The sequence below is a fragment of the Halichoerus grypus genome, chromosome 11, assembly GCF_964656455.1.
Source record: "Halichoerus grypus chromosome 11, mHalGry1.hap1.1, whole genome shotgun sequence".
Lineage (NCBI taxonomy): Eukaryota > Metazoa > Chordata > Mammalia > Carnivora > Phocidae > Halichoerus > Halichoerus grypus.
Window position 1 is genome coordinate 106,264,695 of NC_135722.1, and position 116,414 is coordinate 106,381,108.

The following is a 116,414-nucleotide window of genomic DNA, read 5'->3' on the forward strand; positions in this document are numbered from 1 at the left end:
TCCAGGCATCATAACTTTAGGCTGCTATCATCACTGAAAAAGCGACATTCCTGATAGCTTTCGTTATGGACTAAAATTTGAAATCTAAAAGACATAAGTGGGTTACTTTTCATGTTTCTGATTCCTAAGGCTAAGATTTACTATTTCACCATGAAATGTATAAATATACCTATTACACAAATTTAAGTCTTAAAAACTACTTAACAGTAGAACATCAATATTTTCTGGATAGGTGAAAGCTTTTATATTACACTTTTATTTTGCAAGAAAATAAATTATACAACTTAAAAAATAAAATCCAAAAATTAAGCAGTTCATCAAAATATTTCAGCCTACTCCATACAGAAACTGCTACCATTTAAAATTGTACAGCATTATCATCTCAGTACGCAGCGGCACACGTTCAAAACCGTATATACCACACGAAGATAAAGTCCAACTTAGGAACGCAAATTTGTTCAACACTCCAGACGACATACATAGTGTAGATGACAGGAAAGCTCTCAGGTAATGTTGATTTCACAAACATGACCTTGGAAGAGTTTGTAAGATAGCATCCCAGTCATTTACATGAAAATAGAAAAACCGGCTTGAGTTTAAGATGGCAAATCTTTCTGAAAAACTAGATCTTTCACCCAAATTGAATGTTTAAAATTTGCCCTGTGAGCCGGGCTAATGACATCCTACTGCAAATAATGCAAAATACTTTGTAACTACTCCGGTCATATTTTGTATTAAATTCAATAAAAAGTAAAAACAAGAAAGCTAACAGTTCGTTTTTGGAAACTGTAACATTTACGCATAAAATAAGAGTAAGAGACTTAAATAAACAGGTTGACAATGCAGGGACCCCTCCAATAAACGTAAAAATTGGAAGACTTCATAATTTATTTCAACATCCTCATTAAATCATTGGAATACTAATGTCCTAATATTTATCGCATTGTAAGCATTAAAATTGTTTCTTTTTACTTTGTAAGTTTTGCTTCATGTCTACTTACTCTGGCAATGAGGACAACAAAGGTTAACATTTTCCAGATGGCTCCAGCTTTATATTAGTGTTCACAGTTTAAATTAAGCTGTGGTGCGTCCCACTGCCCTACTCCTGGCAGCCTGGATTCTCCTCACCACCATGGCACCACTTTGAAGTGCAATCAGAGGAAAGGGACTCAATAAAGGATACTAACTGTGATTCCGTACCTTTCGCTAATCGCTGGGAAGGTTTTTATCAGATTCTTTTTTTTTAAATTAGCAAATCTATTATCAAGACACATTTAAAGAAAACTGAACAATGGCATAGGCACCTCGTCAACTAAATTGTTTTCATTAACACCAAAAAGTAGTTGAACTTTTGTATACATAACAACAAAAAAAAAGATGAAAACTGTTATGTCTACAGTATTTGCTGCTGTTCAATTTCCCAAAATACAATTAGGACATAATTAGCTATTAAAAAATTTATAAAATTTAATAGAAAACTTGGCTATGGATTTAGTTACCCACTTTTGCATTAAATTTTCCTTTATAAATCAAAACATCATGGCTCTCATTCTTAAAATGACCAAAAAGATGAGAAATTCCAAACGTGTTCTGAGAACAATTATGGTTTAAAGCAACAAATCTGAAACTTTAAAAAATGACCTGTAATTCTCCCTTCCACTGTTTTCCCTTGGGCATTCGAATATGGGGGAAGCAAATATGCCCAATCCTGAACTATTTGTTAAATGTAAGGGCCACAATTATTACAAAGTATTATTTTTAAATTTCAAATGTATCCATCGTCCGCAGTCATCAATTTAGTTTAATTCTCCACAATGCACTAATAACGGACACATGCTGCCGCCAGAGCTAAATGTAAGATTTTAAATTAGAAACAAAATTCCAATTTCCTGTGAGTTGCAGAACAGGCATGTGAATATACCCAGCGACACCTTCGATGTTTTGAATTTGCTCTCCTTCCCTTCAGCAGGCAGCTCACAACGCCTCTTGGGACTGGGGACAGATTCCACAGAACACTCCTGAAAGCACCTTGCATAATACTGTCTACCATGCACCTTTCAAAGCTCAGCACTCCACTTCCTACTATTTCCCAAATCATAGGTTTAAAGTATTACTTAGTATCAAACAAGATAGAAAAGCATTTGCAAAAAAACTTGGAACGTGCAGCATAATGAATAAAAATCCACGTAGAGCCACTCTTTGCCAACAGGGAGTACACTTTTCTCTGCTAAGCTGCCCGTGTCCTCAAGTCCTGAACTCTGCGTCACTCTGGGTATTCAGTCGCTGGCAACTAGTAAGTTGCTACTTTGGATTGACTGAAAGGAACAAGGTAAGTGTTGCCTTCTGAACATTTTAAAAACGTTTATTTTTAAAATATATAAATATATATGTACATATATTTGGCAAGTTTACTGCTCATATTAAGACTGCAACAATTTTGCTTATGCTTTTCAGGTCTTATGTTGTGGTTTTTCTCCTCCCCCTACGTAACCGACACTCCTTTTTAAAACAGAATATCTTCCTTTCCAGAAACCTGAGGCTATAAATCCCTAATCATGAGACTTTAAAATGCCAAAATATTTCTATGCTGCAGATCAAGAAATAGTTACATAACTGTATTATGTGAGAGTAGATTTCTGCCTTGTTTTTAATAAATTTGGAGATAACAAAATTTGGCATAATAAATATTAGGTATACAAACATTAAGTGTGTTAGTGAACACACTTAATATCTTTGTTTTGCTATTCTGACTCTGCAGTTGAAATGACCGACTTCTCTCCATACATTTTTTTTAAACAATTGGAGCAACAAATTAATATAAGCTTCAGTTTTTCAAAACAAGCTCTCCAGCCATATAAAATTTTAAAACTCCTTATTTAACACAAACATCTAAAGTAGCAGTCTCCTGCTTAAAGAAAGCCAACGTCTGTTAAGTTGGAAAAATTTAATATCATTTTCAGGTCACCATTAAATCCAGTTACTATACTGAAGCAGGGCGTGAACAAATAGTGTTATATTATTAAATACTTATCTTCTCACCTACATCTGCCCTCCCCCAATGTTGTGCAGACCAGCTCCCTCTTTTGATCAAAAGAAACCAAGAGTGCTATTTCTAGTTTTAATTGCATTTTTAAAAAAACAAAACATAACAGCATTATTCAGTGCACGAATATCTGAAGATCCTTCCTTGTGCAAGTACATTTTCGTGAGAGAGGAAAAAAAGAGAGGAGAAAAAAAAAAAAAAGCAACAAGAACCCCGCCCTCACCCTTCCCGACTATTTCTTCTGGTGGCTAGAAATCAAATTTGCGTCTACAAGTTCATCGTGGGCTCTTCAGGAACGCAGGCCTCCACAAACAGCATGCGGTTACAGAGCGCGCAACGTGAAGGGCCTGCCACCATGCTAACTAATGTGATTGGCAGAGAGAGTCTTTGTCAGGTAAGGCAGAGATTTTAATATTTATGTAATCAAAGTCCAAATAAACCCTCGTCCAGCACGAACTGTTACAACCTTCTGCCCACGCACTCTGCAGTCTGGGTCCTTGATGTTGTCCAGGAAACTCAAGATCACGCCATGTATATGAAGGTGTTGATGTCAGACTCGTCTCTTCGGATGTATTTGTGCTCTATTAGCCACTCTATTTGCTCTTTTATCATTTTCTTTTGTGGCAAAAACATGTTTTTCAAAATTTCTACTAATTCAGTCTGCAGCTGAGCATTACTAATTTTCTTTCTCATCTTCATTATTTGTATGATAGCTTCCTAAAAGAAAAACAAAAATGAAATCATTAATAGATTAAATTTTAAGTAAAACAACAAAACATGACTTTTTATGTATTTCATTCTCTTTCCAACATCCATCCAAAAGACGAATCACTAGATTAATCTTGAGACCAGCAGCTTTTACTTAACAAATATACTTTTTTTCCACTCACTGTAAAAGAAAATCTGATTATAAAGATTTTGAAAAACAAAGAAAAACAAAATTACCCATAACCTCTCTGCAGAAAACCACACCTAATGTTTTGGGATACTTCCTTCCATTACTTTTTTCCACATTATGCACGTTTTAAAAATTTCTCTTAACTGTGAACACAGTATGTATATAAACTGGTATTGTGTTAAGTATCAATAAAGATACAACAAACCCCTTACACACCCTTTTCCATCATATGCAGAGTTACTTCTTTGTGTAGAAGCACATGCCAGCTGGTGTCTAGTTTTAAAAATCAGTAATTACTACTCTTTATGTATTTATCAGAATAATAAATTATATCTGCTATAAATATTACCTTCAGTTTATTGATCTAATGAAATATTCTGACTTCCTACAGGAGTAAGCACTGTTCACCTAAGTCAATTTTATAAATATTTCCTTGATGATTTAATTACTATTAAGTTTGTAAGAGGGATAATTCAAAAATTATTAAATATTCTTTCCTTTTGCTTTTTTTTTTAAAGATTTTATTTGAGAGAGAGAGAGAGAGAGCAAGAGAGCATGAGTAGGGGGAGGGCCAGAAGGAGAGGGAGAAGCAGGCTTCCCGCTGCGGGGCTGGATCCCAGGACCCTGGGATCATGACCTGAACCGAAGGCAGATGCTTAACGAGTGAGCCACCCAGGCGCCCCATCTCTTTTGCTTTTCCTGTAGGAGCTCTCTCCTTAGCAAACCAAAGGCATCTGTCTGCCTTGGTGGAGATTAGAATTTGTTAAAGAAGAAATGTGAAAAGAGAAAATGAGAGGTAATACTGGCTTTTCACATTCAAAGTGAAGTTTTGCTGCAAAGCGGTAACAGACTTGGGCACCAGGCACTGTTCCACAAGAGAAAAGACTCTTCCACATCCCCGGCAGACATGAGGATCCCTCCCCCATCATGAGGAGGACAGTGAAGTCCTCCCATTCTCAGTGTATCGAGATGCCAGGCTCCCGATGCCAGGGGCTTACGTCAAGGGTCCAGACAGAAAGAAGGGCGAAAGCGTTCAGGCACGTGAAAATCTCGGGAGCCAGGAGGGAGGACTGACTGTACGTGTCTCAAGCTTTGGCCGAGGTGAGGAAAGTGGCTGTGCTCGAGAGGTGATGAGGGGAACCGAGCACGGGGGCGCTGGCCCTCGTCTGCACTTGCCAGCCGGCCATCACTGGAAGACGGGGCATGACAGGATGGGAAGAACACGCACTCCCGACCCTCCTCCAGTCCCCACATGGCACAGGTAGGGTGCAGAGCTAACAAGACCCCCACAGGCCTTCAGTTCCAGGCCAGAGTCATGCTGCAGCAGCGGTGAGAGTGACAGGAGCACCTGCAGGCCAAGAGGCCACACGGGAGATGGGGCAGAGGCTCAGAGAGCTGAAGGGCTCCGTAAGCACAGAGGACAGGCGGTCAGAGCAGGGAAGAGCCCATGTGTTCCTTACCAACTGGAAAAATAATGAACCAGAGCTCAGTAGCAGCAGGTAGCAACAGAAAGTGAGGCTCCCGCAGCTGACATGGAAAGCACCGCACAAAAAAAGCAAGAACCCAGGCCACTGTCACAAGGATAGGACAGTCCCTTCACTGTCACTACAAGGTCAAATGAATTCCTCTCACCCTCGATCCTTCCAGATGCCATTTGTGAAACAGCACAGAGTGGGGCTGACTGGAGGAAGATCGGGAGAAATGAGAAAGGCTGAGCACTACCTAAAGGGACAGCCCGGATTACTGGACTGTACATAATCAGCCATCAGTTTAAGACAAAGCAAAAAACTTCATTTTCTCTGCACGTCCTATAGAATGACTATACCTGCTCAACTCGAATCCATCTGGAATTTATCCTGGTGTAGCCAGAAACTGGAACTATACCCTGATTTTCCCCCCAAACGTGAAACTCCCCCAAATCTCTTCCTGAATTCCCTTGTCGTGGCTCATGGAAATTATTTCCTTTATTTCAAAGTTTGTCTATATTTATAGAGTAGGTTCAATTCTGAGCTATTTTCCTCAACCAATCTGCCTGGTACACTGTTTTATTTCGCAGATATTTTAGTAAGTGTTCACATTTGGCAAAGGCAAGTTCCACCAACACCTCATTCTTTTTTTTTTTTAAGGATCTCAAACACTCTCATTTATTCTTTCTCATAAAACTGAGAATCAATTTGTAAAATTCCCAAAATATTCCCAGTCGAATTTTTACATGGGAAAAATCGACTTCCTAAGTAATGCAGCCTTATCACTGAAGAACATGGTTACTGCATGCTGAGCAAAAGCAGCTAGACAGAACAAGTACGTTCACTGTCTGATTCTATGTCCATGAAGACTCGAACAGGCAAAACTAGGCAACAGTGAGGGGGAGTCCGGTGGGTCGGAGGGGGCCTGGCTGGGCTGACAGAAACCTTCTGTATCTTAACTGAGGTGATGCTCACACAGGTACGTACACTTATCAAAACTCATGGACAACCTGTGAAATGTGCATTTTACATGTAAATTACACCTCAATAAAAATTTTAGCCAAGAGAAAAAGAGCAAGATCTTTCTATTTATTCAAATCTCCTTTTGACTCTCAGTAAAGGGCCATGAATTCTTTTTAAAGAAGTGCCTATGAATTCTATGGTTTCTTTATTTCTCCTTTTTTTTTTAAGATTTTATTTACTTATTTGAGAGACAGAGCGCACACAACTGGGGGGAGGGGCAGAGACAGAGAATCTCAAGCAGACTCCCTGCTGAACAAGGAGTCCAGCGTGGGGCTCCATCTCACGACCCAGAAATCATGACCGGAGCCGAAATCAAGAGTTGGATGCTCAACCAACTGAGCTACCCAAGTGCCCCTTTTCTCTTAAGTTTTTCAAATTTATTGCTAACTAGAAAAGCAACTGATTTTTATTCATCTTTTCCCTGCTCCTTTATCATACTATATGATCTAGAAGTGATGAAATACTTTAATCTTTTCTTATTTGTTTCATATTTTCTTGAATTGGCCAGCATGTTTCAAATAATATTAAATAAAAACAGCAAAAGTGGAATAACTTGGTCTTAATGGTATTTCTTTAAGATTTTTATTTATTTGTCAAAAATAGAGAGTGAGTGAGCACAAGTGGGGTGGGGGGGGCAACAGGCAGAGGGAGAAGCAGGCTCCCTGCTGAGTAAGAAGCCCGAGGCGGGACTCAATCCCAGGACCCTCGGATCATGACCTGAGCCAAAGGCAGACACTTAACTGACTGAGCCACCCAGATGCCCCTAATAAAAATATTTCTAAAGTTAAAATGGTCACACATCAGTTTGCAGTAAGTATTCTTTATCATGTTCAGAAGGGACCACAATCCTAGCTTTAAAATGTTTTTGAAAGTAGAGGCGCCTGGCTGGCTCAGTCAGAAGCGCATGAGATTCTTGATCTTGGGGTCATGAGATCAAGCCTCACATTGGGTGTGGAGACTGCTAAAAATAAATAAATAAAACTCAAGAAAAAAAAGAAAGTTTTTAAAAGTGTTCCCTAATTTCATATTACAATGGAATTATAAGTCTTAAAATTAAGTAAGAGTTTAAATACTTCAATCCTAGAATTATAACTTACTGTGGACACACATTAAGTCAATTGTGATCAAAGGGAGACATAACTTAAAACCAAGGTTTTAGGGGCGCCTGGGTGGCTCAGTTGGTTAAGCGACTGCCTTCGGCTCAGGTCATGATCCTGGAGTCCCAGGATCGAGTCCCGCATCGGGCTCCCTGCTCGGCAGGGAGTCTGCTTCTCCCTCTGACCCTCCCCCTCTCATGCTCTCTCTCTCTCTCTCATTCTCTCTCTCAAATAAATAAATAAAATCTTTAAAAAAAAAAAAAAACAAGGTTTTGCCCAACCAGCAGAATCTACCAGAGGCCATCAAAACATACAGACATCTCTTTCAGCAACTAAGAGAATGCCAGCAATGCCATTTTTAAATTCCAGTAAAATGAAAATTACAGTTTGAATACCTACATGCTTTTAAATTTTAAAAAAAATGGGCGCCTGGGTGGCTCAGTTGGTTAAGCGACTGCCTTCAGCTCAGGTCATGATCCTGGAGTCCCTGGATCGAGTCCCGCATTGGGCTCCCTGCTCGGCAGGGAGTCTGCTTCGCCCTCTGACCCTATCCCCTCTCATGTGTTCTCTCTCTCTCATTCTCTCTCTCTCAAATAAATAAGTAAAATCTTTAAAATAAATAAATAAAAATTAAAAAAATAAATTAAAAAAATGGAAATTAAAAAAAACGAAAATTTTTTCAAATATAGACATTCTGCCTTATACAAACCTGGGTTCTAAGTATTCTTAGTTGAACTATTCCTTCATTCTCCTCTTCTCTCATCCTTTCTGTAGTGAGCTGCAAGCGTCCAATCAAGTTGATTTTACCCCTTTTCTGAACTTTTGCATTTTTTCTATAAAAAACAGTGAATCAAGTATTTTACAGTTGAAGGCCTTTTGACATCACACTATAGCAATAATGTCTGAGAAAAAAGATTTAGAAATATTCTGAAGATTACTCTCCAGAACTGTTTAAAGGAAAAGTAACAAATAATCACAATACAGCTTTATTTAAAATGAATCATATGATTTCCCCCAAACACAACAAAAGCTCAGTTAATAATGTATGGGTGACAACATTCCCTGTAATAACAGAGCTAATATAATTTATACTACCATGAAAGTGCTTAGATCGTCGGAAGATACATGGGCTGCTATTTAGCATTATCATCTAAATGGATCTTAGGGGAAAAATGCTTTGTGTGAATAAAGCTTCTTTAGAGTTCAATGTTTAAAGATGAAAGCAATATAAAGATGTTTAAAGATGAAAAGCAATATAATCACACACCAAAATGTATCCTTGACAAATAAGAAGCATCTCCACTTCATTACTATGTTTAATAAACAACTAAGTGGCGTAACCCTAGAGTGATGTTTTAAATATAACGTAAGGAAAATAATTATTGTGCTAACAATAAATTAACACCAAACTTCCAACAAGGTATTTTTATTTTACATCAACCACCGTCGACCTTACATTAAGCTGAATTCCTGGTTCACTGAGAAGAGAGTGCCTTCTGTAAAGTCTTTGGGTGAGCTGACTTGAGGTTCGTACAGTAAAACCTGCCGCTTGAGCTTTGGGAAAGCTACTAAAGACTACGAAGAATAAAGAGAAAACAATTAACATCGATCAACAGTACGGAATACTAAGATCAATTCTCCAACATGACTAAAAGAGGGGAGAACAAATTATAAGCACAAAATCACGATTCAACTTTTATATGATACCTCGATGACTTTAACAGTGTAAATGTAGAAACTGAGAAAAGAACGAGGAGAAAGAGTTGGCTGTGAGGAAGGAAGCAATAAATGATCTCTTTACAGTAAGAGACGAGACCAGAGCAACTGGTCACAGGCGATCACAGCAAAAGCAACCCGCCAGTTACACACCAGCTATTTCCCTCTAGACAATTATTATTCTGGAACTTTCAAGAGGTCTGTGGAGTAGGAGTAAAATGTAGCTATGAGCAGGAGACTAATAAGTACATTTTGCAGGCCCTCAAAAAGACCAAAGTTTTCTAATTCTTACATTTTTGGTCATCATAAAAATCTCTGAACACATTCTCAGTATGAAATCTGTGGTCACACTCCTCACAGATAACGTTTAAACACCAACTCAAACTTTCTCTCATTTTTTTTTTCCTTTCTTGTCTTTCACCATCTTTGTAACTTGCTTATTTTCAATGTCTTTTTTACCATGAATACCTCATTAGTGCATTAATACCTCATTAGTGTATTTTTTCTTGATTAAAGGTCATTTTCAGAGTGTTATGAATTCATAAATTTATTGTAAGCAAGCCATCAAATATTTCCTGCTTGTGACTGGATACAACTTTAAAAACAAAAAACATAAAACAAACCCATAAAGTCCTTCTAAGCTCAGCATCAGGGAGTTCAGTTGCAAGTTTTAGATTTTCAAAGCTGATTTTCTCTCTGGGTCTTTGGTTCCATGCAAACAACACAGCCAGCTGAAACGTCGTTACCTCCAAATCATATTGACCTACTTCATTCTTAAATGTTATCTATAACAGACAAAATAACATAAAGATGAGACTCTCTTCAGGATGATTACCATCTCTCTCCTATACTCTCTCTTACATGAGATTAAACATGGAAAAGACTGCCAGCCGTCTTCCAATATCCATTCTTCCTTTTTTACATGGTAATCACAATTTTAGCACAACTTCATGACTGCCCAGAATAAAGGCTCAAATCCCAACTCTCCCTGGGGCAAAATGTGGTCATGTGACCAGTTCTGCCCAATGGGATGTGAGTGGAAATGATGGGGCAACTTCTAGAAGTTACTCCTGAAGTACCGTATACTCTCATCTTTCCCTTCCTGTTGGGCTGGAAGACAGGCACACTGGGGATCATATTGCATTTGCAGACAAGAGCAATATTTTAAGTGTGCTGATACAACCAGAAGCCCATGTCCCTACAACTCCATGGACTAGATCCACTAGACCTGCTCAAACTTGCACATGTGAGACAAACAAAGATCTCTCGAGTGCCGGTACTTTCAGTCAAACCAATATCGGAACTAATACACCATCTACTTACAATTCCATTTGACATGAGATGATGCCAATGTAATTTTCTACCACTATGATTTTTTTTGTAGAATTCTTCTACTTCAGGTATCAAATCCTCCAGTTCAGTAGGAAGTGAGACAAAGACTTTCTCAGAGCTCCTTGACCAGGCACCAGCATTTAGAATTTTTATATTAACTGAATCAGCTATAGGCAAGAATATCAGAAAATATGAAATAAATAATCTTGAAAATGTGTAAAATTAAAAAGAAATATATATGTATAGTGGGTGAGCATTGGTGAAAAATAAACGAAACCCTAAAGATTTTGTTAAAAGTATCCTTTAAAAAAAAAGGGGGGGCGCCTGGGTGGCTCAGTTGTTAAGCATCTGCCTTCGGCTCAGGTCATGATCCCAGGGTCCTGGGATCGAGCCCCACATCGGGCTCCCTGCTCAGCGGGAAGCCTGCTTCTCCCTCTCCCACTCCCCCTGCTTGTGTTCCCTCTCTCGCTGTATCTCTGTCAAATAAATAAAATCTTTAAAAAAAAAAAAAAGGATTAGAGGGACACCTGGCTGGCTCAGTCGGGGGGGGGGGGCATGCGACTCTCGATCTCAGGGTCATGAGTTCAAACCCCACATTGGCTGTAGAGATTATACTTAAAAATAAAACTTATAAAGAAAAAAGGGGGGGGTGTGTGTGCCAGGGTGGCTCAGTTGGTGAAGCGTCTTGCCTTCTGCTCAGGCTCCCTGCTCAGCGGGGAGTCTGCTTCTCCCTCTCCCTCTGCCCCCCGCCCCCGCTCATACTCTTTCTCTTTCTCTCTCTCTCTCTCAAATAAATAAAATCTTTTAAAAAGGGTGGGGGGGATGCCTGGGTGGCTCAGTCGGTTAAGCATCCGACTCTCAGCTCAGGTCTTGATCTCAGGGTTGTGGGTTCAAGCCCCCTGTTGGGCTCCATGCTGGGTGTGGAGCCTACTTATAAATCAATCATTCAATCAATCAACAAACAAATAAATAAATAAAATCAATCTTAAAATAAAAAAGAAATAAGTCTCTTCATGTGACTGGATCTGAAACATGTAAAGCTCAGGCAGTGAATTGTGGTTATTTTGAAAAAATAAAAAATAGGGGTGCCTAAGTGGTAGGGCCGGTGGAGCATCCAACTCTTGGTTTCAGCTCAGGTCATGATCTCCAGGTCATGAAATTGAACCCTGTGCTGGGCTCTGCACTCAGCACAGAGTCGGCCTGAGATTCTCTCTCCCTTCCCTCTGCCCTTCTTGGTCATATTCTCTCTCTCTCTTTCTCAAATAAATAATCTTTAAAAATAAATAAAAAATAATTTAAAAAATACATACATACATAAAAATAAGGACTATCATATCAAATCTAAATTCTGTTAAATTCTGTTTTGCTGGATGTCTTCAAGGAATGTCGACTTTGTAACATTTTTGTATCTGTTACTGTTAGGGTTCATTTTTAATATACTGGAAAACAAAAATAATCTCTTTAAAAAGGTGTGTATATATATACATATAAATGTGTGTACACACACACACACACACACACACACACAATTATAAAATAATACCTGGTAAAGCCAATTTATTATTTTTGTGCATTTCCTTAAAAGCTTGGTTCAAATCTTCAGATACTTTTATGTCCTGAAACATTCTAGCAAGTTTGTTTACATAATCTGCTGGCATACCAACTTCCTATGAAAGGCAAAGACAAAAGAGGTAATGAACAATAATATATAATCTGATACACTATTAGGAAAAACTTTTAATGGAAAACTAAGTCTTAGATGCTTTAATATAAAATCATTCCCCTCTTATTTATTAGAATACTTATATTGTAATACCTATTAAATTTGGTTCTTAAAAACTAAATGAGACAGTACAGGTCACCCAGGCTTTCTCTGCATGATTCCAATATACACGAATCAGTCGCCACAGTATAGTTCAGTAACACCAGTCCCTCAACAACCCAAGTCAACTCTCAGTTATCACCATGTATTAAATGTGAGGAATGCATAAAGTACAAAATTTACTTCTCATCATGACCAATCACAACACTTTTTTTCAAAATCTGCTAGTCATCTGTTAATCCAGCTCACCCACAGAAAGCAAAGCATCCAGTTCTGTTGCATCCTTGCCTTCCAGGGATAAATCCACTTGACATTTTACAAAAATGGATAATCAAGAGAGCTAAATGGCCAATGACAATGATAAAAGCATACCACAGAAAAAAAAAATAAAGCTGGAAATGAAAATAATCTAAAAGAACATAAATAGCATTCTAGAAGAGCTGACTGAGGTCAACTTGCCAACGCTGAAGACTCTAAATATACAGGCATAGGAACGTAAGGTAAATTATCTTAAGGTAAATTTACTGAAGGTAAATTATCAACTTAAGTGAGAAAGGAGTAGTAACAAACAACAACAACAACAACGACAAAAAACAAGACGCCCCAGGAGAAGTGACACCGGCAAAAACTTTCACAACACTGAGAGCCCGAAAAACCACAGGCTGGAAGCTAACCCAAACTTACAGGGAGTCTGACAACTCTTCAAGGCACACAGAAGATGCTCGTGCCATATTCTAAGTCACATGACAAGAAGGCCTGGGCTGGTCAAACTACTCTTCATTTACAGGACAGCTTTCCTGAGATACAACTCATCTACCAGAACACTCACTCTTTCAGAGTGTACAATTAAGTGGGTTTTAGTGTATTTACAGGGTCTCTGGATTTGGCCACTGTGGACATTTTGTTTTAGTGGAATCTCATACTACGTGGTCTTTTGTAACTGAATTCTTTCACTTAGCAGTGTTTTCCAAGTTCACTCATGTTGCAGTGTGTTTCAGTACTGCTTTCCTCGTGACTACTAAGTATCATCCCGTTGTATGATTAAACCACATTTGGTTTATCCCTTATCAGCTGATGGACATTTTGGGTTGTTTCCACCTTGTGGCTCTTATTAATGATGCTGTCTTGAACATCCACAAACAAGGTTCTTGTGTGGTCACATGCTTCCGTACCTCTCGAGCAGAATTACTCAGGAGGAGAACTGCTGGGCTGACTCTACGTCTAATTTCTAAGAACGGCCCAACAGTTTTCCCCGGGGGCTGCACTGATTTATAGTCTCATCAGCTGCACATGAGGTTCCAATTTCTCCTCTTCCTTGCCCACACTTGTTGTTTTCTTTTTTAATTTTAGCTACCATAGTGGGAATAAAGGAGAGTGGGAGGAAAGCAGGAGTAATGACTAATGATGTCCAACATCTTTGAAACATGCATTAGCCATGTGAATATCTTCTGGGAAGAAATGTCTATTTTAATCCTTTGCCCATTTGTAACTTAGCTGTCTTTTTACTGTGGAGTTGTGAGAGTTCTTTATGTATTCTAAATACAATATTGGACATATGAATTGCAAATATTTTCCTAACTAATCTTAGGTTTTTACAGAAAAATAGTACTTTAGTTCTAAAAGTTTCCTATGTTTTATAGTGTACTAAATACATACTCATTTTACAAATTTTTTTCCTATGTAAGATAGAGTTTTTAATGTTTTAACAGAAATTTCTCAGAGTTACAAAACAATAATTTTTCCCACTGATTGTTAACATTAAGATCATTTTGCATACTGTCAGTTTGCAGAGTAATTTTACTATCGTACAGTATCATGCAAAGCAGGACAATTGATAAATGTGTATTGTGAAATATATATATAAATGAAGAAGATATATATAAAATACATATAACTATATATAATATATAATCTTATATAACATAATCATATTATGTACCTTAACACCATACATATACATAAAAGACATTCATTTTAATATAACTCAAATTCCATTTAAGTGAACTGACAGGAACAGACTTAAAATACTTTGATATGAGAATTTAATCATAATTAAATTAGCACTGATTACCCATCATCTTTTACGGATTAGTTCTTTTAGCTATATAAAAGTCTTTATTTACAAACACCCCTACAGTTAAGCATTTAGTACTGAAAACACCTTAAAAATGCAACGATTTGTCCCACAGCCCATTTAATAAGGTCAATTCAAATGAAAGTGGAAATACAAAAGTGCAAAACATCAGAAGCAAACCAAGAGCAAAAGTGTCTCACTAAAGTCTTTATTAAGAAAATATACTTTATTAGATATCACTTTATTTTATATCACTGATGCCATGCTCTTATAAAACGTCCCCTACTTCTTTGACACTAACATCACCAAAATGTATTACTTAAGCACACATAAGAACCATGTGTTATATTAAAAAAAAAATATATTAAAAAATTTACTTACTCTTAGCCACTCTACCATATTCTCTTCAATTTCACTATCAGCAGAGATGTCTAAAATAAGACGTCGTGTCAAATGAGCTTTGTGGTATCTCATAAAAACGTCTTTATTTTGTACGTATTTAAGTACCAACAGCTGTAGAGAAAACAAAGTTACTTTCAATCCATGTATATTCTTAGCCAGCTCTCTCACTGAGACCTTTCCATACCCCAATGTCAAAATCCAGAAATTTACATATGCATATATAGATAGAAGCCTACTGAATCACCCATCTCTGAAAAATGACCAGTCCCAATACCCTACTTTACTACTTTAAAAGCTAGCAAATTTGAGACTGTAATCAAATAACCTTTTAGTTCCTATAAACATCAATTTTTCAGATTTAATAAATAATGTAATAAAACTTTAGATGAAAATTAAGGGTTTTTCCCCAAATTTCTCTATAGCCTTTTTACTTTGATCTGACACTAATCTTCTCTCTAAATCTTTTTGTCTATATTTTCTATCTTTACTTCTATTTTTTTTTCTTCTTTGTATTCCTGGGCTTATAGCAAATTACACTAACAGCCAGGAGACAAAAATGAAAGCAACTAACTCTTACCTACACTCACTCATTTCTCGTTATCTATTTTGAGCTCTCACAAAAAAGAAAGAAGTGACAAACTCCCAGTCTCTCTACTGTCATTCCAAACACCATCAGCTCCATTTCCCTCTTCTTTGTCCTTTAATAGGAGTTAGCATTGATTTCCTTTAAAACAATCCAGGAAGGGGAAGAATTAAATACTATTTCCCTTTTCTAGAAGCTACAGAATAAAAATTCCCAGGAAGACAAATAACTGCCCTACAGAGATCTTCTACTGTAAAATTTCACAACATTAGCTGCTATCACACAAAGTCTTATAAGCACAACACAAATTCAAACTAAGGTAATTAAAATTTTTGAAATTAAAAAAATATATACCACTTCCTTAAGCTTTGCTTCAATCTCTTCAGAGGTTAGTTTTTTGCTTAACGGTGTTTTTCTTAGCAACATGTCACAGTAATTGGCAAGCAGCTCAGGGCATTTTGATTCAGGCTGCGTTTTTAATCCCACCCTAAAAAACAAATTAAAAGCAGTTGATAAAAAGTGAATGATATCTGCAAATATTTTAAAGCCAATTTTTCACAAATTTCTTAAGTTGTATAAACCCAGTGACCAGGGCTGAGACTAGGATGAGCAAGACAACAAGGGTGCATAATTTAAGGAGGCACTTACTCTTAAGTTCCCAAAGGTGCACCTGCAGGATGCTGAGAGGAGACCTACATATATTTTGTACCCTGGGTGCTGCCCTGCCCTGACTCTAGTGGTGGCCTTGTCAATGATCTTTAAAAATTTTTATTCAGGTACTAACTTGCTAAATACTTTTGAAAAACTTGCGTAAATCCTTGCATATTTTGTAAGTTAACATTTAGAACTTTTTGTTATTAATATGTCAGGAAAAACTGTTCTTTGGAATGTATCCAACGTAACCTAAACTCCACAGTTATGTGATACCTACCATCATCCTTTTTAGAAAACTAAACAAACTTTTCTTTTCTTTTAAAGATTTTATTTATTTGACAGAGAGAGCACAAGCAGGGGGAGCAGCAGGCAGAGGGAGAGGGGAAGCAGGTTTCTCGCTGGGCAAGGAGCCCGATGTGGGACTCAATCCCAGGACCCCGAGATCATGACCTGAGCTGAAGACAGATGCTCAACCGACTGAGCCACCCAGGCGCCCCTAAACAAACTTTTCTGAAACAATGAAGAACTTGCATCTCTATTTTACTTTGCTAACAAAATTTAAAAACCAATGTATTATATTTTTATGCTTGAAAGCCTTGCATTTATTCTTTATCTGGCTTCTCTAAATTATAATTTAAGTAAAATTCAACATTTTAAAATTTGTGTATATAAAATTCAAGTGTTATTCTCCCAGAATTGAGTTATTCAAATTAAGTACACAACTTATCAAAACAAAATAATTGGGACACCTGGGTGGCTTAGTCGGTTAAGCGTCTGCCTTCGGCTCAGGTCATGATCCCAGGGTCCTGGGATCGAGTCCCGCATCGGGCTCCTTGCTCAGCAGGGAGCCTGCTTCTCCCTCTGCTTGTGCTTTCTCTCTCTCTCTCTCTCTGACAAATGAATAAAAAATCTTAAAAAAAAAACCCAAAAAACAAAATAATTATGTTGTATCTGTGTATATAAAACATACATAATATCTTAATGAGGTAGATGAAACTTTTTTCCCTCCTACTTAACGAATCCAGAAATTACAATCAATTTTATTTCTACTTTTTATTTTTTTAACTGTATGTCTGTCCTGAAAAATCTTATTCACATAAGTAGATGGGACTGGAAGAAGTTTTTCTGATGTTATGCCACTCGTTGAGAACCTCCTGAGTTATTTGCTTAAAAAATACATACAGATCTAACAAAAAAGGTTATTTTTAGTAATGCATCAAATTAGCCATCAATTGTGTGTAAAGCCAAGAACTGGAAACCACATGACTTGCAAAAGGATCTGACACCTAGTTATCAGAAATTCATTTTCCGTACATCAATCCCAGTGTTTCAAAATACTCCGTTCTTATGCAACTTGGAGGCTTTTTCTGTCTCAAGGCAACACACCGCAGTAAGAACGGAGAGAGAGGCACACCTTTCTCTGGAAAGCAGGGAAGATTAACTGTGGGAAGAAGTGGAAAGGGCAAATTGTAAGATACTTCCAGCAGAGGGCTCCAGCGTAGAGGAGAGCAGATGTGGAAGGAGAGGACCAAGAGCTGATTTCCAGCGTCCACACTGGCGGACTCCAGGAAGGTTTTTCTGCAACCAGAAGACCACTAACTTACTTCCCCAGAATCCCTCTATTTCTTCCCATCTATTCACACTCACAATGCCTGCCTCCTGCAGGAACCGCTGCCCTCACTGCAGTGGTCTACCCATCTCCCTTCCTCCAATGTGCCTGCTGAGAAGACAGGGGTCAGCTTTTCAGTGTGGCCCCTGTGAAGGCTGAGTGTCATTTCCCCTCAGGGGGCTGTTTCAGAGCTTGTTTGTTTGTTTTCAGTTTTTAGCTGTTTCACTGTGACATACTTAGGAATGGTTTAATCTGCATTTACCCTGCTTGGGATTCAAAGAGATGCCTGAATCTAAGAGTTGGCATCTTGTATCCATTTTGGAAATTTCTGGTCAATAGCTCTTCAAATATTGCTTATGTCCCCCTTTTCTGTTCTCTATAATTCCAATTACATATTGCTATAGATATTTTACCTTTCCTCAGGTAACAATTTCCACCTATTTGTCCATTAATATGAATTATTTATTACTTCTTATTTAAGCTTATTATTACTAAGATATAATTCACATACCATGCAGTTCATCCATTTAAAGTACACAATTCAGTGTTTTTTAAGTATATCTACAAACTTGTGCAACCATCAGCGTAATGAAATTTTAAAAAAATTTTTTTAAGTTTTTTTTTTTTTTTTAAGATTTTATTTATTTGTCAGAAAGAGAGAGTGAGTGCGCTTGCACAAGCAGGGGGAGAGGCAGCGGGAGAAGCAGACTCCCCATCGAGCAGGGAGCCAACGCGGGGCTCAATCCCAGGACCCTAGGATCATGACTGGAGCCGAAGGCAGACGCTCAACCGACTGAGCCACCCAGGCGCCCAGAATAATGAAATTTTAAAACATTTTCATTAACCCCAGAAGAAACCCCATACACATTAGCAGTCACTCTCCAGCTATCTCTCCCTCCCAGCCCCTGGCTACAAGTCATCTACCTTCTGTCTTTATGGATTTCCTTATTCTGAACATCTCAATAAAAGGAACCATACAATATGTGGTCTTTTGTGACTGACTTCTTTTACTCAGCATAATGTTCTTAAGATTCATCCTTATCATAACATGGGGCGCCTGGGTGGCTCAGTCGTTAAGCGTCTGCCTTCGGCTCAGGTCATGATCCCGGGTCCTGGGATGGAGCCCCGCATCGGGCTCCCTGCTCCACGGGAAGCCTGCTTCTCCCTCTCCCACTTCCCCTGCTTGTGTTCCCTCTTTCGCTGTCTCTCTCTGTCAAATAAATAAATAAAATCTTAAAAAAAAAAAAAAAAAAGATTTATCCTCATCATAACATATACTGGTAGTTCATTTCTTTAAAAAAAGATTTACCTTTTTATTGTGGTAAAAAGATTTACCATTTTAAGTTTACAATTTAGGGGCATCAAGTACATTCACGATGGTCTGCAAATATGACCACTATCTGTGCAGAACTTTTTCACTGTCCTAAACAGAAACCCTACACCCATTAAACAATAACTTCCTACTCTCACCACCCAGTCCCTGTTAATGTCTATTTTTTTTTTTCAATGAATTTGCCTATCCTAGAAACCTCATATAAGGGAATGACAGAAAATGTGTCCTTTTGTGTGTAGCTGATTTCACTTAGCATATTCTTAGGGTTTCATTCATGTTGTAGCATGTATCAGAATTTCATGCCATTTTATGGCTGGATAATATTGCATTGCACAGATATACCACATTTTGCTTATCCATTCATCAGACAATGGGCATTTGGGTTGTTTCCTTTTGGGCAAGGCTATTAAAAATAAAGCTGCTACAAACATTCATGTACAAATTTTTGAGACGGTGTATGTTTTTTTTCTCTTGGGTATATACTCAGTAGTGGAACTGCTGGGTTACGTGGTTAATTCTATATTTAACTTCTTGAGGAGCTATCAAACTACTTTCAAAGTAGCTGCATATATGAACCATATATGCACCCAATCTCTCCACAACCCCACCAACACTTGTTACTGTCTTCAATTTTAGCCATTCTAGTGGGTGTGAGTGGCATATCACTGTGGTTAAGCTATTGATCTTAATTATTTTAAAGTCCTTATCTGCCAACTCCAATATTGGGATCATCTGAGAGTCTGTTTCTAAAATGGTTTTTCTCTTAATTGATCATAAGTATCTCTACCTTCACAAGCCTGGTAATGTCATACTGACCACTGGGCACTACATATAAAAGCATCAGAGGCACCAGATGATGTCATCTTCCATTAAGATGGAAGTGGGTTCCCGCTCTGTTCTGCTGTGGAGAAGACCAATCACTTTAATCCAATCAGGGGCTGGGTTGAAGTTTTGTTAAGAAACAGTCTACATCTGGTACATCAGCCATTTTTCACAGAGCCCTAATTTCTTTCAGTAGACAATAATATTTAGTGGACTAGATCTGGTGCTAGTTGTGTTCACTGCTTTTGGGGTGTCACTGCTGCTAGGCCCTCTCAGCGGACAAACTTAGAGATGCACATACTCATTTACAACTACAGTGTCTGGCCTTGTTTCTTGTGGATGTATTTCTCATCCTAATGAGGCTCTAATGTAAGTCTGACAACTTAGAATGAACAAGATCCTTGAAAAACACACCTGACCACAACTAAAACTAGGTTAACTAAGAAATCTAAAGAGGATGAACTTGGGATCAACATCTGCGCATAAAGAAAACCCCAGGCCCAGATGGTTTTACTTATGAATTCTATCAAACACGTAAGGAAGAAGTAATACCAATTACACTAATTCTTTTAGAACATACAAAAGGAGGAAGTACTCACAATCCTTACAAAGCCAGCATAATCCTCATACCAGAAAAAGACAAAGACATGACAAAAATGAAAATTATACAGGGCACAAAGACCAGAAAAGAAAGAGGTAAAATCCTTCATGAATATAGATTAAAAAAAAAAAAAAATCTAACCAACATTATTAGCAAACTGAATGCAGGCCTATATAAAAAGAATAATACACATCATAACCAAGTAGAGTTTATCCTAGGAATTCAACCTTGGTTAATTGTTTTTTAAAAAACCAATGTATTTACCCCATCAGAAGAATACAGAAGAAAAACCTTATGATAATTTCAACTCAGAAAAAGCATTTAATAAAAGTCAACACCCATTCATTATCAAAACTTTTAACAAGCTAGAAATAAAAAGCAATCTAATTAAGGGCATATATGAAAAACCCTCAGCTAACTTTGTACTTAGTGATAAAATATTAAAGGTTCCCCCCCAAGCTTGACAAAAAGGACAGGGATGCCCACTTTAACAACTTCTATTCAACAATGTACTTATGATCCTAACCAGTGTAGCAAGGCAAGAAAAAGAAATAAGTCGTATAAAGATCAGAAAGAAGTAAAACTGTCTGTATTCACAGATTACATGATTATTTACATAGAAAACTCTTAAGAAATCTACGAAACAACTACTAGAACTAATACCTTTGACAAGGTAACAGGATATAAAATCAGTATACAAAAATCAACTGTATTTCTATATACTAATAAAATACTAGAACATCAAAAGCGTTCATGGAAAAATAGAACAAAATTAAACTACTCAACTGACTACAGAATACTACTACTCAACTTAGTACAGAACTGTATTAATTACGACTATGTAGTAATGGCCTAAGGATACCCAAATAAATCAATGGAATAAAACAGAGAGCCCAGAAATAAACACATATTTTTAAGTCACTTGATTTTTTACAAAAGGCACCGAAGCAATGCAGTGGGGATGGTAAGTATTTCCAACAAAGGGTGATGAAACCACTTGCTATCCATATGGAAAAGGAAAAAAAATCATTAAATTTAACTCCCTACTTACACTATAATCATTAATTTAAGATGGATCTTAGAACTAAATGTGAAAGCTAAAATTATAAAGCTTACAGAAGAAACAAAAAAGATTATCTTTGTGTCATAGGGGTAGAAATAGACAAAAGTTTTCTAGACGAAACATAAAAAAGCAAAAACCATAAAAGAAAAGCATGTATCTCCCAAAGAGTCTATATACAGAATATCTAAGAACTTTTACAGGTCCCTAATAAAAAGGAATAATGCAGTGGGAAAAAAAAGACAGGCAAAAAAATGGAATACTTTATAAAGCAAAGTATAAGAAGGCCAAATAGTATAAGAAAAAGGGCTCAACAGCCATAGTCATGAGTGAAATGGAATTACAAATGTAACGAGATAATCACTACACACATCTAGAATGACTAAAATTAAACTGACAACACTAAACATTGTTAAAAATGAGGATCAACTGGTACTCCCTTGCTTTACTGGTGGGAGGGTAACGCAGTACAAACACTTGGGAAAACAAACCACTGTGCTTTGCAAAAACATGGATGAATCTCAAAAACACTGTGCTGCACTGAAAGTTTACACACAAAAGTACGTATCGTATGGTTCCATTTACATAAAGTCCTAGATCAGGCAAAAGTCATCTATGTTGAAACAATCACAATGGCTGCCTCGGGAAGGAGGCAGGGGTAGGGCTGACGGAATGGGCATGAGGTAATTCTCAAGGATGATGAACACATGGTACATCCTAACAGGGGTGTAGGCCCATGTGTCAAATCTCACAAAATTGTACACTTAGGATGGATGCTTATGTCAGCATGTAAATTTTATCTGAGAATATAAACCAACACCAAAGTCAATTAATGACTGCATGCTGAAGTGTTCAGGGAGTAAAAGTTACTGGTGCCTGAAACAACTTTTTTAAGATTTTATTTATTTATCTGAGCAAGAGAGAGTGAGCCCGCAAGTGTGTACACAAAGGGGGGAGGGGCAGAGGGAGCAGCAGACTCCTCACTGAGCAAGGAGCCTGATGGGGGACTCAATCCCAAGACCCTGGGATCATGACCTGAGCTGAAGGCAGACGCTTAACAGACAGCCACCCAGGGGCTCCCTGAAACTTCTTTTGAAATCCATTTAAAAAGCTGACTGATGGATGTACAGAGAGATACATATTTGATAAAGCAACATAGTGACAAAAATTTAAAATTTTCATTAAAAAATGCTGGGAGCAGGGGTAAATGAGGAAGACCTTTCTGTATCCATATGAAGAGATTCTGAAGACACAGTGTTTACGTATTTCATACATTTCACAATGTATAAAGAAAAGACAAATGCCTCTTAAACTATGTAAGTTACTATAACACCGTATGACCCAGGTATCTTCCACTGTAATATCACTCAACTTACACAGCTCAAAAAAGACAAAATGAAAATGATTAAAATAAAAAATTCTGAACAATTACTTTTCATTCTTAAGAAAGCTATTTTTCAAGTATTTTAGCATTATATATAAATTTTGTTTAAAAGAGCAATTCTAGGTGCTCAGTTAGGCAGCCAACTTTTGGTTTCAGCTCAGGTCATGATCTCAGGGCTGTGGGATTGAGCCCCACCACCAGTTCTGCACTCAGTAGGGAGTTGGCTGGGATTCTCTCTCTCCCTCTGCCCTTCCCCACTCCATGTGCTCTGTAAAATAAATGATAAATAGATAGCAATTCTCGGGGCATCTGGGTGGCTTAGTCAGTTCAGTGTGTCTGACTCTTGATTTCAGCTCAGGTTATGATCTCAGGGTCCTGGCCTCCAGCCCCACATTGGGGCTCCCTGTTCAGCAGGGAGTCTGCTTGAGTCTCTCTCCCTCCCCCTCTGCCCCTGCCCCCCTCAAGCGCGTGCACGGGCGCACATGCACTCTTTCTCAAGTAAATAAATCTTAAAAAAATATATCAATTTCTAAAAAAAGATTTTATTTATTTGTCAGAGAGAGCAAGCACAAGCAGGGGAGCAGCAGACAGAGGGAGAAGCAGGCTCCTCGCTGAGCAAGGAGCCCGATGTGGGACTCGATCCCAGGACCCTGGGATCATGACCTGAGTCGAAGGCAGAGCTTAACCAACGGAGCTGCCCAGGTGCCCCTAAAATAGCAATTCTTAGCTAGAAATTATATCAAAACATTTTTCCATTTAACCTTTACTGCTTCGTACTACTCTAAAGGTACTATAACTAGCTCAGGTTTATCAATTTTTAAATTTATTATTTATCCATTTTAATTCATTAAATTTTGATTTTTTAAATGGCAATATACTTATATTAAAATTGACTTCCCTCTTTTATTATGGTGAACTGAGTTATATTCTATGCTTTTATATTAAAGTAACTTTAGTGACTAATAAAGAGGAAAAACAATCACGTAGAGATTCTAAAAGATTAAGAACATTTTTCTACTTAAAAAAATAAGATCAACATTTTTTGGTCACCAAAGGAGATAATATGAAATTAAAATTCGAGACAGTTTTTAATATTCAAAGGCAGCAAAAATCATAAAAGTAAAAAAAAAAAAAAAAAAAACCCAGCAACAACAAAAATCAAACCTAACAGATTTAGGAAGATAGAGCACAATGCACACCCAATAACGTATAATACACTCCAAAAAAGTTCAGAATTTTAAACGTGATTTTTAAAAACTTACCCTTTTTGCTTCAAAGGTAATTCAAGTTTAAATATGGTAGCATCATTAACAACTGCTTTATATGCCTGCAAAGAATTTACAATGAAATGAACATTATTTTTAATATTTAAAATACAGTTTGGTATTTTAAAGGTGTCTGCGGCCTGACAGAAGTTTCAAGTGCTGACTTTAGCATGCTCCCTCCCACGTCAGGACCATCATTATTCTCAAGCAGGGTCTCAGCGCTGCCGGACAACCATACCATTCTCCCTGTGCCCGCGCTCTCCCAGAACACACTCACACATCGTCTCTCCCTTCAGCCTCCCACATTTCCTCCCAGAACACACTCACACATCGTCCTTCCCTTCAGCCTCCCACATTTCCTCCCAGAACACACTCACACATCGTCCTTCCCTTCAGCCTCCCACATTTCCTCCCAGAACACACTCACACATCGTCCTTCCCTTCAGCCTCCACATTTCCTCCCAGAACACACTCACACATCGTCCTTCCCTTCAGCCTCCACATTTCCTCCCAGAACACACTCACACATCGTCCTTCCCTTCAGCCTCCACATTTCCTCCCAGAACACACTCACACCTCGTCCTTCCCTTCAGCCTCCCACATTTCCTCCCAGAACACACTCACACATCGTCCTTCCCTTCAGCCTCCCACATTTCCTCCCAGAACACACTCACACATCGTCTCTCCCTTCAGCCTCCCACATTTCCTCCCAGAACACACTCACACATCGTCCTTCCCTTCAGCCTCCACATTTCCTCCCAGAACACACTCACACATCGTCCTTCCCTTCAGCCTCCCACATTTCCTCCCAGAACACACTCACACATCGTCCTTCCCTTCAGCCTCCCACATTTCCTCCCAGAACACACTCACACATCGTCCTTCCCTTCAGCCTCCCACATTTCCTCCCAGAACACACTCACACATCGTCCTTCCCTTCAGCCTCCCACATTTCCTCCCAGAACACACTCACACATCGTCTCTCCCTTCAGCCTCCCACATTTCCTCCCAGAACACACTCACACATCGTCTCTCCCTTCAGCCTCCCACATTTCCTCCCAGAACACACTCACACATCGTCCTTCCCTTCAGCCTCCCACATTTCCTCCCAGAACACACTCACACATCGTCTCTCCCTTCAGCCTCCCACATTTCCTCCCAGAACACACTCACACATTGTCCTTCCCTTCAGCCTCCCACATTTCCTCCCAGAACACACTCACACATCGTCCTTCCCTTCAGCCTCCCACATTTCCTCCCAGAACACACTCACACATCGTCCTTCCGTTCAGCCTCCCACATTTCCTCCCAGAACACACTCACACATCGTCCTTCCCTTCAGCCTCCCACATTTCCTCCCAGAACACACTCACACATCGTCTCTCCCTTCAGCCTCCCACATTTCCTCCCAGAACACACTCACACATCGTCTCTCCCTTCAGCCTCCCACATTTCCTCCCAGAACACACTCACACATCGTCCTTCCCTTCAGCCTCCACATTTCCTCCCAGAACACACTCACACATCGTCCTTCCCTTCAGCCTCCACATTTCCTCCCAGAACACACTCACACCTCGTCCTTCCCTTCAGCCTCCCACATTTCCTCCCAGAACACACTCACACATCGTCCTTCCCTTCAGCCTCCCACATTTCCTCCCAGAACACACTCACACATCGTCTCTCCCTTCAGCCTCCCACATTTCCTCCCAGAACACACTCACACATCGTCCTTCCCTTCAGCCTCCACATTTCCTCCCAGAACACACTCACACATCGTCCTTCCCTTCAGCCTCCCACATTTCCTCCCAGAACACACTCACACATCGTCCTTCCCTTCAGCCTCCCACATTTCCTCCCAGAACACACTCACACATCGTCCTTCCCTTCAGCCTCCCACATTTCCTCCCAGAACACACTCACACATCGTCCTTCCCTTCAGCCTCCCACATTTCCTCCCAGAACACACTCACACATCGTCTCTCCCTTCAGCCTCCCACATTTCCTCCCAGAACACACTCACACATCGTCTCTCCCTTCAGCCTCCCACATTTCCTCCCAGAACACACTCACACATCGTCCTTCCCTTCAGCCTCCCACATTTCCTCCCAGAACACACTCACACATCGTCTCTCCCTTCAGCCTCCCACATTTCCTCCCAGAACACACTCACACATTGTCCTTCCCTTCAGCCTCCCACATTTCCTCCCAGAACACACTCACACATCGTCCTTCCCTTCAGCCTCCCACATTTCCTCCCAGAACACACTCACACATCGTCCTTCCGTTCAGCCTCCCACATTTCCTCCCAGAACACACTCACACATCGTCCTTCCCTTCAGCCTCCCACATTTCCTCCCAGAACACACTCACACATCGTCTCTCCCTTCAGCCTCCCACATTTCCTCCCAGAACACACTCACACATCGTCTCTCCCTTCAGCCTCCCACATTTCCTCCCAGAACACACTCACACATCATCCTTCCCTTCAGCCTCCCACATTTCCTCCCAGAACACACTCACACATCGTCCTTCCCTTCAGCCTCCCACATTTCCTCCCAGAACACACTCACACATCGTCTCTCCCTTCAGCCTCCCACATTTCCTCCCCCAGGGGGACGTGCAGCTGAGGATGTGGCTCCATCTTGCTAATAAAACCAAAGTGAACAGAATTCCTCCGAATTCTCTTGTGTCATCTTTCCCTGTCCACTGTTCTAGGCACACAAACATCGTTATTTAAATCTTAACATTCTCTCTTGCCTTTGCTCACCTCCAGCTCCTGCGTCATTTATCTCCCTAAGCTAAACTTCCTGGACGAGTTACCTAACGCATGGTCTCCATTCCTATTGGAAAAACCCTCCACAACCAGACTTTTGTATCACTGCTCAACCTAATCGTTCTTGCCAAAGTCACTCACAACCTCCATGCAGAAGACAATGCTTAATCCCCACCTCACCAGACACATCAGCAGCATTTTATTTAATTTTTTATTTTTACTTGAGAGAGAGAAAGAAATAACGAGAGAGAGAAATAAATAACGAGAGAGAGAGAGCATGAGCAAGGAGGAGAGAGAGAAGCAGACTCCCCACTGAGCAGGGAGCCCAACGCAGGGCTCAATCCCAGGACCCCAGGATCATGACCTGAGCTGAAGGGAGACGCTTAACCTAAGGCTGAGCCACCCAGGTGCCCCATCAGCAGCATTTTAAACCAGCACATCACGCCCTCCTCCTGAAAGTGCTTTTTCTACGTGTTGTCTACAAAACTGCACTCTCCTGGTCATTCCACTCACTCTGCTCTCTCCTCATGAAAGCCAGTTCTTCATCTTTCTCATAACGAAACTGACGGTGCCCAGGCCAGTCCTTGGATCTCTTCTCTTTCCCATCCTCACTCATTACACTGGTGATCATGGCCAGTGTCAGCACTTTAAATGCCATCCATATGCTAAAGCTCCCAAATTTATTATTTCAGGTCTATTCTCTCCCCTATACACCAAGCTTGACATTGCCACACAGATGTTTAATAAACATTTCAAAGTTAACTTGTCCAAAACTGAGTTCCTAATCTCCTTATGGCCATCGCTCCCAAAACCTGCCTCTCCTATCATCTTCCCCATCTCAGCAAGCATGTGCTTCTAATCGATCAGAACAAAAATCTGAATGTCATCCCTGACTGGTCTCTTTCTATCACATTCTACATCTGATTCATTAGCAAATCTTGTGTAGTTTGTTGTCATAATCAGTATCCAACCAATTTTGATTACCTCTACCAACTATCATTCTGGGCCAAGCCTCCATCATTACTTTCCTGAATTACTTAAATAGGTTCTTAGCCAATATTCTTACTTCTTCTCTTGCCCTCCCTCAGCCTAGTCTTTTTGCAGCAACCAAGAGGTCCTGTTAAAATATAAGTCATATCCATTCTGTTCAAAACCTTCCAATGACTTTCAATCCTACTCAGGGTGAAACTAAATTCCTTACCATGGCTCAGAGTCTTACGTGATCTGGCCTTCTCTTATCTCTGACTTCATTTCCTACTCCTCTCCCCTCACTCGATCCACTCAGGCCACAGTGACCTTTTTCTCTTCTGTTCCTGGAATATGACAAGTAAATTCCTGCCTTACAGCTTTTGCATCTGCTGTCCCCTTTTGCTGGATACTCTTCCCTCAGACAGCCACATGACATTATTTCTTAATCACCCTCTTTTTTTCTTCTTTAATTTTTTTTTTTATTTATTTGACAGAGAGAGAGAGACAGCGAGAGAGGGAACACAAGCAGGGGGAGTGGGAGAGGGAGAAGCAGGCTTCCCACTGAGCAGGGAGCCCGATGTGGGGCTCGATCCCAGGAACCTGGGATCATGACCTGAGCCGAAGGCAGATGCTTAACAACTGAGCCACCCAGGCGCCCCTCTTAATCACTTTCAATCCTGATTCAAGTGCCCCCTGAACGAAACCTTTGCTGGCCACTCCATTTAGTATTTCGAATTAACTCATATTACCTCCATCCTCCCTTAATGCCTTTCCTACTCTCTCTCTCTACCTACCTACCTACCTAAAAATGGAGTGAGAAAAAAAAAACCCTACTAGAGAAAGTTGATGGTCTTTTTAGAGTTACAGAAAGAAAAAAAAAAAATCTAACTTGGGGAATAAGAAAGGTAGATCAAAGTGAAAAAACTGACGCTAATTTCTAGTGATAGATTTATGACATTTAAAAAGATAAAACCTGGGGCACCTGTGTGGCTCAGTCATTAAGTGTCTGCCTTCGGCTCAGGTCATGATCCCAGGGTCTGGGATCGAAACCCGCATCGGGCTCCCTGCTCAGTGGGAAGCCTGCTTCTCCCTCTGCCTCTGCCCCTGCTTGTGTCCCCTTTCTCGCTGTCTCTCTATCAAATAAATAAATAAAATCTTTTAAAAAAAGAAAAGATAAAACCCTGGGGCTCAGCTGGTTAAGCGTCCAACTCTTGATTCCGGCTCAGGTTATGATCTCAGGCTCGTGGGATCGAGCCCTGTGTGGGGCTCTGCGCTCAGTAGGGAGTCTGCTTGGGATTCTCTCTCTCCCTCTCTCCACCTCCCCGCCCCCTCCCCGTGTGCATTCTCTCTAAATTAAAAAAAAAAAAAAATCTTAAGAAGATAAAACCCTAAGGATAATACCATGGTTCCTTATTATCCCATATTAGTAAGGAAGGACAGGAAAAAAAGGTAAGAGAAACAGGATAAATGTGACATGATACCCAGGAGTCCTATGAAAAGGGCAGATGACAGACGAATCAACTCTGCTTGAGGACAGGATGTGGGGGGAGGCAGGGTATCAAGGACGTTCCAGAAGTGTGCTTTGAGGTGGGTCTTAAAGGATGGATGAATAGGAATTCAATATTAAAAAAATATTCTCGAAAAAATGAGGAAGAGAGAAATTTTCTAGCTAGATTCTAGTTTGTAAGCATACCCAATTCTTACAAAAACATGTAACAAACCAAATATAATAAAAACTGTTGTCCTCCAGATAAAAAATCAGAGTTGCGGGCGCCTGGGTGGCTCAGTCGTTAAGCGTCTGCCTTCGGCTCAGGTCGTGATCCCAGGGTCCTGGGATCGAGCCCCGCATCGGGCTCCCTGCACCGCGGGGAAGCCTGCTTCTCCCTCTCCTACTCCCCCTGCTTGTGTTCCCTCTCTCGCTATGTCTCTCTCTGTCAAATAAATAAATAAAATCTTTAAAAAAAAAAAAAAAAATCAGAGTTGCTACATTTTTAGTTTATACTTTAGTAGCATAATGGTGCAAGTTTCTTTTTAAAGTAAATTATGACAATACTGTTAATATACAAGAATATATACCTTATCTCTTGCAGTAAGAAATCGCGGATCATCTTGAAAAGCTTCTTTGACGAGTTTACTAAATCTATTAAATAATGTAAGTAACTGCTCAACGTATTTCTCAGAGTCCTAAAAATAAAATGTTTTATACTCAATTGAGCTTTTTAAAAAGAAAACATACAAAAAAATGAAAAAATATAAACGAAATTTTAATACACTACAGTTCTAAAATTTGGGAATTCTCTGAACTTTTTTCTTGATATTAAAAGGCATTCCAACATTACTGTTTTGTCATCAATTACTATTTTAAATACCCAATCCCGCATTTAAAGAACGACCCTGACACATATCCACCCAGGAAACTTACAGTAGTAATAGTTTCGGCAGCTGCGACCATATCTGCCAGGCCAGCACTAATGATGTGTTCCTCCAAGTCTTTCAACATTGGCTCGATCCCATTGGGAACTTTGTCCATCAATGAAAACATTAAATGTAATTCTGAAGTGACAGAACACACTCATGTCATCATCTCATCCATCAAAATAAATTTCTCTTTGATTTGTATCTTGGGTCTAGAATGCCTAAGATAGTAAAAGTCTGGAGAAATATTAGTTGGAAATTGAGAACCTTAGTAGTATTCTGTGGGTATAATTAAGAGTTGTTATAATAAGTACTATAACTTACTGATCCACCTTCTCTGACAAGATTTATTTTTAAAAGAAACTCTAATTAAAAGTAATCACACACCACAAAACCTAACTCCTCTTAAAAGGTGAGTCATTCGACCTTCAACTCAATGGAATATTTTATTTTTTTAAATTTAAATTCAATTAATTAACATATAACGTATTATTACTTTCAAGGTACAGGTCAGTGATTCCTCAGTCTTATGTAATACCCAGTGCTCATTCCATCACGTGCCCTCCCCAATGCCCATCACCCAGTTACCCCATCCCCCTACCCCCCTTCCCTCCAGCAACCCTCAGTTTGTTTCCTAGGATTAAGAGTCTCTCATGGTTTGTCTCCCTCTCTGATTTTGTCTTGTTTCATTTTCTTCCTCTCTTCCCCTATGATCCTCTGCCTTGTTTCTTAAATTCCAGATATCAGTGAAATCATATGATAATGGAGTATTTTTGTATCTAAGAAGTACAAAAGTTTACTCAGAAGGGTAGTGTATTTTATAAGGTAGATACAATATTGAATACATAGCACCACATCATCAAGTGGCAAAAAAAAAAAAATCACATCATCAGACTGTTCGAAGTGATTATAAAAGTGTATTAGAGATAATAAAAAACTGTATTCATAGGGAATTTTTCAGTTTATAAAAGCACTTTCTCCTGTTATACCATTTTATTGACCTTCACAAAAATCTTACTGCACAGAACTGGTTACCACTAAATAAATTCTTTTGAGGGCGCCTGGGTGGCTCAGTTGGTTAAGCAACTGCCTTCGGTTCAGGTCATGATCCTGGAGTCCCAGGATCAAGTCCCACATGAGGCTCCCTGCTCAGCAGGGAGTCTCCTTCTCCCTCTGACCCTCCTCCCTCTCATGCTATCATTCTCTCTCAAATAAATAAATAAAAATCAAAAAAAAAAAAAATTCTTTTGAAGGGAACCCAACATGGATTTAGAAATAACTCTGTTTGGCCTAGCATACAAAAATCCAAATATTTCATTTATGCCAATGAGCTTTTTACTACAAAATTACAAGTGTATGAACCTAAGTGAACCGAAATACATACTTTAAATGCAACTAGAGATTAAACAGGACCTTTGCAATTATACACAATGAAACCTGGACAGGAACAGACCCAAATGTTAAAATATGGGTATTAAAGAGGGCACGTACTGAATGGAGCACTGGGTGTTATACACAAACAATGAATCATGGAACACTACATCAAAAACTAATGATGTAATGTATGGTGATTAACATAACATAATAAAATAAAATCTTTTTTTAAAAAAGTTATCTCTGTGTAGTTAGAAATATAGGTAACTTTTACCATATTGGTTGTAATGCACTCACAACCTCCCAAAATATAACTTTATTAAGAAAACATATCTGTAATAAAAAAGTACACTTGCAGAAATCTTAAATTATAACATATTTTAGGGGAGAGGGATGAAGATCATTAACATGGACTGTTGTATTACTTTCTAAAAATATTCGCCACAAAGTTCCAACAAAAGTCAAATACCTAGTTCTAGTCTCTCCCAAATGTTTATCATTTAAATGAGTCTTTAAAAGCAGAGCCCTACATCTGAGAACAAACTGAAATCTACCCCCATCCTCTACACACAAGTATAGATACCTAAGAGTGGAATGTTTAAAATGTAAATTTATAACCTTCTTTACAGTACTGCTGTGTTAAATATTTTATCATTTTCTTTAAGCACAGTTTACTGTAACAAATATTACCTACGCAGAAAAGGATGATCTAACAGCAACTTATTAAAAGTAATCGGCTTCAAAGATACCCTCTTAAAAGATTATGAGAACTTTATGTGATGTTTTACCTACTTTCAGTTTCATTTCGCTTGATCATGCCTTGGCACTCTGCTAAGATAGTCTCTTTAAAGGATGTCACCAGGGCATTTACACAGCATTCCATGAGCTGAAATATATCAAAAATTGGTCAAGGCTAATATAAGCACAAACCTACTCCACCCCACTTTGCTTTTTTAGCTCCATAAAACCATACTGTTCAACAACAGCAAAAATTAAGTATAATGAAAGCAGATCTCACTCACCTCTGCCACAGGAGCACTGAAGATGGGTGCTCTACACTAGTTTACCAAGGTATATTTACCCCAAGAAAAAGGCTACAGAACTTATGTTCTCTTTAGAAATTTTAATAGAAGTCCCCAAGGAGGGGAGGAAAAAAACTGAAAAATATACAAAGCAAAATGAAAAAAATAAACTTTGATGAATTCTTATCTGGAGAGAACATGTGTTAAAATTAGGTTCTAAAATTCTAAATACAGTCATTCAACAAACCATCACTGGATGCCTACCTCATGCAGGCAGCAGAGAAGTGGTTAGGAGACAAAGAAGACTAAGATATAACCCCTGCTTTGGAGGAGGAGCACTGTCTAATGAAGGGTAGGGGAGAAAGCAAACATAAACTAATAAATACAACTCAGTTAAGTGGCAAAATACACACACACACTCATACTCATGCCCAACAAACGAAAAAACAGGCAGAGGAACTAAATACTTCTGGGGTAGTTAAAAAAGTCTCATCTACAAGATGCAATCTAAACTGAATCTTGAAAAATAATTACAAGTCCAAAATGGATTGAGTATTCTAGGAATAAGAAGAAACTGAATATGGCAGGCAAGAGACAGAGAGTGGAAGAGAAAATGAGAAAGGCAGGCTGGAACCAGATTGTAAAGGAAAATCTACGGTTTGGGATTTTTATTCTATAGGTAGGGTAGGGAACAAAGAACCAAAGGTTTTAACCAGGAGATAAATGCAATGAAGGTCTACTCCCCCTAAGAGCAGACTGGTCAACAAGGCTGTTGAAATATTCCAGGTAACATGGCCAGGGTCTGGTGTTCTAGGCGGTCCTCAGTAGAACCCACCCACCCCACCATGCCCCCTCATGTCATGGAATTACTATTCTTCTTGCAGGCGTCAAGTGAAATGAACAGGTCGTGAGCACTCAAGCATGGTACACCAAGGCTGATATGTATCTTCTGAAATAAAGATCATCTGTCTGTACTAAGGAAGGGAATTATGTGCGTCTCAAAAGTTCTTTGTTAAAAATTCTCCTTGGAATTGACATAATGCTGATAATGACTGAAGCTAAATTTAGGTAATGGGGATTCATTATACTATTCTGCCTACTTTTTAAATGTTTAAAAAAATTTCTGTAATAAAAAGTTTTTCTCAGGTCCCTTTTTGAGAATTATGCTAACAACTTTAAAAACCGTGGATGTCAATTTCCTAAGAGAAACAATACACACAAAAAGTGCTTGAGAATTTCTGCCTTGCCAAGGTGGGAAGGTCTGTCCCAACTCCTGAGTAATCTCCCCCGGTACCAGCTCGGACCACACGACCGACCACTCCTGCCCACAGCAGCCAGGCCAGACTGACAACAGGTGAATCTAACTACACAGAACTCGGGGCAAGAGAGAGAACGTGCAGTCAGAGTGAGCCCCAAGCCTCTGTCCCTTCATCCCCAGTTTCTATTTCACTGAAAAGTCACAGCTGTGTGACTGGGTAGGAGTCCAACTTCTGCAAATTCCAAAAATCCAGCGTGTGTTTCAAGCTGTTGTTCTGAAATGTGTTAATGGCTGTAACCAGCTTTCTTTAACAACACAGAACAGAACAGAAAAAAGCAGAGTACGTCATACATAGTAACAGTGAATATTATTCCGTAGAACTTTTGTTTCAGATATGTGCAAATAAGCAGAGTGTATACTAAACCACAAAATAAAATGCCTTTCTTTTTGTGGGTTACAATGAGGATTAAAAGGAGAAGACAAGAAAATTGAAGAAACTAAGCAGAATCTAGTAAGTCTTAGATGACAGGAGCTAGGGAGTCTGTTGCAGTTTCTGGTTTGAGAGGCTTAACTATTATAATAAGAGGTATCTTTTAATGAGCACTTAGTCTGTACCAAGCATTGTCCTAAATGCTTTACATACATTATCTTATTTAACCCCCATGACCACCTTAGAAAGTAGATATTTAACACATAAGGAAACAAGCTCAGAGAGGCTAAGTAACTTGCAAGTGTTACACAGTTAGTTAGTGTCACATGAGACCAGGTAGGTGACTCCAAAGTCTACAACTTCTGTTACTACATTAAGAGAGCAAGTATATATTTAGCGATGGCTACATGCTAAGAACTGAGTTGAGTGCTTTAAGGAATAGAGAAGTATAAAACATGGTTTATACCTTCAATAATCTTACAGTCCAGCTGGGGACATGTAAGTACACATCTAAAAATCTGTGTATAATTCCCATATAACAGAGATACATTGAAAGAAGTTCAACTCGCAAATAAAGCAAAGGTGGAAATAAATACATCATTATGACACTATAAACTTCACGAGGACAGAGACTATGTTTGTCCATAGCTGTGTATTCATGGCCCCACAACAAAGCAGTCTATAATTTGCTACTAAATCTAGTGGTAAAAACAATAGGTACAGTGGAATTTGAAGTAAGAGGAAACTGATGAAGTCTACAGAATTTGCAGTGACTTTATCACAAGATGGACTATAAGGATTCTGAAGGATTTAAACAGGCAGAGGAAAAGTAGAAAGTAAAATATTAAGAAAACAAGTAAAAAAAATTCTTAAAAATGAATCCAAGGGAAAAAAATGAATAGAAAGAAGTTTAAGAATAAGGAACTATTTATTGGAGTTGAAGGACTCTTGCTGGACAGTATTAAGTTAGAAAAATAGGTTAGGGCCAAAATATGAAGAGTCTTGAACATCAGCTATAAGAAATAATGATACTATGGTTTCTGAATAAGAATAATGAAAGTGATGTTTATGAAAGATTAGCTTGAACTCACAAAAGAAGAAATATAATTGGTCCATAATAAGAATAAAGATGTCTAGCCTCAATAACTTTTAAAGACACGTAAATTTTTTTTTAAATCTACAATACTAGATTGTCACAATTAATAGACTGACAAAACCCAGATTAGCAAAGATAAACAGGCACATTGTTGATGGGAGTAAGAATTACTGCATTTCGGGGCACCTGGGTGGCTCAGTCGTTAAGCGTCTGCCTTCAGCTCAGGTCATGATCCCAGGGTCCTGGGATCGAGCCCCGCACTGGGCTCCCTGCTCAGCGGGAAGCCTGCTTCTCCCTCTCTCACTCCCCCTGCTTGTGTTCCCTCTCTCCCTGTCTCTCTCTCTCTGTCAAATAAATAAATAAATAAATCTTAAAAAAAAATTACTGCGGGGCACCTGGGTGGCTCAGTCATTAAACGTCTGCCTTCAGCTCAGGTCATGATCCCAGGGTTCTGGGATCAAGCCCCACATTGGGCTCCCTGCTCAGCGGGAAGCCTGCTTCTCCCTCTCCCACTCCCCCTGCTTGTGTTCCCTCTCTCGCTGTGTCTCTCTCTATCAAATAAAAAAAAAAAAAAATTACTGCATTTCTGAGGATCGGTTTGGTATTACGTGGCTATTTGTAAAGGTGCATACCCTTGGCTTCATCATTTCCAGTAAATTCCATTCCAAGAGAATGCCCCATGTGTACATAAAAGTGTTAAAAAGATAAAGGCATGTAAGGATGTCCCAGGAAGTAATATTCATAAGGAATAAACTATAATAACAATAATGAAAATGCCCATCATTAGGTTAGGTGTATTTATGAAATATATACGATAAAATACAGGCATTGAAAATAATGTTACAATACACTTCTGTGTCACATAGGGTAAAATATGCATGACATCATAAATTTCCTTGAAATGATAAAAGGAAGGAAGGAAGGAAAGGGAAGGGAAAAGAGAAAAGGAAAGGAAAGAAAACAGGCAAGGAGCAAGGAAACAGAACAAAATGATCGCAGCTGAAACCGGAGGCTGGCTGTGAGGGCTAGGGTTCGCTGTACTATTTTCTCCACTTTTGTAAATATTTGAAAACTGTCATAACCAGGCTTTTATTTTTTTAAATAAAGAGATTAATTATGGTCTAAATCCTTGTGAGATGAAAAATCCTTTAGAGAACTATTTCACTTGGGCAAAGAGAAGAAAGGGAGACTGCGTGGTGGTTTTCCCCTTGTTGCAAATGAGTCTTGTCTTAAAAAGAGGGTCAGTTCATGAGGGCAGAGACCATGCTACTCCTCTTTCATGTTTCTTTCCCATCATTTACCAAAATACTACATAGTCAACCCTAAATATATACTTATTTGAAAAATACGTCTCGAAGGGAAAGGGTAGTGATAAACCATCTCTCTCACCTTGTATTCCCTGTCTCCTTTTGCTAGCTTCCGTGAAGAAAAAAACTTTTTGCCACATGCCATCAACTCCTGTATTTTGCCTGAGATGAGCACAACTTCTAAATCCATAGAAATCTCTCCCCAGAGGTCTGCAAGGTGAAACACTTTAACTATCAACGTGCTTGATGTTTTACCTTTTCCTCTATAGCAAAACTCTTCAAAGATGATGCCTGCCATAAAACACAGCAGGCACTCAGTATTTGTTGAATGAATGGATGTATAGGTCTGTGAAGATGAAAGGTGGGACAGGCAGGCTAATTGATGGAGTAGAGTCCTTCTTTTACTGGTATTCAATTTGCACAATTAATTCTACTTCACTGAAATTTATTACAAAGCAACAAGAATGGTTCTAATTTTCGTTATTTAAATCTGTACAAGTAATAATTTGCTTTAGCTCAACTATAAAATAGGAGATGAACTAAAAATTATCCTAGGTTTCTCCACTTTAAGACTTTATCATTATAAGGTCTTTAACCATATAAGGAGATCTGTAACGTATTCAAGAATTAATTTATTCTATGCGTGGTAGGTTATTCTCAAAATTAATTTCCCTTGGCCTTTATAGCTTGGTTAAGATTTCTTTATTTTACCATTATAACTAGTGGTACTTGTTTCATTTCTAAACTATTTACACAGTAACTATACAGAGCAATGAAAACTCAGACTTACTCACCTTGACTTTTTCGAAATTACCCTCCATATACTAAGATACTAAAGGTTAACAAATACTTTAATGTTAATAATCTATGATTTGTGACCTGGTTGCTAACTCAAGTTTTTTTTAATCAATGTTTTGTATTGACAGTAAGATAGTTCCTATCTGTCTTAGAATCAGCAACTTTCTCCAAACCTGAGCCCTAACAGTAAAAACTACCATGCCAGGCACAGTGTTTTATTAAACTCTGACAACACATGTGGGTGTTACATGTGGGTGTTCTAGTTGTTTTAATCTGTCTTTTTACATTGGCATTTGTTTCCTAAACGTTGTTTTCCAAGCTATTGTATATTTGGATTGCAGAACAATTTGTAAGATGAATACTTTTTTTCATCTTTGTCATTAAGTCTCAAGTTGCTACAGACTACAAAGGCTGAATAACTTGCCAAAGAGCACACTGCTGGTAAAATGACAACAAAGGGATTCAAATCCTCATCGGATTCTAACATGTATACTCCTACGACTATAACACACTCCTCGTCAGTGCCCTGGTCACCGTGAAGAGAGGGAGACCTGCCACCACCAATCCATTCTTGATTCCATTACTCTGCTGTATAAATAATCCGTTTTATTTTAGTGTCACTCTGAAGACAGGAACCAGATCTAGGTTATGACACACAACTCACACAAGGCCTAGCATATTTTAAGTGCATAATAAATACGAACTGAACGCCCTCAGGAAATGCCAAGGTATGTAGGACAATCACCTAAAATATGAATAGCCATAGAAAAACTTTTAAAGTTATTTTAGTTTAAGTTTTTTTCTCACTTCTTTCTTATTATGTTTCACCTTCTCCTGTCAGTCATGTCTCTTCAGCAGACGCTCGAAGCCCCTCCTGGTTTCACACGCTGCCGCTCATGCGCTACAGGACCATCCAACGATAATCAAGCTTACCAGAATTGTGTGCATAACTGGATCTGAGTGGGGCTACGTGGCTCTCCCATAAGCAAAACTAGAACCATGGGCCTCTAGGCTTCTAACGCAACACTTAGCCGCTCGGGACTCTTGGACTGACTTTTCAGGTTCTCCACTGAACAGCAAGTAGCTCAAGTTGCTATAAGGGCTGTCCTCTGGATAAGTCAAATTCTACTATATCATACATACTTCAGACACACACTGACACTGAAATACGCTCGCACACGGGGGCAAAGACACACACACAAAGCATCAGACCCAGGCTTGGGCCCTCAATTCGAGCTGGGTCAATTAGAGCTAGGTTAATTAAAACCCTGGAGCCAGACTCTTGTCTTCGTTCGGGTCACACACTGAAGGAAAAGCTAATCATGGTCCCCATGTCAACAACAACAACCAAAAAGATGAACAGCTGTCGAAGATAACAGAGCTAAGAGTAGAAAAACACCCATGGGGAAAGTTCTCACAACGTTCCCAGTTCCTAAATCCAGATATCCTTCATTTTAGTGTTAGCCTTGCACTTTCCACACTGGATTTTACATGAACTAACACATTTGCCTTTTTTTGTTTGAGATGGGTTCCTGCTCCTTGCCACCAAGAGTGCTAACTACGTATGTGTAAGTGCAATACATATATAAAAAACTATGTATCAAACTTTGCAGCTCTTCTTTATACACCCCCACAGTGCTTAGCATTATCCTTAGGAACTCAGGACCCAGAACTGGACTTAATTAGAAGCCCAACTTCACTATGTCCCAGCTGTCTGAGGCCAACCTCCTGCAGTTTCTGACCCTCAGTTTCTTCACCTGTAAAGGAGAAACAATGACGGCACCTACCTACTCGTTCTCCCTTTGAAATACATCCTGAATCCCTCCACTTATATATCCATCTCCACTGCCATCAACACCTCTCATCTTGATTACAGTTTGTCATCCAAATACCCCACTGCAATCCAAATGCTCTTCCATAATGTGAAAATTAGATCACAGCTCTCTGCTTAAAACCCTTCAACAGCCCCCACCGCACTGAGCTCCTGCCCCCCTCCCCTCACCCACCACACAGTGGCCACACTAACCTTTCTCTGTTCCTGAAACAGGCTAAGCTCATTCCTGATTCACAGCCTTTACCCTCGCTCCTCCCTCCACCTGGAAAGCTTTATCCCAGATCTTCAAAAGACAAGACCCCATCATTTGGGTCTCAGCTCCAGTATTACTTCCTGAAAAAGACCTTCCCTGACCATATTCCATAATGCAAAGGCAACAGTAGAAGCATTACCAGAGCCAATGCACTCTCCATGGCATTCGTCTCTTTTATAAAGAATCACCTACACTGGGACACCGAAAGGACTTGGTACATATTTCCCTGGGAGCGATTAAAAATATAATTGGCTTCAGGGGCGCCTGGGTGGCTCAGTCGTTAAGCGTCTGCCTTCGGCTCAGGTCATGATCCCAGGGTCCTGGGATCGAAACCCGCATCGGGCTCCCTGCTCGGCGGGAAGCCTGCTTCTCCCTCTCTCACTCCCTCTGCTTGTGTTCCCTCTCTCGCTGTTTCTCTGTCAAATAAATAAAATCTTAAAAAAAAAAAAAAAACAAAGAGGAATTAAGAAAATCCCATTTACACTTGGATCAGAAAGAATGAAATACCTAGGAATAAACTTAACCAAGGAGGTGAAAGACCTGTACACTGAAAACTGTAAGGCACGGATGAAACAAACAGAAGACACAAATACATGGAAAGATATTCGCTGCTCACAGAATGGAAGAATAATAGCATTAAAATGTCCACACTACCAAAAACATACAAACTCAATGCAATCTCAATCAAAAGTCCAATGGCATTTTCCACAGAAAAAGAACCACCAAACCTACAACTTGGAGAGAACCACAGAAGACCCAGAACAGTCAAAGCAATCTTAAGAAAGAACAACAAAGCTGGAGCATCACCTTCCTGATGGCAAACTATGTTACAGAGCTCCATCGTCATCAAAACAGACACAGAGATCAGTGGAACAGAACAGAGAGCCCAGAAACAAACCCACACGCATACGGTCAGTTAGTTCACAACAAAGGAGCCAAGAATATACAACGGGGATGGATGGTCTCTTCAATAAACGGTGCTGGGAAAACAGGACGGCCGCGTGCAAAAGAATGAAACCGCACCACTATCCTGCACAATACGCAAAAGTTAACTCAAAATGGATTAAAGACTTGGCCCTAACACCTGAAACCATAAGACTCCTAGAAGAAAACCCAGGCTTAGGTGAGCTCCTTCACATAGGTCATGGCGATGATTTTTTTGAATATGGTACCAAAAGCAACAAAAGCAAAAACAGACAAGTGGACCACCTCCAACTCCAGAACCACAGCACAGCAAAGGGGCCACGAATGTGATGAAGACAACCTGGTAAAGGGAGACAATCACTGCACGTCACGGATCTGACGAGGAGCTAACACCCAACACAGACAAAGAACTCCTACAACTCAGGAGCAAAACATAAACAATGCGACTGAAAAACGGGCAGAAGATCTGCACAGACGTTTTCCAAAGAAGACACACAGAGGGCCAACAGACACATGAAAAGGTGCTCAATGTCACTCATCATTGGGGAAATGCACATCAAACCCACGTGAGCTCTCACCTCACACCTGTCAGAATGGCTAGTATCAAGAAGGCAAGAAAGAACAAGTGTTGGCCAGGATGTTGTGAAGAGGGAAACCCTGTGGGAAGTAAAATGGTGCAGCTGCTGTGGAAAACAGTATGGACGTTACTTGAAAAATTAAAAACAGAACTACCATATGACCCAGCAATTCCACATGTGGGTATTTATGTGAAGAAAACAAAATACTAACTCGAAAAGCTAATGCACCCCCTTGTTCACTGCATCATTTACGATAAACAAGATATGGAAACAACCTAAGTGTCTACCAATGGATGAAAAGATAAAGACCCTGTGATAATATATATACACAATGGAATATTATTCAGCCAATAAGAATAATGGGGCCTTGTCATTTGCAATAACTTGGATGGACCTTGAGAGCATTATGCTGAGTGAAATAAGGCAGAAAACGACAAATACCATATGAGCTCTCTCATACGTGGAATCTTACAAAAAAGAGAAATAAAACCCCCATACTCATAGATACAGAGAAGAGATTGGTGGTTCCAAGAGGCAGGGTGCTAGGGGTGGGAAAAATGTATTTTGTTTTTAGCTTAAATAAATTGAATAAAAATTTTCAAAAAATCGTTTTTACTTGTTTACTAGTCTTTATCTGTCTTCCTCTATCTGAATGCTAACTCTGTATGAGCAAGGACTTTGTTTTGTTCAGGGTGTACCCCTTCCAACCTGCCTCGCCACTAATAGACACTAGATACTTATTTACTTAGTGAATGAGTGCTCACTAAACATAGGTCAAATGGTTTCATGAAGAAAAAACAATTAGAGGATTGTAATCTCTAGCTATAGGATCCTATTCCCCATAAACCCAGGGCATAATCACCAGCAAACAAACAAATCCTTAGATTATATATCTTGACCCATATCCCATGGCCCATCACAGTGGAAGAAAAGCAGTCCGATGGAAAAAGCACTAGTTTGGAGCCAGGCGACAGAAGCTGTAACTCATCATTACTTATGTAATACTGAAGACAATGATTTTTCATTACTTTTCACGAAGTGCTGCATAAGGAGGGTGATTATTATTTATACACACTGCTCTCCCCAGAATTCTAACTTGAAACTCCTTAGGAGTCCTTAAGCTCTTCTAAGTATACAATCTTTCAAAAATTGGAGAGAGCTCTCACAATTAGCTCCCCACTGACTCTCTACTCAGATTATTCCAATAACCCAGGCTCAAATCTTTCAATCATCCTACAGGCCATTAAAATGTCTTTTAGGGAGCACCTGGCTGGCTCAGTCAGTAGACCATGTGACTCCTGATCTCAGGGTCATAAGTTCAAGCCCCACATTGGGCGTTGAGCTTAAAAATAAATAAATAAATGTCATTTAATTATTTCTTCAAAATGCCTCTTACATCCCTTCCTTCCCATTCATTTATCATCATGTATCTAGTTGAACCCCTTTTACCGCATTTGTGACAACTAAAAGCAAGTCTCTTGCTTCTTTAAACCCTGTCATACACATGACGGCAGATGAATCCTCCCAAAGCACAGCTTTGATCCCGAAGTCATAAACTTTCAAGTCTCTCCACCACCAAAGCACTGGTTCTCCAACCTTCAGGCCCAACACTCCCTTTGACAGCAAATCTTAAACTGAAATTTACCTACATATTACTTCAAGAACATTGATATAAATCTCTAATTTTAATATACAGCAGAAATCAAAGGACGGCTCTTTATAGTAAGTCAATATGTATTTCAACCTGTAAAGACGTGGCCACAACCAAACGGGAAGATGTAATGAAGCAGTCAGGCGCCCACACCTCTGTGTGACGTCACTGGGAGCGGGACAAGCACGAACGCGGGGCGGCGCAGATACGCCAGCGACCACAGACCACGGCAGCACCGCTAAGGGCGACAAAACCTTCTGCAGTAGAAACAGGTTTAAAGCCCAAACAGCAAGAAAAATATTATCTTTCCCTAACTTACACAATAATATCATCACTGGAAAATAAAGTGTATTGTTAATATCATGTAAAAATATTTTGGTTTATAAGTAAAATACAATTCAGTTTTAGACTCAGGCATAAACAAGATTTCAGTGGGACCACGGACTCATTCCTTTTGGGAGGTGATCTAATTTTTGTTTATGTGGGACAGTCTGAGAACTGTGAGACATGTAGCATTCCTGACCTCATTCACTAAAAATCAATCACTGTGACAACCCAAAAAAGCCCCCACAGATTTGTGTAATACTTCCTAGAGGTAGATGGTACCTTCATGGAAAACCCCCAGCCTAGAGATTTCAGTTCAAAATATATTAGCCTAGTTCAAAAATATTAATCTAGAATTCAATGTTCTCCACAATGAGACTGAAATCTGCCCTCTCCTTCTCCAGACTAACTTCCAAACTTTCCAACACACAGTCCAGGTGTCAGAAAAAGACAGTTTATCTGCTCCCCACTTTTTTTCCTACCTTTTGCTTACTGGCATCTTCATGTTGTGATATTGAAACAACTCACAGCATGACTAACTTCCCATTGATTCGTCTCTGTCATATTCTGTTGTATTAATGACAAGCAATTTCAAGTAAAAATCTATAAAAGGATCCTAAAGATATTCTCGTTACATAATAAATTTAACATCTAAACATTTTACACAGAAGAAACTTAGAGGAGGGGCACCTAGGTGGCTCAGTCGGTTAAGTGTCTGACTCTTGATTTCGGCTCAGGTCATGATCTCAGGGTCGTGAGATCGAGCCCCGCATCAGGCTCTGCGCTCAGTGTGGAGCCTATTTAAGATTCTCTCTCCCTCTGCCCCTCCCCTGCTACAGCCCGCTCTCTCTCTAAAAAAACAAAACAAAACAAAAACAAACAACAACAACAACAAACTATGAGAGGAAAATCTTGGGAGTAACTTTTATTGGCTATATAGGATATGTCAAAATCCCTTTGGGGCACAAATGTTTATCCATTAAAAAATGGGACATTGTGTTCATTCCTAAAATGGAAGAATGGCTTAATGAGAGGAACTCCGATAACGTAATTTACTGAATTAGTCCAATGAAGGAAAATGCCATGTCAACTCCATCCATGCTTCCCACATTAAAAAGGCATTCTTCATAATGTGTTTTTATTTTTATATTTTATTTTGATTTTAGCATTACAGGAAAGTTGCAAAAACAGCACAGAGTGCCCATACATACATCACCTTGTTTCCCCTAATGATAATGTCTTACTTAACTACAGTATAACTACCCAAACCAGGAAAACAGTATACTACTATTAACTAACTACAGATCTTATTAGAAATTCACCAGTTTTTCCACTAATGTCTCTTTCCTACTCCAGGATCTTATCTACAAGCCCACACTGCATTTAGCTGTTGCTTAGATTTCCTACTCTCCCCCAGTCTGTGGCAGTTCCTTGGTCTGTCTGTCTCTCTTTTTTACTTTTCTGGTCTGTTATGATTTTGACACTTCTAAAGAATACTAGTCAGTTATTGTGTAGATTGTCCTCCAATTTGAGATTGTTTAATCTTTTCTCATTAGAATAAGGTAATGCATTTTTGATGAGAACACCACAGGAATGAGGTATTCTTCTCAGTACATCATATCAAGAGGTACATCATGTCAGTATGTCCCTATTACTGGTGATATTAACATTAATCACTTAAGACAGTGTCTTTTGGGTTTCTCCATTGTAAAGTTACTATTTTTCCCTTAGTAAATATCTTGGGGAATATACTTTGAACTGTTAATGTACTCCATTTTACCTCACATTTTTGGCCATTAATTTTAATATCCATTAGCAGAGCTTGTCTGCAACAGTTATTACTGTGATATTTGCCTAATCGTGATTGTCAATTTCCCTCCATGTTTATAAGGTGGAACTCTTCAGTAAGAATGAGTTTGAGCATTTTCCAAACGTTTGATGGCCAGTATTAGGTATGTATTTGTGCCGTCTCTCTGTATCTTTTCCCAATATTTTTCTATCAGGTTCTTACCCATTTTTGTTCCTCAATTTTTAAAAGTTCTTTATATAGCAGGGCTAATAAGCCTTTCTCTGTGATAGGTATTGCAAATACTTTTTCCCAGATTGTCAGTTATCTTTTGACTTTGTTTACGGTTCTTTTTGCAATTTTTTAAAAATGTAGTCATTCATCAATCTTTCCTTTTACTGGCTCTGAATTGTGAGTCATGTTAAAAAGCCTTCCCCTATACCAAGGTTAAAAGAAGAATTATTCTTGTACCTATATGATTTCATGTTTAGCATTTCAATCCTTGACCCATTTGGTGTTTATTCTTCTGAATGCTGTAATATACAAAATCATCTTTTTCCAAATGGCTACTGTGTTGTCCCATCACCATCTTCTAAGTCTATCTCTACCCCCAATGATTTGAGATCCAACCTTTGTCACATAAAATTCTGGACTGCCTACTCCATCCCCCTGGTCCACTATCGATTCATGCGCAATTACCTCACTATTTTATAGAGGATGCTTTAATGTTTGGTAGGGATTTCTCCACACAGTTTTTTTTTTCCAGTGTTTTCCTGGCTATTCTTACATGTTTATTTTTCCACATGAACTTTCACATCAGCCTGTCCTAACTTTATTAAATAGTTGTTAGAATTTTCATTGGCATTACAGTGAATTTATAAATTCATTTAGGGAAGAACTCAATCTTTATAATTCTAAGTCCCCACAGAATTTAAGAACAAAGGATGTCTTTCCATTTTTTCAAGTCTACTTCTGTGTTTTCTCAATGTTTAAAAATTTTCCTTTTACAGGTTTCATACATTTCTTGTTAAATTTATTCCCAAGTATTTAATTTTCTTTATTACCATAAGTGATGTTTTCCTTAATATTATATCCTGTTTATTATTTGTGTATAAGAAGACTATTGGTTTTTGCATGTTAATTTTATATCCTACTACTTTACTGAATTGCTTTATTGTTTGAGTTAGTTTTATCATTGATTATCTGGAGTTTTCCGAATATACTATGATATCATCTCCAGAGTTTTACTTCTACTCACCCATTCTTATGCCTCCAATTGATTTCTCTAGTCTAACTGCAGAGGTTAATGCCTCTTATACGATGTTAAATAGCAGCAGCAATGGTGGGCATCCTTGCCTTGTTAAAGATCTAAGTGGAAATGACTCTAGTATTCCTCCATTAAATAAGATACTGGCTTTAGGACTAAAGTATATACATTTCTGATAATATTCTTTATAAAAGAAGAATAAATGAATAGTTTCTTAACGTAACAAAATGCATACATCATGCCAAAATCCAACACCATGCTTAATGATGAAAATGTGGAAGCATTCCCATCAAAGAATGAAGAAGCAAGGATCCCCGTATTTAACATTTTCCCCCAAATTAACTATTAATAGATTTAGTCTATTGAAGGAAATAGGAGATATTAATATTAGAAAGGCAAAAGCATCATTATTTGCAAATGATGTAATCAGCTGCTTGGAATACCCAAGATAACAAAACTCTGATAAACAATGAAAGTACCAGTGAGCTGCTGAGTACTACAGTAATATTACTTGAAATGTACATCTGACTTTCAGGAGACCTGGCGTCACAACTGGGTACTACCTAGGTGAGATTTTCTCTACTATACACAATACAGGTCCAAAACCTTGTTTTTCTGCATATATTAAAAACTAGTCAGGTTTAAAGAACTGGTATTGATTTATACCAACTAAATACAAAGAAGGTAACTGATTAACCGCAATAATTTGCTAATTTACAGAGAAAAACATAAATGCCAAAAACATACATACTTTAATCTTAAATTCTGATGTGTATTACAGTATAGCCCCATATGAAGTGACTTTAACAGTAAAATATATTTTCCCTACACTGTAATTGTCCTCCAATAAGAATAGTCTAACAGGTGAGTACATACCATTGCATGTTCTGATGGCTGATAATTCTTCTCAGAGAATTTAGGGCAGTAAGTCTGTTCTGAATAGTTTATAGTATGGAAAGTGACTTGTTTCTTACTAACTATTCAAATAATGCTGTTCATACTTTATTTATATCAGGACCTGGTGATTTTTTGGTTTACTGTTCCATCACAACATACTTCATTTTAACATATATCATTTCTCTTTGAAAACAGAAACTATAAATTAACAAATATATATAGTAAATGTTATGTACACAGTATAAGGGCCTTAGCTCAGTGAGGTATATAAATAGTAATGCATCTTCATTAAACCTGAAATTCCCAATGTTATAATTAATCCTACAATTTTGATACTTGATTTCTCCTCTGCACCAAATATTGCTGTACAAACTACATTATTAATCTACGTTGTTAAAAGTTAAGAGAGTGATAACCTTTGAAGAAAAAGATGGTAAGAGTGATTTGGAAGGGGCATGATGAATGATTTCGGAATTGCTGGTAATTCTTGTGTGGTGATTTTATAGGTATGTTCACTTTGTAATAATGCATACCTGAGATTTCTGTGCACTTTTCTGTATACACCTTATTACTTGAGTCAAGAGTTAATTTTTAAAAATAAGCAGAAAATTGAAACAAAATAAAAACAAACCACACAAAAAGACCTCCTACATCCCAAATAAAGTCGTTCCTTTGGAAGATGCTGTAGTGCACTCCGTTGAAAACAGTAACGAAAAAACTTATCTTTGAACCCTAAAGTCATTCAGCTTGATGAGATGCTCACACTATTTGGTAACTGTGGAAAAGTAAATTCACATCTTCTATTTTAACTTTTTTCTGTGTGTGTGCGTGCGCGTGCTCTGAAGTAGAAAGGGAGGGGCGCCTGGGTGGCTCAGTCAGTTAAGCGTCTGCCTTCGGCTCGGGTCATGATTCCAGGGTCCTGGGATCGAGCCCCGCATCGGGCTCCCTGCTCGGCAGAGTCTGCTTCTCCCTCTCCCTCTGTGACCTCTCTTGCTTTCGCTCTCTCTCAAATAATAAATAAAAATCTTAAAAAATAAAAAAAAATAAATGAAGCAGAAAGGGAGGCTTACTTGTTCTATATCAACTGTCATGTGTATTTGATTATCTCTACCATTCTCATCCTCTTTTTAATGCTTTCTCTTATTTTTAGACATCTGTAGTTGAATCCCCTTAGGCTTCATATAGATATGATACAACTAAGTCATATAAACTAGAGGAGAAAAACAACAATTCTATCTTACAAAACTGCAACATCCCCACCCAGATGCTATGGGCACATCAACCAACTCAAACTCGTCACACTAACTCCTATTTCTCTCTCAGGACTGAGACTTACTCTTCTATCCAACCTCCCTGTAGCAGCTAAATTCCTCCAGGCCAAAGCCTCAGAAACATTACTGACTCCATTCCCTTTAACATCCAGCCCCACACATGATACCATGTTCCACCTCTGGGAAGTCTTTTCTCTCACTCTTCTCAGCTACATCCCCGTTGCTATAATCCTACGTGGTACTCCTAAACCCCCGCATGAATTATTGCAAAGACCTCCTACCTTCTACTCTTCTCTCTCCCCCATTCTAATTCATCTTTCAAATCGTCACCAGATTAATCCCCCTGAAGGATGACTGTGAGCATGGCACACTTCCTTAAAAAACATTCAATGGCCTTCCCTGCATTCTGGATGAAGTCCAAGCCTGGCTTTAAATTTCTACAGAGAATTTCTATAAACAACCATGAAATTAGCCCTCTTTTCTGGCCAACATGAAAGTTATTTTAACCACTAAAAGAGGAAATATACTGTACTTTATTAAAAAAAAAAATCCAATTCAACCTGTTTTCTGAACAAGGCATAAACATGACTATCATTCAAGATGAAGAGTCGAAGAAAAGTCAGAAGCAAATAAAGAAATAAATAAATCCATCCATAGCTGGAAAATGTTTGGTCACAGGCAAACAGGCATGCTGCCCCCTTGAATGTAAACCTAAATCTAGTTCCTAGGCTCCGAAGACTGAAGGGAATCAGAGTAAATACCATTGCTATATATGAGCGATTTCTAAGACTCTCTGCAAGCTTGACTCTTATTTTCCTTACTATAGCACATTTAGGTCATTCTCCATAAGAAAACACTCAGGAGAGATACTGTAACATGGCTACTACTTCTAATCAGTTTTGTTTTGTTTTTTGAGGAACTTACAGTATAAAGAAAAACAAAATAACAAAATAAAGACTGATGTTCCCTGATCAAGTAGTGTTTTATCTCTTGACAAGTTTGAAAACGTCCTCCCATAACAAGAATAAATATCCCCTATAAGTAATGATTTGATCGGTACTCACTGATTCAGTGTTCACAGCCACTTTACAGAACATAATCACTGTGAATAACAAGAATCAACTGTATCTCTAGGGAGCATATTTTACTTGCAATATGAAAATCACTAAAATGGTTAACTACAGATGCACATAAAACATAATACAAGGAGACTGTTTAAAAATTAAGTACATTAAATGTAGTAAAGTCTAGAGCAGGGATGGCAAACAGATCTCATCTTGCACATCAGCTCAAAAGAACGATGAATGAGTTCTACATAAGGTGACTTCGGCAGCTGTGCTCCGGAATACCAGGGCAAGAGTACTAACTGCATTCAGTAATGCCGGTCAGAGGTGTGAGAAGGATGAGTAAGAACACTCGCATCCAATATTTGCCATCCCTGGGCTACTGTACTGGAAATAATCTCCAAGAATACACAATCACACAGTTACTTACTGCTTCAACAGAGTTACATTCCCGTCTGGTTTCTAAATAACGTAGTGCTCGTTTTTCTTCTTCTTTTAATTTAGCATCTGCCTGCCCAGAAGCAAAATAGCAATCATTTTTAAGAATATCAAGGGACGAGCTCAAATTATCACATTACTAAGTTCTGACTTACATATTTCATATAATTCTGTACACCATTTTGTTGTAAATACGAGGGTGCCTGTGTTCTATAAAATCTCTCTGTTGAATCCAAGTATGCCTTCTCAAAATTGTCCCTATAAATTTGAAGCTTATCTTCAGGATTAGAACAAAGGTTAACTGAAAAACAGAAAATAAATTTTACTCTAATTATGTTTCAAATCAGTATTTTGAGTACAATAAATGAAATAACAAATAGTGAGGAGTCATTATGTGCCAGGGACTGTGACAATGCTCAAGAGAACATAAATCATATAAGACAAAATCCTTCTCTGTTAAGAGACTTAAAAAGGTAACAGCACAAAGCACTGAAGTGACAAAGAGTACAGATAGCATGGGCCTATTGTATTTCTGAATAGGAAACAGAATGACTTCCAACTAGATGGTCAAGAAACCATTCATAGTTGAGACAGGATTTGAGATGAGTCTTAAGGAAAAACTGTAATTTACACAGAAGCTAGTAAAGTAAGTAAATATTGGGAAGTACCAAATCACAAGGCCAAGTCAAGGTAAAATGACCACATTGTCTGAGTGGACTGTAAGGTTAGCAGAAAACAAGGTAGAAAGGGAAGTTAGGAATGGTTGTGGAGAGCCTCAGCACTCAGACTAAGTGACCTGATTTCAGTGTGGTGTACCACTAAATGCTAAGAAAAATACTAACAAAACAGTACTTAAAAATTAATCTTGTGAACAGTTCACGGGTTAAATTATAGCAATAAGATCACTATAAGAAGACTGTTTCAAAAGTCCAGAAGCAGAGTTTACACAGTATAAACTGGTGGTAGCTGAAATAAGGAGGAATAAATTTCAATGACATGGCTGCTAATGAAAGCCTAAAGACTTTGATACCTAAAGAAATATGGGGCAACAGAAAGAGCCAAAGATAGCTGAAGGTTCATTAATACAAAAAAATTCTTACCGAGGCATACTTTGTGCCCACATTCTATGTTCAGTGTCAACAGCACAGTTAACTAAAGTATGATGACAGGGAGGCACCAGTACTATGAAGCAGCGTGAGAGGGACCTGACCTAGTCGGGGAATTAGGAAGGGCCTCTGCCAGCAAACAGGATGAGGATGAGCCACAAGTAAAGCGGAAAGAGGAGTATTCTCAGAGAAAACAGTGTATCTGATTTAAAGAACAAATGAGAATATCACGGTCAGAAACTGAAAAGTTCAGAGAGGAATGTGTACATGGAATAAACATACTTCCTGAAAATATAAGTACAAAACCAGTTACCACCTTTTCTGAGTTATTGATTCAAATCTACGGTTTCGCTAATTTAGGTCACTAAAAGGATTCACCAGCCAAGAAATGAGTGAGATGGAGAAAACCAGTATTAACCACAGGAATATGGATTTTTTTCTATATTTCCTTGAAGAGATTTAATACCTTCTGTGGGCTCTTAAAAGCATCTGGCACCAAAAGTAGATGTGACTATTTGATAGCACAGATAACTGATCGTACTATTCTGTAATGGTCTCAGAATTTCCATAAAAAATTATGATCATAAAAGTTCAGAACATACCATAGGATTCTCTTACTCCAATGACCAGCTGAGAATCAAAAGCTTCTCCTAATCTTTCAGCATGTACCAGCTTCATTGCACTATCTTGGAGTCTGTTTTTTATATTTGAAAAGATGGACTCATTCCATGTATCAAGCATGAGCTAGGACAAAAAGAAATATGCAATCATCTTAATTATTAATATACCAGGTACCATACAGAAACAAAAAATTTTAACTATAAATACTAAAAAAGGAAATCAAATTCTTAGGCCTATATTCACTTGAATACTTCAGGGAACTAGTGTATTTAAGTTTGGTTAAATGTTAACTTATTTACGGGATTTCCCATCTGAAAATAGTACAAATAATAATACAAATTTCAAGTGGTTGTTGTAAAAATTAAATATAGCAATACATGGAAAAGCTTACCTCTCCTATAGTTACAAGGTTAAATTTCAGTAATACTGGTGTTTGGAATGCTCATATACATATTTGTATAATAAACACATGATAAATGCAAAAAGCACCAAATGAAAACCTGTGTGATACTGGACCTACAAATCCACCTGACAGAGGTTCCACTTAAATGACGGCAATGTTACACATATCCATATGTATTATCATTCCAAGAAACTGTGTCAGATACAGAAAATATATTAATGACAACAGCATCAGCATCAATGACAACATGAGCAGGTGAACAACATTCACTACATACCCAGCACCGCTCTAAGTACTTTTCACACGTAACTCATTTAATCCTCAAAACCAACAAATAGGTACTGTTAGCTCCCTTTTTAGAAATTAGAATCTGGGACACTGAGCGGAAAGCTAGTTTCCCCACCCTTATACAGCTCATAAACGGCAACACTGGGATGTGAATCCAACAGGTATGGTCCCAGAATCTATGCTCTTAATCATTAAGTGATGCTGATTCCTATAATCAGTAGGGAATGGTATAAATTAAGAATAACAGAAAAACAAGAGAGTATACAATTATGGAACTGCAAATTAAAAAGCATCTAGAAGTACTTTTCTTTTTCTTTTTTGGGGGAAGGGGGATAATTTCTCACACTGCAGTTATTTCTACCCCCGGAGAACCCCTGGGTGTCTAAATTCACAGCATCCCTGTCCACATCAGCACAAAGTTTAGAGTTGGGAAGGGGCAGGGTGCCTACGCCACTATTTGAATGCCTGATTTTGTTGCTATAACCTTCACAGCAAGTAGCAAGTTGCTTAAAGTCCAAGAGGCATTTTTCACTTTTTTTACTTTTCAAATCTATGTTTCCACTTGATTCTCAGAAGCAGGAATACATATGCAAAATGAGGACAGAGAGTTTAGGTCATTACTGATTGAAGAGTTGAAAAGAAAACCTGGGATTCCACTTTCAGAGCTGAGTTCTTTCCATTAAATCACGAGGGGTTACTGGACACAGAGCTTCTAACTAGAAACCATGCAAAAATATGAAAATAAACACAGTACATAATGAGTTCATGATAACTGGAATCAAGTAAAAAGAAGATCATGAAGATAACAACAATTTAGCCACAATTAAACACAAAGATACAAGAAGGTAACCTAACGAGAGATTTTTGAAAGAGGAAAAAAGTAATTTATAGGAAGGTAAAAGTAACAAAGAAGAAGAAGGAAATAGAATACTGAAGATAAAACCAGGAAAAGGAGAAAGCAAGGCGCTAACATCTGAGGACACAGATCCACAACTTAACACCACACAACATAACGAAAGAGGAGTGCAGCTAAACGTGGAAGGAAGAAAGTTGGTAGTATTCAGTAAAACCCAGCAAGAGTCAAAAAAGAATTTATAGATCGAGTAGAAAAACCACTTAGGGCGCCTGGGTGGCTCAGTTGGTTGAGCGACTGCCTTCGGCTCAGGTCATGATCCTGGAGTCCCGGGATCGAGTCCCGCATGGGGCTCCCTGCTTGGCAGGGAGTCTGCTTCTCCCTCTGACCCTCCCCCCTCTCATGCTCTCTATGTCATTCTCTCTCTCAAATAAATAAATAAAATCTTTAAAAAAAAAAAAAAAAGAAAAACCACTTAAAGTCTGAATTACTTTCTAAAGTTGTAAAATTACCCTCTTTCTGAAGATTAGGGTAAAAAATGCAAAAAGTAACTTACTTTTCGAACAATACTGTCTTCTACAGTTGATTTTTTATTGCTGCCCTGTTTACCCATTAAAGTAATCTCCAGTTGACAAAAAGGCTTCGGTAAAATATCGCACTGTGTAAAGAATTTTCGCCATTCAACAATATATGCTTTTAGCAAAGCTGTATCATCTTGATGGCTCAGTACTCGCTGAAAAAAAAGAATCATATGAATTTGAAATAAACACAGGTAGGTGCCTGAAAGAATAACAGAATATATTCATGCTATAAATATAAAATATATAAAATTATATATATAAATATAAACATATACACAATATATAAAATTTATATAAAATATTTTATTTATTGTACAAACTATATGGTATCCAAGAAAAATTAAAACATGTTCACAAAGACTTACTCTGGCAATCGTGTTGGTACATACATAAAATCATAATGCACACATGAAACTAATAAAATGTTTTATGTCAGGTATATCTCAATAAAAAACCTTAACACCCGGGCGCCTGGGTGGCTCAGTTGGTTAAGCGACTGCCTTCGGCTCAGGTCATGATCCTGGAGTCCCTGGATCGAGTCCCGCGTCGGGCTCCCTGCTCGGCAGGGAGCCTGCTTCTCCCTATGACCCTCACCCCTCTCATGTGCTCTCTCTCTCTCATTCTCTCTGTCTCAAATAAATAAATAAAATCTTTAAAAAAAAAAAAACAAAAAAACCTTAACACCCTATATCCTTAAGCTATCACCTTTTTATCCTCCCCTAACTACCATTCCCATCCATCCCTTCCCCAACCCTAAGCAACCACTAATTTACTTTCAGTGTCTATATACTCACTTGTTCCAGACTTTTATATGAATGGAAACATGCAATATGTAGACATTTATTTTTTTAAAGATTTTATTTATTCTTTTTTTTTTTTTTTTTTTTTTTTTTAAGATTTTATTTATTTATTTATTTGAGAGAGAGAGAGAGAAACAGCATGAGAGGGGAGAGGGTCAGAGGGAGAAGCAGGCTCCCCGCTGAGCTGGGAGCCTGATGTGGGACTCGATCCCAGGACTCTGGGATCATGACCTGAGCCGAAGGCAGTCGCTTAACCCACTGAGCCACCCAGGCGCCCAGAGATTTTATTTATTCTTGAGACAGGGCGTGCAAATGAGGGAGGGAACACGTGCACGAGTGGGGGGGCAGAGGGAGAGAGAGAATACACAGCAGACCACACACGTAGTGCAGAGCCCTATACAGGGCTCGATCCTACCACCCCAAGACCACAACCCTAGCTGAAACCAAGAGCTGGACTCAGTCCACCTGACTGAGCCACCCAGGGCCCCCAACATGGGGCCTGAACTCATGACCCTGAGATCAAGACCTGAGCTGAGGTCAAGAATCAGAAGCTTAACCGACTGAGCCACCCAGGCGCCCCATAATACGTAGACATTTATAATTGACTTCTTTCATTTAACAGTTTCAAGGGACCCCCAAGTCCTAGGATGTATCAATACTTTATTCCTTTTATGGCTGAACACTATACCATTTTATAGATACACCACATTTAGTTTATCTATTTTGTCCATTTATGGACATTCGGGTTGTTTCCACCCATTGGCTATCATGAAAAATGCTGCTATAAATATCTATGTCCCAAAAAAAGTTCATGAAAAACCTATGCACAGTCACCAAGAAAAAAAGAGGACTCAAACAATATCACAAATGAAACAGGAGACATTACAGCTGATAACACAGAAATATAAAGGACTGGGGTTCCTGGCTAGCTCAGGTGGTAGAGCATGCAACTCTTTTTTTTCTTTTTTTTAAGATTTTATTTATTTGAGAGCGAAAACAAGAGCTGGGAGCAGGGAGCCCAAAGCAGGGCTCAATCCCAGGACCTTGGGATCATGACCCAAGCCCAAGACAGACGTTTTAACTGAGCCACCCAGGTGCCCATATTTTATTCTTTGTGATGCAATTTTAAATGGGATTGGTTTTTAACTTTCTCTTACTGATAGTTTTAAGCATATAGAAACGGAATAGATTTATTTTTGTATATTGATTTTGTATCATGCGTCTTTACTAAATTCGTCTGTTCTGACAGTTTTTTGTTAGAATCTTCATGGTTTTCTCTGTATTATGTTATCTGCAAATAGTGACGGTTTTACTTTTTATTTTTTTAACTTCTTCCTTTTTGACTTGGATGCCTTTTATCTCTTTTTCTTGTCTGACTACCAGTCTATGCTGCACCAAAGTGGTGAGAAGTAGCATTTCTGTCCTGTTCCTGATCTGAGAGGAAAAGCTCTCAGCTTTTCTCCATTGAATGTGATTTTAGCTGTGGGTCTGTCCTATAGTGCCTTTGTTATGTTGAGATACATTCCCTTTATACCAACCTTTTAGGAGTTTTAATCATAAATAGATGTTGCATTTTGTCAAATGCTTTTTCTGCATCTATCTGAGATGATCAAACGATTTTATACTTTATTTTGTTAATGTGGTGTTTCACAAAGGTTTGCTTGTGGATGTTGAACTAACCAATCTTGTATCCCTGGAACAGATCCCAGGAATACCTAGGAATAAACTTAACCAAGGAGGTGAAAGACCTGTACACTGAAAACTGTAAGGCACGGATGAAACAAACAGAAGACACAAATACATGGAAAGATATTCGCTGCTCACAGAATGGAAGAATAATAGCATTAAAATGTCCACACTACCAAAAACATACAAACTCAATGCAATCTCAATCAAAAGTCCAATGGCATTTTCCACAGAAAAAGAACCACCAAACCTACAACTTGGAGAGAACCACAGAAGACCCAGAACAATCAAAGCGATCTTAAGAAAGAACAACAAAGCTGGAGCATCACCTTCCTGATGGCAAACTATGTTACAGAGCTCCATCGTCATCAAAACAGACACAGAGATCAGTGGAACAGAACAGAGAGCCCAGAAACAAACCCACACGCATATGGTCAGTTAGTTCACAACAAAGGAGCCAAGAATATACAACGGGGATGGACGGTCTCTTCAATAAACGGTGCTGGGAAAACAGGACGGCCGCGTGCAAAAGAATGAAACCGCACCACTATCCTGCACAATACGCAAAAGTTAACTCAAAATGGATTAAAGACTTGACCCTAACACCTGAAACCATAAGACTCCTAGAAGAAAACCCAGGCTTACGTGAGCTCCTTAACATTGGTCATGGCGATGATTTTTTTGAATATGGTACCAAAAGCAACAAAAGCAAAAACAGACAAGTGGACCACCTCCAACTCCAGAACCACAGCACAGCAAAGGGGCCCACGAATGTGATGAAGACAACCTGGTAAAGGGAGACAATCACTGCACGTCACGGATCTGACGAGGAGCTAACACCCAACACAGACAAAGAACTCCTACAACTCAGGAGCAAAACATAAACAATGCGACTGAAAAACGGGCAGAAGATCTGCACAGACGTTTTCCAAAGAAGACACACAGAGGGCCAACAGACACATGAAAAGGTGCTCAATGTCACTCATCATTGGGGAAATGCACATCAAACCCACGTGAGCTCTCACCTCACACCTGTCAGAATGGCTAGTATCAAGAAGGCAAGAAAGAACAAGTGTTGGCCAGGATGTTGTGAAGAGGGAAACCCTGTGGGAAGTAAAATGGTGCAGCTGCTGTGGAAAACAGTATGGACGTTACTTGAAAAATTAAAAACAGAACTACCATATGACCCAGCAATTCCACATGTGGGTATTTATGTGAAGAAAACAAAATACTAACTCGAAAAGACATATGCACTCTCATGTACACTGAGGCATTATTTACGATAGCCAAGTTATAGAAACAACCTAAGGATCGACTGATAGATAAGTAAGATAAAGAAAATGTGGTATGTATACACAATGGACTATTACTCAACCATTAGAAAAAAAATGAAATCTTGCCATTTGCAATAACAAAGATAGATCTTGAGGGCATTATGCTAAGTGAAATAAGACAGCAAAAGATAAGTATGATTTCACTTACACGTGGAATTTAAAACAAAAACAAAAAACCCAAGCTCACTGATACAGAGAACAGACTGGTAGTTGCAAGAGGTATGGAGTGCTGGGTGGGGCACAAATGGGCAAGAGAGTCAAAAGGTACAAATTTCCAGTTATAAAATAAGTAAGACTGAGGAAGAAGCAATGTAGCATATGGATGGCAACAACAGTTAACAATACTGTAGTGAATATTAGAAAGTTGATAAGAGATTTTAAAAGTTCTCATCACAAGAAAAAAAATTCTGTAACTATGTGTGGTGTTGGATGTTAACTAGACTTACTGCGGTGACCATTTCATAATATATACAAATACCAAATCATTATGTTGTTCACCTAAAACTAATATTATATGACAATTACACCCCAATTAAAAAAAAAAACTTACACACAAATGTTCCTAGCAGCATTATTCAAAACAGACAAAAAGGAGTAACAACCCAAATGTCCACCGATGATGAATAGATTAAAAAAAAATGTTGTACAGCCATACTATGGAATATTATTCAGCCATAAAATGAAATGCAATACGGATAAATACTACAATGTAGTTGAACCTTGAAAACATTATCGTCAATGAAAGAAGCCAGTCATAAAAGGTCACATATTGCATGATCCCATTTATAGGAAATGCACACAACAAACAAATGCATGGAAACAAAGAAGATGAGTGGTCGCCAGTGGTCGCAGGAATCCTGCTTCTCCCTCTCCCACTCCCCCTGCTTGTGTTCCCTCTCTCGCTGTGTCTCTCTCTGTCAAATAAATAAATAAAATCTTTAAAAAAAAAAAAGAGAGCGCATGCAAGAGAGCATGGGGGGGGGAGGGCAGAGGGACAGACTTCCCACTGAGCGGGGAGCCTGAAGTGGGCCTCCATCCCAAGACCCTGGGATCATGACCTGAGCCAAAGGCAAACGCTTAACCGACTGAGCCACCCAGGTGCCCCAAAACTGTAATACTTTTCCAAAAATTATTTATCAGGGGGCGCCTGGGTGGCTCAGTTTTTTGAACATCTGACTCTTGGTTTCACCTTGACTTGTGATCTCAGGGTCTTGAGATTGAGCCCTGTGTCGGGCTCTGCACTCAGCACAGAGTCTGCTTGAGATTCTCTCTCTCCCCCTCTTTCCCTCTCTCTAATAAATAAATAAAATCTTTTTTAAAAAATCATTTATCAAGATGACAGAATTAATGGTGATATCAAAACATTTCATTCTGTAAGTAATGCCCCATGTGACATGAATCTTTTAACATCATGGTGGTGGCTATCAGCAGAATTAAATATGTAACAATCAGGTACTTGACTTCAATTAAATATATAACAATCAGGTACTTAAGATATTGAAGATCATATATAGAAAAAGAATATATATAGAAACAGCACTTTTAATTGAGGATAATGATGTACTGTCTTGACAAAAATGTCACTAAGGGGGAATAAACAACCAATAACAATCAGCTCATTAAAAAATTTAGTGAACATGGGGCGCCTGGCTGGTTCAGTCAGCAGAGCTTGTAGCTCTTGATCTCGGGGTTGTGAGCTACAGCCCCATGCTGGGTCTGTAGAGATTGATTAAATAAATAAATTTTAAAAAACTTTAATCAGCAAATGTCAAAAGTCAATGTGATATTTTAAAATTATCTCTGGGAGTCCTACATCAGAAAATACAATATTTTCTAAACCTTAAAATAAACTTAATCTAAAGATGCAGAACTTACTGCCTGTGCTTGCTTGATAAACTCAAGAATATCTTCTTTTAAAGCCTGATGAATTTTTGCTGGACCTTTATCATCCCAGAGACAGACTGCATGCACATCCCTGTAAAAATAAAGCAGGTAAACAAACATGAATACTAGAACAAGAACAAAGACAAAACTCACATCAAGTTCTGTGTGAATACAGTTTCCATGGACCATGCTACACCCAGCTGAGGGTGGATGAATCCATTCATAAGAACCACAAATTCTTTGTAAGTTATCTAACATACACACATATTTGTTTCTACTTTTATTTTACTTTCTTTGTCATTGTTTTCCTCCTTAAATCTCTGCTACTTACTGTTTATCTTTAATTATAAAAGCATGCTCCCATCTTTAAATCCCACACCCCATGGTTAACCATTATCAATTTTTTCATGTAAAGTATAAATTATTTTAATTCTTTACCACAATATATGTAAACTATTCTATCTCTTTAAAAAAATTAGTCATTTAAATACCAGCAAGTCTCTTAGCTTCCCCCATATATTCATTATATTTACACATGAATTACCACTGTATCTCCTTTGTTTAATTAAAACAAAACAAAAACAAAAGCTCTCCTAAACTGGTATACAAAAACTCTGAACTTATAAAGCTGACAGTATATTTATTTAATAGTAATACAACATGTTCAAAAATTAATTTCTCAATTACCAAGTTATAGAGTAGGTAAACTCCTAACAAAAGGATAGAGTCTTATTATCGAGGATTCTTTTATTCAAAAAATGTTCCCCAGTGACTCATGTAGTACCTAACGGGGCCCCTGCTATAAAAAATGTCAAAGAGATCAAAATACGAGATCTCCAGAATTGTAACATTATAACAATGGCCAAATAGTTTGTTTTATATCCAGATTCTCAGGGACATCACTGTAACTCAATGTTCTGTCTGTATATTGTTAATTTTAACTTGCTTTTGTCACCTGTTAAATTTAGCTTTCAGCTTAAGAGTGGTATCTAGCTCACTTCCTAGTATGCAGCGAACACATAAATATTTGCTGAATAACAACATAATCCGTAACATCTGATTGCTTACTATGCACCAATTACTATTCTAAGCTGTTTTAATTCATTTAACCTTCACCGCAACTCTGAAGGTAGTACTTTTTTTTTTTTTTTTTTAAAGATTTTATTTATTTATTTGACAGAGAGAGAGAGACAGCGAGAGAGGGAACACAAGCAGGGGGAGTGGGAGAGGGAGAAGCAGGCTTCCCACTGAGCAGGGAGCCTGATGTGGGGCTCGATCTCAGGACCCTGGGACCATGACCTGAGCCAAAGGCAGACGCCTAATGACTGAGTCACCCAGGTGCCCCAAGGTAGTACTATTTTTATCACCATTTTACAGATGGAGAGACTGAGGCAAACAAAGGTACACCTCTAAGATTACAAAGCTAGTATACGGTGGACCCAGGACCACAGGGCTAGTGTACAGTGGACCCAGGCAGGTGGGCTCCAGAAGACACACAAAACCATTTCCCCAAACTTACTCCTGCACTTCTCCAAACCAACCATTCCACAAACAGTAGCCAAAGTGAGTCTCTGAAACAAATCACATCATATTAGCTCCATATGTAAAACCTCCAATGGTTTCCCACTGATCTTTGCATAAACTGTGAAATGGGTAACTGACCCCTCTGCAATCTCACCTCATAACTGAAGGAATCCAGAGGCTAAAAGAAGAAACTGATACAAAATAGGCTGATATAATTCAGTATGTGTACTACTGTGCATATAAACACAAGATGGTTCAGGAACCCAGAAGAGGGTGAGAGCCAAAGGGAGAAGCTGAGAGGTAGCGAGGGACAGGAAGGCTCCCTGAAAGAGTTGGTTTCCTGAGCTTAATCTCAAAGAACAAGTAGGACTTTGCCAGGCAAAGGTGTGAGGGGGTAAGGAAAGGATATTTTATGAAGAAGTAGCAGTGTGAGTACAAAATTGTGGGTCGCTGTGGTGCTGGCAGTGAATATAAGCAAATCAATGTGGTCAGCGCGTGAAGTGGGGAGTGGTAAGCAAGAAATGTGACAAACTAACCCTTCTTTAGCCCCGTACTACATTCACTCACAGTGCTATTGTATCCACCCCCTAAATGGCTCTCCAGTTTGGACATGTGCATCCATTACGACTACCAGAGTCACAATCACCATCACCTCTCACTTCGTTTACTTTAACAAAAACAGGAATTGACCGCTCACCACGTGCCAGGCAGAGTGACTTGGGTGAGTGTAGGTCTTCCCAGAAGCAGAGGGGATTAGACATGCAAGAGATTTATGGAGGGAAATGGAGGTGAGGGAAAATGGGAAGTTTGCTACGGGAAGCCCACAAAACCAGTCTGATCCTTGTTGGGAAGAAGAGAAAGGACGGTAGGGTACAAAGAGCCTTAGGCAGTTCTCAGAAAGTCTGCTAATGCTTTTGGGAGTTTGGGGGCAAAATTCATGCATCAGAGGAGTCCAATGCCACCTTGAAATAGGACTACACTAATAATCCATGCCATACTCAAAGTTATTGCTGGGTATACACGTCAGAAGGGCTAAAATGTGGCTTGGCTCTCATAAGGCAAGAGGGAACGGTGTGGTTAAGAATGCGGGATTAATCTCACCCAAAAAGTTAAACTTGTGATTGATTTAGCACATCTTCTCCAGCCCCCTTTTCTCAAACTCCAGGTACTCCTAAGTGTTGCTACATCAGGAAAGAACGCCCTCAATACACCCATTCTTATTCAAAACACAATACACATCAACACACAAAAGACCTCATCAAGTCTCCTGGTCAATCTTAACACGCATTTTGAAAAATTTTATAATAATATACCTGAGGAATGGATTATGGTAATACCATATATTAGTGGGTTAATAAATACCCTATGGTAATACCTCTAAGTTCCTCTCCCTAATCCTACTCTCTTCCACCCTCCCCAGAAGTAACCAAGACTGAATCTGTTATTATTTTTCAAGTTTTACAACAGACTACGAGTATTTCTGAACTTCATAGAAATTGTATCTAATGGGCGTGTGGGTGGCTCAGGAAGGCTCCCTGAACGAGTTGGTTTCCTGAGCTTAATCTCAAAGAACAAGTAGGAGTTTGCCAGGCAAAGGTGTGAGGTGGGTAGAGAAAGGGTATTTTATAAAGTAGCAGTATGAGTACAAAATTGTGTACTCTCCCTCTCCCACTCCCCCTGCTCGTGTTCCCTCTCGCTCGCTCGCTGTCAAAATAAATAAATAAAATGTTTAAAAAAAAAAAGAATACATTCTCTTGGAATATATAACCAAAGTGCTTTTATTTAGTTTTTTTTAAAGATTTTATTTGAGAAAGTGAGATAGAGCACCAGACAGAGCGAGCAAGCACGCACAAGCAGGGGGAAGGGCAGAGGGAAGAGCAGGCTCATGCTGAGCAGGGAGCCTGATGTGGGGCTCGATCCCAGGACCCCGAGATCATGACCTGAGCCTAAGGCAGACGCTTAACCGACTGAGCCACCCAGGCGCCCCAACCAAAGTGCTTTTAAAAAAAGGACATGTTGTAAGCAAAATTCATTTTAACTACTTAACTGTATAGAAAAATCAGGGAGGGGGGTGGGTGTGAAAGGGACAAAGTAAAGGTTTTTCAAAGGTTTTAAGGCAATAGAGAGAAGGGCAAGAGGTAAGAAGTAGTCCAAAGGTTTCAACTTCCTTGGGTACAAAGAAAGTAAAAGAGAAAGTGTGACCCCGGTATAAAAAACAGGTATTTTGCTTTTGATTAATAGTAACACTATATGCTTCCGATGGAGAGTGAGAAATAGGAATGTAACCACTAATGGAAGTGAACTTTCAAATTAACAAAAATAAACAAAAAATGAAGAAACAAGATTAGCTACTAACTGATAAATTTAGAGAAGCAATAAAACAAGAATATCAGTTGTAACATTAAATAGGAACTCAGTAAATTATCCCATTAGAAGACAGTATGTCCTTCAAAAGGACAGTGTTATGATTTCCCTTATACAAGGAACTTGGAATAGGCAAATTCATAGAGGCAAAGAGCTCTGATCTTCTGTGTGGGATGATGAAGACGTTCTAAAAGACGGATAATGTTGATGTTGGCACAACATTGTGAATGTACTCAGTGCCAATGAATTGTAAAATACCACTGAATTGGTTCAAGTGGTACATTTTATGTAATGTACAATTTACCAAAAAAAATTTTTTAAGGAAAAAAAAAAAAGACAGTATGTCTTAAGAGATACCAGGCAAACACAAACCAAATAAAGCAGGGTGGCAATATTAATATTATCTAAAGAGGAATTTAAGGTTAAAAGAACTAGAGAAAAGAAATATTGTGTAACGATAAAAAGCATTATTTATGAAGATATATCCAACTATTTACAGTATTTTTGTGTTACTTTTGACACATATACATATCAAATATATATATATACGTATCAAAATATAACAAAATAATTAGGAATGAAAGAACTTGATACAAATACAATGGAATACTTAAAACATCCTGCATTTAGCTAAAACATTAAATTCAATTAACAGTGGCTCCGATTATTACGTTATTTTTCGTAAATAACGTAGACAGAAGTCTAGAGGTAGACAGCTGCTGGTGTCTGGTCAGAGACTGAGAAAAGCATCTTTCTCTCTCCACTGTGCCACTTTAGCACCTCTTATCCCTGTGAGGGTTTAAAGGTGGAAAAGGAGGACTGCGCTAGGTACATTAGTTTAATTCATCTGAAAAGCAAAACCTTTCTCAGAAGCCTTCCTGTAAACCTATTTGCTGGAACTGCGTCACATGGTGACCCAAACAGCAAGGGAACCTGAAGAAGTGAATATTACAATATGCAGCCGCATGGGAAGTACACAAGGCACATAAAACCAGGAATGGGTGTGGCTTAGCTAGTCAGCAGTGTCTATCCCAAGATCTCTTAACATTTGAAAATCTAGACCAAAAAAAAATTAAGGACAAAGAGGAATTTAAAAATACAATCAATAAATAAAATTTATTAGAGATTCTCATTACAACCATCAAAAAGATAATTTTTTCGGGGCGCCTAGCTTGCTCAGTGGGTGGAGCATGCAACTCTTACTCTCAGGGTTGTGAGTTCAAGCCCCACATTGGGTACAGAGATCACTTAAAAATGAAATCTTTAAAAAAGAAAAAAAAGAATTTTTTTTCCTAAGAGCATATGCACCCATATAAATTTTTTAAAGATATTTTTATAGGCTATTTCTCTGATCATAATCTGTAAGTAAGTAAGTAAGTGATCAAAAAAGACATCATTATTAGAAAGTAAGTCCCTGGATAATGCATGGATTATTTTAAAAAATTTACTAACAACCGAGAGAGCAATAAAAAGGAAAACATTTCATACTGTAAAACCTATGGTAACAATAAAAGCAGTATTAAGAAAAAAAAAGTATAGGCTTGAATGCTCTCATTTGAAATAAAAAGATAAAAGAACTAAGAATTCATCTTAAAAAAAAAAACCAGAAAAAAAATAATTCAAAGTAACCAGAAAGAAGACATTAATAAAGAAACAAATCATGGGGGCGCCTGGGTGGCTCAGTCAGTTAAGTGTCCAACTCTTGCTCTCAGGGTTGTGAGTTCAAGTCCTGCAATGGGCTCCATACCCAGCATGGAGCCCACTTAAAAAAAAAAAAAAGCAAATTATGGATCTGATAATGAAAATAAATTGAATATTATTCTTCCCAAAGAACTAATTTTTGCCTTTTCCTTTTCTCTATTGCACAGTTATTTTGTATTTCATAAATTTTGGCTTTTATCTTTCCTTCCTTATACTTTCCTTAGCTTTTTTTTTTTTTTAAAGATTTTATTTATTTATTTGACAGAGAGAGACAAGAGACACAACAAGAGAAGGAACACAAGCAGGGGGAGTGGGAGAGGGAGAAGCAGGCTTCCCGCGGAGCAGGGAGCCCGATGCGGGGCTCGATCCCAGGACCCTGGGATCATGACCTGAGCCGAAGGCAGACGCTTAACGACTGAGCTACCCAGGCGCCCCTTTCCTTAGTTTTAATGTGCTAGGCTTTGTCCTCATTTCTTGAAATGAGCGCACAGATCACTGACTTCCAACCTCTTTTTTCTAACATATGCATTAAAGGCTATAAATTCCTTAGCACCTAAGCTCTGCTTAGGTGGATGGAACAAGTTTTGATACGATGTACCCTATCAAAGTAATTTTTTAAATTTGGTTACATGAGAAGACCAATAAAATGGATCAACTCCTTAAAGACCAGAATAAAGAAAAATATGTAGGATTAGGGATGAAATACGAGATATACCCACATGTACAATATAAATATACTACTTCTCATGCCATGGAACAAATTTCAAAATCTAGAGGAAAAGGAAATGCAGTGTGCAAATAGACAATTTGTCTTAGTCCCAATTTTAAATAGAAGGTTTCCAATGTATCACTATTGGGATGATGTCTACTGCTAGAATACTTGCAGATGACCTTTATCAGATTAAAGAATAATTTTTTATTTTTCTAATTTTTTAAGAAACATTTCATGTTTTTTCATCTACTGAGATTATCAATTTCTGATATGATTTTGACTTTTTCTATTTGTTTTGAGTTCAATTTTCATTTTATTTCCTCCTACTTTTGTTGATTTCTCTACTCAGCTTTTGAATTTTTGATTCAAGATTTCTTAAATTACCCTAAATGGTTGTATGAGGATACCGAACTCAGTTTGGAGCACTGTGTTCGTGTTCTGCTTCCTAGCTGGTTTCTGTGGAACAATTTTTAGAGCTAAAATGTTTTGGCTCCCACTTTCTTATAATTTTGGATGGATCATGTCTGCCATTTTCTATTTATGTTCATCTTAAGATCAAGATTCCTAGTTTAGGAGCACCTCCTTCTGTCTAGTTTAATAAAGCTCAATTTTTTAATGACCAATGTTGGTAACAGAAGAAAGGGTACCTATTTCTGCAGGATCCTTAAATCCTCTAAATCCTTACCTGTCTGAAAATATGCTTATCTCGTCTTAAACTTGATTACAAACTTGACTAGAGAATACTAGGTTTGGAATAATTTCCCTTCAAATATTTAAAGAAAATGTTTCATCAACCTCCTACATCCAATCTGGCCAATGAAAAGTGTTGGGGACAGTCTGCTTTGTTTGAGAGTTAATGGTTTTCCCTCACTGCAAGAAAACTAGGATATTTTATTTATCCTTGGAATTTTGAAACTCCTTAAAGATATATCTCAGCATGTTTGCTAGCACTTTCAGTATTAAGACTTGTAGGGATAGGTGGGAAGGGACAAGAGTTTCCACCTGGGGAGTTTCCACCTTGTATTTCTGGACTATACCCTCTCCTCTACGATTTCTGTTCTCTCCTTCTGGTACAAATTTACCCAACTCTAGATCTACCTTCCGTATCTCTTCATTTCTATTTTATCTTCCATACTCTGTTTCTGCTCTACATCCAGGGAGAACTCTGCTTTTATTTTTCAAATCACTGATTTGGTCTTCTTTTATGTTTTAGCTCTTTATTTTATTTCAAAGATCTCTTCTTTATCTTGACTTTCATTTTCAACTTAAGTTCTATCATTTTCTTCTTCTATGACACAAACTGGAATTTTTAAAGAGTTCTTCCTAAACCTGCATCATCGATTTCCTCTAACTCTGAGGTACAGCCTCTAAGACGGCCCTCGATGATCCCGCTCTCCTGGTATTCATACCCGGGTACCGTTCCCTCCTACAGTGTACAAGCATCAGTCTGTGTAATAGCACATGACACGTGTGGTGGTTTGTCACTTCCAAAACTATGGCAGAAACACTACAAGCTCTGTCTTGGGAGTACCCTCTCTCACTCCGGGGAAAGCAAGCTGCCACATGTAAACTGCTCTGCGGAGGGGCCCACATGGTGAGGAACTGAGCAGCTAGGGAAGAACTGACGCCTGCCATCAATCCTGTGAGTAACCTGAAAGATCACTCAGCGCCTGAGTCTAGGCCCACCTCCGCTGCTGAGCTTCACTGCCAGCTCACGAGAGACCCCGAGTCAGACCGCCCGATCAGGCTGCTACCAGCTTCCTGACCCTCAAACGGTGACAGGGTAAGTGTGCAGTGTTTCAAGCTGCTAACCTTGAGATAATCTGTTATGCAGCAATGTACAACTGACACATGGAGACACAACAAAGACAGGGAGGCAGAAGACCATTGTAATCGTTCAGATGAGATGGTGGGGGAAGAAGCTGGGATGGGAAGGTCAATTCAAGAGACATTTAATAAAAATCTATGAAACCTAGTCATCAATTGAATATGAGGGAGTAAGAAAACAGGAAGCTAATGGTAGCTTTCAGATTTTTGGTGTGAAGCTATGAACAACATATTTTTATCATTCTGAATATGGAGTACTTACAGAAGTTAAGAGACAGACCTATAGAAGAAACAACAGGCCCTTTGAGTCTGGAAGTTCGACTCAGGAGAATAATCTGGATTGCTTTTGAGCCTGACACGGGCTCCATCCCAGGACTCTGAGACCATGACCTGAGCCACCAAGAGTCGGACGCTCAACCGAGTGCACCACCCAGGCACCCACAAGAAAAATATCTTTTAAGATAATTTATAGTAAAGGGGCACCTGGGTGGCTCAGTCAGTTAAACGTCTGCCTTTGGCTCAGGTCATGATCTCTGGGTCATGGTATTGAGCCCTGCATCGGGCTCCTGGCTCAGCAGGGAGTCTGCTTGTCCCTCTGCCCCTCCCCCTACTCGTGCACACAATCGCTCTCTCTCTCAAATAAATAAAATCTTAAAAAAAATTTATAGTGAAGATAAATTTTCTTTTTTTTAAGATTTTTTATTTATTTATTTGACAGAGAGAGACACAGCGAGAGAGGGAACACAAGCAGGGGGAGAGGGAGAAGCAGGCTTCCTGCTTAGCAGGAAGCCTGATGCGGGGCTCGATCCCAGGACCCTGGGATCATGACCTGAGCCGAAGGCAGGCACTTAACGACTGAGCCACCCAGGCACCCCGATAAATTTTCTTAAAAATAAGATCTTGGGGTGCCTGGGTGGCTCAGTCAGTTAAATGCCCAACTCTTGATCTCAGCTCAGGTCTTGATCACAGGGTCGTGAGTTCAAGCCCCATGGTGGGCTCCACCCTGGGTGTGGGGACTACTTAAAATAAATACATACATAATAAAAATAAGGTCTCACAAGTTGAAAATAATTTATGATTTAATTCTGGCTTCAATTTCATTAACCAGGGTCAAACCAAATAAGTGTCTAGAGCAGTAGTTCTCAACTGAGGAACATACCATCCCCACAGAAGCTCATTTGGAAAAGTACCAGAGCTTTTTGTTTGTTTGTTTCACTAATGAGGGGTGGTGGCACACAGGGAATGTCCACTACTAGAGTCTGAGGGTGAAGGCCAGAGGTGATAAACATCCCACAATATGCCAGACAATCTTTTATAACCACCTAAAATGCCAAAAGCACTCTTACTGAGAATCAATGATATATGAGAAAAAAAAGGAGCAAATAGTCAATGGAGTTTAATAACAATACTTTAGTATCTCAAATTTAGAAAGATAAAAGCAACCTGAATGTTATTAATTTACGTGATCAAACAGGCTAAAATTTGAAAGGTTTTTTTTTTTTACAGTATTATTTTTAAAAGATTTATTTATTTGAGAGAGAGAGAGAGAGAGCGGGGTGGGGGGGCAAAGGGAGAGGGACAGGGGAAGCAGACTCCCCGCTGAGCACAGAGCCCAATGTGGGGCTCAATCCCACCACTACAAGACCATGACCTGAGCCAAAACGAAGAGCTGGACACTCAAATGACTGAGCCACCCAAGCAGCCCTAAAATTTGAAAGGTTTTAATTAATGTAGGTCTTGCAATTTTGGTGATAACATGTTAAGATATACAAGAATCCTTTAACCTAAAAGGACTACATATTAAGTTACCTTGGGTAACTCCAAGGAGATCAAGGATTTTTAAAAATGATGTGATGAGACCACTAACTAGAGCAAGTACAAAGGTACTGACTATTTCTGCTTAGAAATGCACTTTAAGCAGGGAACACCATCATATTACCCTCCTCCCAGTCAGAAGTGCACAAAAAACAAGCATCATTCTAGATGATAAATGATATAATCAACACAAATTGACAGAAACAAAACAAAAAAACCTCACCACATTCAACATATTATTCATAAAATAGTTTAATCAAATAATTTAAGGAAAATATAAGTATACATGAATGCTATGTATTTCTAAAAGGGCTTAGTTGTTTATTGAACTTTAATTTTTCAAAAGGCAGAATCATGCATATAAGTTAATATTATGCAACAAGTTCTACATTAGGTAAATTAGATTTTCTTATGTGATAAAGAGAAAAAACGAGAACAGCTTAATGTGTATGGATAATTCAGTCACACATCTACAACTCCCGACAGAGTATTCCACTAGAGCATACACAGAAAAGTTAGAGCAGGTCTGAGACCACTATCCTTAGGAAGATGTGCTTGCAAGGCTGGCCCTTGGCTGGTATCTGGGAACTTGGACTTTGTGAAGGTTCTGTTTCCTGATGAGAATCGCTCATTGTGCCTAAATGTTTAGGTAAACAATCTGATTTATGCTGAATACCTGCTTTTCATCTAGGAGTCTGGGACTTCAGTTCACGTCAGGAAGAGGCTACCTATGTGACAGCCCTGAGTTAAATCCCTGGACACTGTCTTTAATGAGCTTCCCTGCAGACAGACTTCCACATGTGCTGTCACAATCAGCTGCTGGAGTCTCCGGTGTGACCCCAATGGGAGAGGATGCTTGGAAATATGCGCCTGGTTTCCCCTGGATTTGCCACCCACACCTTTGTTGCATTTTACTGTAATAAATCATAGCCATGAATATGACCATATCTGAGTCCTATGAGTATTCTTAGCAATTACTGAACCTCGAGGTGGTCATTAGACTGCTGACACAATTGGTGTCAGAAGTGGGATTCACTAGACCAGCTGGGACTCTCTGAAACATGGTGAGAGCAATGTCTGATAAAAGTAAGGATGAAGTGACTGGACGATGAACCTCTGCTGTTTGGGTGGCTATAAAGTCATCCACGGTATGAAACAGCAGCTGAGTTGCATATGTTTTAAGAGAGAAGGGTTACCTAGGAAAGCTGAAAACAATAGCTCTAGCCCCTGGAGAGTTAGCTCGCTCAATCCCCTGGCTGCTTTCAGCCATGCCAACTCGAGTGACAAGAGAAAAAGCACACCTTGGCTAACACCTTTGGTTTTGTTCTTGCCTCCAAATGGGAAGAGAAAAGGCCCAAAGTTAAGCTTTGGGTGAACCAAAAATGTCAAATGTTGGCATTATTCTCCCCCCACCACCCCGAGCCATGAGGAAATAATATTTAAGTCAGATCCTGGGGTGGGAGAAAGATTTAGATAAACCAGGGGAGAAAATGCTGGGGGTGAGGTGCTTGCAGGGAGAGGAAACCACTCGAGCTGTTTCTTCAGCCCAACGGCTGCTGCTGAAGCAATCCCTCCAGGCCCCTTGCATTCCAGCCAGGTTCTCCCAGCAACTCTAACAATGTCAATGCTGCTAGGGGTCTGAATAAATGTATAATGGGAAGAAAGGGGAGGTTTAAAAGATGGCTTTGTATTTTGTGGCTATGGCATCTGGATGTATGATCAAGAAAGATGTAAAATGTTATATGCTTGTACTTTCATAAATGCTACAGGGATTGCACCTATCAGGAAAGGCCGTCCCCCAAAAAGTTAGTGGACACAACTTCCTTGCCTTAAGCTGCTGGTGAAGGGACTGGAACTTAACGTGTTTGAACGGAAAAAGTGATATTTACTATTATTTTTACCTATTGGTATGTCTGAGAAAAGAGAGACAACATAAAAACAAAGGAAATCTTCAGCTAGAAATACACTTTTGGAGTTCTAAAAAGCAGTTTTGAGTTGCCACTGAGCTCCTGTGAAATCAGATGTCTGACCCTTAGAGGCTGATGATTTTCCAGCCTGATGTGCATGTTTCTGAGCAATTTGGACTCTCAGACTGGTAAGATAAAAAGGCCTTACTTAGCAAAGTCCTGCTTGTCATTTGGACTTGGAACATGACTGTCTGTGTGTCGCCATCTTGGCTTTGCGGCTGCAGAAGAAAAGTTGCTCTTTTTTAGAATCCTGAATTCACAGATCTTAATTGCCCAGATCTGATTCTGAGCTGAAACCTGATACTGTCTGTTACTGGCTGTTTCAAGCTCAACATAAGCTGTGCTGAACTAAAGCAAGCACGTGCTCAGTGAACAGGACTTTGACAGGAGGACTGCTGCAGATTTCAGATACCCTTTGCAGAGCCGTAAACTGAAAACATCCTGGATTCTGCCTGGACCACCTGAATCACTCCCAGATGCCTACAGAGAAGGGCTTATTCCTGATGGCGCCATCTGAAGTCAAGCAGCTGACTGGTCTATTTATCTGATACAGACACTAACTGCCCCCCTGACTTGCGGTGACTGCCGAAAGCTGCCAATGGGAGGGCAGGGACCCACCCCTCACAGATTGGACTCCTGATGCCCTCTCCGCGAGGTCTCACTGTTACTGACTCGTGTTCAGTTTTCAACAATGGATTAATAACAACCTGGCTCTACTTCTCTCACCTTCACCTCACCATCCTTGTGCATACACCTTAATAAAACAACCTGGTTGTTAAACACAGCTGTCTCCAGAAAGGAGTGGATCTTTTCTAGGCTGCTCACTACATAAATGATCAGGACAAAGGCACGGGAGGTGACATAAACCTACCTTAAAATTTTCTAAACATTTGGGATTTCATCCAGACCAATACCCAAACACATCTTTCTAGTTAAGGGATATAAAAAATACTTTTCTGTAAAAATGCATTTGCTCCTCTTGCAAGTCCACATGATTGTGGGAAAAAATTGAAAATCTGTCATTACTGAATGGGACACACTGGTTTTACAAGAAAGAAAAAACAAAACACAGCACCTGAGAAAGCAAAGGAGAGGAGGAAGACATTAATGATTTTTTGTTTTTCAGAATGATTCTTCAAAGCTTTGCTGTCCTCCTGAAGGCAAATTCCCAGCACTGGCTTTCCTCGCTGCTGTGGGTGCTCTGAAATCAAACCCACGGCTCGGAGACAGCAGGGAGCAGCCAACTCCTACGCTTTCCACACAGAACCCTTCGAAACATCATCCACACTAGTGAGGCAAATCCACTGGTCACGAATAAACAAAACTATTTGGGACTAATTTCCTTCAGGCAGTTCATCTGAAAACAAGGCCTGAAATGAATTAACAGAATGGGAATGAGAACTCTAGAGCTAAAGGTCCTTTGGGAGGAGGGAAACGGGGGGCCTTGTTACCGTATACTACCTGACCAACGTAGGTCTCTCCTGGAGTACCCTAACAATCGTAAACTTTTGTTTCTGGGGTACCACATATGCCCTCTGAGATTATACTTCTTCATGGATGTGCTCTGATGACCATGACACTGCTTTAACCCTGGAAAGCTTTCAGGTGCGCTTCAACTTAGGGGCCAGAGTTGCACTGTGCCTGAATTGACGCCTCAGGCCGTGTAAAAAAGGTTCATATAGAAAGTGAAGGAGAAGGGCGCATGGGTGGCTCAGACGGTTAAGCGTCTGCCTTCGGCTCGGGTCATAATCCTGGGGTCCTGGGATCGAGCCCCACATCGGGCTCCCTGCTCAGCCTATTTTTCCCTGTCCCTCTGCCCCTCCCCCTGCTCATGCTCTTTCTCTCAAATCAATAAATAAAATCTTTAAAAAAAAAAAAGACAGAAAGAAAGTGAAGGAGAAATCCACCTGGTTTCCTAAAATAAACTTCATGGTTGATGGGATTTATTTTCACTAGCTAAATCTAGGACCTCTAAAGACAACTGAGATCACTACTATGGATTGGCCTTACCTTGCCCCATCGTATCCTACTGATAATGAGTTAACTTTAAATGGTCAACAGTTTCCTACCCTGATATAAAACTTTCCTGATGGTAAGAATGTCCCACTATGCCTTAAATGTACAAGCTATATGGTTTACATTGAATACCTGATCTTTCTGAGAATCTGGAATTTGGGCACATACCAAGCAGAGGCTATTTATGTGACTAGTCCCCAGTAAAAACTCTCATTACTGAGTCTGCAAGAACTTCTCAGGTAGACAACGTTATCACATTGGTTGTCAATTCTGTTGCTGGAGAGACTGTCTCCTATGTGATTCCACAAGTACTGTGGGAAGCCTACGCCTGTTTTTCCCCACACTTTATCCAACGTGCCTTTCCTTTTTGCTGCTTTTGCTTTGTATCCTTTTGCTGTAATAAACCACAGCTGTGTATGATGGAGTCCCCCTAGCAAATCACTGAATTCAGAAGAGGGCTTGGACTAATAATAATTGTAAACAGGTAAACAGTCCAGTCTAAAGTGAGCATTCCATTTGGGTATAGAAATGCATCACCAAAATTTCCTTTACGTTAGCAAAAAGTGAGAGTTAATAGATTACTTACGAAAACAGATCAAACCACTGCTGTTTTGTAACAGATTCCTGGCGTAAAAGCTTCAAAACAATCGGACGCATGAAATCCCATTTGTCTTCAAATTGAAGTGAACCTTTATTCTTTAAAAAAAAAAAAAAAGATAAAAAGTAGTTTAATTTAAATGCAGCTAAATCAAAAGTGTCCGTTATTTTTGTCTTTCAAGAGTTAACTAGAGAAATGCAAGGTTTTAAATTTAAAACAATCGGTTTTCCATAATGGAATCCCTATAAACTTAATGTGGTTTCAAGAAATCACAGGAAGACACCATGAAAAAGAAAATTAATTGTACAAACGTATAAAGAATTTGGCCTTGCCCAAGGAGAAGGTCTGGTCTTTGTCCTTGACTTGTAGCAGGTAATCTCTGGGCTCTCAGAGTGTGTGTCTGATAAGAGAGTTGTTTTTTGCCTGGTAACCTTGGGTCAAACTGGATAATCTAACAAATGTGATTTAGGGAGGGAACTGGCCATACCCATAGAGTCCTTAGGGTTGGGGCTGACCAATCCAGAAACACTACTGTAACTTTGGGAGGTGGTTTTGGGTTAACCAAAATGGAGACTGAGATTATCCACAAGCAATCAATCAGTCATCCCTACATAATGAAGCCCCAGTAAAAACTCCAGAAAGGGAGGCCTGGATGGCTCAGTCAGTTAAGCGTCTGCCTTCAGCTCAGGTCATGATCTCAGGGTCCTGGGATCGAGTCCCGCATCAGGCTCCCTACTCAGCAGGGAGCCTGCCTCTCTCTCTGCCTGCCACTTCCCCTGCTTGTGCTCACTCACTCTCTGACAAATAAATAAAATCTTAAAAAGAAAAAGAAAAACTCTGGCTGGCTCAGTAGGTGGAGCGTGCGACTCTTGATCTCAGGGTTGTGAGTTTGAGCCCCATGGTGGGTGTAGAGATTACTTAAAAATAAAAATCTAAAACAAACTCTAGATGCTAAAGCCTGGGTGAGCTTCTCTGGCTAGCAGTACTCCATACACACGGTCACACAGTAAGAACAAGAGAGATATGCGATCTGACTACAGCGGAGAGGACCAGGAAAGCTCTGTGTTTGGAAACCTCCTACACTCTGCCCTCTTTCTTTGGCAGATCTTAATCGTATCCTTTCTCCAAAATAAGCCATACCATGATCTATGAGTCTTTCTAATGAATTATTGAACCTCAGGGTGGTTTTGGGAACCCTCCAAACTTGTAGCTGGTATGAGAAGTGAGGGGGATCTTGTGTATAAAGACTGTGCCTTCTAATTTTATAGTTGCCCTAAATTCCGCACAAAAAGTATACTGAGATTCTATATAAACTCTGAAAACTGAGAAAAAAACAAAAAACAACAACAACAACAACAAAACAGAAAAATACCCATCCCCCTTTTTAATACTAACAAAACCCTGATACCAAACTGGTGAGAAAAGCACAGGAAATGGAAACTCTATACAAATTCAACAAGGACATAGGTGCGAAAATCTTAAATAAATATTAGCAAATTAAACAAGTGGCATATCAAAAGAATGATATTTCATAATCACACATGGTTTATCCCACGAATGCGAAGTGGTTGAATATTAAGAAGAAGAGGTCAGCAATTCTTTACATTACTAGAGAGAGAGAGAGCATATGTGTTCAGTCATTACTACTGGGGCCACGTGACTTGCTTTCACCAATAAATGTCCACACAAGTCATTCACTTCCTAACATGCTTATGAGAAATTTCCAAACACACCTACGGAACTCATTATTGTTTTTACTACATAACATTCTTAAAGATGCTGCTCACTCTTATCAGATAAGGTTCTAGACTAACCACCTGGAATCTGCAAACTCCCTAAAATTATAACCCAGAAGAGGTCTCTAAACATGCGGGCTAACAAGAACCCACCTCAGAATCACCTAGTGCGGCAGTTTCACATACAAGTTTCTTTCTTTTTTTTTTTTTTTTTTTAAGATTTTGTTTATTTGACAGAGAGAAAGAGCACAAGCAGGGGGAGCAGCAGAGGGAGAGGGAGAAGCAGACTCCCTACCTAGCAGAGAGCTGATGCGGGGATCGATCCCAGGACTCTGGGATCATGACCTGAGCCGAAGGCAGATGCTTAACCATCCGAGCCACCCAGGCGCCCCCACATATAAGTTTCTAAAACTTAACTCAGACCTACTGGGATCAGAATCTCTTGAGTTCAGAATCAGCATATTTAGTAAATTCATGAGAAAACTACATAAAAATGTTAGAGGATCTATGACCAAAAACAGGTTAAGAACCATTGACTAACAAACTCTTGTGAAAGCAAGTGATGCATCTTACGTCCATGGACACTGGTGTTTTTCTTTTTTTTTTCTTTTAAACTTCTTAAGAAAGGCAAACGGTCACATGCAGGGCTGCATTTGGATGTCTGGAGTCTTGCAAGTTTGACTACCCTACACTCTCCTACAAATGTACCCTGAGAGCTTGTTTGGAGGTTTTAGCAGGGGAGTACAGCTATTCATATACCCTTGACCAAAGAATGGTCATCCTCTATCGGGGAGAGTCATCCTCTTTAACCAAGCTTGCAGCTTCGGGAGGAGTGGTGAGGGAAGGAGGGGACACCCGCCTAGTCAGCCAGATCAGCCACATCAACCTGCTGATCAATGAGGTGACAGGTGTCACAGCCAGACCATGCTCACCTCCTATATCCATGAACACTGATGATCCTAAAAGTGACTGTACTGTCTTGCCCCAAGTACCTTTTTTAATCACAACATTCTTATTATAAGCACCCACGAGTGATATTCATTCAAAATTTTGTACTGGGATTAGCTGTGCTTTCCCCCGAACTAGTTCGTTTTTACCTTATAGACTTCAGTGAATCATGTAGGTAACTTTGCTCTTAAGTGTTGGCTATGGAGAAATTCAGAATCAGATGTGTAATTCTACGGCATAAAATTTGTGTACTAACCTTATGGCTGGCTTCACTTTTTCTACTGTTCCCTCTGAGGGAGGAGCATGCAAATAAACAAATTTGAAAGAACCATAGAAAGTTTTCTTGACTATGACATGGAGAATCATTATATAAACCCTTAATTAGAGGATACTTTACAACATCAACTAAGTCTATTTCCCTTAGCAATTCTGGCAATTCATAAAATTAAACATAGTATAAATCCTGCAATTAAAAATCAAAAAGGTACAATGGACTGGAGTAAACAGGTGTTTGAGGTAAATTAAATACTGGTTAGACTCTGAAACCTATTAGCTATGGCAAAATAACAGGAAACACATTTTGGTTCTTCTGTTTGATGAAATATACAAGACTAACTTCAGAAACATTTTCCCCTAATACTGAATTAAAGAAGGAATTCAATAACTGAATGTTTTCTCTTAATCTTTTCGAGTCAAAAAATAATGCTCAAGCAATTATTTGGCCTATTCTCTGTTAAACTGAAGAGCGTATCATTAAATCATAACTAAGCAGCAGAACACCAAATCTACTATCTACGAAAGAGTGTACCTTATCAATATGTGAAGGGACCTTCAAATTATGAACCCTGATTTATGAACATTTCCATTGGCTAACTGAAGACCCCCTCATCTCTGTTAACTTGCTACAAAGTCTCTTCTGCTTTCTCTCATTATTACTCACAATAACAGTAGGCTGAACTCACCAATCGCTAGTATATCTAGGATTGTCTCGCCCACTGGCTCTTTTTCACCAAGACTTCAACATCTGCCGTACCCCTGCCCCTCTGTCCTTCGCTCCTTTCAGCCCAACTAATGCCCTCACAGGCTTTCTTCTTCTCAAACACACGGGCTCTGGGGAGGCCAGTGGGGAGCTGGTCGTGAGGGAGGAGTGCAGGCAGAGGAAGCAGCCCCTGGAAAGACCCTAAGGTAGAAGCATACTCGATGTATTCAAGGTAGAGCAGAGTAAGGATAGACGAAAGAACAGAGGAAGTCAGGCAAAGCAAAAGAGGTCTGGATCTTGCAGGGCCTTGAAGACCATTATAAAGACTGTGGCTTCTATTACAAGTGATATGAGAAACAACGAGAGGGTTCTGAGCAAGCAGTGACATGACTGATTTACATCTAAAAACCTTCCTGATTGCAATGTTAGAAATACATTATAAGGGACAAGAGCTAAAGCTGAGTATGAGTTTAGGAGGCAAGGTAAGAGGTGACAGCGACTTGGATCAGTACAGCAGCAACGGAAGTAGGGAGTAGTAGCTACATTTTATGTTTTAAAGGTGGCACTAAGTAGGATTTCCCAACAGTATGCATCTGGGATGAGAGAACGGAGTAAAGCAGGACTCTAAGGCTTTTGTCTGATCTATCAAGACCCACAAAATGAAGTCCACTCCAGGAGCCCTGCCCATGTCACAAATCTAAACCTAAGTCAGCCTGCACTTGTGGGAAAAACCTCACTGCCAAGGAAACCCAACACCAATCACAGTCCTCCAACTCGGCTTTAGTTAGCGTGTTTCACCCTTGAGAAGAGAGCCTGCTCACCTCATAAGGAAACCTCCAATGTCCTAACCAATCAGGCCCTGTTTCTGTACCACCTCTTCTAACATTCTACAAACCCTGCCCTTGCCTCAAATCCTTCAGGAAGAGTCCTCTCTCCCCTCAAACCCTTCAGGAAGAGTCCTCTCTCCCCAGGTTGTTAAGCACTGCACTCCCTCAACCCACGGATCATCTTCCCCCAAGTCAAGGACATCAAACTCGTTACTGCACTGTTTTCGTTGTCATTTGACATGTGCAAGAAGCATGGCACTGCCCACAGAACAGGCTCAGAAGCAAAGCCCTGGCATCTGGTTTCCGATGGGCTGCGTCTGACACATCTACTCAACAGCCCCTTGAAGATGTTCAATACACAGCTTCATAAGCAGCTCTACAATTAAAAGAGAAAGGTCTGGTCAGGAAATTAAAATACGGAAGTCACTGGAGTGCAGATGGGTTTTTAAACTTGTTACTGAACCAAGGTGGTGAACGTAAGAGAGAAGAGGACCCAGGCCTGCGGCCTTAGGCATCCAACATTAAGAGGTGGGAAGAAGAGTAAGAACCAGGAAAAGAGACAGAAGGAGCAACCACAGAGGTGGCACGAAAATTAAGACTCTGGTATCCTGGAAACCAAGGGAATAAAGCGTATCAAGAAAGGGGGAGTGATCACGTGCAGTGCGTGCTCCTGAAAGATTATGCAGGAGGACTACTGAAATAGCAACATGGAAGTCAGAGACTTCACATTAATCATAGAAGAACATTTCAAAGAGCGCTAAGGACAAAAGCCTGACTGGAGTGGAATTAAGAGAGAAAAAGAAGGAAAAAAACTGGAAAAGTACAGACAACTCGTGGCACTTTTGTTGTATGAGAGCACAGAAATGGCATGGGAGCTGATACGGGGAGAGGGAGTCAAAAAAATTTTTTTATGATGGGATAAATACAGTATGGTTTTTATACTGATGGGCACCTTCTAGGATATATTATTGATGATGTGGGAGAAAAGGAGGGAAACTGCCGGAGAATTTGAATTTAATTTGCCCTGGTAGGCAAGAGAGAAAGGGGCCTAGAGTACAGAGGGGAGGAAAGGACTCTTCACTGAGACGGGAGGCAGAGCACACATGCCGATGTTGGTAGGAGGGGAGATGATGTAAGTGCCACTCTGCAAACTTCATTTCTGATTGCTTCAATTTCTCAGTGATGTAGAAAAAAGGAAAATGCCTTGGAAGATGGGGGAGGAGGTGCTAGAATTTTGAGAGAAAAGATATGAAACAGGTATCTAGGGAAGTAGAATAAATGGCTATGGTAGTGTGACTAGGCTCACTTACAGACTCTGGTCATGGATTTAAAGTGAAAATAGCACAGATGTGTCTTTTTTGCCTGCAACATTCACACACGTGCTGGCAACTGAAAGGTGGAGATGATTTAACCAGGGTTGTGGTTTTCCCAAGTGAAATGAGAGAGAAGCAGGGGAGTCACAGTGTATTCAAGGGAGTGATTATAATGACTGAACAGAGAATAAATGCCCGTAAAACTGAGAGAAAGGACATTGGGATAAGAGACAGACTTCTGCTTCCAACCACAATGGAATAACAACAGCCAGATTTCCCCCTCCTGCCTCAACAACTAGAGAGCCACAGGGCAGTACAAGACAGTACTTCCCAAGAAAACCATCATAGGCGAGCCCTACAGATGCCCAACATATTGCCTAGAGAGAGTTTCCAAGCCTCAGCACAAGCAGGGGAATCCAAACAGCCTGGACGTTTTACTTAGGAGCCAGAGTTTAGAGAGGACAAGGTGACAAAAATTTGTGATGCAGACAGAAAAAAGAGAGCTGTACTAGACATATACAGAGAGGTCGCCTTAAGCCCTTGACCGAATTCTGACTTGCACAAGCATGTGAGAAAACTATCAGAGACTGGGGAAAGGTCCATTAGAAAGGAGTAGACAGAACAATCAGCAGGGCTCATAAAGGGCTAAGAACAGTTTGTGCTCCTACCAGCCAGGGCAGAAATGCTCCTTAACACTAGGGAGAGTCCTCAGAAAGGCACTGCATCCATAGCGGAGCCAAAGTACTCCTACTCTGAATGTTGTTCCAGACCCACTCTAACAAAACTCAAAAGCAAGCTTCAAAAACATCAAGCTGATTCCAAGTTAACTTAATTGTGTCAAAGCAAAATCCAGAAACATTTAAAGGATATTTGAAAAACTCAGGCCCCAAAACATAAAACTCACAATGTCTAGCATCCAATCAAAAATTACCAAGCAGGCAAAGAAGGAAAATATAACCCATCATCAAGAGAAAAACCCATCAACAGAAACTGCCCCAAAATGACATGAATGATAGTTTCAGTAGAGCATGACGTTAAACCAGCTATTATGTACTTCACAAGTTCAAGAAAATAGAAGAAAGCATGAACATCACAGAAACAAAAGATTTCTAAAAATGATTATCAGGGAGCTATGGAACAACATCAAATGACCTAACTTACATATAACCAGAGTCTTGGGGGGGGGGGTTATCTGAAGAAATAGAAACCAAAATGTTTCCTAATTTGATAAAAACTATCAACTCACAGATCTCAGACACTATACAATAAGGTGGTAGAATCAATGAATTAAAGGCCTTAGTGAAGCTAGATTACTGGACTAAGAACATTAAAATGAGTTAGAAAGACAGGAGAGGGTAATCAGAGTAGGATGCTTAACACTGACACTACAGAAGGGTGACATTTAAAAAACTTCTCATTATATTTTTATTGTTTTTGTTTAATCACTCCCTTACAATATTTTGTACTATTTCTTTCATTGCAAATATATGGCACTTAACTAATTTGGGGTTACAGTCAATAAAATTTTTACATGTGATAACTGTGATACAAAAGAGGATTTCCTTTTGCTTATCTCTAAATAGCAAAATGGGTAGTCTGAATATCCAATAACACTAAATAAATTTGAGTTCAGCTATTTATAACTTCTATTATTTAAGTTCAGTATAATCTTCAATGTAGCTCATTCCATCAATTTTGATCATTTTACTTTATAATATCTGACTACTAATTACGTGTCTGGTATGGTTTTAAATATTTACAAGTATTAATTCATTTAATCTTTAAAACTACCCTCTGTGTTTGGTGATATTATTATTCTCACTTTATAGATGAAAAAAACTGTACACTATACCCTGAGATTAGGTTAGGTTATTTCCCTAAGATTATAGACAATAAGGCAGAGCTGGGCTACAAATCCAAGCAGTTTAGTTCGGTTAGAGCCTCATTCTTCTTTTTTTTTTTTAAGGTTTTATTATTTTTTAAAGTAATCTCTACAGCCAATACGGGGCTTGAACTCATGACCCTGAGGATCAAGAGTCACATGCTCTTCTGAATGAGCCAGGGAGGTTCCCCTGTTAGAGCCTTATTCTTACCTACTCCCTGGGTCTTTCCTGAATGAGTAATGGAAGGACTTGCAACCTATGGGCCAGAATCCAACCCCTGACTTAATTTCACTTAAAAAAAAAAATTGCAGAAAAAAAAAAATCTATGATTATAAAAATTCAGTGGCAATTATCTAAAAACCACAAGGCAGAAGCACCGCTATATGAAAGACATATTTATCTTTAAACACGGTGCAGAAGAAAACACTTTTCCAAAAAGCTAAACATCTTTTTCCAATGAAATGAGAAATTTCAAACTACACTTCCCTTTAAAACCTTTATGTTTCTTTTATAGAGAAAAAAAAATTTTATACAAATTCTGATAGTGCCTAAATTTTTAGAAACCCAAACAACTAATTTTAAGGAAAAAAAACAACATCAAAAGTAACAGTACTGGTAAAAGTAACTTATTTGGGGGGCTTCATCATTCATTTGTTCCATTTATTCATTCAACAAATTTGAGTGCCTAATGTACTTGAAGAATTATGCTAATCATTGGACTTACAAATGAAAAGTCTTCAAAGGAACTCACATTCTAATATAGTATTTCTTAAATTGTGGTTAAGGGACTCCTGGAAGGGTCCCAGGATATATTTTTGAGGCTCAAAAGTATAACAATAAATTCTTAATTTTGTTTTTGTTTTAAAAAGCTAAATAAGCTATTAACACAAGTAGGGTCTGGATCATTTGTATGACTTACAACCAATCACTAGCCATAAATTGTACAATATTAAAAATAAGAACTTTTGTTCCTTAAGAGATACCATTAAGTAGGTGAAAAAGCTACCCACAGAGTGGAAGAAGTTATTTTAATACATATATCCAAGAAGGGCTCTTCTCCAAAACATACAGAGGTTCGTAAGAATCAGTAAGAGAGGAAAAAAAATCCAATCCAATCCCCGGCACAACACTTGAACAGACCCTCTACCACGCCAATATCTAAATGGCCAATAACCATATGAAAAAGCACCCCTCGTCATTAATCATCAGGGAAATACATATTAAAACCCCAATGAAATAACGCTACACATCACCAAAAAGGCCAAAATAGAAAAGAATGACAATATTAAATATTAGAGAAAATTTAGAGAAACCAGAACTCTCATCCTTCTGGTGAATGTAAACTGGTACTACTATCTTAGGAAACTACTTAGCAGGATCCATGAAAGCTAAATGTATGTATAATATGTGACGCACCAATTTCACTTCTGGGTATACTTCCAACTGAGCTGCATACATACATCTACCAAAGACCTGTACCAGAAAGTACATCGTATCTCTATTCTCAATAGTGAAAAACTATTAACAACCCAAATGTCCATCAACAATAGGATGAATAAACTGTGAAATATTCATAATAGTGGCATACTATTCAGCAACAAAAATTTAACATATAATATAGAGGAACCTCACAGACATAATGTTGAGCAAAAAAAGTCCCAAGAGTACACACTAGTTCATGAACAAAGTACATCTACAGTTACTAGAAGTCAGCATAGTGATTACCCTGGGGCGGGGGTTCCAAATTAGAGACTAGGACAGGGCAAGAGAGAGGGAGCTTTCAGGGGTACTGTTAATATTCTATTTCTAGATATGGGCGTTGATTATACAGGTATGTTTGCTTTATAAAAAATGTATCCAGCTATACATTTATGATTTATAGGCATTTCTGTATATAGGTCATATTTCAATAAATCTTGCTTTAAAAATTGTCATGCTAGTGTTGTTCACTTAAATATTATTGAGTTTTTAGTGTTGTATTTAATTGGTAACTATCTTTTAATTGTTAAAGAACTCTGAGTTTAAGGAATTTATAGCTAATTTTATATCCATACATATTAAAAATGTTGTAATAGCTTCCTCCCTTCTTTCCTTCCTTCCTGAATAACTCAGTCCGAAAGCCAGTGTCAATGAGATTTCTCACTGTCAGAGAAAGAAGTCACATTATATGGAAAGGGAAAAGGATAGAAATGAGTTTATTGGAATTGGGAGGACTGGGGTGAACTCATTGGTTTCGATAATATACAGAAATCAGCACAGGGTGTGTATGTGTGCGCATGCACGTGGGTGCATGCGTGTCCTAGCTCAGCCCAATGGGAGGGCCTGGGAGAAGCAACATCCCAATAACAATTAGCATACCTAGCATCCAGATCCTGATTTCTCAATACCATAGTCCATGAAAAGGTTCCTTAGAGAAAAATGTTAATTCCAAAGTTGGGGCAGAGACGATCCTGGAACACCTTTTTGTGTCAGAAAGTAAGAAAGTATTTAATCTAAGCAAAATAAATGACAGTAACAGATTACAACATATTAAATAAAAATTCTTTGGATGGGGGGGAAACAGCCACTGGCTATTGGCATGGTTACATTTAACTCCTAAATGATCATCTATAAATTCACTGAAGGAAAAACTAGAACAGTCTAACAGGAAGCCTCCACAACAGTGCATATAAGCAATACATGATGAAGCCCTACACGGAGACAATGCTACTGGTGAGATGTCCATGAAGTGGTTTTGTAAGGAAAGAATTATGACTTAGCCATTTACCAACTGTGTGACCTTGAGTATGTTACTTAAACTCTCTGTGCTTCAGTTTCATCTAAGTAAAATGGATTTGACAAAGTTATCTATGTGCAAGGGTTGTTACAGGATTTAATAAGACATGTAAAATGTTGAGAGACATGGATGAAATAATTAAACGTGGATGAAATAAAGTGCTGGCTATCTTTATTATATTAGGGACTCCTACTGTAACTACTATTGCTTCTAATTCTCCTACAGTGACAGGATTTGGTGGTAGTTAGACGTAGGAATGAGAGAAAGTTGAAAATGACTCAACAAAAGCAGTATTAAGGCCCTTAGCTCTCAAATGACTTATGAGTAGCTCCCTCACTGGTACTCCCCAATATAATTCAAAATACAAAGGATACTAAGTTCTAAAATATATATTAGAGGTCCAAAACATTTTCTTTAAAAAAAAAGAAAACATACATAACCCACACATTTTTTTCTCATTTTTTTTAATGGGAGTAGGATACCTTAAATATGTGTGTGTTTTACCTATTGGATAATGCAACACGGCTCTCAGACTTCTGACCTGAGTAACTGACAGAGCGCCGACCATAGAAGAAACGCCAGGGGAGGAATACATTTGAGCTGAAAGATTTGGAAGAAGTGGTAAGTTCAATTTGGGATGTACTGTCCAATAAAAGCAAATGCTGAAGTTCTAACTCCTGGCCTCTCTTCTTTTTTCCTGTGTTCACTGTTCCTCTTTAAATAAGATAAAAGTATACTTACTACTAAATTGTTCTTTACTTAATGTCTCCCCCACAAGGCTGAGAAAAAAAAAAAAATCAGTGTCAAGTTTCTCAGAAACAGAGGAGAGATAGGATGAAAATAGTAAGAAAAAAAAGATCAAAGAAAGAAAAATAGGTGAACAAAGGCTTAGCTCCCTTTCTTACTCTAATCAATATAAAGAAATCAGGATCTCTTAATATAATATGTTGGTTACCCAGAACCAATAAAGTACATTCAGCTATATCTAAAAAAGTATCCCCTAATGGAATAATCAGTTCTAAAACAAACTGACAGTCAAATCCTACAATCTCTTATCTATAGCCACGGTGATTGTTTCAAAGAAAAACAAGCATGCATTAGGAAGAAAGGAAACTACAGAAGAAAAGTTTGTTATAGGGCAGTAATGAAAAATGCCATATAGATCTTTCTAGAATATGTTATTTAAAAAGTTCTGCACACTTCCTATTGAAATTCAAGAGTGGTTTTTCAAACAATGAATTCATCTGCAACAATTCCATTTTATTTAATCCCAAGAAAAAGGTAGGTACATAATTCCTTGTGTGCACATATAAAACATACTAAAAAAATAGTAATGCTTGGGGCGCCTGGGTGGCTCAGTTGGTTAAGCGACTGCCTTCGGCTCAGGTCATGATCCTAGAGTCCTGTGATCGAGTCCCGCATCGGGCTCCCTGCTCAGCAGGGAGTCTGCTTCTCCCTCTGACCCTCCCCTCTCTCATGTGCTCTCTCTCCCTCTCTCTCAAATAAATAAATAAAATCTTTAAAAAAAAAAATAGTAATGCTTAACACAGGAGAGTGAACAAAAACAGAAAAGTCCATTAGCTTGCAAAATGTACTAAGAATCATTTTTAAATTACTCACTTTACAACAAAATAACACAACTGGTTTGCCTTGAAATGTCCAGAAATCCCTACATAACATATGAGACAAAACACATGCCATCAAACTGTAGAAGCAATCCTATGACAACAATTTATAATGATATCAAATGTTGCATTTGGGGGCGCCTGGCTGGCTCAGTCAATGGAGCGTGTGACTCTTGATCTCGGGGTTGTGAGTTCGAGCCCCACAGTGGGTGTAGAGATTACAAAAAAAAAAAAATCCTAAAAAAAAAGTTGCATTTGGAAGAAAACAGAACTTAGTTATTATTACTGTACTTTAGTTATTATTACTGCCCTAGAACATCTCCCTCACCCCAAACACATGACAAAAAAATTAAACTTTTCTTCTGTAATTTGCTTTCTTCCTAATGCATGCTTGTTTCTCTTTGTTGTTCTTGTAATATCCTCGTGATGACAAAGGTACAAGAAAAGTTAAAGGACAAGTTGAGGGAAGACCAGAAATAATGACATGGACACACTAGTAGCAATTACCTCACCTGCACACTTTCATGCCCATAACATTCTGACTATGACACAGGGAGGTTATTTGATTTAAGATTTGTATTTGTTCCCTCTGTGAAGTCCCTATCCTATTGATTATGAATTATATCCAATGATGGCATTCTAATTACTTTACAAAAGTAATTCAATTTGTGTATTTCAGGTCTTCCGTGTAAATCATGAGGCTATTTGAATGTGTGGGTTCCTATATGATCTATAAGCCACCAGCACTCCCAGTTATGTGATTTTAAAACCACATCTGCAATCCCCATTAACCAAAAGAACCACAAAACTCCAGTATATATTTGAATCCTGGCAATTCTCACTATGTTCCAGCCATACCACCCTTTTAAATGTGTTCCTCAAATAAGCCAAGCTCACCACAGCACCTCAAGACCTTGCCTAGAATAGAATGCAGATCATTCAAGTCTAGCGTCAATGTCACCTCCCAGAGGCCTTCCTAAACCAACCTAAGAAAACTGCCTTTCCCCCACTCCTCTCTGCACATCTGAAGCCAAGGGTTTAAGCATATAGATTTAATTTGGCTTTGAGATCGAAATTTTTAATTTAGACCAACAGGACTTTTTAAAAAAGCCAGAAAGCTAGGAGATGGGGTTGAAATGTCATCAAGTGGCAAGGAAGGAAAATTCAACAGAACATAGTTGAAAGCAGTATTTAGGGGAAAAAGATATAATTATTTTGTTGTAAATAAGTAAAAGAGTGCCCCCATCTTCTGAACACCGTTTCCATCATAGCTCTCGTTTCTACAAAAACTACCCAATGTGTTACTTCTTTGGGGTCAGTATTCACACGTTTGAATGTAAGCCCCAAAGACTAGGGACTTGTCTGTCATATTCACTACTGTATCACACTTAGAACAGTATCCAGCACAGAGTAAGTGCCTACATTCTGGAGAATGAACAAACCCCATTACAAAGATCAAATATCCCTGATACCACCTGAACTACATGTTTCATGACCAGTGTTTTAACCAGAGCTGTCACTTGTTTACTTGTGTACAGAGTCCATCAGGCACCAATTCACTCTACACCCACTATACCAAGGCACGAGTCAGATGGCCTTCTGTGACACAACTGGGTTCACCAGGATGCCTAGCAAAATGTCCAATAAGAAACAACTGTCTTGGGGCGCCTGGGTGGCTCAGTCGTTAAGCGTCTGCCTTCGGCTCAGGTCATGATCCCAGGGTCCTGGGATCGAGCCCCGCATCGGGCTCCTTGCACATCGCAAAGCCTGCTTCTCCCTCTCCCACTCCCCCTGCTTGTGTTCCCTCTCTTGCTCTCTCTCTCTGTCAAATAAATAAAATCTTTAAAAAAGAAAAAAAGAAACACCTGTCTTTGTCTCTCTCTCTTCTCCACCCTTCTTCTCTGCCCCCTAGATGGATCTCTAGCGTCCTCTTGATACCCTCCTGCAGTCTAAAATTTCCCTTTTCTAATCCACTGATAAATGACTGATCTCTCAAAGTTTATCCTAAACTGTCACTTCCTGTCAGTAGCATTAATATACATCACCTCCAGATTATGGTAATTGCTCATTTATTTTCATAGAACGTGAACAATGCTCACATTGCCATTTATCACAGACTTATAGTAACTAATTTAGTCCACGAACATACATAACCCTGAGTTCCTTTTCTCCCTAGGCTGTGTCAAATGTAACCATGTCTCAAGGATGGGACACTGGAGGGAGGGCAGGCGGCCCTAAGGATCATGTGCCTCTCACATGCCCATCTGGAAGGGCAATTCCCAACTCAATGAAAACTGACAAGTTAGGTTCTAAATAGGGCTTTCACTTATGTTCACAGAGAGATTAAAGAATCACTAGCATGCAACAGAGCAGGCAGTCCTGCTTCCAGAGCAGCCAACCAATCTCCTCTCCATTCCCACCAAATTTTACCTTAATCACCACCTATAAAAAGTCTACCCACCCTTCAGAATCCAACTCCAATGCTTGATCAATCCACCAGAAATGATCTCCTCAGTCTGTGAGGGACCACAGAGTTTGGTAACACTACTTAAGTCCTTGCCTTAGAGAAAATCATTAGTACCTTTTAACCTCCCGTAGCATATGGTGAATTCCCAAAGAGGACAGATGTTTTACACATCCTTGTATCATTCGTGGTGCCTAGTACATATGTGTCTAATGAAATCATTTTAATAATGAATTCTATAGACACTCTGAATCACTCCTTTATTATTTCCATTTTCTTTCCTCTCAAAAAATAAAAAAGTTTCCACTGAGAACAGTAGCGTGCCTCCTATTTCAGTTTCAAGTTTGGATTCTCTAATGAATTGGTTTTTATACTTCTACCTCCTTCTCTCTCCCTCTCTCTAAATCTAATTAGAAGGGAACAGAACCAGAAATTCCTCCTTTTAACCAATCAACACTCATTTAGTGAGCATCTACAATGCACAGATAATGCACTAGACGCTGCAACAGTGGAGCTTACAATCCTGAAAGGGAGTCAGATACGCAAACAGACTGTGCAACTAACATGTAAGGCATAAAGCAAGTGCTAAAACCGAAGTGCTGCAGTGCTCCGGAGCACTAAGAAGAGGGGAGGAATTTACGGGGACAGGACCCGTGGGCAGAAAGAGCCGCTGCTGGGCTGGGTCTTAATAAAAACGGATTTTAAGGGCCAATACTGAAATAGTGGTATACTAGTGAACCAACAAGGAACCAGCCAGGTAGAGGTAGGGGTATGAGAGACAGAGAGAAAGAGGGAGAGGGGGACAGAGAGGGAAGAGAGCAGGAGGGGACAGGGGAGGCAGACAGAGAGATATTAGGGAGAAGACCCAACTGGAAAGGTATCAAAGAATTTGAACCATCAAAGGTATCTGAGCAGGAAAGTGATATGGTCAGAACTGTGTTTTGGTCCAGAGCTCAGATCAGAGTTAAGAGATAAAAATAGTGAAATCATGGGAGTTAGGACTGCCCCAGAAACAGAAGTACAAAGATAGAATAGGGCTGAAGATTAACTCCTGAGAAATAATCACACTAGGGAGGAGAGGAGGGAGGTCAGTGAAAAACACTAGTGATCTGAGACAGAGGACACTACGGAGAGAATCTCATAAAAATCAAAAGAGAAGCAGAGATAGTCATCAATAATATCGGAGAAAAATCTCATTTGGCAATCAGGAGGTCGCCATTGCTCTGGAGACCAGCAGCTTCTCCGTCAATAGGTGGGGGTAAAGGGAGTGGAGTCACAGTAAGTTAAGCAAGAAGGTGAAGAACTGTAAAGGCAGCAAGTGGGGGCTGCTTTTCAAACAACCTCGGGAATGAATGGCAAGAGGAAAAAGGGCCAAAGTTTTATGTGCGGAAATACATGAACTTTTTTACTCCATAGAAGCCAGAATAAGGGGCCTGAAATGTGCTGGCAGGTCCTGGAGGGGAAATGAAGGCTGAAGAACAAGCCAAGAAGCAACACCGCAGGTGCCTTGAAAAACAGAATATAGGGGAAACTGGAAAAATGTGTGGTACTGACCACAGGAGTTAACCGCATACAGTAATAGGCTAAGAATTAAATGGGGCTGAGACTTAGCAAAATAAGATTTAAACAACTGCTATTTGGGGTAGGATACTCAACTTTCTGAATAAAATAGCACTTAGGGCCTAGATACTTCCAAAGCAAAGGAACCAGAATTACACGTTAAAAAAAACAAACTTAAAGTAGTAATACTGAAAGGTTTTGGGAGATATAAACCCCCAAGACACTGGTAACTGTTTATGACAAAATACACAACACAAATCTTTGCATGTTAGATTTCCAAAATCCAGCCATAGTCCACTTGCTTTCAATAGACAATATAATCATTATTATATCAAATGCCAATATTAAAAACGTAGGTGGTTTTTACTGCTTTGCCCTCTGACTTTAAGTTTCCTATCAAAGTTCTGAATCTTATCTTTCGTAACATATTAGCTATCCCTCCAAACTGTCATCCACAAACTCAATAAACTAAACTCCACCCAAGTTACTGGCGAATAGGAAGAAAACTTATTTTTTCAGCAGGACACTACAGGCCTCCCTTCAGGGTTGATGATTTATCACTTATCCTTCTTCAGGTACAGCTATTTATGATCATGAATCCAGTTCTAACTGTATTTTCATCTAGGCCACGTTTCTCCATTTTGACCACAGGACATGATAATTCTGTCAAATATGTCTGGTGAAACCTATTTGCACAATGTCTAAGGCATGCATCTTATGAACCAGTCTGTTAGTCCTGTCCAAAGAGCAAACGAGGCTAACCTGGCCACACCCCACTCGGCTCTATCTTTATTCAAGGTACCACCAGACCTGAATTTAGGTGATCCTATGAATTATTTTATGGGTCTACCCTGGCAGGGTCTCACTACATTTCTCCAAGAGGACAAACTTTTCACTTTTTAATTAGTTACTTGTTTAAGTATGAACATGAGAAAAGCCCCCTCCCTACTCCCAATATGGAAAGAAAAAAAAAAAAAAAAAAGATTTTTCTGGCCAACTTGAACATGTAAACTTTTGAAGCTACAGACAGAAGAATCAAATGTCTACTTATAATGTCCATTATATGATGTTAGTTATGTGTACTTAAAATCACACACTATGTAAAATAACATTCAGAAATTCTTTCTCCCCCTTTCCAACACTTCATAAAACAATTTCATTGAAAATTTTCCAGTGTATCTTTGGCATCTGTCTTCATGTTCACTAGGGTGAATAAGTCATTTTACCCGGTTTTTCAAAGCATTATCACCTTCCTTTAATTTATAAAAGTTGTCTGAGTTACAGAACTTTTTGAATCCTTGTGAACTTTTTAACCTAAGTCCTAAATGCCCATTTCCTAGACGTTCAAGCAGTTTTCTCAATCTAGAGGTGAGTGTTGGGCATGCAGATTCAGAATCTCCACAAAGTGAGCACAACTAGGATTTACCGAAGCAGCTCGAGACGTGCACCTCCTCCAAACAACCCTTTGTAAGGCTTCGCAGGGAGTGGAATAAAGTGATTTGCTCTTTTCTGAGACAGAATTCTTGGGGGAATAAGACCTTGCTTTACATCCAAGTAATCAAGTAAAAAAAAAAAAACCCCACAAAGAACCAGGAACCCAATTATTTCTTAAACACGCTTCAGGACCATCAGCTACCGCTTATGTCAACACGTGGGACGCACTAACAGGAGTCCTCAGAGGGCGAACAGTTTTCCCCCGGATCTGTCAGGATCTGCCGTCCTGCTCCGAGACAAGAGCAGGAGGGCTGCCTCCATTCCCAGGAATTCGTTTTCTCAGAGACAGCACCGGAGTAATTCCGGGGACAAGTCGTGGGCACTTAGTCGCCGTTCTAAGCACTTACACACACGGGCTCGACCCTGACAACGCTCCTGAGAGACAGATGCCGTATTAGTGATAGGGAACTGGGCACGGAGAAGTCAAGGAACTTGCCCGAAGCCACACAGCTTCGCAGGGGCGGACCGAGTTTCGCTCTAGGCCCCTCCCCCTTTTAAAAGAAGCTATATCGCCTCTTCAATTAGTAAAATCTGGTCTGCATTCCGTAAGACCGTCCCATCCGCCAGGCGGGTGCGCGGTGTAGGGAAGACGCGAGCGGGGCTCCAGGGGATTCGCACGTATTTTCGTTACGTCTGGCCATGTGTTCCTCACCCCCCGCCTTCCGAGCGCAGGGAATGCGCCCCTCCGGGCCTCCGGCTCCCTTGCCATCCCACGGATGCAAACCAACTTTAACCCGCGCCTCGGACCCGGTGACTCGGCGGAGCGCGTCCGCGGCACTGCTCGCCCCGATGCCGCCCTGGGGCTACGGGGGCGTCTCCAGGGGAAACAGGACAGGGGCTCGGCGACGGGGGCGGGAGCAGAGGCGCAGCGGGGGAAGGCGCCGCCGGCTGTCCGACCGGAATTCCGCGCACAGGACGAGGCCGCCGGAGATTCAGAAGGCGGGGGCCGGGCGGGCCGTTGGGACCGACGGGGCAGCGTTTTCTCGGGCTTCCCGTTCACGCGTCTTGGACTCCCGCCGCCCCGGAGACCCCGAGAGCACCGCGGCCCGGCGGGTCGGCGCACAGCAGCCCCACGCGCCCGCCGCCCCCCGCGAGCCGCGCTCGCCGCCTGCCCTCGTTCGGGCCCTGCGCACCGCGGGCCGGCCGGCGCGACGGACAGCCGGAGCCTCCCGACCCCCAGGCCACACACCCGCGTGCGGCCCCCGGCGGCCGCTCCCCGGGCTCCCCCGCGGCGGACAGCCCCCGAGCACGCTCACACTTGGCCGCCGAACCCGAACCGGGCCTCTCCCGCGGCGCCGGAGGCGGCGGGCGCGGAGTCCAAGCCGGGCTGGACGGAGCGTCTTACCTTTAACAGATTAGACGTCGCCATGTTCCTTCAACTTCGCCTCTCGCGAGACGGCGCGAGATTTCGTGGCGCTCGGGGCCAGGCCACAGGCGGAGGCCCGGCTGCCCAGCAGGGCCGAGCGGCCCGCCGGCCCGCACCGGGGTGTGCCGGGCGCCGCGGAGGCGTGCCGACAGCGCCGACCGCGTCCCGGGCACCTGGGGCTTCCTCGCTCTTCCCCGCTACATGGTCACCGGAGCTTCCCCACACCAGAGAGCTTATGCACACGCTCGGGGAGGCGGCAGCGGCGACCGGGGAGGAGGCAGCGGGAGCCGACCTGAATCGGAAGAGGAAGCATCGACTCCGCGAGCCTCCGCACTCTTTCGGATTAGCCTCTGTGGTTGCACCCGCGGCGACCACCGGCAACGAATTTAGCTGGGCTTGGGCCCGGCAGCTCAGGTTCCGCGGCCGCGTCACGTGACGCGGCGGGCGGGGGCGCGCTCGGGAGCGAGCGTGGGAGCCGGGACGCCTCGGCGGGTCCGGAGCCTGCGGAGAGGGCGGGAGCACGCCCTCTGCTGGCGGGACCGGATATTTTCCCTGCCCCGCCCCCACCCCAAATGCGGGCACCGGGTGTGCAAGGAGCGCCGCGCTCCCGAGGGAGACGCTTGTGACAGCTCGGCTTGGGGTCCGGCAGCTCAGTCAGTAAGAACTGGCACTTCGGAGGCGTCCAATAAATGTTTGTTGAATGACTGCATGAATCAGTGGAGGCGCCAGAGTGTTAACTATTAATATTTCCAGCCCAGAGTGCCTGGCGCTGAAATAATCCATACAAGGTTGTTCAGGCAGTGAATATTAATCTTGGATTTCCCGAAGGCACATGATCCTAGAAGGTACTCACCGTAAACCCCCAAGCTTTAGCCCTTCAGACCACTAACCCCTGGCCGGGGGAAGAGAATGTAACTCACCGTAGAACCTACAGTATTATATGATGCGTGTGTACAAACAGTATTCGTTCCTACATTCATAATATCTTTTTAAAGTTTTTTTTTTTATTTGAGAGAGAGCATAAGCAGGCGGGAGGGTCCCCGCTGAGCAAGGAGCCCGATGCAGGGCTCGATCCCAGGACCCTGGGATCATGACCTGAGCTGAAGCAGACGTTTAACAACTGAGCCACCCAGGTGCCCTACATTCATATTTTAGGGGGAAAAAATAATAAGATCTCTGGAGGAAAATGCAGCCGGGAAGGGGCATGAAGTTTGCAGCTCTGGAGAGCCTAAGATCCTGCGGGGCCTGTGGACCACTGTAATTAAGGCCGGGCTTTCCTTCTGGGGGAGATGGGCAATCACTGTGGGCTTCTGAACAGAGGCATGATCAAACTCCGCTCTTCACGTGCTCCCTTTCCTGTGCAAATAGTAGATAGAAGCAGAAGGGTGATGTAGGGAGCTTCCCTAATAGCTCCTTACATTGACCCGACAACCATGCACCCGAGGTGTCCCTGCTTTACAAATGATTTATTAGCGTGATCGAGGCACGATTAAACAGTGACTGGGTGATAGACCAAGGACTCAGAGCCACTGGGCCTGGGGTGTCCTGGCGGAGTGTTAGGCCAGGGCTGACTCTCCGTTATCTGAGGTTACCTGACCTGTGGAGTGATCTGGCCAACATCACTCCACTCGGTGGGGGAAAAGACCTCGTCCAGGACAAACTTGATGTAATTACGGTTCCCTTTTCCAGGGAAACTGGGTTTTCTCTTCAACCCCAGGCCAACTCCACTGCTTAATTTAAGGTGTAAATTGATTACATTATCGTCAACCTGATGTATCTTTAAAAAAGTAAGATGACAAACTGATAAAGTGATTGCTTTATTAATGGCTGACACTGCTTAAGAATCCAATTTAGTATTTTGTACTTGTTTGAGTGCTATTTATTATGTACTAGGCCCCAGAAATATAGGATTAGATAAGGCAGAGAAGACCCGTGCCATCTTGAAGCTTATCGTCTCATAGAGGAGCTGATATTGTGTAGTTACACAAATCAGATGTTACTTAATTGGGGGCATCTGGCTGGCTCAGTCCGTGGAGTGTGTGACTCTTGATCTCGGGGTTGTGAGTTCGAGCCCCACTTTGGGTGTAGAGGTTACTTAAAAAAAACTTGCAAAAAAAAATCTTTTAAAAAATTGCTTAATTGCAGCTGTGATAAATAGCGCAAAGGAAAAATACTCTGTGCACTTCAGAGCATGTGGTAGGGAGGGAGACTAATATCCTAACTGCCATTGTTCTCATGGCCACAGCATGCACTCTGTGACTACTCTTGAAAACTCAGCTGCAAACATCCCGCTGTCTAACTGGATGTTTTGTCCTCCCCCCACTTGTCCCAGCAACACTGTGACAAGCTGTCCCCATTTTCCCACGAGATCTCCTTACCATGGGCTCCACCACCTCCTTGTTACCTAGCATTCCCTCCTGTTTTCACTGTCTTCCTCTTCCCATTTCGATCGATGGCCCATTATTAGAGAAATGTTCAAATATTTTAAATGCTTAAATATTTCATTTATTTTAAAATAGAGATCACAAGCACATGGTACAAAATTCAGAATGTGCTAAAAGGAACACAGCTAAAAGTAAGCCTCCTTCCCCCTTCTGGAGTCATGTTGTATATTGTGGTAGAGATTTGGGTTATTCAAGTGTATGCATTTGTCCAAACTCAGCTGTGTGCCCTTAAAGTTTTTGCATTGCCTTCAAAAGAAAAAAATTGTAAACAGTTTGAAATTTAGTTAATGACATTCGTGCTGAAGACTTTAGGAGTAAGTGAAGTTATGTCTACAGTTTACTTTGAGATGTATCAAAAATAACATGGTTTGGGGCGCCTGGGTGGCTCAGTCAGTTAAGCGTCTGCCTTCAGCTCAGGTCATGATCCCAGGGTCCTGGGATCAAACCCTACGTTGGGCCCCCTGCTCAGCAAGAAGTCTGCTTCTCCCTCTGCCTCTGCCCCTCCCCTCCATTCGTGCTCTCTTGCAAGCTCTCTCAAATAAATAAATAAAATCTTAAAAAATATATATAACATGGATTGATGGTTGCATGGAAAGGTTGACCAAGCAAGTATAGTAAAATGTTAATGACAGAATCTAGGTGATGGGTATACTAGTGTTCAATGTGCAAAATATTTCAGCTTGTCTGTATGTTTGAAATTTTTCATAATTAAATGTTGGAGGAAAAAAAATTTTTTTAATAAGCCTCCCTTCCTCCACAGTCCCCCAGCCAACCCATCATCCCTCACACAGAGACAACCACAGTTACCAATTTCTTGTGGGCGTCTAGGACATTCTGTGCCTACGCAAGCAGTCATGTATGTATTCTTTTTTCTCTCCCCACAAATGATGGCGTACTACTCATATTCTTATACTACTTATGTATGATATCAATTACTGAAAAATATGTTCCTGCTTATTTTTTTCATACTTCTTTTTTTTTAATTTTTTAAAGATTATTTATTTATTTGTCAGAGAGAGAGGGAGATTGCGTGAAAGCAAGCAAGCACGCACAAGCAGGGGGTGCGGCAGGCAGGGGGAGAAGCAGGCTCGCCACTGAGCAGGGAGCCCGATGCGGGACTCGATCCCAGGACCCTGGGATCATGACCTGAGCTGTAGGCGGACACTGAACTGACTGAGCCACCCAGGTGTCCCTTTTTTTCATACTTCTTGACAGTCAAACAATTATTGGCAGGCCCTAATGCATCCATTGCCCCTAGAGTGTTTAGGATTATTCCTTCAAAAATAGGCTCTTGCAGTCCCTTTTAAACATAATAGCTATAAAGTCAAAGCTTTTGATCAGTAAGAATCAAAAAACAAAAATTTCTGTACATAAAAAAGGTAGTATATAAAGTTTAATCAATACAGTGATAAGAGAATTGGTGAGAACCTAGAGGGACACCAAGGGTTTACAAGATTTTGGAGCAAGAGAGAAACAGACCCAAGAGGTGGGGGATCCGGCTTCCCGGATCTCTGTACAGCACCTGGAGAAAGACTGCCCCACCGCCCAGCACCAGGAAGACCCATGGGAGCCAACCCTGAGCCTAACCCAAACTCGAATCTAACCATAGCCCTAAATCAATTTCTATTCTTATCCCTAAGCCAGAAGATCTTTCTTTGCTCTGCCAGGGAATGTCACACATTACCAGTGCTGAGCCATCTGTTCGCTGTCTTTCTAAGGAAAGCTAGGTAAGAGGGAGCCGCCTTCTCCATATTGCTTGTAAGACAGTTGTCTGTACCTTAATCTGCGCTCAGCCCACTTTATATGGGTGATTCCCTCTTCCATGGCCCCCAACACTTGTAAGCCCCATGCCCACCTCCAGAAAGTGGGGCCCTGGACAAGATGGGGGCTGGGGAGGGCGGGGGGAGAGAAGGAAATGAAAACCCCACTCGCAGCTTTGTGAAACCAAGGAGAACCATCCTGAGATTTCCACCCAGGGGACCAGGTCAGGAGTGAAACTTCCACAGCCCACTTTCTACCTGTCACGTAATCACTTTCCTTGCAAATGTCTTCAACAACCTCATCCCTTTCCCCGTCCAGAAACGTAAGTAATCTAGGCACAACCTTGAGTAAACCCTGCCATCTTTCTCACGCCTACACCCAAGGAGCGAAACATCACCAGAGAAGAGCCCGAAACCAAGTTCAGTGGTTTCTCTCTAAACTCACAGACTTAGACCTCGAATGAGCATTGAACACTACCCGATAATGCTGGCGTGTGATTCTCTAGTGGGCTCGCTCTTCCACCCCATTTCCTAGTACACCCATTCATTTCAGACCTCCTCAGTGCATTCTTCACCCACCCCATCTTCAAACCTCCGTCCCTCCATTTGTAGTTCTTGTCCCTGATTGCCCTATATTGGCCAGGCCCCTGCTCCAGCTCAGTACCATTGCTTCTGCTTGTGATCTGCATCCCACCCCAAGAACTCCCTTCTTCCAGCAGACTTTCACCTCTCTTGTATCTTCTGGTGTCCCCCTCTCTCCTATATCATCCCCAATCCCATAAAAAACCCTGCTCATCAGCACCCGTCACCTTAAAAGAATCCCTCCTCTGACTCTCTTGCCAACTTGGATGGTCACTGCCCTGATCTTACTGCTCAGCCCCTTTCAGCCCCATCCTCCACCCTCCCCGTCTTGAAGCCCTTTCCTCACTTGGCCTCCATGACACCAAATCCTCCTACTTGTTTCCAACCCCGCGGGTCTGTCTCTCTCACAGTGGCTAGCCCCTTCCTCTCCACTTCACCTGCATGGGTGTTGTTCTTCTGGGCTCTTCTCTATATACATCTCCTTTAGTGATCTCATCAAGTCCCGTGGTGTTAAATATCACCTATAATGCTGAGAAGTTTCAAATATATCTTTCCAGCAATTATCATATGATCTCCCTCATGTGTGGAATTCGAGAAACAAAACAGAGGATCATAGGGGAAGGGAGGAAAAAACAAAACAAGATGAAATCAGAGAGGGAGACAAACTGTGAGAGACTCTTAATCCTAGGAAACAAACAGGGTTGCTGGAGTGGAGGGAGATGGGGGGTTGGGGTAACTGGGTGATGGGCATTGGGAAGGGTATGTGTTGTAATGAGCACTGGGTATTACATAAGACTGATGAATCACTGACTTTTGCCTCTGAAGCTAGTAATATATGTTAATTAATTGAATTTAATTTTTTTTTTTTTAAAGATTTTATTTATTTATTTGAGAGAGAGAGAATGAGAGAGAGAGCACATGAGAGGGGGGAGGGTCAGAGGGAGGAGCAGACTCCCTGCAGAGCAGGGAGCCCGATGCGGGACTCGATCCCGGGACTCCAGGATCATGACCTGAGCCGAAGGCAGTCGCTTAACCAACTGAGCCACCCAGGCGCCCTAATTGAATTTAATTTTTAAAAATATATATATCTTTCCAGCTTTGAACCTCTCTCTTGGATTCCCGACTCATACATCCAACCACCTGTTAGTCATCTCTACTTTGGATCCCGTAAACATCTCACGTATGACATGTTGATAGGTTGAACTTTACCTGAGGCCTACACCCCAGAACATAGTGATGGTTAATCCCCCCAGCATTATGTTTTCCAGAGGTGGCTTCCTACAAAGAACTACCCTTCTCCATATACTTTAAACTGTCCATTCTTTCTAATGATTCTCATAGAACTCGCAGATGATGCCCTCATTTACCTGTGACAAGGCCAGACACAGACCCACCAAATTCTTATTCTTTGTCTCATAATGATAAGCTGACCTGTTTATACCCCTGCAACTAACTAAACATAGAGACAAACATTTCTTGCTCAGCTGACTGGCTGAGACTCCCCCCCCCCCCCGTTTATAAAAGCAACCCAAACTGTCAAATCACCCCACATATAACTTACCTACTCTTCCAGGCAAAACCATCCTGCTAAGGCACTCTGGTCTTTGATCTGGCGTGCTCTCCCCAGCGCGGTAGCCTGAATAAGGTCAGTTTCCTTATCTGTCTGATTCTTTACCTCTGCCAACACGCAAAACAGAACTTCTGATTCTCGTCACTGCTCTTTAACTGCCATTCCCATACCTTTACCTGGCCCACACCTGTTCCTCTCTCACCTCCCCAAGGCTTCACCCTCTCCGTTTAAAGCACTGTCCTCCACCCAGTTGCTACGGTCAAAAATCTGGGCATCCTTCTTCCTTCCTCCTTTTCCCCTGCCCCCTACAATCAATGTTTCAGCATATCTTCTTAAGTCTGGCTCCCAACATAATCTGAATCTGTTCATTCCACTCCACATCCACTGCAGTCTCCTTATGACAAGCCACCTTATGACTTCAGCAGATCCCTAACCGCACTTCTTGAATCCATGCTGTCTACACATGTTGTGGGTTAGAGCAGGTGGAAGAATCAGTCACCATTGGCTACGTTGCAAGGCTACCAGATGATACGTTAGAGAGCCTGGACCCAATTTGGAGTGCTGAAGGATTAGACTTTTCAATAATGGCTCTATTGGGGCGCCTGGGTGGCTCAGTCGTTAAGCGTCTGCCTTCAGCTCAGGTCATGATCCCAGGGTCCTGGGTCGAACACCGAGTCGGGCTCCCTGCTCAGCAGGGAGTCTGTTTCTCCCTCTGCCTCATCCCACTCGTGCTCTCTTGCTCAAATAAATAAATAAAATCTTTTTTAAAAAATGACTCTATCATTTAAGAATAACATTCTATATATTCCTTGTGAGAAAAATGTTCATTGTTACTGTCATAACTATCTCCTTTGTAGAGCATATAAATCAGTTAGCATTTTGCTCATTTAAGTATTTTTATCCTCACTGAAATCCATTTTAATTCAGCAGAGAAAAGAAATTCACAAACATCTATTTGGGGGCTTTTATTTTTATTTTTTAAAATAAAGATTTATTTATTTATTTATTTTAGCAGGAGGAGGGGCAGAGAGGAGAGAGCATCTCAAGCAGACTCTCTGCTGAGCGCGGGGCTCGATCCTACGACCCTGAGATCAAGACCTGAGCTGATATCAAGAGTCAGGCACTTACCAGACAGAGACACCCAGGGGCCTTTCATTTAAAATATTCTTTAAATCACCTGCTCATTTAAGAAAAATTAAACACCATCTTTAAACATACACTAGGAAGTGGAAGTTCTCTATGATCTCCTCTCTCCCACCTTCTAAGAAATCCACTGTTTTGGATTTGCTTTGTTCTCCTCACTGTTTTCTGTGTCTCCATTAAAGGATGCACAAAGGGGGTGCCTGGGTGGCTCAGTCGTTAAGCGTCTGCCTTCGGCTCAGGTCATGATCCCAGGGTCCTGGGATCAAGCCCCACATCGGGCTCCCTGCTCAGTGGGAAGCCTGCTTCTCCCTCTCCTACTCCCCCTGCTTGTGTTCCCTCTCTCACTGTGTCTCTCTCTGTCAAATAAATAAATAAAATATTAAAAAAAAAAAAAAGGATGCACAAAGGAGTTTCTCAAGTGTGGTGGTTGTATCCCTTACATCAGAAAACCCTGGAGTGCCTATTAAAAAGGCAGAGATCCAGGCTCCACCCTGGGAAGATCCTGATTCCATAGATCAGTAGATAGGCCCCAAATCGGCTTTTTCCCCCAAGCATGCACTTGGGGGTGATTTTTACACGTCCTAATCATTGAGAACCCCTGGATAGTGCTTAAGAGCATGTCCGGCCATTTATGAACGGTGAGACCCTGTGTGTTCTAATGAACCCAGCTGAGGTTCTGTTTACTTATCTGTAAAGTTGGGATAAAAATAGCATCTGCAGGCGCCTGCGTGGCTCAGTCAGTTAAGTGTCTGCCTTCGGCTGGGGTCATGAACCCCGAGTCCCAGAATCAACTCCAGGGTTGGGCTCCCTGCTCAGGGGGAAGGGAGTCTGCTTCTCACTCTGACCCTCCCCACCCCATGCTCTCTTTCTCACTCTCAAATAAATAAACAAAATCTTTTTAAAAAATAGCATCTGCATCATAGAGGTTTTTTTCTTTTTCATGGAGTTATTTTAAAGATTAAATATGGGGGCGCCTGGGTGGCTCAGTCGGTTAAGCCTCCAACTCTGGGTTTTGGCTCAGGTCATGATCTCAGAGTTGTGGGCTCGAGCCCTCGGTGGGCTCCCTGCTCAGCAGAGTCTGCTTGTCCCTCTCCCTCTGCCCCTCCCGTGCTCGCACGTCTTTCTCTCTTGGATGAATAAAATCTTTAAGAAAAATTAAAAAATAAAGATTAAATATGATAACGCATGTAAAGCATAATGTATTACACACGTAAGCACTCCATACATGGAACAATGAGAGCTAATACATATAATACTCTGGTCGGGCACCGTGCACTTTACAAAGATGAATACTTGTGATGCTGGAATTCTCCCCTCCTCGTGGAGAACTTAAGTATCATTTAAGCTTCACATCTGGCTGATGTGAATGATCCGGTAAGAGGGAAAAAACGATGATGCAGAAGATGGGGGGGGGAACTGCCAGAACTGTTGTCCTGATGAGGAGCGGGATGGCCTTGGCCAGGGGCGGGGACGGTCACATATAGCAGCAGGGACACGACGCACAGATGGGCTGTTGGCAGGGAACGTTCTCTTCTGAGTGCTCCGCCGCCCATGTTGGAAGCCTGACAGTGAGGACATCGTGAGAAAAGAAGATGGGAGATTAGGACTTATGGTGGAGGGAGACTGAAGGGACTGGGGAAGTGCATTCTGATTCCTAGGCAGCCCCAAGGATGCCCTTGAGACTACTGGTCCTGAATTTTAGTTGAGACTGCTCAGCATAGCTAAGGAAACTGAGACTCGGCAGGGCTAGGTGATGTGCCCCAGGTCTCACAGCTCGTGAGCCACTTTCAGGGGCCCCGATGCAGGCAGTGAATAGGTATAGAACGGGATGGGACCAAGGCTGGGGTTGTGCTGAGGGAGGATGATGGAGGAAGTTGGATACATGTGAAAGAGTAAGTGTGTTGATTGACCGTGGGATTAAAGCTGAATCGGACAGTGAAGAACAGTGAAAAGATAGGACCAAAGTACTGGGTGGGAGTCTAAGGATTGTTGGAGTCAAGACACAGTCGGGGACTGAGTTGATAGGAAAGATATGAGGAGGTGGTTGGAGGGTGAAATGGAGCTCAGGCTGTTAACAGTTGCAGGGGAGAGGGTAGTTGAGGTAGGGTGGAGGACAGGATCCCTGGGAAAGAGGAAGTTAGGGAACTGAGGAGCCAGGCATTCCCAATGCTTTTGGGGTCCTAGTCACATCCCTTAACCCACTTCTGATTTCAGCAGCAGCTGTGGTGGACAGCATTCCAGTCTCCCCCTGAGAGCTTCCCACCTTCTCTGCTTTCACTTCAGGGTCTTCTCCAAGACCCCAGGAGCCTACTAGGTTCACAGGCAAATGTAGCGAGTATGGGGAAGATGATGCTTCAAGGAACAACCCTTAACCCTGTAGGGTCAGAAGCCAGTGAATAAATGACCCAGTCTCTGGTCCTTTGGTAGACAATGTTGCGGGCACTCAGGATGCTTCCAAGAGGTCTCAGTGGACTTAAGTCTCCCGTGTTCATGGCAGTGACCTTGATATCACACCTTTGCAGAGGCTTTTCCACCTTCCCTCTTATTCTCCTTGCTCCCTAGTTCCCGATTCCTGGATTATCTCCCAAATAAGCCACTGGTATGTCAAATCCTTGTTTCAGGAGAAACCTTACTAAAACACCAGAGTATTAATAATCTTCCATGTTAATATTGAAATCACTAAGAATTATGACAGAGGTCATGTTGGAGAGAATGATAGTGAGTCAGGACTTAAACTAATTAAAGAATGAGCGAGTATGACCTCGGGGGTCGGCACGTGATGGTGACAAGGAGGGTTAGTGGATGGATAGTCCACTGACATCTGACTCAAAACTGCTTCTAGGCAAGAGGGGAGAGGATGGTTTGGAAGTGGCGGTGGGAAGCAAAGAAGACCGGCACCCGAGCTCCAGGCCCAGTGGTACATCAACCACTTGCGAGAGAAATGCAGGAGAAGCAATGACTTCAGGGGTGAATCAAGCTTCACCGAGAATAAGAAAGTAAAGAGAAGAGTTGGAGGAAACAGAGGATTTTACTGCCTGTCCAGAGGCGTGGCAGTTGGGGAAATGGGAGATGGAATCAGAAGGGGGTCAGTACTGAGGGGTAACCTAGGTATTGGGACTTCTCGTGGATACAGACAACACAAGGCTAAAGGCATAATGAGTTTGGTCATAATAGTGTAAGAGCAGGTACGGTGTGTGTGTGTGTGTGTGTGTGTGTGTGTGTGCGTGTGTGGCAGTGGGCTGGGTTGGGATCTTGCCGGAAGCATACAGAGTTCTAGTGTCCTCTCTTGATCCTTATTAGAAGGAGCAGGGAACCCAGGGAGAAACACGGGCTTAACCGAAGTACTGAGAATTCTGGGGAGCAAATTTTAATAACTAGTTTGAGGCTAGTGTTCTGAAACCAACTGATGAATTGTCACATGTTCTTTCCAGCTTCTTCATTAACAATTGTTAACCAGGGATGCCTGGGTGGCTCAGTCGTTAAGTGTCTGCCTTCGGCTCAGGTCATGATCCCAGGGTCCTGGGATCGAGTCCCGCATCGGGCTCCCTGCTCCGTGGGGAGCCTGCTTCTCCCTCTCCCACTCCCTCTGCTTGTGCTCTCTCTCTCTCTGACAAATAAATCTTAAAAAAAAAAAAATTGTTAACCAACACCTGAAGCTTATGCTTTAATCGTATTTTCTAGACAAGGATGAATTAAATAATATGGAGCTTACGATATTCTATTTATGTAATGGAAAACAACCCCCAAATCCTGAAAAATAGAAAAAGTGTCTAAAGATGAAAAATATTGCAAAACAACACCGTGAGTCCCCAGAATTGTCAATTCTTGAAAAACCATTGATTGGGTATATGATTTCTGGAACAAATAAATATTTTAACCAACTTGTTGGGTTGACCAACTTGTGTCCTATGAAAGTGCTTGGAGTCAAATTATCTTCCACCATATCAGCTAGTGTTGGTGATTGAAACTAGATCCAAGTCTTCAGATTTGGGATTTAATGCTCCTCTTGTCTGAAGGATGGTTTCACAGAAAAATATCAACAGAAATATGCTCAAGGCATGTTTTGCTTGAACTGTGGGGTTGAATCTTCACTTCTAGACCTGATTCTTCTTATCTTCTCTGAGGCTGCCTCACCAAAGACTCAGACTCTACATCTTTGCTCCTGTCACATCTGTGGATGTCTCCTTACTCTCACAATACACCCTAACTCTTCTTCACGGAGGAGAGGAGCGGTTAACCCGCAGATGGCTCCGAGTTTTCTGACGTTTCTGCTGGACTTGTTTGCTCCAGTGCCCAGGTCAACCTCATCCTCTTTCCCTTCCTCTCCCACTGAATAGTTCCCCAGCAGGTGGAAACTTTTCCTTCTTGGAAAAAGGCAAGTCAGAGGTTTTAAGTCTGGGCTCCTTAGCTTTGCATTCTGCTGCCCTCCAGCGACCACTGTTGGATTTGCAGCCGCTGGGATGGGGGGCGTTCAAAGCTCCGTCTCACGCGCTCCCCCTCGTGGTACATCAGTTAACTACAGGGGCAGGAGTGCCGTCTGAGACGACTTGATTTGGGGCTTAAGGGGGATTTCAAAGAACCTGGAAAACACACACATACACAGACACGCTAATACTCCTAATACTTGTTTCATTATCTATAATTACACAGACATTTATTCACTTTCTCAGTACCAGAAAAAACAAGCAACTTTATCTTGCCTAATTAGTGCTAAGTGGAAGAAACAGGAATTAGCAGCTGTTGGCCAATTATAACATTTTTATTCAGGCTATCACTTGGAGACCTCATCTAATTAGAATTTTTTTTTAAATCCTATAATAGTAATTCTACTCAAGCTACTATCATTCAAAAGCCTTATCCAATTTATTTTTAAATTCTCTGTTTAGACAGTTTACAAAATAAGGATGAATTATGAAAATAATATCTTAGTAATAGAATTTACAGACTTTCTACACAAAACTCAATTTCCTAATTGAATTAAACCCGAAGTAAATTGTCAGAGTATTTTTCGGTGCCAAAACAATCCAGTCGTTGTAGCACAGAGGATGCGTCTGCTTTATTTTGCTTAATAAATTACTTATGACTTACAAAATTAAAACATCCCCAGGCAACGAAATCACATCAATATATTTTTTAAGTTTATTTATTTTAGTAATCTCTACACCCAACGTGGGGCTCGAACTCACAACCCCAAGATCAAGAGTCACAGGCTCTTCTGACTGAGCCAGCCGGGTGCCCTGGTGTCACATCAATATCAAAACCACAATTTTGCCACTTCGTCCACCAACCTCCGCTTCTCGCCTTCACTCTTTGTTTTGTTTTATTTTGTTAGTCTCCAGGGCATCCTTCAAAATGCTCAGGATCAATGCTGCTTGGATTCAGCTTCACTTAGCCCCATCATTTACAATGTATTGATGATTTCAGATAATACAGTTAGAAACTAATGATGAGCCAATGGACAATAAACACAAGGGGACGAGTAGGGCATAAAATATTTACAGTATGGTAGTAAAGCTGTGCTGGAGAATCTGTCTTGAAAGGGAGGCTAAGTGTCTATTTTTTCCTCTCTTCTCTCTGAATAGAACTCACCCACTCAGTTTTCGAGGGGGAGGCTGGAATACAACAGCCCTCCTTCGACCGGTGCAGCTCACAAGGTTTCACAGCTGGGGTCCATCCACTGGACATACGCAAGAATCAGCTCAGACTAGCAGGGACATCCGGTTACATTACCTTTGATATGGTTTCCCCTAAATTAATTTGTATATTCAATAAAATTCTGATAAAAACATGATTTTGTTTGTTCGTTTACAGAAACTTGACAAGCTGATTGAAAATGTATTTGGAAGAAACATGTGGAAGAACAGCAAAAAAAAATAAAAAATAAAAAAACAGAAGAGAAAGAAAAACAAAAAATAAATAAAAAAGCAAAGGAGGACTTGCCCAACTACATATCAACCCATATTACATTTCCTTTTTCTTTTTCTTTTTAAAGATTTTATTTATTTATTTGAGAGAGAGAGAGCATGAGAGCAGGGTGAGGGGCAGAGGGAGAAGCAGGCTCCCCGATAAGCAAGGATGCAGGACTTGATCCCAGGACCCTGAGATCATGACCTGAGCCAAAGGCAGACGCTCAACTGACTGAGCCACCCAGGTGCTTTACTTTTTCAATGGGGGCTTTCTTTTAATTCTCAGAACACTTTTTTATCATAAGAAATTTCACAGAAGTAGGGGCACCTGGGTGGCTCAGTTGGTGAAGCATCTGCCTTCGGCTCAGGTCATGGTCCCAGGGTCCTGTGATCGAGTCCCGCATCAGGCTCCCTGCTCGGCGGGGAGTCTGCTTCTCCCTCTGCCTTTGCCCCTCCTCCCACTCGTTCTCTCAATCTCTCTCTCCCAAATAATAAATAAATAAAATCTTTTTTAAAAAAGGAATTTCACAGAAGTAGAAAAATATCACAATGGAACTCCATACGCCTACAGTACTAGACTCATACAGCTGCTTTAACAAATTACCATAAATGTAGTTGCTTAAAACAATACAGATTTATTCCCTTACCGTTCTGGAGGTTGAAAGTCCAAAATCAAGGTGTTGGCAGGGCTGCATTTCTTCTGAAGGTTCCGGGAAAGACTCTGTTCCTTGCCTTTCCCGCCTTCTAGCGGCTGCCTGCCTTCTGGGGCGGGTGGCTCCCTCCTCCGTCTAGCTGACCAGCAGCACAGCATCTTCTCTCTCTTTGATTCTGCTTGCTTCTACTGCCACATGGTCGTCTTCTTTTTTGGCTTTGGCCCTCTTGCCTCCCTCTTATAAGGACTCTTGTGATTACATGTGGCTCACCTGGAAAATCCAGGATCATCTTCCCGCTAATCGAGTAATCACACCTGCAACATCCTTTTTTGTCCTGGAGATCAGAACATGGACATCCTTTGGGGGGCATCCTGTTGTTTTGTCTTCCATCCATACCAGCAAATCATAGTCACTCTTGTCCCACGTATACTTTTTTTTAATTTTTTTTTATTTTTATTTTTTGTCCCACGTATACTTCTAATTTTTTTTTTTAAGATTTTATTTATTTTTTGACAGAGAGAGACACAGCGAGAGCAGGAACACAAGCAGGGGGAGTGGGAGAGGGAGAAGCAGGCTTCCCGCTGAGCAGGGAGCCCGATGCGGGGCTCCATCCCAGGACCCTGGGATCATGACCTGAGCCGAAGGCAGACTTAACGACTGAGCCACCCAGGCGCCCACTTCTAATTTATTTTGAAGCCAGTCCCGGATAGCCTGTCATCAACATTTCAGTATGCATCTGTAAAAGGTAGGGGTTCCATCTAAAAACACGACAATAAACCAACATCGCACCAAAAAATCAACACGATATCTTGGTATTATGTAATATTCAAATTTTCCTGATGGTTACTTCTCTCTTACAGCTGAATCAACACAACCCACCGGGTTGATGTTCTAACTTGTAAGCTTCTGAGATTTCCCACCCTGATCCTCCTTCCATGAAAGGCACATTGTCCCAGCTCAGCTGTCTGCTGGTAACACTCTGTTCGGTCCCCACAGGGACTGCCACTTCACCCGAGGCCACACCTCTTCTGGGAGGCCTGCCTCCTACAACTTCTCAACAAAAAGAATAAAAGGCCCGGCCATCTCCACCTAACTCTGTCTCAGGGTCAGCTTCCTGGAAAATCTGTCCTATGACAGTGGTTACCAGGAAGGAGGGTTTCCATAGAGAAGCAGCTAAAATGGGGTTTTAGAACTGAGTCACTTCCTACTATTATGATGAGGACACCATCACAGATTGTTCAAACTTTGTCCAGTGGTGAATTATTTGATATATGCTGGAAGGAAAGCCATTAGCTGGTGGACTATATCAGGTGTCTGAGTAAAATAGGCTAACTATAAGACGGCGACGATGGTAACCACATGTAAAATGGTGTTGGGTGGCTATCACAAAGTACAAGAAAATGATGATGAAAATCTGAGAGCATGAACTGCCAACTGCAGACTACCTGTGAAATTCAGGAGGTGTCCCTGATAGCTTACACAGAGGCTGTCATCTCTGACAGTAGGCCAACACCAGGCCCAGGGCTTACTCTTCAGAGTAGCTGAGCTCCAGAGAGAGTTCAATGCCCTACAAGGCAGGTCTTCTATGCCAAGGTCAGAGCCTTGATTGAAAAGGAAGGGGAACCTGACACATGGACTGAGGACATCTAGTCCTCAGACATGATGACCTACAGAGTCTTGAATCATCAGATTTCTCCGAAACCTCTGAGCCTGAGAGCTCACCCCTCACCATTAAGAACCAGCTCTTCTCCCTTGGCTTGTTGATGATGCAGAGATTTTTTTTTTCTTCACACAAGGCAATATGTGCATCCTCTCCAGACCTGAACCAGGGTTAAGTCACAATATAACCCAGTCAAGACTGTGTTGGGTCAGATAAGGGAGAAAAGAGACTACATCCCAAAAGGAATCGCAAGACTGCCCATAGGGTAGGGTTTGGGTAGGGGCTGGGGGGCTGCGTAGGCTACTGGCTTCTGAATGTGCTTTATCAACAGGCCAGGACATAGAGTTGGATAAGGGAAATTTTACTGATTTGGGAGCATTTTCACAGGATCTTGGATTTCATGCTCTGGCAAGAACCCCAGGAAATTGTGCCAGTTTGCTCCTAGGATGCCCTCCAGAAACGGAGAAGTCATGTCACACTCAAGGAAGTTGGAATGCTAGAACTGCCATGACCGATCGTAGAAGGGTTAAAATGCTCAGAGAAGTGAGCTTGCCAAAGTGGATGTAGTAGGTAGAGCGGAAAATTCTCCTGGTGATAGTGTTGCCCAGGACGGCCTGGAGGATACATCACGTAGCAAGGCAAGAAGGAATGTGAAGGAATGTCCTGGTCAGAGGATCACCGGTGTGACTCACTACGATGTTCAGGTGTGGCTCTCCTCTAGAGCCCAGGGCTGGTGGTGGGAGAGGTCCTACAGAACTGGCTTCCTGATGGGATCCAGGCTGACAAGACTCTAAAACAAGTCACTAGGTGGCAAGGCTTAACCATCAGAAATCATGTGGACACAATTATCATAATGTACCTTAAGGTCAGCGGTGCCTGATCCGCAGAGAGTTATTGAGATGGTGGATAGAATATGGCGCCCTTGATGGTTTATGCGTCAACTTGGCTGAGCCACCAGGTGCCCAGATAGTTGGTCAAATATTTTTCTGGGTGTCTCTGTGAGAGTAATTTTTGGATGAGATTGACATTTAAATCAGTCGACTTTGAGTAAAGCAGATTGTACTCCACGAGATGAGTGGGACTCATCCAGTCAGCTGAAGGCCTGAATAGAACAAAAAGACCCACCTGTCCTAGCAAGAGAATTGTCCAGCAGACTGACTTTGGATTTCATCTGCAACATTGACTCTTCTTGATTTTACAGTAGGTGGCCTTCAGACTCAAGCTGGCATTCAGGTTCTCGTCAGCCCACCCTGCAGATTCTGGACTGTGGGGTCATGAGACCCCACAGTCTTATGAGCTAATTTCTCATAATGAATATTTTCTTTTTTTTTTTTAAGACTTTATTTATTTATTTGACAGAGAGAGACACAGCGAGAGAGGGAACACAAGCAGCGGGAGTGGGAGAGGGAGAAGCAGGCTTCCCGCAGAGCAGGGAGCCCGATGTGGGGCTTGATCCCAGGACCCTGAGATCATGACCTGAGCCAAAGGCAGACGCTTAACCGACTGAGCCACCCAGGCGCCCCTCATAATGAATATTTTCAATATATACACCTGATTGGTTCTCTGGAACTAATCCTCTGGGGAACCTGACTAATACAATGGCTCTGCTGCTAAGAGATGGGCAGCCAGAATGGTACATGGCAAAAAAAAAACCCAAAAAAACAAGGATGTATGATCAGGAGGTTCAGGGCAGTCACTCAAAAAAAAAAAAAAAAAAAAAGTCACATTCCCTTGCCCAGTTTTCAGACCCAGAATCTATTGACTTTTGAAGAAGTTGGGTCCCCAGAAGGAAGGACCCCACAACATCTCAGCGAGTGTACATGGTGATGATTTCTCCTGTCCTTTCCCAAAGAGACCTATGGCCATTTACTTTGGCAACTATGCATTTGGGAAAGGGGAATACTCAAATATTTCAAGGACCATTTGACACAGGGTACAAGTTGACTTTGACATTCAGAGACCGAAAGCGTCATTGTGGTCCCACTGTTATAATGGGGACATATGGGGATCAGGTAATAAATGATGCACTTGACTAGTTCCAGCTTTCAGTGGGTCTACTACATCTACAGACTCACCCAGTGGTCCTTTCCCCCCGTCCTCTGACGCATCATTGAACAGACACCCATGGTGGCGGCTGGCACACCATATTGGGTAATTAGTCTGTGTACCAAATAAAAGCTAGCATAGTGGGGAAGGCCAAAGAGCCTCTGCCCCAGCCAGGAGAAGAAATATCATATCCTGAGGGCAATGGTGAAAATTAGGGCTATTCTTAAAGATTCTAGAATTCAGGTGTGATAATCCTCATCACATCTCCATGTAATTCGCCAGTCTTGCCTTCATTTTGGAGGACAGTAGGCGACCAAACTCAACCAATTGCAGCCCCAACAGTACCAAATCGTAGCATTATCCTGTCCCAGCTGTGCTGTCTTTTCTGGAGGAGATCAATGGTCCTGGGTCCATGGCTTAAGGCTTTTGATTTTGTGAATATGTTCTTCATAACAGAAAAGAGTATCAGAAACAGTTCACATTCACATGGAAGGGACAAGAGTGAAAAATTACAGTTTTGCCCTAGGGTCATGTCAACTCTCCCGTCCTTCGTCATACTGTAGTCCAAAGACACCTGGACTATCTTAGCCTCCTGCGTAACATCATATCGATAAAGGACATCCTTGATGTGAAATGACTGGCTTGTACGCTGAAAGCCTCGGTAAGATGCATGTACTGCAGAGGCGTGAAATAAACCCTATGAGGCTTCGAGAACCTGCCACAAGAGTAGGATTTTTGAGGGTCCGGTGATCAGCTGCATGCTGAGACATTCTATCTAAATTAAAGAACAAACCGTTGCATCTTACCTTGAAGAAGGAAGTACAAAGGCTGTTGGGCCTCCTCAAGTCCTGAAGATGACTTAGTCCCCACCAGATAATACTGCTCCGACCCATACCCCGGGTTTCCAGAAGAGGAAAGGGCTCCATAGCAGGCCCAAATTGTGTTGCAAGTGGCCCTACTACTTGGACCAAAAACCAGCAGACCCTCTACCGTTAGAGGTTAGCAAAGACATATTGCAGAGTCTATGGTGAGACCCAGTTGGAGAATCACAAGCAGCCCCTCAGGTTCCTGATCAAAGTCATTCCATGTAGAGCAGAGAATTATATGCCTTTTTATTTTATTATTTTTTTATATTTTTTAAAGATTGTATTTATTCGTTTGAGAGAGAGAGAATCTCAAGCCGACACCCCATTGAGCTCGGAGCCACATGTGGGGCTCGATCTCACAATTCATGAGATCATGACCTGAGCCCAAATCACGTGTAGGTTGTAACAGACTGAGCCACCCAGGCGCCACTCTATGCCTTTTTAACGACAACTCTGGCATAAAGCTGGGCACTGGTAGAGGTGAAGAGCTTGACCATGAAGCAGCAAGTGTCTATCCAGCCATGAATCCCCTTCATGAGTCGGTTTCTTTAGAGCCGCCAAGCACAGCAACACTCCTTTTTAAGAGATGTGGCATATCCAGGGTTGACCACTGGGTGTGGTCTTGGGGATCTCTAGGCAGGGACCAGCCAGCCACCCACTGCAGGATAATTACACTGAACCTTTTCCATCTTGGAAGGTGCAGAGGTTTGTTCTTCCGGGAAGAGACACATATTCTGGATATGGTTTTACCTTCATCGTCCGCAATGCTTTCGGCTGCGCTGCCCACCCTGAGCTCACAGGATGCAGGATGCCTTATCCAGCCGATGGCATCCCCCAGAGCGCTGTGTCTGATCAAGAAACCAATTTCACAGCAAAGGCAGTGCCGCAGGGGGCCCATGCTTCCGGAATTCTTTGGTTCTACCACGTACTTTATCATCAGAAGCAGCTGGCTTAATTGAAAGGTGAACTCACTTACTGAAGACTCAGTTACAGCGCCATGTAGGAGATAAAACCTGAAAGTATGTGGATCTGTCTTACACGGTGCAGTACACGCTCCGGATCAGGGACCATTAATATAGTGTAGGCTCCTCCATAGCCTGATACACGGGTCTGGGAATCGTGGAATAGAAATACGAGTTTTGTTCTTTTTTTAAAGATTTATTTATTTATTTTGAGAGAGAGAGAGAGCGTGAGCAAGTGCAAGTGGGGGGGAGGGGCAGAGGGAGAGAATCCTCAAGCAGACTCCCGGCTGAGTTCGGAGCCTGACGTGGGGCTCGATCCCAGTACCCACGGGATAATGACCCATGAGATCATGACCTGAACTGAAACCAAGTCAGATGCTTAACTGACTGAGCCACCCAGGCGCCGAGAAATACGAGTTTTTCTTACTGTCATTTGAACTCATAGATTTAAAAATATTCAATGCTATTTTACTCCACTACTTTTCATTTTGATGTTCATATTGTCCGAGCTTTGGCCTTTCCAGGTTTGCTTCTATGTTCTTTTGGTATGTCCATAGCATTCTTGGATCGCTTCCTTACCTTCTGGTGTGACAAGATGTCCAGGCTCATTGGGTTCATTTCTTGCCCTGGACCAAGAAGTAGCCATTTCACCAAAGAGCCCTGGTGCTTTTTATTTTGAAAGGGAAAGAGTATTTAGAGACCACAGTCCGGGTGCTGATGGGCGTGGGAGGAGCTTAAAGCAGTTGGGTTAGTCATTCTGGCACGGTATTTTAAAACCTCCGTAAACGATTCGGGGTGCCTGGCTGGCTTAGTCAGTGCAGCATGCGACTTTTTTTTTTTTTTAAGATTTTATTTATTTATTTGAGAGAGAGTGATGGAGAGAGAGTGAGAGAGCACAAGCCCAGTGGGGAGGGACAGAGGGAGAGGGACAAGCAGACTCTCCATTGAGCAGGGAGCCCGATGTGGGGCTCGTTTCCCGGACCCAGGATCACCACCTGAGCAGAAGGCAGATGCTCAACCGATGGAGTCACCCAGGCGTGCCTAGCATGCTACTCTTGATCTGGGAATCTTGAGTTCGAGCCCCATGTGGGGTACAGAGATGACTTAAAATCTTAAAAATAAAAAAACTTCGGGGGGGTCTTGGCTGGCTCAGTCGGTTAAGCATCCGACTTTTGATCTCAGCTCAGGTCTTGATCTCAGGGTTGTGAGTTTGAGCTCCATGTTGGACTCCGTGCTGGGCATGGAGCCAACTTAAAAAACTAAACTAATAAAAAAAGTCAATAAATTAAAGTGTGGTATTAGCTCAGTAATAGACAATCAGTAGAACTGAAGTCTGGAAACAGATTCTGTACAGACACAGAGAGAGCTAAACTATAGATAAGTAAATCTTTTGTGATAAAGATGTTAATTCAAATGTTTGGAGAAAGGAATGCATGATGTTGGAACAATGGACTATTCAGAAAAAAATCCCTATGTCCAAATAAATTCTGACATATAAAAGTGTAAACATAAAAAGCAAAATGTACGATACTGCTTTGTGATTTTGGGCTAGGGAAGAAGTTCCTAATCAAGACATAAATCTTAGAAGATATGAAGAAAAATGAAAACTTTACAACAAAAGATAACATACACAGGCTATTACTGGTTGCAAGAGAATAATCTCCACATACAAAACAAAGCATTTCTGTCCATATGATAGAAAATGGTCTTTAAAAAAATCAGTAAGAAAAATTCTAATAATCCAGTTGAAAATGGGAATAGGAGACTAGTAGATAGTTCACCAAGGAAATACAAATGGTCGATCAATTTATGAATGTGGCTCAGACCCAGAACAGAAAAATGCAAATTAAAAAGAATATTTAAAATAAATAAAATAAATAAAATAAAATGAGAATATTTTTGCCCATCATTGGTCAATATGTCAAAATTTTGCCATTATTTGGTATTAATGAAGGATCTGAGGAAACAAATATTCTTATAAACTCTTTTTGAAAATATCACTGGCCTACTCTTTTCACAGGAAATTTGGCAAGATCTACTAAAAATATGTACAATGACCTCTGACCCAGCACACTTCTGGGAATACATCAGACAAAATTACTCACACATTTTCCCAAAAAATACGTTCACTAATATGTTTATTGCAACATTATTTATAGTAGCAAAAAATTGGAAACAATCTAAACATTTATTATTGAGAGTGGTTAAATAAATCATTATTTCCCACTATATATGGCACTCTATGAAGCTGTCAAAATCAATGTGTGTCAAAATGGAAGAGATTTCCAAGACCCTATTATGTGCAAAAAGCAAATTACAGAACAGTGTTATAACTGATCTCATTTGTGTGGTCCCTCATCTATTATGTGTGTATTTTATGCATGAATACATAGGGAAAAGACATGAAAGATAAACATAGAATTGTGAATAGTGATTGTCTCTTACAGGGAAATGGAGTTGGAGAGGGTAAAAGGAAGTTTTCACTTTCCACTTTATATCTCTATTGTTACATTTTTTCTTTTTACAACATGGCTGTATTATTACAAAGAGGAAATACATTAAATATTGAAATAAATAGTCATTTTTCAGGTGATGAGTCTAATGGCGATTTTCCCCTCTTTTTCTATTTTTCTTTCTTTTTTAAAGATTTTATTAATTTATTTTAGAGGAGAGAGAGAGAGAGAGCGTGAGCGGGTGGGGAGGAACAGAGGGAGAGGGACAAGCAGACTCTTTGCTGAGCACGGAGCTTGACATGGGGCTCGATCCCACAACCCTGAGATCAGGACCTCAGCTGAAACCAAGAGTCAGACGTTTAACCGACTGAGCCACCCAGGCGCCCCTCTTCTTTCTATTTTTCTATATTTTCCAAATTTTGTACAATGACCTAATATTTTTAACATAGTGGGGATTCTTTTAGTAAAATAACGGTACTGGGTGTCTGGCTGGCTCAGTTGGTAGAGCATTCAATTCTTGATCTCAGGGTCATGGGTTCAAGCCCCACATTGGGCATAGAGCTTACTATAAAAAAAAAATAAATAAATAATGGTACTACCTTAAAAACATGCTAACTGAAGGAAGCCAGTCACAAAAGACCACGTATTATTTGATTCCATTTATATAAAATGTCCAATACAGGCAAATAGAGACACAAAGTAGATTCAGTGGTTGTTTAAGACTCAGGTGGTGTGAAGTGGGAGGGGTGTTGGGAGTGATAGCTAAAGGGTGCGGGGATTTCTTTTCGAGGCGACAAAAATGCTCTAAAACTGATTGTGGTGATGGTTGCACATTTCGGAGTATGTGAAATCTGAAAAACCATCTAATGATTCATCTTAAATTGGTGAATTGTATGGTGCATGGATTCTATGTCATTGAAGCTACTTCCAAAAAATCTTTTAAAAACCAGTGCTACCGATAATCATTTTATACATAACTAAGAAGCCCAGTCCTTTGGCCCAGGGTCCTTACCACACCGTACACACTCACTAAGTCTTCTGCTGATGACTGTTTCTAGCTCAGAGGTGGAGACACGATGGCTACACTCATTTGAGCACCTGTCCCTTTGGTCAGATGCTGTCGGGGAACGCCAGCCATCCCCAAGAACGGAACCATCTTCTGTTTGTCCTGCTAAAGCGTTCTCCCCTCGTTCTAAGAATCAGACCATTTCAGAGAGTCATGACCCTTTGCAATGATCTATAAGATTGCAATTATCAACAATTAGTTTCTGGCACATCATGGGGATTAAAACTGGCTTGTTGGCAATTCGGTGGTTGTAAGAATACAACTAAAAACAAAAATAAAAGGTGACATTTATTGAGCACTTACTATGTGCAAAGTGTTGTAAGTATTTTACGTGTGTAA

At 40.6% G+C, this 116,414-nt stretch overlaps 1 protein-coding gene across 3 annotated transcripts; it reads right to left on the bottom strand.

The window, feature by feature from the left end:
* Positions 1 to 236: 236 nt before the first annotated feature.
* Positions 237 to 93,290, bottom strand: CUL5 (cullin 5). 3 transcript variants are annotated; one of them, XM_078059056.1, is made up of 19 exons: positions 92,944 to 93,290; positions 73,982 to 74,091; positions 59,461 to 59,560; positions 53,741 to 53,917; positions 51,622 to 51,763; positions 50,069 to 50,214; positions 49,906 to 49,986; positions 32,508 to 32,601; positions 30,349 to 30,479; positions 30,003 to 30,110; positions 24,182 to 24,246; positions 15,811 to 15,943; positions 14,853 to 14,984; positions 12,119 to 12,242; positions 10,567 to 10,742; positions 9,867 to 10,028; positions 8,984 to 9,102; positions 8,237 to 8,360; positions 237 to 3,760 (listed from the first exon to the last, which is right to left on the bottom strand). In XM_078059056.1, exons 1-19 carry the CDS (start codon positions 92,965 to 92,967, stop codon positions 3,566 to 3,568), a joined length of 2,343 nt encoding a protein of 780 aa, XP_077915182.1. In that variant the 5' UTR covers positions 92,968 to 93,290; the 3' UTR covers positions 237 to 3,565. The 3 variants fall into 3 exon arrangements, with proteins under 3 accessions (XP_077915182.1, XP_077915183.1, XP_077915184.1); XM_078059057.1 differs by lacking the exon at positions 92,944 to 93,290 and adding an exon at positions 84,038 to 84,062; XM_078059058.1 differs by lacking the exon at positions 73,982 to 74,091.
* Positions 93,291 to 116,414: the final 23,124 nt, after the last annotated feature.

Bases quoted from the DNA above. Each gene is read 5' to 3' on its own strand.
- CUL5 (XM_078059056.1), bottom strand. From the start codon at position 92,967: ATGGCGACGTCTAATCTGTTAAAG. The intron at 74,092-92,943 runs GTAAGACGCTCC...TTTTTTTTAAAG, and splicing joins CGACGTCTAATCTGTTAAAG to AATAAAGGTTCACTTCAATT. The intron at 59,561-73,981 runs GTAAGTAATCTA...TTATTTTTACAG, and splicing joins CAGTGGTTTGATCTGTTTTC to GGATGTGCATGCAGTCTGTC.